At 48.3% G+C, this 144,179-nt stretch overlaps 2 protein-coding genes across 2 annotated transcripts in view; one reads left to right on the forward strand and one right to left on the reverse strand.

Annotated features, from left to right (window-relative positions):
- LOC144129489 (uncharacterized) overlaps positions 1–12,625 on the forward strand; it is a 16,000-nt gene extending 3,375 nt beyond the window's left edge. Inside the window, exons 3-4 of the mRNA XM_077663656.1 lie at positions 680–1,034; positions 12,285–12,625. Coding sequence (XP_077519782.1) covers positions 680–1,034; positions 12,285–12,518 — 589 coding nt within the window. The 3' untranslated portion in view covers positions 12,519–12,625. The remainder of the gene's footprint in view (positions 1–679; positions 1,035–12,284) is intronic.
- A 17,381-nt stretch (positions 12,626–30,006) lies between these two features.
- Positions 30,007–114,802, reverse strand: LOC144129490 (uncharacterized). Its single transcript, XM_077663657.1, has 16 exons — positions 114,715–114,802; positions 112,996–113,127; positions 105,378–105,488; positions 102,176–102,379; positions 94,966–94,972; positions 93,685–93,824; positions 92,868–92,897; positions 91,945–91,986; positions 81,430–81,684; positions 66,085–66,183; positions 48,704–48,966; positions 48,276–48,379; positions 47,479–47,572; positions 45,614–45,796; positions 30,675–30,797; positions 30,007–30,253 (listed from the first exon to the last, which is right to left on the reverse strand). The coding sequence occupies exons 1-16, from the start codon at positions 114,719–114,721 to the stop codon at positions 30,134–30,136; spliced, it is 1,914 nt and encodes a 637-aa protein (XP_077519783.1). The 5' UTR covers positions 114,722–114,802; the 3' UTR covers positions 30,007–30,133.
- Positions 114,803–144,179: the final 29,377 nt, after the last annotated feature.

Here is a 144,179-nt window from a genome sequence, read left to right on the forward strand (position 1 = left end):
CTTGATCTTGATGATTGAATTTAATTGATCAATAACCCCTGACCCGAACGAATTTTCTTTTACGATGTTTCTGGGGAAGCTGTATTGCTTTCCTTTGTAGCCGGATGGCTGCGCTTGGGTCGATGCCAATGAGTGATCACTTCCTTATTACAGTGCGAGTTCAAAGCTCTGTAGCGCGTATAGACCGAACAAGCACTGTGGCTGCTTTGTATGAAACAGAATTTCGAAAAATGAAATCTGGCGTACTTTCATTAGCTGTTCTTTCCGGTTAAAATCGAAAAATCCGACCTCTCCTACCCAGTTGGGGAGTAATTACTAGGTAGCATCCACATAAGCGTTGCCATACGGCTGGAGCAGGGAAGCTGTAAAGCTTTCTCAGAACCTTTGTATTTGGAAAATGAGTCCTGGTCTGGGGATGCTCCTGAGCAATAACTCTTTAATTAAAGGTCTACTCTACTGTGATTTCGGCTAAATACTTTGATCCAACTTCTGGTACTTTTTGTATTTGAATTTTATGACTGGGAAGCGATCTTCAGAAAATTCAGATTGTAGTCCAGAAGGGTCAGCTGATGAGGCCCCGTTGTCCAAGCAGCATAAAGTGCTGAGGAGTGAGCCATTGCTGCTATATGGACTGCACTCGCGCACCATTGTTTGAATGACTGCTATTTTCCTCCCACAGCTACCCGCACACTGTGGCCTCTCAGTTCTACAAGGTGGACCCGGCGTCGCTGTCCACTTACAGTCCTCTGCTGAAGAAGGTGGCCATGGCGACCGCCGCACTGGAGTCGCCGCTCTATTACCGAGAAGGCACGGCGGCCATCAACTACGGTGGCCTGGGCTTCGAGTACGCCATGCGCCTGGCGCGCATGATGGACATGCGCAAATTGTTCGACGCCGCAGCGCTGCAGGAGGTGCCCGCGGCCACCGAGGCAGACCGGCTGGCGCTGGCGCTCAAGTGCTCCGACGAGAGGGAGAAAGATCAGGCGTTTCCTTTCCTGCCGGCGCTAGCTGTGGCACACGGCGCTTTCGCCAAGGTAAACGGCACTCTTTTTTATTTTTCACACATTACAGGCTTGCACACCCTGAACACACGTGGGTTCTAGAGCCAGCCTTTTAAAAAATTAAACAGTGCACAAGGCAAAGTTTGAAGTTTATTGAAGCACGCGTGATTAAATTTTCCAAAGACAGGGTAGAGAAGGTGATTGTCTACATGCTGTTTTTTGTCGCCTTATGTAAACTGTCTTAATACCGTGAAGTACACCTGGTGAAGATACCTTGTCCGTTTTCCACCGGTCAAAAAGTTATTCAGTAGTCATAGTATTCTTCTCCTGTGCTGAGTACAATAGAATAATGATGGACGTTGTTCACCGCAGCCAATAATCGTAAAGCGGGGTGATGTGGCATCACATTTGTAGTCTTTCGAGTCTTTGTGTTTTCGTATATTTTTGCTTCCATCACAAAAATGTGGGATCTCACGCTGTCTTGAAGCGAAGATTAGACCGCGAGGAGAACACCGCTCCTGACACAAGCTTGTATCATAGAGCAGGCCTCAGCTTAAGATGTCCTTTACACGAGATCCTTAGTTCGATTTGTGGATTATGGAGCGTTTAGCGTTCCAAAGCGAGTAAGGCTATGAGGGACGCCGTAGTGGAGGGCTCCGAAAATTTCGACCGCCTTGGGTTCTTTAGCGTGCACTGACATCGCACAATACACGGGCCCCTAGAGGTTTGCCTCCATCGCATTGCGACTGCCGCGGCCGGGATCGAACTCACGTCTTACGATATCCTTAGACATATTTTCTATAAGCACTGACTCCTCGGCAGGACTTCATTCATTAATTCATTCATTCATTCATTCATTCATTCATTCATTCATTCATTCATTCATTCATTCACGCTGTTTATTCGTATACCACGGTGCACATGACTCCAAGGAAAAAGCCGTGCAACGACGGCTTGGGGAGCCCCTGGCGCCGAACAATACAGTGGCAGCAGAAGACAGGAAGAGATAGTGGAAAAAAAAACTATTACAGCCTAGTGATGACAAAGAAGATTAAATTATTACCGTGTAAGCTTGTACAAGTACAACAAAAACATAGAACGTTCTCCGCACACAAAGAACGCAAAGAAATCACTAAGAAGAAAATCGTCCAGGAATGTACAATCTGGTCTTGAATAGCTGTTTATGCTCAGAGGAGGTTAATTTCAGTTTATCAATGTCTAACCTATTGTATTTGTTTAGCAGCCTTGATAACGTGTTTTGTAGCATTTGTCTACCGCATTATTACGATATTTTGGAACTTTACAGGGTTCTGTTATAAACCTGTTGTGTCTGAACGAAGAGAGATCGAGTGTTTTGCACTCAAATAGTTCCGGCGACAAAATATGTAGTAGTATAACTCGTGTGATCTCATTACATTAAGTTGTTTTAAAAGAGGGGCAGAAGGCTCTGTGTATTTTACATTTGCGATGCGTCGTAAAACTTTTTTTTATATTTAACACCCTGTTTAAATTGGTCACCGTAGTGGTGCCCCAGAATAAATAGCAGTAATGTAGGGAGGACACAAATAAAGTATTATAAGTCATTAGGTTGATTGATTGTGGATGTGAATAACTTTGGTGATTAAGCATTCCGGTGGCAGAACTTAAATTCTGCCATAAGTTATCCACATGATCGTCCCATTGCAGGTTGTGTGAAAAATAAACGCCGAGCACTTTAACAAATGAAACAGCACCTATTTTTGAAATTTTTAAGATTATAGCGTGCTCATTAGTAATGTATCTGCCCTTGGAATGAAAAATTACCGCCTTTGTTTTTCAATGTTTATTTTTAAGCGGTTGGTGCTACTCTAGATACCAAATTTTTATAGCACACTATTAGCTTCCGCTCTGAAGTCAGCTTCACAAGGTGATGAGACAAAGATACTCGTATCATCCGCGTATATGACTAGTTTAAAACCGGAGCCAATATGGGCAACGTCATTTATATATAGATTAAAAATTAATGGGCCAAGTATGCTTCCTTGCGGCACTTCCGCAATAAGTTTTTTTTGCTTGATGTCAAGTCATTTATGAAAACAATCATTTACTGAAACCAACTGTGTTCTATTCGAAAGATGATTTTTATTATTTTCAAGGGAAGAGCATGGACGCCGTAATGGTTTAACTTTACAAGCAAAGTGAAGTGTCTAATGTAGTCGTGCGCCTGAGTGAAATCCACGAAAATGCCTGCAACCAACTGTTTAAATTCAATTTTTTTGTAATATGTGTTCTTTTTTATCTGAGAGGGCAAGTTCTGTTGACATTTGTTTTCTGAAACCATACTGTGCTTTTGCTATAATTTTCTGTTTGTCGCAGAAAGAGAATAATTGCTTGAACAGAATCTTTTCCAAACCCTTAGCAAATACCGGGAGAATAGATATAGGCCTGCAGTAGAGCGCTCGACTACTAATCCGGAGTTCCCGGGTTCGAACCCAACCGCGGCGGCTGCGTTTTTATGGAGGAAAAACGCTAAGGCGCCCGTGTGCTGTGCGATGTCAGTGCACGTTAAAGATCCCCAGGTGGTCGAAATTACTCCGGAGCCCTCCACTACGGCACCTATTCTTCCTTTCTTCTTTCACTCCCTCCTTTATCCCTTCCCTTGCGGCGCGGTTCAGGTGTCCAAAGATATATGAGACAGATACTGCGCCATTTCCTTTCCCCGAAAAACCAATTATTATTATTACTGCAGTAGGTAACGTTGAGACTGCCGCCTTTCTTAAAAACAGGGATGACACGTGTGACTCGCATTTTGAGCGGTCTGTCTGTTGTTGCCAGGAAGAAAGAAAAGGAAAGTGCACAGGCCTGCCCACTGGCTCAAGCCGAGCCACAATCGCTACCACGTGCAGATATAGTAGGAGAGTTGAAAGATGGGATAGAGAGACAGGGTAGTAAAGACGCGCTAAAGACAAGGCCGATCCCGGAGGTAGAGCAATACCAGGCCAACAAATGGAGGGAGTGAAGCATCCTTCAAACTCTCAGCCACATTTCCAAAAATAAGTTCAATTGGACCCGTAACAGATACTCTACGGGGTCCGGACATTCGCATTTTAAGCGGAAATACTCTGGAAGAAATGCACAAGTTAAAGAGATAGGGCAGGACTGGACTGATAATGTCGATTACATACTTAATCAGCTTATTGTGCACACCGTCACAGTCACAGCTGTGAGAGTTTTCTAGGTTCAAGAAAGTAGAAAATACTTTATTTGCATCGGTCGGCCGTAGGAACAAACTATCTGGATTTTCTGCCCCCCTCAAAAAAAAAAACATCGACGTGATATTGCGCTTAAGTCTCGATGCACAAAATACCAATTAAATGCGTCGACCATGTTTTGTCCACTCATCACCCGCCCATCATGACGAATTTCTGCAACCATCCATTTCTGCTCACTGCGCGCTATCAGAAAATTTAGATCCTTCCACGTGACATCTGAAAATGACAAACAAGAAGAAGAGTAGCGAAAATGGCATGTTTTAATTGAGTTCTTTAGCTGTTTGTTCAAAGAATTCCGAAAGGATTTAATCTGAGCAAGAAACTCTCCTCTCGAGTCTGCATAAATTTTTTGAGCAGACGCTCTTTCTTTTCAAATTTTCGCAATAGCTCTCGCGTTATCGACGGTTTTTGACGGCTTTTTTATTTTAGGGAGGCTTATCAATAAAAAAATGCAATGAAGAAGATGGTTCAGCACCGATGCCAACGACGACGAAGCGCTTGCGCCGCCCGTCGGATGCTCGTGCTGGAACGTGCCGCTTGCGTCCCAGTTTCTCTCCTCGCCGGCTAGGAGATTACTTTTGCTAGGGTCTTCCTCGCCGGCGCTTCCAACGTGCCAATAAACCGCTCTAGAACTGGTGGAGGTTGCTGCGTTTCCCTTTTCACCATCACCGTGGACCTTCGCAGCCGCACCATCTCGATGTCAACGAGCAAGGCCAGTCAACAGCCCGCCGCCCCGGCGCAGCCAGTCACCTGCTCCGGTTCCGTCCGGCAGCGGGACCCCGCTGTTTTCAGCGGCCACAGCGACCAGGATGTGAAAGATTGACTGGAATCGTACGAATGGGTGAGCCGCCATAACAACTGGGACAACCACGTCAAGCTTATCAATGTTATTTTCTACCTCAGCGATGTCGCGAAGCTCTGGTTCCGCAACCACAAGGCCGACATTCTCGCTTGGGCTGTTCTGAAAAGTACACTTGCGGAGGTTTTCGGCCGTCCCGCCGTGCTGAAACTGCGCGCTGAGCAAAGCTTGCGCGTCCGAGCTCAGCACACGGACGACATTTTCACCAGCTACACTGAAGATGTCGTTGACCTCTGCAACTGTGTTGATCCGGCTATGACAGAGGCTGACAATATCAAGCACACCATGAAGGGTATCGACGACGACGCTTTTCAAATGTTGTTGGCGAAGAGTCCCACCACCGTTGCCTCGCTGTATACCCTGTGCCAAAGTTTCGACGAGCTGCGCAAGCAATGTCTTTGCGCTCGTCGACCACCTCCGCCTGCCGACATCTCCGGCCTGGCCATCAACCCCGATTTACTCGCTACCATCAAATACTTCGCGCGGGGCGAGGTCGGCCGGCAGCTCTCGCTCCTATCTCGCCAACACCAGTCAGCGCCTGCCCTCACCGCTGAGATCCGGCACGCCATCACGCAGGAAGTCGCCGATGCACTTCCTACTCTTCGGCAACTAGCTTCCTTGGCTCCCCAGGTCGGTTTTCCCCCGATCCCGCCAACCCCTGTTGCTGCCCCGTGGAGCTACGGTCCTCCAGTTGCCGTGCCGCCTGCACCCGCTCCCGCCCCTCTCACATATTTCGAGGCTGTCACACAAACCACCGCGACCGCAGGCTTATGCGTACGTTCCTCCAGCAGTGCCTGCGCCTGTTGCTCCACGAAACCGCTTCACGCCCGCTACCTACAACCCTTGGCGCACAGCTGACAATAGACCGATATGCTATGCCTGCGGTCTCCCGGGCCACGTCGAGCGCCTCTGTAGACGTACTCTGCATGCGCCTGTCCACACTCTGCCGGAATACCCCGATACAGACCGCACCTTTCGCCCACCTTTCGGACCACAACCTCAGGGGACCTCTCCTGACCGCGCGCTCGGTCGCCAGCCCTACGTTTCCCACCACTCGCCTTCCCCTCGCCGCCGCTCCTTGTCGCCCGTGAGGCGTCGCAACATCCCCACTGATTTGGAAAACTAGCTGCCGCAGTTCCCGGGGCACGAACTGCGCGCTCATCGCCCTGCTTAAGTCCTCGGCATTCTCCGCCGAATCTTCTTGATGTGTTTGTAGACGGTCTCAAGACACTTGCGCTTGTGGACACTGGAGGCACCGTTTCTGAAATTAATGAAAACTTCTGCCGCTCGCTTCGAAAAGTTACCACCCCATCTTCTGGACTCTCACTCCGTAAAGCCAGCGCCGAGCCCGTTCATCCTTCTGCCGCTTGCACAGCACGCGTCGTCATCGCCGATGTTTTATATGTTGCCGAATTTTTAGTCCTCCGTGCAAGCTCCAATGAAGTCATTCTTGGATGGGTTTGCTATCCCTCCACAGTCCCGTCGTTAACTGCGCCCGTGCGCACGTCGTCTTCCCTCCGCTCTGCGATGCGCCATTCGACGAGCCTCCGATTCGCCTTGCTGCTAAGCTTGTTGTCGCCGAGGACACTGACATTCCCCCTGACAGTACCGTGCTCGTCCCTGTTTGCGCCGCCTCTGTTTTTGACGCCACCGTTCTCTTCACGCCTTCCCCCGCCGTTGCCTCTCGCCGACACCTCTCTCCCCAGTGCCGTCATCGACATTCACCACGGTGCTACCGCCATCCTTGTCTCTAACACCTTATTCTCCGCGCTCTCCCTGCTCCGTGGCTAGTGCGTCGGCCATTTTGAAACCGCTGACTTGATCTCTTCCTTGGACACTGATGTGGCCTCCTCCGGGGCGGACGTCGCTGCCGTCACCCCAGGTGGCGCTACTCCAGATCACCCGCCGTCTTCAGACATTTTAGACCGCTCCATTGACCGCGCTCTCGACACGGCTCACCGCGCACATCGTTTGGCCGCCAGTCCACTTCTTTGGGCCGTGGGAACACTGTCGAGGACCACATTGACACCGGCACCCATGTTCCTCTCCGTCAGCGCCCCTACCGTGTGTCGCCTCCCGAGCGCGGCGTCATAACTGAGCATGTTGACGATATGCTACAACGCGGCATATTTCAACCATCGGCCAGTCCTTGGTCATCCCCAGTCGTCCTGGTGAAAAAGAAGGATGGCTCGATACGATATTGCGTGGACTATCGTCGCCTTAACAAAATTACGCGCAAAGACGTCTACCCGCTACCCCGTATTGACGACGCCCTTGACTGCTTGCAAGGCGCCGAGTTCTCGTCCCAAGATCTCCGTTCCGGCTATTGGCAAGTCCCGATGGCTGAGTCCGACCATCCTAAAACGGCGTTCGTCACCCGTTACAGACTCTATGAGTTCAACGTTATGCCATTCGGCCTCTGTAACGCTCCCGGAACGTTTGAACGAATGATGGACATCTTGCGCGGCCTCAAGTCGAACATTTGTCTCTGCTATTTAGATGATGTCGTCGTGTTTTCGCCCGATCTTTAGACGCATCTCAAGCGCTTGCGCCAGATACTGCAGTGTCTCAGCAGTGCTGGCTGTCACCTTAATCTGAAAAAAATGTCACTTTGGCGCCCGGCAGCTGGCAATACTCGGCCACCTCGTCTCCAAAAACGGCGTCCGGCCAGATCCTGACAAACTAAGTGCTGTGGCTGGCTTCCCTCAACCGACTTCCACAAAATAGGTGCGCTGATTTGTGGGTCTCTGCTCCTATTTTCGGCGATTTGTCCCAAATTTCGCCTTTATCGTCGTGCCCCTTGCGAAACTCCTTAATGGTCCCGCCAACCTGTCTACGTGGGACTCGGCCTGCGATGACGCTTTTGCTGCTGTCCGTCGTTTTCTAACTTCACCACCTATCCTTCGACACTACGGCCCCAGTGCCCCTACTGAGGTGCACACCGACACAAGCGGAGTCGGCCTCGGTGCTGTCCTTGCCCAGCGCAAGCCGAATTTGCTGAATACGTCGTTGCGTGCCCTCACCAAAGTTTAGTCCAACTACACCATGGCAGAAAAGGAGTGTTTCGCCGTAGTGTGGGCTCTAACAAAATTCCGCCCATATATATATATATATATATATATATATATATATATATATATATATATATATATATATATATATATATATATATATATATATATATATATATATATATATATATATATAGTGACTGCCCGTTCACTGTCGTCACTGATCAATACTCCTTGGGCTGGTTAACCTCACTAAAAGATCCCTCAGGGCGTCTTGGCCTCTGGGCCCTCCGTCTTTAGGAATTCGATATTACCGTAGTTTACCTGTCAGGCCACAAAACACCCCGACGCCGACGCCTTCTCACGCTCGCCACTGCCCTCCCCTGCGCTCTTTTCCACAATATATGATTCGATACTCGCGGCGCTCACTGCCATGGACATGCCCCTTCAACAACGCCAAGATCCACGGATTTCATCCGTGCTCGACGTACTTCGTGCACACTCTACGGCCTCCTTCCCTCGGGCCCTTCGTCGCCAAGCTTCCCATTTTGCCCTCCGCGACGATCTTCTATACCGCCCAACTATCGTCCAGACGGCCGAATGTGGTTTCTCGTGATTCCCCGACATCTCCTGTTGTTGATTTGTGAACACCACCATGCCGGCCCTCAGCGCCCTCACGCTGGCTCGCTGAAGACCTACCAGCGACTACGCCCGAGGTACTATTGGCGGGGCTTGTACAACTTCGTTCGTCGCTACGTGTGCTCTTGCACTGCCTGTCAGCAGTGGAAGTAGACACCTCGCCCTCCGACTGCCGCGTTACAGCCACTACCGTGCTCGGCTCGCCCTTTTGATCGTGTGGGCATCGACCTATATGGGCCATTTCTCTTCACAACCGCTGGGAATCGATAGATCATAATCGCTGTGGACCTCCTCACTCGGTACGCTGAGACCGCAGCCCTACTTGCGGCTACTGCTCGCGATGTAGCCTTCTTCCTTCCCCATCACTTTGCCCTGTGTCACAGCGCTCCTGGAGAACTTCTCAGTGACCGCGGCCACCGCACCACTACTGCTTACCATCCTCAAACCAACGGCTTCACCGAACGCTTCAACCAGACTCTTGGGGGCATGATCGCCATGTACATTCGCTCCGACAACTCTAATTCAAATCAGGTTCTTCCGTTCGTCACCTATGCAATAACACCGCATCTCACGCAACCACCGGATTTTTCCCGTTCTTTCTTTTATTCGGGCGCGAACATTCTTGTATTTTGGATACAATCCTTTCCTACAAACCCGACAGCTTAAATATACTTCCTTTCTAACATTACCCTCCATGCTTAGCAGTGCCGCCAGTTGTCTGGCTTCTTCAACGGCGAACGCCAAGGCCTCCGCAACCATATGATTTCGATCGAGACACGCCCGCTGTTGACTTCCCCACTGGCTCACTGGTCTGGCTCTCTATTCAGGCTACGTCCAAATTTTCGGCCAAGCACATGTACCCTTACCGCATCTTAGAGCACACGTCGCCGGTCAACTACATCATCGAACCGGTGACACCACCTTCGGACCATCGCCGCCGTGGCCGCGACGTCGTTCACGTCAGCCGCTTGAAGCCTCGTTACAGCCCACTCGTCGTCTCCTCGCCATGAGTCGCCAGGATGGCTCCCTCTTTCCGCCGGGGCAGTTGGACTGAAGAAGATAGTCCAGCATCGACGCCAACGACGACGAAGCGCTTGCGGCGCCCGTCGGATGCTCGTGCTGGAACGCTGCCATTTGTGTCCCGGTCTCAAGCCTCGCTGGCTAGGAGATTACTTTTGCTAGGGTTTTCGTCGCCGGCGCTTCCAACGTGCAAATTAACCGCTCTGCAGTACTTTTGTATACTGAAGCGGAGGAGCACAAAAAAGCCCCGTAAGCAGTATTCGCATCACTCTCGCCAAAAGCACTGTCCCAGCATAGCTGATTTATTTCTAGACGGAAAGCACCGAGATCTGCATTGGAAACAACTTGAAACCTGCAACCTATATCTGAAGCTGAAACCTTAGAAATGTTCATGTCAGTGCTGCAGCATATCGGTAAATGGTCGCTTACAGGATATGCAAGTATAGAGCTTTTATGGAAGAGCGATAGCAGTTTGATATAAACAAATCTAAAATAGTTTCTAAGTAAAGGGTGATTCGCGTGGAAGAGCTTACAAAATTTGTGCGCACGACACAGGAGAGCATATTATCAAAATAAAATTTCGGTGTGCTGGTAGAACCTATGTCAACATTAAAGCCACCACCAAGTGTAATCCTGTATTCATTTTCGTCAAGAACTGACAATAGTTTTTCCAGAAATGTCCATGAAATCAGTCATACAAGTAACAAACAGCGATGACAAGGGCATGCACCATTACACACAAGACATCGTAATTACTAGACGCACATGAAAATTCCGGAAATAAGATTGCTGGAAAGAACTCATTCACAAGTAGACACACGCCTCCTCCCCTGCGATTAGACCTGTACACACAGTTTTCATCCCCGAGAGCTGGAAAGTATTTGAGTTGCATGACTGCTAAGTTTCAGTGAACATGAGCACATTGAAATATTCAATCCACTTCTGCAATATACATTCAAGTTCTGACACTTTCTTGCTGATTGACTGCACATTTAAATGAAAACAGTTTATGAGGCCCTTTCTCGTAGATACAAGCTTGTTGATCAATTTTCTTAATGTGCGTGCCCCAAGTACATTTTATTCGAAGTGTGTGCCTTTTTCGATTTTTGCGAAAGAATTACGTTCGGAGGTCATGTTGGCTTCTATCACTATAGCACTGTCACCATCTGCCATGCACATGATTTCGCCATTTCTATGCCATACGTATCGGCAACCGTTGTCTTTTGCCCATTCTTTCACTGGGCAAAGCAGCTGGCGGTTTTGGTTCGTCATGTTTTCCTGAATGAAAATATTGGAATCCTTTTCCTGTAGCTTTTCTACCATCAAGCCACTGGTCCCTGCCTTGTGTACCGAACAATTACACCGGGTGGCTTGTCATGCTTAGCAGGGAGGCGATGTATAGCAGAAATATCTCTTTCCGATACATTCGGCATACCAGTAAGGTTGGCGCCGGAATTTACCTTTTCTATCTAGTTTTCGGTTTTCGATACCTTTGTCTCATGACCTCCTAGGTTTAGCCGCCGGCTTCTCCATTCCAAGTCATTTAGCTTATCGCTCATTCGTTCATTTGCCTCATCTGCGTCTGGATTCCTGCCTCCTTTCAGAGCCTCCACTCTTCTGCGAATGTTCTCTGTGTCATTCTCTTATGTTGCCTGTTGTGTTAACAGCTCCTCTTATTTATCAGACCTTGACTGCACAGCTTTAGGTACGGTTTCTTTCAGTGGCATTAGGTCGTTCAGATGGCTATTGATAGAATACGCTGTGTTCAATGCCGGAGGGTTCTTTCAGCTTTAGTCTTTTATTGTTGCGCTTTTGAGACTGAAAGAGGGAAGCAACACATAACATGGATGCGTTAACTTTTCTTACATACTTGACCTCGAGCTATCTTGTCAGTGCCTCATTGCGTCACAATCAACCTTGGGTAGAATATAGCCAGCGCCACGGTCCAAAGCCGAAACAGCACAGCGGACGCTGAGGAAGTCGCAATCGCGCTTGCCATCAAGCACGCTCACACCACAATCATGAGCGACTCGCAAGGCGTACCTCAATAGGGAACTCTGCCATGCGGCCGCTTACATCATGAGGAATCACACTCCCGGTACACGCACCCGTGTGGATCCTCACTGGCTGCACAGCTCCCACCACTAAGGCGTCATGTCCTCTACGTTCTGGGGAGACACCATATGGCGCGAACCTCCGTAATCATGGACCAAAATGACTAATCACGCGACTTGCATGTATAACGTAACCTGCTATAGCGCACTTTGCTACGTTTGCTGAAGGTGTGCATAAAAGGACGGGTACTTTCCGATTACCAGGACAAAGTGATAAAGCTCTCCAGAGCAACAAAATGGTAGGTGATTTGTGGGAGGCGGAGATACTCTATAATTGTGGAGGCTATATTAGTGTGGAAGTGGAACAAGACATCTATGAACCGAATCTAATTTTGTGCCACGACGCTCCATGAGGGTTCTAAGCGGGCCTCTTGTCGCGCCTCACACAGGTGGTGAATGGCACCGAAGAAATACGTCTCAAGGGCATGGAACATTACACGGCGGAGCAGGTCTTCTTCATGACAATGTGCCTCAGCCTATGCCAAGTGGACGCGGCCGAACGCCGCTGGTCTTCAGGTTGCAACGCGGCGGTGCGGAACTTCGAGCCTTTCGCAAACGCCTTCCGCTGCCAGCTTGGTTCCGCCATGAATCGCAGAGACAAATGCACGTTTCTGACTGGCTAGACGGCGGAGCTATGCGCCAGGCTATTTTTGTACCAGGCGCCGGGGGAATAATTCTGTGTCAGTATTGACGCTACATCAACCCCTAAAGCAACGTAAAAACCAGTTTCTGTTAAGGCGAAAAGAGAATTTTGTACAGAATGCAATACCTCAATACCTACCTTCGTTTGTAGTAGTGCTTTTGAGAGCACAATGTTTTTACTTCTAGTCATATAGCGGAAAGAGAAAGCGCATCCAAATGTGATGGGCAAATTTGCAAAGATGATCGTCAGTATTATGCGCTTGTGCGAAAACTCAATTTTGCGTGGCTTCCAATACGCATATACCGAAGGCATGTAATAAAGGGGTGCACCACATATTATTTTTTGCTGCAATTTAAAATTGAGAAACGTTCCACATAAATTTTTGCTGATGTGTTACATCACCGAGCATAGCGACAAGCAAAAAGTACACGATTGCACTAAGTCTTCTTATGAGCGAAGATTCGAAAGCCTTTCCTGGTCCTCTCTTTCTCCCTCCATTTTTCGTGTTATTTATTTCTAGTTTTTAATTATTTATTTTGTTTTTATTTTGTACTTTCATTTTTAGTATTTTTAATTTCCGGTTTTTAATTTCATTACATATATGTTGCTTATGGAGTGTTACGTTTTTGTTTTATTTATCATACAACTTATATTTGAGAGTTCATGCAGCAACGCCCGTCCGCTGACTTCCGTGCACGGTACTCACGAGCCAAGAAGAGCTTACACATTAAAAGAAAAATTGAGCTGACGCATAGGCAGCGTTCGAATATCGAGCGTTAACACACCTAACATAGGTTGCCGGTTCGAATCCCTGCCGCCAGCTAGACTCTAACTTAACAAGTCAGTTTATGCTGCACGAAACGCTAAATCGTATGCCACAACTCCGAACACACTGCGATGAACGGTTGAGCCGCAATGCTCATAAAACTACGACACAGACTGACTAGCGCAACGGAACTAGGACGAGTAGAAGAAACACGAAACACAGGACAGGCGCTACTACCAACTTTTATTGCGTCATAAAAAACCAGCACAGTTTATACCATTCACATGGACCACGTGATACACAGTCAGCCAGTGGAAATTGCGAAGGAAAACGCCTCCCAACGCTGGCGATCATTACGTAGTGAAAAAGCACTCAAGACAGGTGCAATCAGTAACACGCAAGGACACTACTAATCTAAAGATAACCGGATAACAGAAACATTAGAGTTGCGCTTGTGCCTCTGCCAAACACATCGGTGGTGCCAGGAGCAGTAACGAGTAGAAGAAGCGCGGCGAAGCAAATAACAAGGGAAATGCGATGAAAGGGATGTGTACAATCAGCTGGAGCATGAATAAAAAGAATGACAACTTGCGATGCAAAAGGCACCGTCAGCAAAATAAAAGTTACAATAAAAAGTACCCGTTAGCAAAATAAAAGTTACAATAAAATTAAAATAAAAAGAGAAAAGATCCGCTTAAGGGCAACAGTCAATACGGCAAAAAACTAAGATAAAAAAATACACAAACAAACAGGTAAGGTGCAAAGAAAAACCCTTGTCAGGATGCCTAGATGTGGTTAACATGCAGGAACCGCGCCCGTTCTAAGAAGGAGCTTTCTTTCTCCAGTAGACAGACAGACGGGCTGCTGATGCACTTGTCCCCAGCCTTATCAATCAAAAATCCCTCAATAACTTCCCTCTGTATTTTACTCCTTGCTGTCGCCAGAAACATAGTGGCTGATAACATGGGCCGACATTCGTGGCAGGGTTGTTTGCAATGAACTGCCATGTGGCTCCCAGACAGAGGGAAGTTATTGAGGGATTTTTGATTGAAAAGGCTGGGGACAAGTGCATCAGCAGCCCGTCTGTCTGTCTACTGGAGAAAGAAAGGTCCTTCTTAGAACGGGCGCGGTTCCTGCATGTTAACCACATCTAGGCATCCTGACAAAGGGTTTTTCCTCGGACCTTACCGGTTCGTTCGTGTCTTTTTTGATCTTAGTTTTTTGCCGTGTTGACTGTTGGCCTTAAGCGGATCTTTTCTCTTTTTATTTTACTTTTATTGTAACATTTATTTTGTGGACGGTTACTTTTGATTGTAACTTTTATTTTGCTGACGGTGCCTTTTGCATAGCAAGTTGTCATTCTTTTTATTCATACTCCAGCTGATTGTACACTTCCCTTTCATCGCATTTCCCTTGTTATTTGCTTCGCCGCGCTTCTTCTACTCGTTACTGCTCCTGACACCACCGATGTGTTTGGCAGAGGCACAAGCGCAACTCTAATGTTTCTGTTATCCGGTTATTTTTAGATTAGTAGTGTCTTTGCGTGTTGCTGATTGCACGTGTCTTGAGTGCTTTTTCACTACGTAATGATCGCCAGCGTTGGGAGGCGTTTTCCTTCGCAATTTCCACTGGCTGACAGTGTATAACGTGGTCCATGTGAATGGTATGAATTGTGCTGGTGTTTTATGACGCAATAAAAGTTGGTAGTAGCGCCTGTCCTGTGTTTCGTGTTTCTTCTACTCGTCCTAGTTCCGTTGCGCTTGTCAGTCTGTGTCGTAGCAGTATGAACCAACTAGCCCACACCAAGGTCCTCTTGCTCATATAAATATTCGTAAAGGTGTGGAATGGGGGTACACGGGTTGCCGGTTCGAATGCCTGCCACGAACTAGGGTTAAGTAAACTACCAAGTTCATGCTGCACGAAACGCTCAATCGAATGACACCATCCAGAACATTCTGCGGAAAACGGTCGTCCCACAAATTTTACATGAATGCCGGGACTATGCGGCCGAACTTTGAGGCCTGCAAGACAGGGATATACAACCTTTGTCCGTAAAGTTCCAAGACTGAGTTCATTAATAAAGAAATCGTTTAACATTGAGATCATTTGTGCAGCACTCCTGCGAAATAGTCTCCCTTGGAGTCTATACACATCTTCCAACGCTTCTTGAGGTCTTGGAAACAGTTGAAAAGCTCTTCTTTTGGGAGGGCTGTCAGCTCCTTTGTCGTGGCGCTTTGAATAGCCTCCACGCTCTCCATCCAGCGACCTTTACGGCTCTCTTCACACGAGGAAACAGGAAAAAATTGCATGGGGAGAGGTCAGACGAGTATGACGGTTGGGGAAGTACAGTAATGCTTTGCTTGGCGAGAAATTTTGTGACGCTGACTGCAGTGTGCGGCCTTCCGTTTTCGTGAAGAAGGATCCATTGTCCAGATGCCCATACGTCAGGGCGACGGCGTCGCAGTGCATCACGCATGTGTTGGAGCACGCGGATATAAAACTCCTGATTCGCCGTCTGCTCTTGTTGGACGAACTCGTGGTGTGTGACACCTCTGGCATGGACAAAAAAAAACTATCTGCATCTTCTTTGTTTTGGTCTTGTGTCGCCGCACCTTTCTCAGCGCCGGAGAGCTTGTGGACCGCCATTCGGCGCTCTGCCGCTTTGTTTGAGGATCGTATTGAAAACACCTTGTTTCGTCTTCAGGAATGATGCTGTCGAGGGATGCAGCATCCTTCTCTGCCTCGGAGAGCAAATCTGCGCACACTGACGCCCGCGTGACTTTCTGGTCCTGCGTGAGGGAGTGCTGCACAAGTCCTGCATTCAGCTTTCGTTTCCCCAAGTTCTCACGCAAATTTTGGCGGCACGTTGTCATGCTAATGTCGAGAGCATCTGATAGCGTGCGGACTGTAGTGGTGCGGTCTTGCTGTGGGAGTTCCCTGATCCGAGCCACGTTGTTTTTATTCCGTGAGGTTGAAGGGCGCCTCTGCGTTGTGTCGTTTTCCACCGGCGTTCTCCCCGAAACGAACGTATTGTGCCACTCGAAAACTCGTGCCCGCGATAATGTCTCGTTGCCGTAAGCGTCACGAAGGAGCTCATACATCTGTGTAGCTGTCTTGCCAAGCTTAACGCAGAATTTTATGTTTACACGTTGTTCGAAACCCACTTCCATCTCTCCACATTCTCACAGTAGAATTCTCAGATGACTAATGACAACGTATTTTCTACATGTAGTGCCATCTAGCGGCTGCCACAGCAATTAACTTAAGTAGCTCAGATTAGCCCGAAAAGATGGCGCTATACATACGCAGCAACATTTGTTTTCGGGAATTATTTCTAGAGATTAAAATAAATCATTCTCGAAACTTCACGGACAAAAGTTGTATATACCGGATCGCCACCGTTTAGTTCCAAGTCGCGGTGTTCGGGCATAACTTTGCCGCCTGTTATTTTATACGATTATATAACCACCTGGTATACGGTAGCAACCACTTGGAGGCCGCCATCTTTAATTCTACCCGTGCAATCGGCATAACACGGAGGCTCGATACGCGACCATTAAAGCGAACGCTCGAAAAAAATCCAGAAGCAGCAGGATCTGTTTCCGTGGTCCGCTGTTTCGAGCAATTATGTGCGGGCGCACTCCTGCAACTAGGACGCAGCGAACAGCATAATTTCTACGAACTTTGGACGAGGACTGGACGACATCGGCTTTCACTGCAACATTCTCGGGCGTTTCCCGGACATGTGCACAGCACTAGCGCTATTTTTGTTGAGAACATCGGTAAGAAAAACATGTTGATCACCTCTGCTGCATTGAGCAGACGATTGACAACGGTGGACGACTGAGTACGAAATCTATGGCTCGTGTGCTTCCAGGTGAGCGTCATTTTCCGATATCTACAACACAGCGAGCCTACTTTGAAAACTGGTTTTCGGAAAAAGGAAATCATGCAGTAACTGTCTCATATGTCTCGGTGGACACGCGAACCACGCCATAAGGAAAGGGTAAAGGAGAGGGTGAAAGAAATGAAGTTCAACGCTGAGAAACTAGGCAGTGCACTTGATCGCTGTCATCGGCTGTCTCGTGGAAATGGAAAATTGGGGATTCATTACTAGCGGTTTTGCACCCTTTCCTGGTGCAACCCAGACACGAATAAAAAAAACGCGCAACCCTATCTTTTTTCTCTAAATTTTCAGTATAAAACAGGGCACGGCCTATACACGGGTGCTACCGTTACACGACGTTATCGACCAAATATTAAGACACACGGAAAAAAAAATTCCTTTGTACTGTTTGAGTCATGTTCCAGAATCTCGTGAGGGGCGAAATTAGAGGAGGTGAAGCTTAGCTGTCTCACAACTTCGCGCGAAAATGCTGTTTAGTGAGCGCACAAACAGCGCACTCGGTGCGAACGTTGGCAGACATTTAAAAATCCCAAAATGACCCATCTGCTCACTAAATTTTGCGCGATTGCAGGCAGGTATCGTGCAGGTGTATAGGTGTTTTTCTCCCGGAAAACAAATAAAAAGGGCTATGCAGTCGGGAATTTCCCTTTTAAACGAGATTTGTTGTCTCGGGCATCAATGAGCGAAGGAGCCATGAAGGATGCAGTAATAATTAAAGTAGTGGGAAAATATTAGCTGATTTTATGAAGTCCAGTAGTGAGCGATGATATGGACCCTGCATCCAGTCAGGCTTTATATGTATAAATACAATCAAATATGATAAGAAATTTTCTAAACATCCTGTTTTCAGTGCGCTGGCACTAGCCTGTTTTTTTGAAATTAGGAAAGTTCGCAGTGCCTTGTGCTTTTCAAATACAATATGAAAGTGGTTTATTTTCCTGGAAATATAAGTAGGACGACTTTTGCCGGCAAAAGCACGCCACGCCAGGTGTGTTAGGCTGCACTGAACATAGAAACGGCCTGATGACCAGGACGAACTTGCAAGAAGCGGAAGATGGAGACTGATACCTTTGATATCCATAAGGGAGCTCTAAATAAACGTCCGTGAAAATAAACCATCACGCGCATTTTAACGCGAGAGCGCTAAGGCTGTCGCTATGCAGAAATTCCGGCGTCGTCGGCGCTGTGAGCGAAAAAAAGGTTGCTTAGGCTGGCCTTGGTGGCCACTCCCCGTGAGAAGAAACGTAGGTAGGCCACCTAGTTCACGTGACGTTGTAGCGTCATCACAGCCAATTAACCCTGTCCTTTGACAGCTGCGGCCACCATATTTCCGCAAGTTTATTGCCCACCTAAATTTGTGCCACCCTCTGCTACGCTTGCCTTCTCTTGGAACCCACAGTGTTACCCTTAAAGACAATCGGTTAACTTGTCTTCGCATTACATGCCATGCCCAAGCCCATTTCTTCCTCCTGAATTTGACTAGGATGTGATTACACGGGTTTGCTCGCTCACCCACTCTGCCCGCTTCCGGTGTCTTAACGTTGCATCTGTAGCGATCCGCGCGGCTGGCAGTGGCGAAATGCCAAAAAAGATTAAGTCTCTCCAGCACGCGCTGGAAAGAACGCTCGGGACTTTGGCCAGGGCGGGACGCAGCTGCCGCCGCTCCACAGCTATCTCCTCTCCGGCAGCCCTCAATAAATTTGGCCGCGGTCAGCTTCCTGGCCGACCTCCACATTGTGGTGACCCGTGAAGCAGCACATTCTTCCTCAGCTGCGTTCCTGGATGACGGGCTGGAAGGACCCAGCCATCGACCCGTGCTTCCGGCATTCCGGCCTCAAGGCGTCGGCGGAGGGTTCGCTCAGTTCGGAGCTGCGCTGTACCTGAATGGTATTACCATCCAGCCACTAAAACACGCTGTCCTCTGCTATATCATCCCGCCCGTCCTGCTGCGCTGACTCACCTGCCCTGCCTTGGGCTGCCGACCATACGATGAGCTTCGTGCGGCCCTCCTGGCGGACTCTGGCGTCTGCTACGTCACGCTGCCGCTCTACGACGCTGCAGAGCTCTTTCACCAGCCTCGCTCACGCCCACGCGGCCTTCGTCACAGCACGGCCTGCCTCGGCAGTCCCTGGACGCCTCCCGCCACTCCATCCTAGCGTCTCCGGCTTCGCCGTCCCTCTTTATGACACACTAAGTAGGCTCAACACGAGCTTGGCCGCCGCACGTCCTGCTCCCAAGAGTGCCCTCCGCGCGTCCTTGGACCTTCCTACTTGCGCTTCTTTGTGTCATCCCACGACTTTGTCCACCCAGACTCAACCACACCGCCCTTCCCTGACGTTGGCGCCACCACCTTCTGACGACACGGAACGTTCTGCATCAGCACGCCTGTCGCGGTTATTGGCATCACTGTCTGCCTCGTCACAACAGCCAACTGCTCCGCAGGCCTCTGCAGGAGTGTCGAAGCCGCGGCCAGCTGATGCTAAAGAGGTATCGGCCAAATCCACGCTTCCAGCTCCTGCGAATGTCCGCAATGCATTTACAGTCACAAGATGCAGGATGAGAAGGCTAAACTGGTGACAGCAGTACCAAGCGTGGCGGTTATCACCCGCTCTACTTTGTATGACAAGGACTCTGAACCAATGCCAGCGCCTTCCCTCAAGTTAAACCAGGCCACTGATATGGGGCCTCCTTGCTCCCCACCGGTGTTCCGGGAGCACACCACACACATCTCTCCCACTGCAGGCGCACGTTTCAACCACGCTGCAGCTGCGTCAGCCGCCGTATAGCAAGCTGCTTAGGCTGACCAGGCCCGCGGACATGCCCCCGGTTGCTGTCACGGTACCGAGGCCGCCTTCGTTTGCCGCTACGTCGCTGGCGTTCCCTTTCATGACCGGCTCTGCGCCAGTGGCAAGGGCGCCGCTCCTGCGTCCGCCCGTCGCATCAAAGCCAATCACTCCACGGCTTGCTGTGGGCGTGTTCCGGCAACCTCATGCAGTCCACCACAGCCATTCCCCCGCCTGGCACCTCGCTGCACCTCCCGTAGCTGCCCATCTGGGTACCAGGCTCCCGGGCACCCGGCAACAGTTACGCGAATCTCACAACCCGCAGCACGCTTTTCTCTCTCTGCTGCACCGTCCATCATGCGTCAACCGTTCATTGCTGCACCAGAACCGCCGGCGCTGGGTCCACATAGTAGGCCTACCACTTCCTCCCACTGCCACTACGCGTCCCCCAACGCCACTACTCTTGACACATACGACTGATCGCACAGGGGGGAGCCCTGCAGCGAACCGCGCGGCTGGCAGTGGCGAAACACTAAAAAGGATGAAGTGTCCCCAGTACGCGTGATGACATAGCTATGCAGATGACAGCTTTTTTCGCCTCGGCCAGGGATATTCATTCCTTTTACCAGATTCTACAGGGATATTTGGATGATCTTGGAGTATGGTTTGCACGGTATTAATTTATTCCTGAACGTAGACAAATGCGGCGTTTTGGTATTTCCTCCAGACACGCCTTTGCACATTTCATTAGTCCATCGCTCTAACCAGATTCCGCAAGTGGCATCAGTGAAATATCTATGTGTTACTTATCACAAGCATTAGATTGGAGCCTCTAGGCCAGCTGACAAGAATCGGCAATAAGAAGTTCGGGATGCGCCGCGACAGGTTATTTGTTAATAGGGTGGAACTTTGGGCTTGTTGGTGCATCACTTTTGCGTAGGACATAGCGCATGAAGACAGGACAGTGCAGAGACAACACAGGACGAGCGCTAACTGACAACTGCAGGTTTATTTGAAATCCACACTCGAGGGAACCAGTGCGCATGTCCACCCACGCAGCAACAAACGGAAAGATTAGGACGCCGATACAGTTATCATCAAAACATCACATGTACAAAACATCAGAGCCCCAGACAAAAGGTAACAGCAAACGCCCCCTTTGATTTTTAACTTTCAGCACGAATAAATTTTTTTATTATAATTTTGAATTGAGGAAACAGAATTCTTTATGCAAGAGAGCAAGGGAAGATTCGCTAATACACTTGTCTCTTCCAGTCCTTTCGATGTTCGATGCCTCAAGAATTTCTCTGGCAAGCTGGTCTTTGGCGAGGCCAACAACCTTAGTTTTGTACAGAAGAGGACGGCACCCGCAGTCCCTACAATACATGGGCAAGTGCCTACCACTTACACCCTCGAGTGAATTGGAGTGCTCGCGTAAGCGATCATTCAAGCATCGGCCAGTTTGGCCTATGTAGACGCTGCCGCAGCTTAGAGGGATTTCATACACAACGCAAACAATGCACTCAACAAATTTAGTTGCATGCTTGATGTTGCAAGCTGGCTTCTTGGCAATATTCCTGCTAGATAGAGCGCAAAGACATGAAAGCTTTCGGGGGGCTGTGAAAACCATATCTACTTTGAATTTTCCCATCTCATGCGAAACAGATGCCCGCAATTATTTTAAACGGTCTTCTCTCCGATCACATAGAGGAATACGCCCTTCATACGGTGCATTCTGCCGACGCCTCTGTCAAGTGCCAAAAAGCTGCTGTTGGCATCTTTTCACAGGATTTGGCATGGAGCTACTCTGTCCGCATCCCAGATTATATTCCTATATTATTTGCGGAATTTTTCGCTCTTGGTATGGCACTGCACAAAGTTTATACCTATTAAGGTGTGGGTTGACACCGACAAACCTATGGGACGCATGTGGGCAGGTTGAATCTGTAGACCATTTTCTCCTCTACTGTCCAAAGTTCGCACTTCAGAGAAAGATTTACCTGGAGGTCCCTCTCTCCAGGATAGGGCTCCCGTCATCTCTGCAGTGTTAAATATCGTTTGATGCGAGCGCCAAAGGATTTGCATTGGGTTCAATTTGTGGTATTCTCCATGATAACATAATTGCAACTGGTAGGTTGATTTGCTGATTCTTTTAATATTCTTCGAGCTATTCTTCTTCCATAGTTCGCTGCGTTGTACTTAAATTTGGCAGAGCCCTCATCGTTAGCCTCCACTTTTCTACCCCGTAGGTTAATACCGGCAAGCTGTAGTGTGCTTTCATGCATCTTGAGGGATATTGGTATACTGCCATTAATGATATTGCCACGTGCCTAGCGCCGCGCGACAGCCTTGTTTGGTGCCGACGACGACGAAGCGGTTGTTGTGGGCACGAGCGGCGCGCTGGTGCTGGTCTCTGTGACTCTGTGATCGGAACGGCAAGCCGACCTTATTCTCTGGTCCTCGGCAACGTGTACCTTCCTTGTGACTTCAGTCGTGACACTGGTGGAGGTGCCATTGATGATCCCTTCTCCTGCGGACGATCCTACGCGGCCGCCTCTCGTGACCACTCCTGTTCATCGTACCAGCCGACGGCTCCGAGGCTTGCCCCCCGAGGCCTTCGCTCTTGACGAAGAGACCCTAGCTGTGGCAACGACACCGCCCGCCCGTACCATGACTGTCCCTTCCACCCCTTCGTCCTGTCTCATCCTTCAGACCCCACGCACCCCTAAACCATTTCACGGGGAGCAGTTTGAAGACGCCGAGGACTGGCTAGCTCACTACGAAAGGGTCGCGACGTTTAACGGCTGGGACGACGCTGCGAAAATGCGGAACGTCTACTTCAGCCTTGAAGACGCTGCTCGGACATGGTTCGAGAATCGCGAGGCCACATTCTCTACGTGGCCGGCCTTCCGAAGCCAGCTCCTCTGTACGTACGCCAACAGTGACCGCCGAGAGAATGCCGAGCGTGCCCTAACCTCTCGAGTTCATCGTCAGAACGAAGGGGTCGCAATGTACGTTGAAGACGTCACGCGCCTTTGCCATCGCGCCGACCCGTCCATGAGTGAGGAGAAGAAGGTGCGGCACCTGATGCACGGCGTCAAAGAACAGCTTTTTTCCGGCCTCGTGCGGAACCCGCCCACCACAGTCGCGGCGTTTCTGGCTGAAGCTGTGACCATGGAGAAACTGCTACAGCAGCGATGCAGCCAGTACGGTCGGCCACTGAATTCCATCTCCACACTACCGCCGTCTGACCGAACCGACTACAATCCCGGGCAAGATATGAGCTCCCTTCGCGACCTCATTCGCACCGTGGTTCGCGAGGAGCTCCAGTAACTTCATGGATCATTTACTCCTGGTGCAGCTTCCCTGGCCAGCATCATCCGTGAGGAGGTCCAGAACGCACTCACGCCACCGACAAGTACAGTCGTTCCACCACCACCCCCGGGCCCCACCCAGCGGATGACTTATGCTGATGTCACACGCCGCCCAGCCCTGCTACCTACCTCTTCGCCTTACACGCAACCTCAGGTCGCTGTGCACGCTGCGGAACCGCTGCCCCTTTGGGCAGATCGGCGCCAGGCGCCCCGGAAGACTGATCTCTGGCGCGCTCCAGATAACCGCCCTCTCTGCTACCACTGTGGCGAAGCAGGTCACCTCTACTGGCAGTGCCCTTATCGTCAGATGGGCCTTAGAGGATTTTCCCCCGACAGCTCTCGTCCACGGCCTGGTCAGCGGCCTCAGGACATCGCCGAGTACGTCACCCGCCAGCGTAGTCTGCCACATTCTCCTCGTCGCGAGTCGCGCTCGCCTTCGCCTCGTCACTCTTCGCCTTCTGGGCCACGGTATACCGCTGGACGCCATGGTTCCTCGAGCCCTCATCGGGAAAACTAGCTCCGGCGACCTTTGGGGGCGAGGCCGCCGCACACCGATTCGCCGTAAAGCATCCACCGCCGCACCGCTCGATTCACCCCGACGTCGAACGCCGAATTCCTGTCCCGTTTTCGCCGCACAGACCAGATCGCCCCGACGTCGTGCGCATCGCCGACCAGTTATCACCCCCGTGTCGCTTAAATTGTCCCGACGCCGACCACCCAACCGCCGTCCAGCTTCCGCCGCCACACCGCTCACTTCACTCCGAACCGACGTCGACAGGCCCTGGTCTTGGCCGGGTCTCCCTGGAGATCCCTATTATCGTCGACACGAAGGAGGTCAGCGCTTTAGTTGATACGGGAGCCGATTATTCTATCCTTAGCGGGCGGCTTACAAGGACACTGAAAAAGGTGGTGACGCCATGGAACGGACCAGACATACGGACGGCAGGCGGACATGTGGTTGCATCACTGGGTATGTGTACAGCCCGGGTTACGGTGCGAGGCTGCACATTTGTTGCGACTTTTCTTGTTCTACGCGAATGCTCTCGTGATGTTATTCTTGGCATCGACTTCCTTCGTGACCACGGTGCCACTATAGATCTACCGAACCGCTTGGTGACGTTTTCCGCCAAACTGGCCACTGAAAGGCATGAGTACCGCGGGTCCCACTCCACGCTGCGAGTCGCCGATGATAGCCTCACAGTGCCACCACGTGCCAGCATCCTCGCCAGAGTTACTTGTGAGGAGCCACATCACGGCCTCCGGGTTGTTGAGCCTAATGTCTCCCTCTCACTCGCCTTGGGAGTTTCTGTGGCAAGAGGTCTTTGTTTCCTTCGTGGAAGAGAGACGGAGGTGCTTGTCACCAATTTCTCCAATGAACATCGACATCTGTTCCGTGGCACTGGCATCGCTTACGTCGACCATCTGCACGAAGTCGCCGAATGTTTTGCTTCAGAGGAAGCTACGCCTAGCACTGAACCGGATGATGCCGTACACGCTGTCGACATCAATTCTAGCCTTTCCTCCGTTGAAAAGAGGCAACTCCAAGATCTATTGCTGGAGTTTCGTGTGTGCTTCACGTCTTCATCTAAAGTGCAGCAAACGTCGGTCATTAAACACCGGATTATCACGCATGAAGGCACTCGACCCATCCATCAGCAGCCCTATCGTGTGTCTCCTCGGGAGAGACACGCTATCCAACAGAAAGTCAAGGAGATGCTCGCCGATGGCGTCATTCAACCTTCAAGCAGCCCATGGTCGTCGCCTGTAGTCCTCGTTAAAAAGAAAGACGGAACACTTCGTTTCTGCGTGGACTATCGGAAACTTAACAGTATGACAAAGAAGGACGTCTATCCGCTGCCACGGATTGACGACTCTCTCGACCGACTTCGCCGAGCCAAGTACTTCTCCTCCATTGACCTCAGGAGTGGTTATTGGCAAATTGAAGTTGATGAGAGGGACCGTGAAAAAACTGCCTTCGTAACACCAGATGGGCTCTATGAATTCCGCGTCCTCCCATTCGGGCTCTGCTGTGCTCCTGCCACCTTCCAGCGTATGATGGACACTGTGCTCACAGGTCTTAAGTGGCAGACATGCCTTGTTTATCTCGACGACGTGATAATTTTTTCACCGACTTTCACAGAACACCTGCGCCGCCTGAGAACTGTTCTCGAAGCTGTCCGGTCTGCGAACCTTTCTCTCAAGCCTCAAAAGTGCCACTTCGGGTTCACCGAATTGAAGTTTCTTGGGCACATCGTGAGTGCTGATGGCATCCGAGCTGACCCTGAGAAACTTGCTGCCGTTGCTGCCTTTCCCGTCCCCGCCCACAAAAAAGCAGTCCGACGGTTTTTGGGGCTGTGCTCCTATTATCGTCGCTTTATCAAACACTTTGCTAAGATGGCCAGCCCTCTGACTCTCCTAACTCGAGATGACGCATCATTTTCCTGGGGCGCCGAGCAGCAGATGGCTTTCGACGAGTTACGACGCCGGCTCCAGTCACCCCCGATCCTGGCACATTTCGACGATGATGCGGACACAGAGTTACACACGGATGCGAGCAACGTCGTCCTTGGTGCCGTTCTAGTTCAGCACCAAGACGGGGTCGAGAAAGTAATTGCCTACGCCAGCCGTGCACTTTCCCGTGCAGAGTGTAACTATTCCACCACTGAAAAAGAATGTTTGGCGGTAGTATGGGCCGCTGCCAAGTTCCGCCCGTACCTTTATGGCCGACCGTTTCGTGTCATCACTGACCATCACTCCTTGTGTTGGCTGAAAAACTTAAAGGATCCTTGTGGCCGCTTAGCACGTTGGGCATTGCGCCTGCAGGAGTTCGATTTCGATGTTATTTATAAGTCTGGCCGGAAGCACACCGATGCTGATAGCCTGTCCCGCGCGCCTGTCGGCCCTCCTTCGTCAGATGCCACCGACGACGATAGCTTCCTCGGAGCAGTCACTACGTCCGATCTCGCCTCCAAAGAGCGTGCCGACGACGAGCTGCGACTGATTATTGACCATCTTGAAGGTGGGCATCCTACAATACCCCGGTATCTTGCTCGGGGGTTGTCGTCGTATTGCCTCCGCAATGGGGTGCTTTATAAGAATTCTACGTCGAGTGCGAAAACATACCTGCTAGTCATACCGGCTGATCTAAGGCACGAAATCCTCCTGGCCTGCCACGACGAACCAACTTCAGGGCATCTTGGCTTTACACGCACCCTAAACCGAGTCCGGCAGAACTATTACTGGCCACATCTTTCTCCGAGCGTTAGACGTTACGTACAGACTTGTCGACAATGCCAGCGGCGAAAAAAACCCACGCTCAAGCCATCCGGTATGTTGCAATCTATTGAACCACCCCTCACACCCTTCGAGCAAGTGGGCATGGACCTTTTAGGCCCATTTCCTTTATCCTCGAACGGACACAAGTGGATCGTAGTCGCCACAGACTACTTAACACGCTACGCCGAAACGAAGGCCCTTGCCCGAGGTACTGCCGGCGAAGTTGCTCGATTATTTATGAACGACATTGTGCTCAGACACGGTGCACCGTCGACCATCATTACTGACCGAGGAAAGGCGTTTACAGCTCGGCTACTGCGGGACACCTTAACTCTCAGCCATACCGAGCATCGCACAACAACAGCGTATCATCCTCAGACAAATGGATTAACGGAACGACTAAACAAAACTTTGGCGGACATGATCTCAATGTACATCGACGTCGAACATAAAATGTGGGACGAGATCCTGCCGTATGTCACCTTCGCCTACAATACGGCGCCGCAGGAAACCACGAAGTTTACGCCGTTCCGTCTCGTATATGGCAGAGAGGCCCGCACGATGTTGGACGCGATGCTCCCGTGCGGGGAAGAAGCGGTCGAATCCGATGCCGCCCATTTCGCAGAACAGGCCGAGCAAGCCCGTCAGCTGGCCCGCCTGCACATCAAGGAGCAGCATGCCACCGACGCTCGCCACTATAACCTCCGGCACAGGGAAGTCCACTACGAACCAGGGGACCAAGTGTGGGTGTGGACCCCCGTGCGCCACAAAGGCTTGAGCGAGAAACTACTCCACCGCTTTTTCGGACCCTATAAAGTCCTGCGCCGCTTAAACAACGTTAATTACGAAGTCATTCCAGATGGAACTGTGACCGTCAGTGTTCGACGCCAGCGGCCTGAAATTGTGCATGTGGTGCGCTTAAAGCCATACTTTTCGCGCTACTGAGCGCTTCCTGCAAGTGAAACCTTGCGTTATTGTACAGTTCACCTCATTTTTTTTTCTTCCTCTCACCTTGTCATCGGGACGATGTTTTCTTTCACGGGGGGGAATAATGCCACGTGCCTAGCGCCGCGCGACAGCCTTGTTTGGTGCCGACGACGACGAAGCGGTTGTTGTGGGCACGAGCGGCGCGCTGGTGCTGGTCTCTGTGACTCTGTGATCGGAACGGCAAGCCGACCTTATTCTCTGGTCCTTGGCAACGTGTACCTTCCCTGAAACTTCAGTCGTGATGAGAGAACCTGCCAGATGCGCTGCATCGAATTCCTACTCTAGTTATTTCCATCTCCCTATCTGCCCTATATATATATATATATATATATATATATATATATATATATATATATATATATATATATATATATATATATATATATACACCCTTACCGCTTACTCAAGACTCCCAGGACCTATGAATGTAAAGTTGTCAATTTCAAATTCCGCACATATGGGTAATTAACTCAATAACGCTATCGTTTCATGCCTTTCAGGTGGACCTTTAGTGTCCCCTCCAATTTTAAGAGCCTAAGCTCTTATCGAGTTTCTCGATTTCTTGGGGTCTGATACCACCTCCCTTCGGCTGAAATTTTCTCTCCGAGTAACTCAGGATGGCGGCCCCGATAGCAAACCGATATAGCTACCCAATTAGTGATTGGTGACGGCATTAGTATATCGATTTGGTGATTGATTGGCGACGTCAGCGATATATACCATTGGTGATTAATTGGTGACCTCACTTATAAATAAATATGTCCGCGAATCATTATCATCATCAGCCTATCTACACACAGTGCAGGTACAGCGACTAGAATACAGCCCCTATTCCAGCCCCTGTACTGCAGGGCGAAGGTCTCTCCCCTCTCTTTTCTAGTTATCCCTGTCCTTTGCCAGTTGCGCCCGCCCTATGCCTGCAAGCTTCTTACAATCATCCGCCAATCTAACCTTTTGCCACCGCTGCTACGCTTGCGTTCTCTTGGAATCCACGCCGTTATCCTTAAGGACCAGCGACAACGTTGCCTTCGCATTACATGCCCTGCAGATGTTCATTTCTTCCTCTTGATTTCGACTGCGACGTAACCCGCGTTTGTTCCTCAGCCACTCTGCCCGCTTCCGGTCTCTTAACGTTACATCTATCATTTTTCTTCCTATGGCTCGCTCCGTTGTCCTTAACATAAGTTGAACCCTAAATAATGGTAGTTGCCGTTATTAATTAATCCAAGATGGCAGCCGACATAAACCGCCACGTGGCTATGACGTCATAACCCAAGATTGCGCCAGATTCAGGTGCCAATGACGACGTCAAAATCCAATGCGGCTCACAAAAGTGAAACCACATGATAATGACGCCATATTACAAGAAGGTGGCATAGTTTCGCAAGCTCAAATCTAAGATGGCGGCCAAATTCGGTTGCCAACCAGTGATGACGTCACGGTGAGGTATGGCGTATAGAAGAGGAACCACGCGATTATGACGTCAGGGGATGAAATGGTGACATATTTTCGGTTTCCCAAATCCAAGATGACGCTTCTCGGTGTGACGTCATAGCTAAGATGGCGGCCACTAAAATTAGTTAGCCCGTACACTTACTTTTGTGAGGTCAATTTGTTTTGTGAGGCCACATGGATGTGGCATCACATGAATACTTTCATGATCACGCCCCACGTGTCATGCTTTTTAGCCTCTCTACACACCTGTCACATCGATTTACATTCATCGACCTTCTGCTTCCAGAGGTTGTGCTCTCCTCTCACGTGCCGATGTTTTCCTCCTCTCGCTTTTGCGTGATTTCAAGCCTTCAGAACCTCAGTGGTTTGTCCCAGGAGACCCCGCTTAAAACCGTAAGCGATGCAGGTCACAATGCAAAAAAAAGAAATCCAGCGCCGACCGAGTACGTCTCAGGATGTGCTCCTGTGGCACGGACAGTCCCTCAGGACGAGATGGCAAGGTGGGAGGACTCCGGCGAGGAAGGAGCTCAGCCTAGTAAAGACACAGAAAACAAGACTGGCAGCCCTATGTCCTCTTGAACAGTGCTGTGATTTTTTTTGCGAGTTAGTTGGTTAAACACGCGCACACTACTGCGCAAGTTATGTGCGAACGATGCAGCCGCCGCCATATTTTCGAGCAAAAGAAAAAGCCAGCCATCCAGCGACCTGACTTGCGTACTGACTTTATGTTCAATCTCAGCCCTACTTTTCAGCCAGCTCTGGGAGATGGCATGCGCAGGTCACTGCCAGCTGTAAAACTGCTAAGCAGAAGTTCCCAAAGAGGGCATATTGCTTCGAGCAAAAATTTATATTTCGCACAAACAGTGCGCTTTGTAGAGAAGAAGACCCCAGCCAGACATTGAGCATCAAACTGGTGCTGGTGAATTAAGAAAACACCGCTACACATAGCATACAGCGGTCGCTTTACAGAGAAAGCACCCGAAACGCGTTCGCGTTTATGTCGCTGCCGTTGGCGTCGCCGCGGCAACGCTCGCAGCCGCGCGGGTGTCAGGCGAGCAGGTCCCTGAGCCGCCGGAGAAGGACATGCTTCTCGCCGCAGTAGCCGTCGCGGTCGTCACCTTCGACGTCGAAGACCGCCAGCCCGCGTATTTTGCCCTTCAGGCCGATCTGCGAGGAAGGAGTGGACAACAGCGCCAATACAAGGCGAAGGAAATAGTTCGTCGTCTCATGATAATTTACAACATAAGAAACAAAATAACACTGTTATAACGGCAGCTTTGGGAGCCTAAGGTTACATCTTATCAGAAAATTTTCCTGCTGGTCTTGGGCCATAGAACAGCAATGTGAGCGGGTAATGGGTGCTTTGGAGAATTTGATAGCTGTGGTCACGAGATCTTGTTATGTTCGGAAGGGGCTGGTCACTTTGTAGGTCGCCTCTGGGTACAACATCGCTGTGTACATCTACCCATGGACATGTTATCTCATAATAAAATATTGAGTCGACTTGGATGCCGCTTTTCTTTCGCACTGTTAGACATCGCAGGCATAGTGGTAGACGCGCTACGAAACAGGTGCCTGTGGCACTCACGATCCAGTCACCGGAGAAGGGCGCGAAAGCGGAGACCCACTGGATCCCCCTGGTCGCCTCGGTGCAGTCAGTCTCCAGGTTGGCGTGCGCGCTCCATCCGTCCGACATGAGCAGCCGGCACACCTGCGATGAGATGGACGTCGCTCGATAAGGCGTCCAAACTTCCCGCTGAGAGACGAGAAACGTAAAACGAACGCCACTACTTGCGCAAGCGCACATACACTCATCAAAGTCCGGACGTCAATAGAAACCAGATAAAAAATGCCACTCTTTGTCAATGATAATAACAGACGGGTGGCTTATGCACACACGTTCGTTCTTTTTGATTAAATACGTTTATAACACTTCGCGCTCGTGCCTGGACTTTCCGCGGCCGACTATGGCGGTGCTGTTAAGCAAAGGTGAGCAGTTCTGGCACTCTTTCCCATGTATGGCCAGGTTGCACCCTGTACCAGAACGCAGCGTTCGGCCGTGTTCCCCGAGTTGCTCGTTCCAGCACTGACCCGTCTGCCCTATGTAAATTTTTCCACACGAAGTAGGGATAGAGTGACCGCCGTGTTGGATCAGTTAAGGTGCTCGGCTACTGATCCGGACTTCCCGGGTTCGAACCCGACCGCGGCGGCTGCGTTTCGATGGAGGCGAAACGCTAAGGCGCCCGACGTGTGCTGTGCGATGTCAGTGCAGGTTAAAGATCCGCAGGTGGTCGAATTTTTTCTGGAGCCCTTCACTACGGCACCTCTTTCTTACTTTCGTCTTTCACTCCGTCCTTTATTCCTTCTCTTACGGCGTGGTTCAGGCGTCCGCCGATATGTGAGACAGATACTGCCACATTTGCTTTCCCCGAAAACCAATTTTCAAGTAGGGATAGCATATACCACCCCCACAGCACACTTCGTAAACATCGTTTGGTGTTTTGTTTTGCGGGCAGGTTCTCGCTGAAAACCTGATATGCGGACGCAAAGACTGGAAAGCTTTCGGGGGTCCAGAAACACCAAATTCACAGCAAATTTCTGGAAAAATGTTTTCATGCCATGCGAAATTCTATTGCAGTGGGGGATCACCTGCAAGTTTATTGTCCAATCTTTTGGGTGCTCGGTATTGGCAGGAGGTTTCTTCAATTTTTTTCGCAGTTTCAGCGACCGCCTTCAGCAACGAGGAAGGAAAACCAGAAGCGTCCAGTCTGCCCACCTGCTCGGCAACACTCTGCTGCATAGCATGCGGGCACCTTTTCTCAGCACATTTAAGAAACACAGGTTGGTAATGCCATGAGTGAGCGGAAGCACAGTGAGGGAGTGAGCGGAAGCAAAAGGCAAAAACGCCTTTTTAGACCGAGGAGCATACTTCCAGCAAGCGTGTCCGTCAGCTAAAAATTTGAGTTCTAAATCTGAAAAACCTAAGGGTGTTGTCAGTGGGTAATCTTTGGTGAAGAGCAAATTCTTGGATCAGGTACTAAAAACATTTAAAATGTGGTCCGCCGCAGGGGTTAGTAGGTCAGTTGATGATAAGTGTAAAATGATTAAAAAATCGCCCACATATTTAAAAATTTTTGCAATACGCTGTTGTGAACTGCTTTCTGCAGTGACGAATCAAACTTGGCCAAAAATACTTTACAGAGCACGGGCGCAACACTCCAGTCTATGCAGATGCCTTTGTTTTGTACAACATAGTTGTCACTGTGCTGTACAATAGTGAAAATTAGACATACACTCAGCAGTTCCAGGAAGGAGTCGAGTGCTATTGCGCATTTGTTCTGGAATGCAACAATCCCGTCGGCCTCATTCAAATAGCGCGCTGCTTCTAGAAGCTGAGCCTGCGGTATTGAATAAACCAAGTCCTCTATGTCGATCGAGAAAGCAGCATTGGCGCTGGGAAAGCCGTCGCTGAGGCTCTTCACCAGGGGTGTCTAGCTCCAAATTGCAAAAGGATGAGGCGGAAGCAGTCAAGATGGCTCGAAAAGGATTTCCCAGCTTGTGAGTTTTTGCCGTGAAAAAGGCACGGAAGATATTTTGTTCACATTTGCGAATATAATTTTCCTCTGCAGTCAAACTAAGCTGTTTGAGCAGAAGGAGAGCTAGAGCCCTCGCATTAGGAGGTTTTGTTTCCCATGGATTCAAATTATTCTGAATCGCTTCGTTCGCATTTTCGCACTCACGGAAGATGGAAGCACGACGAACCCACCTTCTTTATCCGCCTGTAGAAGACTGACACTGTTCTCTTTGTGGGAAATCAAGGGTCGCAGGACTTAACTCCTCCTGCTGCTTCCACATGTTTTCTCCAGGCATGCAACACATTCCGACACACAGTGGGTCCTCTCTTATGGTGGGGCCATCCTGGCGATACTGTGCACAGCTGCTAGAAGCTCTTGTTTGTGTGCTGGTGGTTCCAGGCTGAACTTTGGGCCCATCTTCAGAATGTCATCAAAAGCTGGCGGAAGAGGGGCACCGTTCAAGTAAGTGACCGGTGTGAAAGCTGCATCCTTCCTGGGTTTAAACCTCGCCGAAACTCGTTCCAGTGCACCCCGATGAGAATGGCAGCAAGGCGAAGATGCTCTTGAAAACGGCTTGAAAACGGCAGAAAATACTAGCGGTATGGCTAAGAAATGCACAGGACCAGCGCTGCTATAGGGCATTTATTCGCCCTCTCCGTCGTCTTCTGGCTGTTTTACAGAGAAAGGTGTCATTGGTACGTTTGCTTGTTACGCGGCGTCGACATCAGCGTTGTTTGTCCTTCGCGTCGTCGGCGCAGAACCACACCACTGAACTGCTCAGCATCTAGTGGCGTCACGCATGACATCACTGCAAGACGCCATGATGACCGGCAATCATGCAGGGACGTCACGCATGACATCGCAGGAACGCCCCATGGGAACACGCTCGGGAATCAGCATTCAACCGGAGAAGACTAGGAATAATAAATAGATGATATTACATGCCCCATCGAAAAACATCTGTCACTGAATATCGCGCTCCACAGTGGTCACAATTCTATGCGTGTCCTTTCTAAGTCATGCAAGAAGTCGCGAAATCATTGGGTGTAAAATATTTCGCGCTTTAGCCTTTCATCAGCTTGAACACTTCTGTTGATATGACATGCAACGCGCCTCGAGTCAACCGAGTGATTTCTTGTAGTAAATCAATGCGCTTTCAGTGTGCCCAACGTGCACAATCATTCCGTGGGCTTAGAGGAGGAGGAGAAGGGCTTTAATGGAACAGGAGAGGTTTGCCTGGCTGTCGGCCTGACATGCTACTCCAAGTGAGGGTGAAAGAGAAGAAAAGTAGAGAAAAGGATGAGGAAAAAAAGGAAACGAGCAAAAAAGAAAGATGAATGGTGAAATCACACACACACGCACACACAGACACACACGCACGCACGAACGCGCGCGCACACACACACACACACACACACACACACACACACACACACACACACACACACACACACACACACACACACACACACACACACACACACACACACACACACACACACACACACACACACACACACACACACGCACACACACACACGCACACACACACACACACACACACACACACACACACACACACACACACACACACACACACACATAATTGTCAAAGAATGTCCACCAAAGCCGTTTCTCTTAGGAACACTAAAAATGCTTTTGTGCCGCGCATACACGAAGCCGCGTCCCTCCAGGGTCCAAGCACATGCTCCAGGTGCTCGGGGCTATCCCGTCGGAGTCCTAAGGCACTGAAAAGTGCCTTGCAATGATGGTTGAAGAATTGACAGCGGGAGATCAAATGTGTAAGATCCTCGGGCACACCACATGTGGGGCACAGAGGGCTACTTGATGCACCAATTTTACGTAAATAGTATTTATTAAAGGCAACGTCCAGGAGAATTCAGTGGAAGTGGAGGTGGAGGAATTCGGTTCTTGCATTGACGGCTATACGCATATATTTCCAGCGGCACTGGGTTGTCACTACTTCGAGAACGGAGCTGCTACCACATCCTATGCATTGCATCTCATACTCAGCGCGATATTCTGCCTATCCCACGGTCTTCATAGTCAAGAAGCAGTGTTCTCGCTGTGCAGTCTGGGCATGGACTTCATGGCTGAGTATCGCGTGATCCTCAACATCTGATCTAAGCTCATCACCTTTCAGAAGGATGAAGCCATACCTTCCAAAAGAACTGTGAAGCACTACGTTTCCCCGTGTGTCCTCGACGATAGAGTAAGTGCCCCACCCAGGCAGGTCAAGCCCCGTTGTCTCTGTTGGTGGCGAGGATACCAACGTAATTGCTCTTCTACCGAGGACCCAGCATCGCAAGAGGTGTCGCCCGTTTCCAGAACTGACCGCGCCATTCCTCCCAGAGCATGTCTCACCAACTTGCCCAAACCTTTACGCTGCTAATCCTCTACGCTCCAGATTGGACAAGCTGAGATGTTGCTGATGTTTTCAGCGAATATTTACACATCAACAAAGGCACGACGATTGCTTTTTTGAACGAAATGCCCGATGTTGGAGAAGCCTTCGACCTCTCCGACCGATCCTCAGACGACTCACATAAGGAAGGCCACGCCCACGTTCAACACAAACCCAGCCCTGCTTCGCAACAAACAAGACCAGATACGTAGTTTTTTTTTGAATTTACAGGGAGCGCTTCTCGTCATCATCTGAAAGCTTCGACAAACGCCGATTGTACAACTTCTCCCCTTAACCGACGAACACGCTCGGCGCCATACAGTTCCTATTCGCGAGAGCTCAAAGCCATCTGGCACAAAGTGGAAGAAATGTGCTGCGACGAGGTGTTCCAGACGTCGATGAGCCCTTGTGCGGCACCGGTTGTTCTGGCGAGAGAAGCGGAACTCTTCGATTCTGCGTAGATTACCGGCGATTGAACAACATAAAGACGAAAGACGTCTAGCCCTTACTCTGAACAGGCGGTTCACAGGAACGACTCTGACGTTCGAATTACTTTTCAGTCGATGGATTTAAAGAGCGGATACTGGAAGATTGAAGTCGACTAAAGGAAAGAAAGCCTTCATCACGCCGGACGGCCAACACGAGGTCAAGGTCGTGCCATTTAGACTCTTGTGCACAAGCAACATTTGAACGAGTAATGGACAGAGAGCTGGCAAGCCTCAAGTGGAAAACCTGTCTGCTGCAGACAGAGGACGTCATAGATTTCGCGACGAGCTTCAACCATCATCTCTAGAGGCGGAGGGACGCAATCAAGTCTTCCGGGCTTACACTGAAGCTTGAAAAGTGTCATTCTGCCTACCAAGGACTGATCATCCTCGGCTACATCACCAGCAAAGACGGCATGCGACCCAAACCTGCTGTTGTCCAGTTTCCGAGCCCTGACGAGAAGAAAGTCGTCTGCAGATTTCTAGGACTGTGTCCGTATTACATGCTGTGTGTAAAGAGCCTTTCACCAGCAGAGAAAGGCAGGCCTACCACTCAAATGGGAAGCGCCGCAAGTGGAAGCCTTCCAGAAACATTAGCGTCGTGAAATGAACTACGAAGTCGTGCCCTATGGAGCGAAGCATCGCTGCTGCGCCGTGCATGTCCGGGAGTGGTGAATGTCGGGCATTTGGAGCCCAGTTACGCGTGGTAATGGACACTACTGCACTCTAAACACGAATTAGCCTCTATAGTAGTAAAAAGGTAGTAAGCTGTTCTCTACCGCATTCCCTGTTATTGGCAGAGCATGCTGCCCAAGTACCGGAGGAGATTTAGATAACTAAATATACGGAATGCAAACTCCTGGCAATGGGCACCTATTTCCATCGCAAAGCATAGCAACTGGATGCAGTTAGAAATCGAGCAGCCTTTCAAACGTGGCACTGGAGGTCTTGGTGTTAGAAAATGTAAGAGATTGAAACCTATGTTAAAATCTTCGTAACAGCTAGAATCTTGGATATCTTGAAGAGAAAATTTGCGTCGCCAACCGTAAGTGCTCCGCATTTTTAGTGATGGAAATCATCCCCAGTACGGGGGCAGAATACCCAGCCTCTAAATAGGAATGCGCTAGCAGACAGCTTACTCCCTTTTTACTCCCGTACAAGCAAATTTTTTACAGCGTGTTTGCATTTTCAGCGTGTATTTTGGTTGTAGTATTACGCTCGCTGATGTACGGTTGGGGTTGCATTATCAGTGTTTACTTTCGCTACCATTCATTCTCCTTTTGCGCATCGGGTCGATGCTTATATAAGAACGAGTTAAGGAAACAAAGCTCAGTGATGTTTGTTTATGCTCAATGGCGGCACTTTGTAACGATAGATGCGACCCCGCTTATATAAAATGTCTGTAGCCCTGTGCAGCAACGTCTATGTTATCGAGATTAAGTTCTTTCAGTACATTATCTCGAAATTTTTACCGAGAATTAACCTAAGAGCGGTTGAGAGTGGCGCTGATTGCTCTTCGATGACTGCCGAACGCGTTTGTTCAGTTCTTTGTGAACGCTAGTCGCCTCAGTTTTGTTCATCACATTGCCAACACTACGTGACAATAATAGGGGAAAAGCTACGTAGCGGCGGCACAGCTGGGGAGAACCAATCTGCTTTGGGACAAAGAAGATGGTTTTAAAGGAAGGGAATTGCATTGCTGGAAATGTGTACCGGAAATCAGGTAAGGGTTTGGGGACAGCATGGGATTTTAGAATTGATGCTCATAGCGTCGAGGTCTTTTTCAGCCTTCCGTTGAGGACGGGCCCTCGCTATTTGCCAAATATGCGGTCCTACGCCTCCAAGAAAACTTCCACAACCACTGAACATTCGTGGGTATCTCCGAATCAGTGAGGTAGGGAAACTTATAACAGGAGTCATGATATGCGGTTTCCTCGCCCAAGCCAGGTTTCACCATACTGAAAAAAAATTCGACTACTAGAGAAGCCCGTGTTTTCGCTCACGCGATGGTGCCTCGGCTGTGACTCGAAGTCACAACCAAAGTGTGACGTAGTGCAAGTCATGCACACGCGCCTAGCCGGACAGAAGCAGCCCCCATTTCTGTTATCTAACCGCTTGCCTATATAACCGCTCGCCTTCTTCAATAAAGCGTCATTCATGCACCATGCCTCGTCGTGTCCACATGGTGTCAGAAGTGGCCGGTTAGCGATCGCGCAACGCAACCGGGCAACGTGACCGACGGCAGAAGCACGGCAATCCGGGAGGCCCGGGTAATTTCATCGGACCAGAGCCATGACAGACGCCGAGCAGCACCGCGCCCAGCCTGCCGCCCCCGTCACTTCGCTGCTGCCACCACCGAAGGCCCTGGATACAACGGGAGATGTCTGGCATAGCTGGGAAGCATGGAAGCAAGAGTTCGAGCTCTTCTTAACTGCAACCTACCTGGACCAACAACCGAAAGAGGTACAGGCAGCCACTTTTCTCATCAGTATTGGAGAAGACGCACGCAAAACGTACAGCACTTTCGTATTTGATGCTGGAGAGGATAAAAGCGACATTGCTGTACTGAAGCGAAAGTTTGAAGCGTTCTACAAACCAGCACTAAACCTAGCTTACCACGAGTTTCGATTTGGAAAGCGTGACCAGAAGGAAGACGAACATTTTAACGATTGGTTAACGGAGCTGTGTGTACTAGCAAAAAGCTGTGAATTCGGTGAGCTGGAAGAACGCATGCTAAGAAGCAGAATCATTCTGGGAATGAGAGAAAAGAAGCTTCAAGAAACGCTTCTTTCTGAAAATGCTTCCTTGGCCAAAACTGTTCAAATGTGTCGAGCTCGGGAACACGGCAAAGAGCAAAGTGAAGAAATACACTCCAGCAAGAACTGTCAAGTGGAGGTCAATGCGGTCCTTCAAATGAAAAGTCGCTGTAACAAATGTGCTCGTGTTCACAACAGTGAAACATGCCCTGCAAAGGGACGCACGTGCTTAAAATGTGGCAAAAGAAATCATTTTGCAGCTGCGTGCAAAACGAAGAGCGCTAACCTCTGCGTGAAAGAGCAAAAAGTGGCGTCACTGGAAGCGAATTCAGACGGACAGGCAGATAATTTCTGGTTGCAAACTTTATCGCCAAGCAGCAAGAAAGACGACCGCTGGACTGCAATCGTGAAAATAGAAGAAACGCCCGTTGCCTGCAAGCTTGATACAGGAGCCAATTGCTCGGTCATATCACGCAGCCAGCTGCAGAAGATAACTCAAAAGCAACCCGAAAACTGCGCTGTCGTGCTGAACACATTTTTTGGCTTTCAGAAAAAAGCAACGAAATGTAGTCACCTTCATGTGACCGGACCCGAGGGAACATTTGAAACGACATTCTTCGTAATGGAAGACGACATACCCGTGACTCTTAGCGGCTCAGTTGCCGAGAAGCTAGGCTTGATTCGCCGAATTGCTTCACTGGAGCACCAAGAGCTGTACGACGTAGTCAAGCCGTATGAAGACGTCTTCTCCGGATTAGGCGAGCTCAAGGGTGTCGTCTACCACTTGAAGCTCAAGCCAGGTTCCCAAGGAGTGGTCAAAGCAGCACGCCGGATTCCGTTCGCACTCGAGGACAGAGTAAAAGCGGAACTGGACCGCATGGAAGCAGCCGGAGTAGTTTCCAAGGTGACCGAGCCAACCGAGTGGTCCAGCCACATGGTTACCGTCATAAAGAACGACAAGGTACGCATATGTCTCGATCCATCTGATTTGAACAAAGCGCTGCTGAGGGAACATTATCCTATGCCAACGCTAGAAGACATTGCACCGTCTCTGTGTGGAGCACAATACTTTTCGACTTTGGATGCCGGTACGGGATTTTGGCAGATAAAACTGGATGAGGAAAGCTCCAGAATTTGCACAATGAGCACTCCGTACGGTCGTTACAGGTTCCTACGTATGCCTTTCGGCATTTCTTCGGCTCCCGAAATATTTCAGCGCGCCATGCACAAAGTACTAGAAGGTCTCACTGGCACAGCAGTCGTAATGGACGACATTCTAGTCTGGGGTCGCACTAAAGAAGAGCATGACGCAAATCTTGTCAATGTGCTGACAAGATGTCAGGAGCACAACTTGAAATTGAACAAAACAAAGTAACTTCTTGCAGGAATCCGTCAAGTACCTAGGCCACGTGTTGACGCGCGACGGGTTGAGCCTGGATCCAGGGAGACTGGAAGATATTTTCCACGTGCAGGCCCCTTGCAACCGGAAAGAGCTACAGACATTCTTGGGTATGGTGAACTTCGTTTCCCGCTTCATTCCTAATATGTCAACGCTCACAGCATCGCTCCGAGAACTTTTAAAAAAGGATGCTGCATGGGTTTGGGAAGACAGACATCAAAAAAGCTTTGAAGCACTGCGCGAAGCACTAGCAACGGCTCCCATATTGGCATATTACCAGAAGGGCAAACCAATCACCCTATCTGTAGACGCCAGCCAAAACGGAATTGGCGCTGTGATAATGCAGGATGGACACCCCTTAGCTTACTCATCTCGCTCGCTGACAGAAGCACAGCAAAGGTACGCGCAGATAGAGAAAGAGATGCTAGCAATCGTCCACGGCTGTGAAAAATTTAAGGACTACATTTTCGGGCAGCCAGAAGTCATTGTGGAATCTGATCACAAGCCGCTCGAAATGATTTTCAAGAAGCCATTATGCCAGTGCCCTCTCCGCCTGCAGCGTATGCGTCTAAACCTACAAAAATACCATATAAATGTCAAGTATACTCCGGGAAAACAACTGTTCATCGCTGACGAGTTATCACGTTTTCCTAATAAAGCACAGCTCGTAGAACATTGCGCGCATTTCCACGTTAACACTATCGCTTGTCTTCAAGCTTCAGATAGGCGCCTGGAGCAAGTTCTGCGGGAGACGGACCGTGACCCAAGCATGGTGAAACTTCGCCAGTATGCAAGCACAGCGTGGCCCGTTGACAAGGCTGACGTCACTACCGAGCTACGCAGCTACTGGAGCTTCCGCGACGAGCTGCATACTGAATCCGGCCTTGTGTTCCGGAGCAATCGCCTTATCATTCCTGCCAGACTGCGCAGTGAGGTACTGGCTTCTCTTCATGCTGCGCACACAGGAGCAGAAAAAATAAAGGCACGCGCCCGAACCGTTGCCTTCTGGCCAAGTATAAACAGCGATATTGAGGAAGTCGCTCAACGCTGTCAAACATGCCAAAAGTACAAATCAAGAAATGCGCGACTACCGCTGTTAAGTCACGAGATACCAACTCTGCCCTGGGAGTCAATAGGAGCTGATATTTGTCATCACAACGGTGCCGAGTACTTAGTCGTTGTTGACTTCTACTCTTTCTTTTTTGAAATCAGGCTTGTGCAAGCGCCGTCAGCCAACAAGGTTATTGCAGCATGAAATGACATCTTCGCAACACATGGCTTCCCAAGGCGACTTTGCACAGACAACGGACCACCCTTCAGTAGCCAACAGTTCAAGGATTACGCCGATAAGATTGGCCTGCAACACGTCCGGTCTAGTCAGTACTATCCCCGCTCGAATGGAATGGCAGAAAGAGCAGTACAGGAAGCTAAGAAGCTGTTAAGGCGGTTCCGTTTCGGCAGCACTGAGTTTTGTGCCGCATTGCTTGAGTGTCGAAATTCACCTCGGGACTCTTCTCTGAAGTCCCCTGTGCAGAGGCACATGGGCCGACAGACAAGAACGCTGCTTCCTGTACCAACCAGCCACCTACAGCCACAAACAGTGCCACCCAAGACCGTGCGACGAAGGCTAGAAGACATCAGGAGCAAGCAACGCTGCTTCTACAACAGAGGTACACGGCCTCTTCCAGAGCTTCGCACTGGCTCGACCGCAACTATGTACAATGTGCCCTCAAGATCATGGTCCCCTGTCACGGTCGTACAGCGGGCTGAGACTCCTCGTGCCTACATCGTCAAAACGGAAGAGGGTCAACAGTTTCAGCGCACAAGAGAACACCTCAATCCGGCTCCTCCTCCCTCGTCTCCAGACCACAAGACTCCCGCGCCGCTGCCAGCTGTGGGAGTCCCAGACACTACAGGGACATCCGAATCTACACAACTCCGCAGGAGTGAACGGAAGCGCCAACCACCACGAAGATACCCGGCGCCTGAGTTCTGAAACTCTACTTGATTCGACGATTAAAAAAAAAGAGAGGGGAGATGTGACGTAGTGCAAGTCATGCACACGCGCCTAGCCGGACAGAAGCAGCCCCCATTTCTGTTATATAACCGCTTGCCTTCTTCAATAAAGCGTCATTCATGCACCATGCTTCGTCGTGTCCACACAAAGAGCTGCCAAAATATGGTATCTATGCGTACGCGTCCCAAACTGGATGACTAATCTGGTACCCGTATTTTAAGACCATCTCTTAGGTGATGATTAGCCGGGATTATCAGCCACTACTCGCTATTTACCACTGGATACTGCCAAGTTTTGCGCCTTACTGGCCCTCTGGGCTCACTACTAGTGCGCATCCTTTTCGTAGATTCCAGTAAAAGCTGAGCACCCTAGAATGCAGTAATGGTTCGCCCAGCCAGAAGCCCTCGCATGGCATAGAAACTTTGGAGCTGGGAACCAACGCGCAACTGCCGGGTGGTAGGTCTTTCACATTGAGAGGAACGTCGTGCGGCATAGTTAATTTCGACTTGTTGAATACCCTGCCTTCACATCATCAGACTTGCCACTGAATCTGACGATGGCAAACGAATGCCAAGGCTCACTTACATAGCAGCAGAGAGCACGCTCGCAACTTTCAAGGAGATTTGCAACCCTTATGTGAGCCCCTTATGTGGAAGCATGAGGCCGTCTTACCCGCCGACAGAACAGACCTAGCAGAGCAATCGCAGTTAATAAATAAGCTCAAGGTAGCCGGCATAAGGAAGTTTAATATTGAAGCGGGAATACGGAGAAAATCGAGCATGCTCTAAAAAACTGAGGTAGCCGAAAAGCGGTGAAAAGGAAACCAGCCATAGGTAAAAGCCAGACGTATGCACTAAAAGACGACGAAGGGCAATGTCATTAGCAATGTGGATAAGAAAGTTAAAGTAGCCGAAGAGTTTTAAACAAATCATTACAGTAGCCATTGTAATCAGAACGTTAATGATAGAGACAGTAGCCCACAGCAATCCGTTAAAGCCAGTAAGGAAAGACGAAATAAGAAAGCCTTAGGAGTAATTCAAAGGGGAAAAGCAGCTGGGGAGGATCAAGTAACAGCAGATCTGTTGAAAGACGGAGGGGAGATTCCGCCAGAAAAACTAGACACCCTGTATAAGCAATGCCTTACGACTTCGACCGTACCAGAAGCTGGGAGAAACGCAAATATAATCTTAATTCATAAGAAAATAGACGCCAAGGACTTGAAAAATTACAGACCGATCAGCTTCCTGTGCATTGCCTACAAGGTATTTACTAAGGTAATCGCTAATAGAGTCAGGGCAACCTTAGACTTTAATCGACCAAATGATCAGGCGGGCTTTCGTAAAGGATATTCCACACTAGACCATATCAACCGGATGACAGAGAAATGCACAGAATAGAACCAACCCCTGTATATAGCCTTCATTGATTATGAGAAAGCATTCGACTCAGTGCAAACCTCAGCAGTCGTACAGGCATTACGGAATCGGTGTAGATGAGCCTTATGTCACAATACTGGAAGATATATATAAGAACTGTACAGCTACCATTGTCCTCCATAAAGTCACCAATAAAATTCTAATAAGGAAGGGCCTCAGGCAAGGAGACACGATATCGCCAGTGCTATTCACCGCATGTTTACAGGAGGCATTCCGAGACCTGAATTGGGAACAGTTTGGGATAAGAGTTAATGTAGAATACCTAAATAATCTGCGATTCGCTAATGACACTGCTTTGCTGAGTCACTCTGGAGATGAACTGCAAATCATGATCACTGAGTTAGACAGACAAAACAGTACGGTGGGTATCAAAATTAACATTCAGAAAACCAAAGTAATGTTCAACAATCTAGCAAGGGAACACCAGTTCACATTTGGCAACGAGGTGCAGGAAGTGGTAACGGAATACGTCTACATAGGGCAGGTAGTGACAGCTCATCCGGATCATGAGAGGGATATAACTAGAAGGATAGGAATGGGGTGGAGCGCATATGGCAGATTTGCTCAGACCGTGAATAGCAGGTTATCAGTATCTCGGAAGAGAAAACTGTTCAATAGCTGTATACTACTGGTACTCGCCTACGGGGCAGAAACGTGGAGGGCAACGAAAAGGGTTCAGCTTAAGTTAAGGACAACACAGCGAGCCATGGAAAGGAAAATGATGGGTTTAACGTTAAGAGACCGGAAGCGGGCAGAGTGGTTGATTCAACAAACACGTATTAATGACATCCTAGTCGATATCATGGGGAAGAAATGGGATTGGGCAGGGCACGTACTGCGAAGGTGAGATAGCCGCTGGTCTTTAAGGGTAACGGAGTGGATTACAAGAAAAGGCAAGCGTAGCAGGGGGCGGCAGGATGTTAGGTGTGCGAATGAGATTAGGAAGTTTGCAGGCATAGAGTGGGCGCATCTGGCAAAGGACAGAGTTAATTAGAGAAACATGGGAGAGGCTTTTGCCCTGCAGTGGGTGTAGTTAGGGTGATGATGATGATGTGGGCCCCGGCTTAATCGCTCCCGACCGTCGGAGTCGCTACAGGACGCATCATGGCACGTAACTAAGCCCAGTCACTCCAGTTGACAGGCGGGGGGGGGGGCATAGTAGTTATGAGGAGAACGGAAATGGCGCGGTAACTGTCTCACTTCTCGTTGGACACCTGAACAGCGCCGTGAGGGAAGGGAGAAGGTTGGAGTTAAAGAAGTAAGACAGGAAGAGGTGCCGTAGTGGAGAACTCTGGTGTAATTTTGGCCCCATGGGCACCTTTAACGTGCACTACATCCCAGCTGCCACTGGCAAACGCTAACCAGGTTGACCGGCCTCACCGGGACCGTGGATACTGGGCGTTGCGGTGGCAACTGACCTTTGGGGCACTTCATAGTGACATCGCACAGCACGCGGGCGCCTTTTGCACTGCGCCTCTATCGAAACGCGGAGGCAGTGGGGGCACGGGAATGTGCCGGGCGGATTTAATCCCTCCACCTCCCATTTCGCCTGGCGCCAGGCAATACGCGGTTCCATTTCGAGCTTTGGAAGGGACTGAAGCGTTTCGCATGCGCAGCAGTTGTACGATGTGCAAATATGTCTGGAGTTATGTAACAGCATTATTAAATGAGAATGAGCGCAATGTCAAAGTGGTCGTAAATCTGCTGCCTCGCGGCTCTTGTTTTAAATTGACAGTGTTAGAGTGGATGTTTGCAGGAGAAGGCGCGCGTGTTGCAACACAAATTCAGAATTGGGCGAGAGGGCTGTGACGTTACACGCCGAGGTGTGGAACGTTAATGATTTAAACTCCAGTTAAATGGTGACTGTGAGATCGCAGCATAATTGCAATGTCGTTATGACATATAACGATGTGAATTAAATTACGGTGGAGAGAAAACTGTGATAATTCCTTGAGAATCGAACCCGTGCAAACTTGGGTTGCAAGTCAAGCACGCTGCACCTAGGCTGTTGAGGCCCGTTCGTTCGACTTTAAGGGAGACATTTTGTGTTTTGCGGCGCATCACGTGGCCTGGCATGTGTACTGATGAATGCTAATGAGTCTGTGTAAATAGAAAGAGGCACTATTTAAGGAACAAAATAGCAAATACTAACTATTAAACCTTTCGCTACATACCCTTAAGGCAGAGCTTACGTGCCTGATTTCCAGTAAGATAAGACAGGCCTATCTTATCTTGTGTATCCTACAAACCGTCTCAGCTGTGAAATTTGGTCAATCAGCCCAGAAATCGAGGCGACGATTCTCAAAATAAAGCCCTCTCTCACCACATGGCCAACGCTAGAACAGCCTAGCTACAAAGCACACTCGCACATAACCACAGCCCGCGTCGTCTCACCGTTTGTTGTACATGCATACGCGCGCACGTGTATACTCGCCTGCGCGTACGGCATCAAGCCCTGGAACTTTGCCGCCGCGAAAGTGGCGCTGACGTTGGGCACGGGCTCCCGGTCGAGCAGGAAGTGCGCGCCCATCAGGCTGACGCTGAAGAAGAGCCGCGACAGACCCTGGCGTCGGCGGCGTGCCCCCAGCGCCGACCGAGTACGGTTGAGGATGTGCTCCTGTGGCGGGGACGGCACCTCAGCACGAGATGGCACTCATCTCGGCACTGTGGCGCGGAAGGCGCACAACCCAAGACAGAAAACACAGGACTGGTGCCCGATGCCCTCTCGACCGCAGCTGTCTGATTCTTTCAAGGCGAAAGCCTTTCTTGGCTCATGAGCGTGCGCAGGAAACGTGTAAAAGAAATGTCCGCTCCACCTCTCAGTCAAACGAAGCGAAAAAAAGGTAAAATAGAAAGAAAACAAAAAAATAAAGAAATAAGCACTTAAAATAAAACTAAAAGAAAATATAATATACAAAGAAAATAATTAATAATAATTGGTTTTCCGGGGACCGGAAATGGCGCAGTACCTGTCTCATATATCGTTGGACACCTGAACCGCGCGGTAAGGGAAGGGATAAAGGAGGGAGTGAAAGAAGAAAGGAAGAAACATGTGCCGCATTGGAGGGCTCCGGAATAATTTGGACCACCTGGGGATCTTTAACGTGCACTGACATCGCACAGCACACGGGCGCCTTAGCATTTTGCCTCCATAAAAACGCAGTCGCCGCGGTCGGGTTCGAACTCGAGAACTCCGGATCAGTAGCCGAGCGCTCTAACCACTGCGCCACCGCGGCGGGTTTACAAAGACAATAAAAATGAAAAATGGAGGGAGAAACAGGGGACACGGAGAGGTCTTCGCATTTCCGCTGATAAGCAAACTTAAGTGCAAAGAAATTTTTTGTGAGTTTGCTCAATCTTGTGCACACTGCTGCTCAAGTTCGTTTAAGCTCACATGGCTCGCTGCGCGTAAGGACGAATGGCACGGTGCAAAGAGCTGACTTTCAGCTTAAAGTGTCTGTCTTAGTTTTTGAGAAGTACTTTGAGAGCGCGTCTGGGAACAAGTCATTTCTTTAGAGCTGTCATTCCGACCAGAATTAGCGAACGACGGGTTTTTCAACGCCCTGCCAAAGTAAAAAAATAATGTTGAAGAGGCATACAACCTAGCAAGTCCAGTGAGCTTCCAGCTCCACGTTTGGTTACAGTTTGGTTACGTTTGGTTACCTGAGCAACTGTTATGCGTAAATGCGAAAGCATTTATACCCATCGCCCATTTGTTGTCGGTGGCTTGGGGGGTGAACGTTCTTTCCCTGCAGCAGCTCGCTCGCACGTTTCGTTGCGTTGTGATGGTCACGTACATACTTCGTCGGCAGATAGCTGACGCCTCCGGCCGAGCATTGCTGTCTCACCTGATGGACTCGAGCGATTCAACTTCAGATGAAGAATACGTGAATACTACAGCGGGTATCATATTTCCTTGCGTTTCTCGAGGAGCCGACACGCCGCTGTGTGCATGTACCACATCAAATCTGTCCGGAAGATGACCCCTCGCTCTGTGCACGGGAGGGAGGCGTTTAGCCAGCCGCCCCGATCTTGGCCGCAGTCTGCTTGGTTATGCAGCTCGGAGGGTATTGCGCATCCCCGCAGGAACGAGGAGGAGGCCTCCAAACCTATTTCCGTTCATCGCACAAGTCGGCTTGCCTTTCTCGATGTACTCCGCTTGCCCGCCACGGCTTTCTGATGACGGCGGAGTTTTTGCTCAACAAGCATTAAAAAGGAAAGCAGGAAATATGGGACTAATTGAAAGGATTATTCGGTGTTGTTGCTTTCACTTTCTCGTACGAAATGGGGCGCACTCACGATGGCGAAGGGGGCCCCCTTGTACGGCGCGGGGCAGCTCGCGTGCCGGAGGTCGCTGGTGAGGTGCGTCCTCTGTATCGGATACAGGCCCCGCCTGCGCAAGACACCACAAGGGTCGCCAACGAGGAATTAGGAGTGCCGGGAATTTTGTTTCTGTGTATGGCGAAAATAACTGTAGCATCTGTGAGCGGCGAGGGTAGTCGCGTTTTCGAAATTCTAAAGACTGATATGGCTTTTACTAGCTACCCGCTACAAGTCTCGAATTGTAACTAGGCGCCTAACTACTAGCTAAAAAGCTATAATTATTAAAAATTAGTAGCCAGCTTACTACTTAAGACGATTGACTGGTTTTCTGATGTCTGCCGACACTAATAATACTATACCGCAAAAGCCACTTTTTTACCCAAAAAAGCCTATTTATGAAGATTTTTGAAAGCGTTCGCTAAAACACCCGGTATACCTGATGCCAAGGACGACCACCTACACCACATGCGGTGCAATTCAGTTTGCGCTGTAATGCATGCAGCGATGCAAATACTTTATTTCTCCGCAGCCTAAATTTCACACAAAGTAGTAGTTAACGCCGTAGCGGAGGATAGTAAAGAAGCTAGAGAGAGATAGTGTTAAATGGGATAGACCGGTGCGGTTCTATAGAATCTTGAATGTCAAAAATTATGCCCTAATAGCGTGCATAGATCTCTCGACAGGACAAGAATTCAGTGCTATTCTGAGAATACTCCGACCACACACCGTCTGTTCACAGCCAAGGAGGAAAGAGCAAAGCGGCGCGCACTCACGTGGTGAGAAGGGCGTCGAGGTCGTACTGGGCGAACAGTGTGGTTGACTCCGGTAGCACGAGCGTGAAAGACTTGCCCATGCGACCAAGCTGCCGCTGACAGATCTGCGCAGAGCGGCGAACACCTGCTGAAGAACCCTTCGATCGAACACGTTGCTATATAATGCTGAGAGTTGATTGATATTAAGAGAAAAGAAATGAAAAGCAGCTGTTTGTGTTCATTACTTAAGGATTTTTGTTGCTGACTGTAAATGGCGCAAAAGAAATTTATCGTAATTTACCGTTGCTAATTGTGAAACAACAAATACGGCTAAACATCTGAGACACAGGCATCCAACAGGGAGATTTTAACAAATCTACGACTTCGAAGAAAAATCGGGACTAAAGATGTGGAAGAACTCATACTTCCGATGAGCCAGAGTGCGTTACCTCTGCGAGGCGCGTGATATGCTCTGTGGCCACGCCGCTGACAGCGCTGCCGAGCTCGACGACCAGCCCATCCAGGTGGTGCACCACCAGCCAGCGGGCTGTGCGCATGGCGAACACCTCAGTAGTTCCCTGCGGGGAGCGGAGCAGCGACCGCAGCGCCTCCTTGGTCGTCGCGGCGGACGCAGTCGAAGACGTGGAGGCAGTCTCCTTCGGCGAAGGTGACGTAGTGCCCGGGCCAGCAGCCGTAGAGTCTGGGTGGAACTCTGCCGGGAGTAACGGAGGAAGTGGCATAGGAAGGTCGAGTTTTTCAGGCGGTAGGTCGTTTACGGGACCTCGCGAGCAGGCGTTAAGATCCGCCCTGAGTTAGTGGGTATGCATGTAAGCTACATAGCGGCAGAAAACAAAAGTTCTCGAGGAATGCTGAAATTTTCACCCTGGGTGAAGCTCAGGTAATCACCCTTGAACGCCTTAGGCTTAGTTTGAAAACACCGCCATGAGCGTTTGAGAGAGAGAGATCGGCGCCTGCGTTCTCAAATTGTGGGTGGCGAAGGGGACGCTTACTAAGTGGGCCGTCGCATTTACTTTGCAACAGCACTGAGGCCCTAACAATTCAGCTTACTACGCAATATACCGATGTGCTACACTTCGCATAGGGAAATAAAGGATACAAAGTATAATCTCGCTCGTTGTATAGGTTTGAAGCACACCGTTCCACACGACAAAAAAAGCTTATTCCGGTTTGAAAATGGAAGAAGACTACGGGGGAATTCCCACAGATATTCTTCGGATGGTTCTTTTAAACAGCTGGCATTTCCTATGTTTATTACCCTAAAAAAATGCACAGCATTAGGTATCTCGCAGACTCATTTCGTCTAGTTAAGCTCACTGATGACTTACAAGTGCGGCATGCAGGAAATTTTGCTTCAGGACAATAATGTGAGCAACTCAGATGCCTTTTTTGCTTTCTTGAGTTGTGCAGAAAGCAATACGAGTGGGACATTTTGCTTCAAATATTACGATTCACAGGCTTTTCGCTACATGTTTGTCTAATTCTGTAGGTATTTCTTGAATCTCCCTCAGCGTTGGCTGTTTTCGTACACACAAGGCGGTCATAAGTTACTGCCAAAGCTAGAAATGGGGAGATGAGTGCAGGCGTAAGCAACACAGGTTTTAGGCAACAAATCAGCACACAACACACACTGAAATCGCGGCAAATGCCGTCCAGGAAGCTGCGTAAAAAAATTTGAATCTACAGGCCAGGTTTCACGTCCCAAAGCGACACATGGAATATTGACACCGCCCATTCATCGTCGTCGTTCTACTAGAACCACGAGAGCGCGGAATGCGCGCGCGAGCTGGCCTTAGAAAAAGAAGCCGAAGTGTCTGGCTGCGAATGCTCTGCTTTTGGGACTGCTACTGGCGTCCGCTGCAGTCACCTACTTTGACGTATCCAACCGAACCACCCGTGACATCTGGTGGAGGGCGCTGGGTAACGCATTCCATGCCTCGGACTCACCCAGCAAGCAGGGATTCAAGTCCTCGAGGGTCATCTGCCATCGAGGTGACGCCTGTACACCACGGCAGCCGCCGGCTCCAAGGCCTTCAACCCGAGTTTGGGCTTCTGGAGTCTCGCTCAACCCAAGCGGTTCGTTCAGCGCCATCGTCGACGACCGTCCAGCCCGAAATAGGCATGCAGACGACGATTAGTTCACCTTCTGTTGTGCTGCAGCAGCCTCGGGAGCCACCGATCTTCCAAGGTTCTCCAGGCGAAGACCCGGAAGACTGGCTGGAGAAATTTGAACGCGTGGCCCGGTACAACAGATGGGCGGAAGACTCCAAGCTTCAACACGTGTTCTTTTCGCTGGAGGGCGCAGCTCGTACGTGGTTCGAGAACCGGGAGTCGTCCATAACGACGTGGAACGTATTTAAAGACCAGTTCCTGAAGGATTTCACCACGGTGATTCGAAGAGAACGGGCCGATCTGCTCCTTCAGTCCCGAACCCAGCTACCAAATGAAAGCATACTGGTATACTTCGAAGAGATGGCAAAGTTATTTCGTCGAGCTGACCCGGACATGACAGAGCAGAAGAAACTCCGGTACCTTATGCGAGGTGTCAAGGAGCAAATCTTTGCCGGACTGGTTCGCAATCCACCGAGCACGGTCGCAGAGTTTCTGTCGGAGGCAACCACCATGGAAAAGACACTCGATATGCGGTTGCGGCAATACGAGCGTCAACCTTTGGCCATGACTGCGGCAACCACGGACATCAGTAACACCCACATGCTTCGCGAAACCGTACGAGCTATCGTTCGCGAGGAGCTCCAGAAGCTGTTCCCGGCTACGCCGCCTGCGCCAACAGTTACTGCTCTATCCGAGGTTATTCGGGAAGAGGTGCAACAGGCGCTTACAACACCAGCTCCCTTTCAGCCGTCCACAGCCCCACCGCAAATGACATACGCCGCTGTTGCTCGTCGCGCACAACCGCCGCCGACTCGTCTTCAGGAAACCCCGGCCTCTTTTCGGCCGCCACCACCTGCTCGTCCTGCTCCATCGTATCCCCGTAAAAGTGACATCTGGCGCACTCCCAACTACCGTCCTCTCTGCTATCACTGCGGTGAGCCAGGCCACCTGTACCGCAACTGCAGGTATCGTCAGATGGGCCTGCCGGGGTTCCTTGCAGATGCACCACGTCCGCAGCCTGGGCAGCGACCCAGAGAAATCAACGATTATCTGGCCGAATCTGCCGGTGGGACCCGCAGGTCGCCATCCCCACGTCGTCGGTCTTACGGTGACTTTCCTCGGGGAAGGTCGCCAAGCCCCCGCCAGGAAAACTAAAAGCAGCAACCTTTGAGGGGGAGGTTGCTCACCGACGAAATGTAACAGACCCTCCTACGCCGCAACTAGGTGGCCACCCGATGCCACGACCGAATGCCGTCCAACACCGTGAAACGCCGACTTGACGGGAATGCCACCTGACGTATCAAAATGAACCCGCGCCGCACCGCAGCCGTGACCGAACACCGCGCCTTACCGCTCACACGCCGTCTACGACAGCAAACCTGAGCATTTCCCTCGACGGAACAGACGTCACTGCACTCGTCGACACAGGGGCGGATTACTCTATCCTCAGTGGAAATTTCGCCGCCACTCTGAAAAAGGTCACCACTCCGTGGATGGGCCCACAGATTCGTACAGCCGGGGGTCACTTAGTTACACCGGCCGGGACTTGCACATCAAGAGTAGCAATTCAAGGCGCAACCTACCTGGCAACGTTCGTTATACTCGAACATTGTTCACGTGACGTCATTCTCGGGATGGATTTCTTGACCGAGAATTGAGCGGTCATCGACCTCCAGTCAAAGGCCGTGTGTTTCTCCACAGAGAACGCAATACACAGAGATCCAGACCATCCGACCGCACTTTGCATCCTGGATGACCACGTCACCATCCCACCTCGTTCGAGTATTATGGTTTCTGTCGGCGCCAAGACTGCGGAATTTCGAAGGCGTCGCGGAAGGCAACCAGATCTTGCTTTTTGCCAGGAGCCTTGCTGTCGCCAGAGGAGTCGTTAATCTCGTCGACGGAGAAACAGGAGTGCTGATAACCAATTTCGGTGGTGCACACCAACATCTGAACGTGGGAACCGTTGTGGCTCACGTTGATGCCATCGCCCATGTCAGCAGCACACCCAGTATTTCCACAATGTCGTTGTCGCAAGAGCAGAGCCCAGTCACTGGTTTCACGTTCGACGTCAATCCAGCACTCTCCCCGACGCAGCAACAACAAGTTAAAGCTCTTCTTCTAGCTACGCCGACATCTTCTCGGTATCATCGTGTGTTGGACGAACTCACCTAGCGAAGCATCGCATTATTACGGACGATAACGTGCACCCTCTCCGACAGTCCCCCTACCGAGTGTCTCCTGCTGAACGCGACGCTATTGGCCGCCAAGTCAAGGAAATGCTCCGCGACGACGTAATTCGTCCTTCCCGGAGTCCCTGAGCAGCGCCAGTGGTCCTTGTGAAGAAGAAAGACGGAACATTGCGGTTCTGTGTAGACTACCGTCGCTTAAACAAAATCACCAAAAAGGATGTCGATCCTCTCCCCCGGATCGACGACGCTCTGGATCGCCTTTGTAGCGCTAAATACTTTTCTTCGATGGACCTCAAGTCAGGTTACTGGCAAATTGAGGTCGATGAGCGGGACCGTGAAAAAACAGCTTTTATTACTCCAGATGGCCTCTATGAATTTACGGCCATGCCCTTTGGACTGTGCTCTGCACCGGCAACTTTCCAACGCCTCATGGATACCGTCCTTGCCGATTTAAAATGGCAGACGTGTCTCGTCTATCTTGACGATGTTGTCGTCTTCGCCCCGACTTTCCAGGAGCATCTTCACCGCCTCGAATTGGTCCTACAAGCAATAAGGTCTTCTGGACTCACGCTCAAAAATGAGAAATGCCACTTTGCGTATACAGAGCTGAAGTTCTTAGGGCACGTTGTGAATCAAGCCGGTGTTCAGCCTGATCCTGAAAAAACAACAGCTATTGCCCATTTTCCGCCGCCGCAAGACCTGAAAGCTGTCCGCCGTTTTCTTGGATTGTGCGCGTATTACCGTCGCTTCGTGAATGATTTTGCTCGCCTTGCCGAGCCGCTGACGCGCCTAACAAGGTCGGACACACCTTTCACATGGGAAGCAGCGCAAGAAAATGCATTCCGCAGCCTTCAAAGCCTCCTGCAGGCGCCTCCCGTTCTGGCTCACTTCGACGTAAACGCCGACACGGAGCTCCATAATGATGCCAGCAACATCGGCTTAGGTGCTGTCCTGGTCGAGATCCAAGCAGGTCAAGAACGGGTCATCGCTTACGCAAGTCGATGTTTGTCACCAGCCGAATCAAACTATTCCGCTACCGAGAAACAATGACTTGCCATTGTATGGGCCACTTCGAAATTCCGACCGTACCCTTACGGCAAAAATTTTAAGGTGGTGACCGATCATCATGCCTTATGCTGGCTCGCAAGCCTTAAAGACCCGTCCGCTCGCCTCGTCCGATGGAGTCTGCGGCTCCAGGAATAAGACATGACTATCGTGTACAAATCCAGGCGCAAGCACTCTGACACCGATTGTCTGTCCCGCGCCCCAGTAGATCCTTCTACCGACGCCTGTAATGATGACGACATCTTACTGACTGCTCTCAGCGCCTCCTGCCTCGCTGACCAACAATGCGCCGACCTCGAACTTCGAGACGTAATGGAATTTCTCAACGGCAGCAACACGACCGCCCCACGCGCTTTCAGGCGCGTGTTGCCATCTTTATGCATCCGCAATGGTCTTCTGGTCAAGAAAAATTTCGCTCCAAACAATACGCAATACCTAATCGTCGTACCGCCTAGCCTGCGCAATGAAATCCTCCAAGCCTCCCATGACGAACCCACATCTGGACATTTGGGCATAGCCCGTACGCTAGCCCGAATCCAAGAGAATTACTACTGGCCTCGTCTCCGTGCTGATGTCACTCACTACGTCAGAACGTGCCGAGCCTGTCAGCGTCGCAAGGTACCGTCAACCAAACAAGCTGGGTTCTTGATGCCCATTAGACCACCCACAAGGCCCTTCGAACGAATAGGAATGGACATGCTGGGTCCGTTCCCACGTTCGAACTCTGGCAAGAAATGGATAATTGTCGCGACGGACTACCTTACCCGCTATGCAGAAACGTCAGCTCTACCCAGCGGCACCGCTTTAGAAGTCGCTAAGTTCTTCGTGCATCAGATCATACTCCGCCATGGGGCACCTGAAGTGCTGATCACTGACAGAGGCCCTGCGTTCATGGGTGAGCTGCTGCAGGAGATCTTAGTTTACAGTCATACCGACCACCGCCGAACAACGTCGTACCACCCTCAAACGAACGGGTTGACTGAAATACTGAACCGAACCCTTTCTGACATGATTTCCATGTACGTCGATATTGAACATAAAACGTGGGACGAAGTGCTTCCTTATGTCACCTTCGCCTACAATACGGCCATGCAAGAAACAACGCAGATGTCCGCATTCCAACTCGTCTACGGCCGTGCAGTGACGACGATGCTCGACGCAATGTTACCACATCTGGACGACTCTAGCCTTCACACTGATACCTGCACGTTCCTGGAACGCGCCGAAGCTGCTCGCCAACTGGCCAAAGTTCGAATTCAGGACCAACAACTTCGAGATGCAGATCGCTACAATCGGCGCCGTCACGACGTCGATTATGCGCCTGGCGACCGTGTGTGGGTGTGGTTCCCCATTCGGCGACGAGGACTGAGCGAAAAACTCCTCCATCGCTACTTCGGACCATACCGCGTGGTCAGGTCATTGGGCGACCTCAACTACGAGGTCATTCCCGATGAATTTCAGAAGTCCCGACGGTCCCCGTGCCCTGAAGTGGTTCACGTGGTCCGCCTGAAGCCTTATCACGATCGGTAGCCTCGTCCACTAACCCCGTTCAGTCCTTCCGACCTCTCCACTCACTCCCAGCATCGGGACGATGCTTCTTTTTGCTGGGGTTGTTGTTGTTGTTAACCTCACACAATGGCACATACCCACAAGGGGGATTGGCCATAACCAGGCGGTGGCTATTTAAATGACCAGTTGCATGTGGCAAGCATGGGATGACCTACCAAAATTTGGATCGCACAGTTTTCGTAGCCGAGGAGGTTGCAAGAGGTTAGGGGGCATACAAACTAAAATTTAGGCAAAGAAGGGGTAGGGATTACTATAAGTGGTTGTAAAAACCGAAATACAGAAGCTGATAATGGGAGGGGCAGGACGAAAGATCATGAAGGTAGACGTTTTGATTCCAGTAGATAATTTTGAACGGCAGAGCAAACATTCCCATTGGTATGGCCAATCATAGAAGCGCCAAGAGACAGAACAACCACAGAAGACAGGCGCAAACTGAGATTCTGTATTGGAACTTCTAATAGTCGCCTCCTAATCGATGAGTAACGACGGCAAAAAAAGAAGAAAGTGCTCTATTGTTTCCGGCTCCGCACAATACGGACACAATGGGGAGATCGCCAGACCAGGCCTGTATAGGTAAAAATTTAGTTGCGGTACTCGGCAGCGAAGCCTCGCGAAGGAAACTTCAAGATTGCGCGATCGCCAGACTGAGCTTCTCCATGGGAACAGTAGGTGCTGGAAGTCGTCCAAGGAAGTAAGCGCTGATGCGCCCAGTTCGTTCATTACGGTGTACCGTCGGAAGCGTGCCGCCGTGATGTAAGCAGTTTTTGGAAGCGGGTCAACAATCGGTCCACTCAGGGCTGCCTTCGCTAAAGCATCAGATGATTCATTTAATAGAAGACCCCTGTGCCCAGGAACCCAAAGAAATCGAATTAATGTGATGTGTGGAGGGATCAGGAATTTTAGAATGCGAAAGAGCTGCGATTCAGTGGACGCCGAGAGGGAAGTGCATAAAGATAACGAGTCCGTAATTATTATTACTGCTGATAAAGAAATTGGTACCTTTCGCAAAGCGAGAACCACTGCTAGAAACTCAGCCAGATAGATAGGAGTGAAATCTTGGAGACGGAGAGAAAAAGACCAGTCAAGGGACTGGGAGTAAATACCTACACCTGCCTTTTCTGCACACACCGAGCCATCAGTCGCAATTGCAACATGTGAGCTGAAGGTCGACAAATAATCCTGCAACATACCATTTAACCATGAGAAAGGCAGTAATTTTGCATTACGTGGATAAATATCATCGTAGATGATAGACACATTTGCAGGGATGGACCGCACCGGAACAATTTCAGGTATTCGCACATTCAGTGGGCCCAGCAAAGATTCAACGAAACAGATTTGGGGAGTTTGAAGGCGAGACCATCCGACACCCAAGAACTCCGCTCGCTGCCTTAGGAAGATCAACGCGGATGCATGCTGGTCCGAGTCGCAAAACTTTAAAAACGTTTGTACTGTCAAAAGGCGAAACCTTGCAGTAAGAGACGGCACCCGCGCTTCCAGATACAAAACATTGTTTGCCACGTATTTAGGGAGGCCCAAACACAGGCGCAGAGCTTCTCGCTCTAAGAGCAGAAGTGGGCGCATTTTGTATGCAGCTGCTCCAGAAAACAAAACGCAACCGAATTCCAAGATTGGCCGGATATACATTTTGTAAATCAGCAGCAGAGCATGTCTGCGCAAACCGCAGCGAGGGCTACTCATCCTCGTCGTTCTACTAGAACCACGAGAGCGCGGAATGCGCGCGTGAGCTGGCCTTAGAAAAAGAAGCCGAAGTGTCTGGCTGCGAATGCTCCGCTTTTGGGACTGCTACTGGCGTCCGCTGCAGTCACCTACTTTGACGTATCCAACCGAGCTGTACCACCCGTGACAATATGAGTGACGCTGTAGTAGAGAGCTGCGAGCTATTTTGGAGTACCTAGGGTCTTCAACGTGCGCTGACATAAAACGTGCAGGCAGGAACGGAAATACAACAGCTGCGCCTTGCCAGTGCATACTTACAGGACACAGACGTGGTGGCTGACGAAAAGGATTGAAATTAGTTTGAAGAGAGTGCAGCCAGTTATGGAAAGGAAAATGATAGGTGCAACGTTAGGAGACAGGGAGACAGAAGAATGGGTTATGGAAAAAACAAGAGCTAATTCATAACGAAAAATTGTGAACAAAAGCTTCTTCCAGCGGGGAAGCCGTGTATGAACGCGATTTTTTCATATTATGGAAGATTTCACTATAGCAATCAATATATCCCCAGATCACCCGACGGAAGTCTTGCATTTTTTTCTCTATTGACGTTTTTGCTACTGTCAAAAGCGTTCCCAAACGGTTTCCTATGACAGTCTTAGCTGTTTGATGACATCGATGGAAACACTTTAAAAGAAAGATTTTGCTAGGTATCAGAAGAACGGACCATTCTCTTCAATATTTTGATAACAGTATATTACAATTTTCCAATTTTCAAAATTTTCGTCCAAGAATGTTTGACATGCATATGCTAAGTGAAATAAAATAGTAGGTATGGACAAGACATGTAATGCAAAAACAAGATATTCGATGTCCCCTTAGGGTTACCGAATTGATTCCATGAGAACGCAAGCATATAGCAAGGGGTGCAGAAAGAAATCACAGCTGGCACACGAAATGATTTATTAAAGAGAGATCGGAGAGGCTTTGGTCCTGTAGTGGATGTAGTTAGGATGATGATGGCCGCAGATGACATAAGCAACAATGATTACAGAATATAGTGGAGTCGATAATGAACCCAAGGGCAGGATATTTGCTTCTTTGGGATTTTCGCAGCTGATGAGAGCAGATAGCCGATAGTCTTTTGCGGTGAGAGTGGATCTTTGAGACAAAGCGTAACAGACTGTCAGATGGGGGAGTAAAAATTAGGAACTTTAATTGAAGATGATTGCAACGCCTAGCGCACGACAGCGCTAAATGGAGGTGATTGGAATTAGAGGCCGCTGTCCATAAGCGGGCGCAATCTAGCTGACGGTTGTAATGAATATACGTTGTCGTGGCCTGGAAGCTTAGCACTGCTGAGAGAGCCATCACGATAAAATAGACGTCAACAGCTCCCGTAAAACAGACACGCCCTCTGAGGCGGGGTTCATTGGCCGGCGCGACGTGGATGGCTCGACTCGTAAAACTGGTAAATCTCCTCCCGAGCAACTTCCAGGAAGAGGTACTTTTTACAGGGCTAAATATTATTGCGAAGTCAGACGCAACTCAGTAATTGAGTGTAAACAGTGAAGACGTCCACATAGTGACGTGACGTGAGCGTGTGACGTGACCAACGGCGTCAGCGCGTGCGCGTGCCACGTACAGCGGTGCTAAGTGACTCATGAGCGCTAGGTCGCTGTGGTGGCACAGAAGATGAGTTGGCCGAGGCAGCACCTGATCGGAGCCACCGCGAATACTAGTGGTGGCTATAACAACATTGCGATTCCGAGCGAAACGTCCGTGAGTAGAAAAGAAAGCGCCAACGGCGAGAGGATCGTCCAGTGGGGCTAGTGATGCCGACCACATGCTACAACGCCACATGGATCAAGAAATACGCGCTTGCGAATACGATAGTGTCACGCGGGAGTTTGAGCAACAGTTTTAAGGCAATCAATGCGGCTTTGCGTGTCTTTCTGTGACGAATCTCATAGGTGCTCTGCATTTCAGTGGTAGGTGTATGGTTAGCTGCGCCACATCAATGAGAAGCATATAGAGAGGCAGTGTATAGCTCCGAAATTCGCAGCATCTTTGATAATTGCCTAGTAGATTTTGCGTTGTTTTGCCGTAGCTTTGAGCATCAAAGATTCCTTTCGGGAGACAGGCGCAACATTGGTAGGCACGAAACTTGTGCAAAGCACGGGTAGCACGGAATCTTTTGACGGGTCGTGTACTGCATGCTCTTGTCGAAGTGACATCTGTTAGGCGTGTTTCCTGGGTTTAGCGTCTTCGTGGTAGTAGTAGCAGTAGCAGTGGTACTCCGCGCAACCAGAGGTACAGTAGACACATGAAGGCAGAGGAGGGCGTGACCTTGGAAGGAGGAGGATATGACGAGAGGAGAGGAATACGAATCGGGGGCTACTGATCCGGAGTACCCGGGTTCGAACCCGACCACGGTGGCAGCTATCTTGAAGGAGGCGAAACGCAAAGGCGCCCGTGTGATGTGCGATGTCAGTGCAAGTTCAAGATCCCCACGTGGATCGAAATTATTCCGGAGCCCTCCATTACGGCACCTCTTCCTTCGTTTATTCTTTCTCTCCCTCTTTTATCCCATCCCTTATGGCGAGTTTCAGGTGTCCGCCGAGATGTGAGACAGACTGCGCCATTTCCTTTCCCCAACAACTAATTTCATTTCAGATGGCAGCCACTGGAAGATCCGGGGGTGGCTACCGTTGAATGGGGAAGATATGGTGCAACCGGAGAGTGGTTGCCATGGGAAGAACCCAGAAGATGGTTATTGTGGAAAGAGGACTTAATGAAAGCAGAGGAATGCGCAAACAGGGAGCGGTTGCAGCGGGAAGAACCCGTAGGATGGTTGCATTTAAAGGGGGATTGAGAGTATAGCGAGAGCGGAGAATGAATGAATGAGCTGTTTATTTAGAAAGGGAGGCTCAAGGCCGTTTGTTGGGGAATTGGGCTGTTAAGGAAGTGAAAAGTACGGGTGTACTGATACATGAAGGGACGGCAAGGGTGGTATAGCCACGGTTTCGATCGCTTTGTGGAGGCCACTTAGCATATTTTCTAATATCTTCCCAGATGCCGTTCGCTCTGGCTCTGGTCAATGCACTAAATTCCTCGCCATTAGTGGGAAACCCATGCTTGGCGACGAGGTCTTCGAGTTCCTTGCGGAACTCTGAACAATGCCAAACTAGGCTGTACAGGTCAGCACGACACATACAGCCACAGTTAGGGCACTCCATAACGTCAATCTTGCCCCCTTGATGCCAGTGATAAAATGTGGCACGCTTCATTTGCGGTGGCTGCTAGGAAACGCGTCGCCTGGGGCGAGATTCAACGGCGGTAGCGGCGCGCGCCGGGAGCAGTGAACTGGAGAGGTTGCTGGGCGAAGAACGATTATGTGTAGGAAACCAAAATGAGTGCTGTATAACTCTACTTATATGCATGTCTGTCTCAAATTTGTTGCCTCAGTATATCGCTATATTAACATATATGCATGTCTATCTCAAATTTGTTTCCTCAGTATATCGCTATATAAACATAGCTCAACACATGTAGCTGAATCTCGCGTTACACAGTGGTATCTGTTTTTTTTTCAGCGATAGCTACACTACGTCACCTCTTTGAGACTTCAGCGTGGCCACCATGGCCATCCCTCGTCACGTGGTTGGTCACGTGGTGCGCAGCTGCTGCTGCCGGCAGCACGGCGCGCCGGCAAAACCCGAGCTGCACCAACTGTGCGCATGCGCCGTGTCAAGTGAGACGAAGATGAAGAAGGAGCGCCCAGCCAAACGGAGTGGCGAAAGAATGACTTTGCAATTCGACTGAGTAAGTTCCACTCGCCAAGATGGATCTATTGTGTCACTCTAGGTTGAACCAGAGCTAAACCACAGGCATTTTTTAACACAGTCTGTACAAATGCTTATCGCCATGAAATACCAAGCCTTTGCATTTCCCTACAGAAGCCATTTTGGATTTTCGGTATAGCGTCCAAGACAATGTAGACGCCGTCATCATCAGCGTAGCCCGAAGAAGCTGAGCGTGTGAGCTGCAGTGAAGCAGATGCACGCGAGCAAGCGTAGTGTTTCAGTCGAAGAATAAACGCGGGACTTTATCAGTAGAGCGTCTCACAGATCTCTTTTTGCATACCGCAACTGATTTAACATTTTGGCGGCGCTAACGACTCGACTCTGCGGACGAAGCATGCAGCAGCAAAAACAACATGAACATGGCCGTCTCAGACTTTCAATTCGGGGCAGATGGACGTTCAGCGGTTTGACACGTGCTTTCTGGACCAGGGTATGGCCGTCTCATGTTTTTTTTTTTCAAAGCAAATGACGTGACCAACCCATTAAAGCAATGGGGCTTCCTTGTTATGTCAGTGCAGCGCGTTTTCGCGGCTTGCTTACGACTTGTGCAGCCAAAAACGCCAGACTAAATGAACTACAGCGACATGGTATAGACGCTTCAGACGCACTTTCACCCGCGCCCCATTTGAGATTTACTGTAGCGCTATGTTTGAACGCCGTGAGTAGTTTCCTGGTGAATTTCGCAGTGAATACGTGGTTGTGCTACGCAAATAGGCTTCTAGCTGTAACTTCGGGACTCAGCGAGCGCCAACCACAGCAGGGACTACGTCGACAACTACAGCTGCTGCAACTACAGCTGCGAACCCGTCGTTGTTCCCGCTAGACGTGATGCTCCGTGACAGGGTCGTGAGGAGAACCTCGCGCAGTGCCTCATTTTTTGCTAGATCAATACGAGAGTGGAATGACCTTCAGTAGGTGATTGTATCCATTGTTTCTAATGATGATTTTTGCCGCGCTTTTTGTAATTAGTTTCTTTATTTGGGTCAAATATGATGCTTATTTTTATGAGTTCTCCACCTGTACTGCCTGCAGTGGCGAAGCATTGCTCGAATAAATAAATAAATAAATAAATAAATAAATAAATAAATAAATAAATACAAAATGATGTCCTCCAAGGCTTTGGATTTTGCCATTCAGCAGGAGGTGCCGTGCAGCAGAGTCAAATGAGGAGAACCGAGCATGCAGACATCAACGAAGCAACTAGCAGAGGCGCTGGATGTGGTGGCAAGACCTGGACGAAGCAGAGGCAACGATGTTGGCACTGTGGTGATATCTGAAGTCCAAAAACATGCATATTCCAGACGACAACGTGCCATTACTGGCGAAGAAGCGCGACATTGATAATGCCTGCATTTCGAAGCAGAGAGCGGCCAGGGCTAACAGCGAAGCAACTAACTGGGAACAGCTAAAGGACCTCAGTCAGAAGATAACGACGAGCATAAAGTTTAAACGCTCCACGATCTTCACTGTTGGAAGTGAGTTCAACGCCCGCAAAATAATTGTGGTAATGACTGTAGATAAAAAAGACGTGAATTTTGATGTCAACCCAAGTGCCTCTTGCACAGTGATCAGCAGTGATACATTTCATTTGGACCGCACACCGAACCAAGCAGGCAAAAAGACGACGTGCAAGTGCTCACCTGCTCTGAACAAGTGCTACAACTTATCTGGAATGTTTTTAGCCAGGCGCTATTGATTATACGTTGTTAGAGATTGTCATAGACGATTAACACACCTTAACTCGAAAGTTCTTCGTTAGGTTCAAATTGAGCGTGGTTGAGAGCAGTTGGAGGCTCTGTTCTTCGATGACCACCTGGTACGCTTGATGTTATCACCGCCTCCGAACTGTTCATTTATTTGCGGCTGCGAGTCAGTTAAATAACGAGTTTCGTATGGAAACCTTCTGGCACCTTCCTGGTAGCTGTGCTGCCGTATGGCGGAGGTGTGGAGTAGTCGTTTATGTTCCGGACGCCCACTATGGGTCGTGATGCCAAGCCCTCTTCGTTCGGCTCCATATGACCTCATGCCAGTGAAATACAGACAGCCGTCGATTACACCGCGTAGAGCCCCACTTTCTGCCCCTACTAGATAAGTCCTGCCAAAAGTGCAAGCCCCTGCATGGCCCATGGATGCCCTGCCTGGAGGTCTAGCTCCAGTCATAGTGCGCAGCCCACCTTGAACGGCTCGCTAGGAGAGAAGTCATTTGCATGGGAAGCGTCGCAAGCAAAAGCCTCCAATGCGCTTTAGCGTTATGTACTGTCCCCATCCGGTCCTCGGGCACTTTGACAAAAACACAGGGACTGATATTTATACCAACGCAAGCAACATGACCTGGGCGTCGTCCTCCTTATGAAAAGTGACCGGCTGGGGAAAGTAATCATATACGCTAGCGTTTCCACGTAAAAGACGGAGGCTAAATATTTGAAGACCGAGGAATGTCTAGCCATCATCTGGACTACATCAAAATTCTTCTCGTGTCTGTACAGAAGAATAATTGACGTTGTCAGTGATCGCCATACACTCTGCTTACTTGCAAGCTTAAAGAACTCCCTTGGCAGCGTCGCTAGTTGGAACTTGCACCTCTAGGAGTTCGACAAGTCTGGACTACAAGTCTACAAGTTTGGACGCATGCTGCCTATCGTGATCTCCTGTCGACAAGCCGCCTGAAGAGCACGATGAGGAAGCTTTTTAGGACCGATAAGCGCCAGCTCCTTCGCGCAGCGCCATCACTCAGAATTTGAGCTGCAGCGTTCATTCGAGTACTTAGTAGAAGAGTCCTCCTCACCACACCTCAGAGTTGTCGAACGTGAATTAGCCTCCTTTTGTCTTCACAACAGCGTCGTTGTGAAGGAAAACTTCAGTAGCAAGAGGCCGCCTGCCTTCGTGTCGACCCTGTGAACATGTGTGAAGCAATTCTACAGACTTCACAAGACAAGCCAACAACTGCCCATATCGACTTTACTCGTACTCTCCGCCGAGTTCAGGACAAATATTACTGGTCCCGTCTGTCCACTGACGTCGCACACTATGTGAAGAATATTTGTGACTGTCAGTGCCGCAAAACGTCGTCAACGAGGCCTACAGAACTTCCACAGCAATTCAGTCACCAGGGAGACGTTTTCATCAGGCCGGCATGGAACCATTTGCACTCTTTTCTACGTTGATATCCGATGACAACTGGATAATATAAGCAACCGAGTGCTTGACGTGCTAAGCGGAAGTGAAAGTCCTGCCCCGTCGTAGCACAGCAGAAGTTTCCAAATTCTTCCTTGAAGTAATCTTACTTCGCCACGGTAGCCGCAAAATTCGCACTACGGATAGAAGAACAACTTTTATTGCTGAGCTCACCCAAGTAATCCTAAAGCATAGCGAAACAAGCCACCGGAGGATGACTGCGTATCATCCAAAAACTAAGGCGTTAAAGGGATGCTTACGCAAAGCAATCAATGACATTCTGTGCAGTCAAGTCCGCTTATAAGTAGCGGCCCATTCCGCCCATCCTCAGTGTGAACAAGGGACCCGTACGGGTCTCGAAACGTCATGTGTTAAATATTTTTCTTTGGCGAGTGTATGTTTCTTGTGCTTCCAATGACAATCTTGCCGTGTATGTTCGACATCGAACGCTAGATGTGGGATGCCATTCTTCCATACGTCGTTTTCGCACATAACAGCGCCGTGCCGGAGACCAGGAAGATTACACCATTTTGGCTCATCCACGGAAGAGAGGCCATGACCACGCTCGACGCAATGCTGCCGAACGTCACCTACAAAGGCAACCTCTACGTCGCTGCTTACCTGCAGCGCACAAAGGAAGCATGATGGCTGCCTTGTGAATCATTCTTCTGAGTGGTGCAACAGATGTAGAACACCGAGATAGACTACTAATGGTGCTGCAGTGACTTGCAAAGATGAAATTCTATCTGAAAAAGTCCAAGTGTCAGTCTTGAGTCGCTGAACTGTAATATTTCAGTCACAAGACTGATGCCAATGGAATAAACATAAGGGACAGTAAGGCCCAAGCAAGACACCAGTACCCACAAGGCGCCTCTTACAGTCGTTTTAAGGCATGCTCTAACAAACGACCACAAAAGCAGCAGTGCTGACTGACCAGTGCTGACAGACCGTCAACCACCATTCGGCATCCGTGCCGTGAAACCCAATGCCGCCGATATTTTCTCGCCGTGTAACTACGTGATGCTTGAAGCTTTCAGCGTATAACTATGATCTGAAATATCGAGCTGGGAAGACATGAATATTCAAATGGACTAAGTGGATTGTCCCTTGCAAGCAGTATCGGTGAACTGTACATTCCAGGAGACATTCTGTTGGTGGCACATGCAGAACCGCCTCTTACAGCAGAGGTTTTGACCAGACTTAAGTACGAAGATGCAACTCTTTCGAGACTGCGCATGCCAGACAAATAGGTATTGTAGAGAAATTAAAAGGCGACCACGTATGTCCCTATGAGAGATGAGCGACAGAACTTGTAATCTATCATGGATGCATCAGTTGAGGCTCCAGAGTGGTTATACCCACAGTTGCATGATATCAGAATATGTCATGATTCTATGGAGGCCGTCGTGGCACTGTGGGCATGAAGACCTGCGCACGATGCTAGTTGTGGTCAATAGGCGTCGATAAAAACACTAAGCAAACAGTGTGAACATGTTAGCTATGCCAGTATGAAGAGGAATACCCGAAGAGGCTCCAGTTCTGTTGTGCATTTAGCCATCGACACCACAGACTACATATAAAAAAAAAAAATTTGCTAGCGCTCTGGAAGGAGATACGGTCTTGGTGGTGGTGGATGCTTCAAAACATAGTTGGAAGTGCGAAAACTACATCATCCCACGTCAGCAGGAGGCACCAATGTACTGCGCACGCTATTTGAAACATTCCCAATCCGCACAAAGTAATATCCGACAAATCGACGCATTTGTGTCTTCTTATATGGTGATATTTTTTACGAAGAAGGGTTCTTCCTTCTCCTCTGGTTCTTGTGTTCTTTATGTGTTCTTCTATTCTTCTCCTGGTGTTATCATACTTTAGCTGGTGAAGTTATGTCTGTTATCAATATAACGCCTCACAGATGCCTTTTCCCAACCCACAACACTCAGGTAGCAACCTGCAGCTACATAAACCTTCGCTGTAAGCACAGCGTTTGTGTTTTTGCTCTTCTTGTCGCTAGTTCTTTTTTGTGCTGCTGCGTTCTCTCGAACCCTACCAACTCGTCGGATCCACTATCCTACCGAAACATTATCTCCTGAATTGGCATGACTGTTTTGCGATAAGAAAATTTTCGGTTGGTTTGCAACCACTGCAGTGGCGTACCTGACATTGGCGGCTGGTCGCTGGCTACGTGGACGTACACTTCGAGCAGCGGGTCCACGTCTCTCCGAGCCGCCAATCGCCTCAAGTCGTCTTCGTTCGCTGGATGCGAAAGGGAAGATCGCACAACTAGCAACAGAGTATCCTGCGTTTATGCCTGTGGTCACAAGATAGCTTAAAATACACTTCCCTTCTCCATCAACACCGATTCCATATCATGTGCACTTGAAAACGCTATTCTCGCACCGCAAGCGATTTTGTCATTGAGACATGTGATTAAATAAGCGGCTCGTCTTTTTGGCCCTATGATTTTGAAACTTCGCGAAAAGCGTGCACCTTTACGGCAACCTATGAACCGATCACATGACAGGATGCGCCTTTTTCTTCATTAATTAAGTAAGTAAATAAATCAATAAATCGCTCAATCAATAACAGAGTTTATTTTTCATCAGCAGTGGAGGTGGCCGCAGAAAAGGTGCTTTGTTTTCACATTGGCATCGTTACGGCCACCACTTCTGCAATTACTAGTCCAGCGCAGATAATTTTACCGCTGTGCGGCGAATGAATTATAATATACGGCTGCTAATATCTAAGACAGACAGTCTCTAGAGGTGACGCGAATGACTCTTCGCTGCTGTTCTGAGACATGACGGCCCATGACACAGTCAAACTTGTAGTGTTTTTGCCGGCCACAAAACGAAAAAATGAAATGCCACTGAGAACTTTGCTTGCTGCGGACGTTTTAACGCTTCTCATTGACTAGTGCAACTTCCTGACGCCAGCGCCGAATAATTTTTCCTTTTGTCGTGATGACATTCAGCTGTGAACCCTGCAGTCTGTCTCTGTCGTCAGGCCCAACGTCAAGCCGGACGTTGGGCGGCCTGCGCCGCGGTACTGCACGGGAAGGATAAAATGGGATCGAATTCGAATGTCCTGTTTCAAAATTAAGTCACAACTTCCAGGCAGTTTTCAGCTGACCCAAGTCGCAAGCAAAGAAGGAGATAACATGCACTGAATGCTTAAATGCTGGAATGCTGTAATTTGCTGCCAGCATGTTGAAGGGATGCCAGGTCACAACGGATATGCTTTATATATCTCGTGCACACTTCCATGCGGTACCGCCCTGTTAACCTTTAACTATCGCCTCCGGAGCCTTCATTCGTACTTTTGAGAGCACAAAGGAAAAGGAGTATTGCGCACAGGAAAGACCAACATGCTTCAGTGAGTGACCGAAGCAGCCAAGAGCAACCTAAAACAAACTCCGGGCCGTACGTCTCTCGGATGCTCTACGTGATTCCGTTCTCTTGCGACGAAATGTGCTCTGGGCTGAGAGGTAGTTTTTTGAATATTCGTCTTCCAAAAATTCGTAACGCTCTAGCTAGAACTCCAATGACCTTCCTGGCTCGATGTTTCTGTAAGCGGAAAAGTAGGCTTTATGCGCAAGCGAAATTGACCTTTGGTGAAACGAATATCCTTTTTCGCGTTGTGAGGAACAGTGACAAGTGTATTGGCGCCTCTCGGCAATAATGCAATATCTATGGAAAGTGAATTTCTGCGTTGTATGGTATGTGGGTTTGTGCGTCGTGCGTATTGTTTGCCTACTTGCGTTTTTTTGACATATTACGTTTCAACTGAATAGTTTCTATTGCACTTCATGCACACGTTTCGCCATGAGTGTCTTCTCGCATGCGGCGCGAGAATGTCAAGCGAGTAAACCCTCGTATGGAAAATCAGGTATGTTGGTGAGTATTTGTTTCAACAGAACTACAGAACCAAGACAGTAAAAACAAAACGACGCTTGCGCAGAATATAGCAACAGATATTCTTAGTGAAGACGAGGTGAACGAAGTGTCTAGGCAGTGCGCGTATTCTGGGCTTGGGTGCTCTGTGCTTTGTGCGGGCCCTGAGCTCTCGGCCTGTGCGCTGTGCCTGGGTCGTTCTTGCGTCGTCCTCGCCTTCGGCCACGTAACGTCTTTGGTGGAGGTGCGGACTTTACGCTGAGCACACCACGCAGCTTCGGAGTGGTCGACAGACCGGGTCTACTACCATGCCTCAACCCGGCGAATCAAGGAGCCCCAGTACCACTCCTTTGGTGGTCATTGCTCCTCCTCGCGACTCCGGCACCTTTTTTTGCACTGATGGCACGGAAGTAGAAGACTGGGTTAGCCTCTACGAACCCGTCAGCAAGTATAACAGTTGGGACCATACATTTATGCTTGCCAATGTCACATTTTACTTCAATGGCACGGCACGATTCGTGTACTAAATCCACGAGGACGACCTGACTAGCTCGGATACCTTCAAGAAAAAGTTAAGGACGTGTTCGGTAGGCCTCATGATCGGCAGTTAGCCGCCAAAAAACATATTACGTCTCGAGCCCAGTCTTCTACAGAAAGCTACCTGGCCTACATCCAGGACATCTTGGCTCTTTGCCGCAAGCTCGACGCTGCAATGAGCCAGACAAAGTGGGTCACGTGCTCAAAGGCATTGGAAACGATTCTTTCAATTTGGTTGTTTGCAAAGACTGCTCCACTGTTGACTCCATCATTAAAGAATGCCGTCGCTGTGAACAAGAGAAAGGACGCCGCATTCCGGAGCCATTTTCCCGCCTTCCTAACACGGTTGCGACATCTTCCTGCGAGAACCAACGATCTCTAACCCGCGCGCCCTCGGGCGCTCTTCCCGCCACCGATTCGGTTACGCGGATCGTCCGATATTAACTGAAGGCCCTCGCACCTGCGATATCCCCACCGCACGGCCCTGATACGACGCTGCCTATCGTGTTGCTAATTCAGGTCGTCGTGAAGCAAGAACTGGCCAGTATATATATTTCTCCGTAGGTGTGTTCCATTGGCCGCCCAGCCGTCCGCCAGCCTCCTGCCTCTTCTTTCCGCCCCACCTACTACTCCACGCCCCGTTACCGCTCTCCGGCGGAATGGCGCACGGCTGACGACAAACCCATCTGCTTTCGCTTTGGCCACATTTCTCGACATTGCCGCAGCCAATGTTCACCTCCCTGCGGTGGCTTCTCCAACTACCGACCTAGCCCACAGCGCCGCTTCTCGCCATGCTCCCAGCCAGACCAGTCTGAACCCTCCTTCCGCAATTCCCGCTCTCCCTCGCCCCAAGGCCAACTTTGGCACCTGCGTCCTACATCCGCTCCACTTCGGAAAACTAGATGATGCAGCTCCCGGAGGTGACGCTGCATCAATGACCCCGACCAGAAATCCTCTACTGACCACCCGACCGAACTTACTGGACGTCACAGTCGACGGTTTTTCTGTGCACGCCCTCATTGAGATAATTAATAATAATAATAATTGGTTTTTGATGAAAGGAAATGGCGCAGTATGTTTCATTTATTATTGGACAATTGACACCGGTGAGCACGTATCTGTGATGAGTGCTGCTCTTCGCCGTCGCCTCCGCAAAGTCCTCACGCTTGCAACGCCTCGTGTGCTCGCCGCGGACAGAGGCACACCTGCTAACGACAGACTATGTACTGCTCCCATCCCTGTTGCCGGCCATAGTTCCCCGGTTCAGTTCATCGTTTTGTGCACCTACGTCCACGACCTCAATCTCAGTATGGATTTCCTCTCCGGCCATTCAGCCCTAATTCACTGCTCTCACGGTGCCTTCCAACTCGAGCTCCCCCAACACGGTTCCGAGCATAACGATCCCTCTCTCCACTTGTTGAATGCAGACTATGCTCGCCTGCCGTCTCAAGCCGCTTTCTTCGTTGCAATGACATCTTCTTCCTCAGTTCCTGATCACTACTTCGTCGCGCCTAGCACCGATCTCCTGCTGATCCGAAACGTTGCCCTGCCCTATACCATCGCTTCTGTCAAGGCGAACGAACTGTCTATGCCATTCCTCAACTTCCGCTTCTCTCCTCAAATTCTTCCTTCCGGCATTTGCATTGCTACGATCTCCTCCCTGGCACTGTTCCAAGTCGCTACATTCGACACCGCCCCTTCTCATCATCCCGCAGCCCATCCCCAGCATACCTCTTTCTACGGACGCTTTCGCGACCATGATGCCCTCAGACCTATCTCCCGCCCACAGTGCACAGCTTCGATACCTTCTAGAATCTTTTCCGGACATTTTAGATCTCAATAATAGCCCGCTGGGCGAAACTTTTTCAGTGAACCACCGCATCGACACGGGGATGCCTCTCATATCCGCCGTCGACCATACCGAGTCTCCCACGCTGAGCGCCAGGTCATCAACGAGGAGGCTACTAAGATGCTAAGAAGTTGCTAAGAACATTATTGAACCCTCTTACAACCCCTGGGCCTCGCCAGTCGTTCTTGTGAGCAAAAAGGATAGCTCATGACGTTTATACGTTGATTATCGCCACCTGAACAAGATAACTCAAAAGGACATGTACTCCCTCTAGCGCATCGACGACACCCTTGATTGCCTATACGGTGCCAAATTCTTCTGCTCTGTAGATCGCTCCGGCTATTGGCAGATAGCAGTGGATGACCGGGACTGTGAGATGAGCTCGTGTGCGACACCTGGTGGGCTGTATCAGTTCAGAGTTATGCGTTTTGCCTTATGTAACGCACCGACCACCTTCGAGAGTATGATGGACGCCCTTCTGAACGGATACAAATAGTCCAAGTGTGTTTGTTACCTCGGCGACGTCATTGTCTTGTCCCCAAGCTTCTCTCACCTCGGTGACCTTTCCAAGATTTTTTCACTTTTCCGTCATGCCGGCCTGCAGTTCAACTCCAGGAAATGTCGTTTCGCACGTTGTCAGATCGCAATCTTGGGCCGTGTCGTCGATGCCATGGGTGTTCATCCTGATCCAGCTAAGATCCGAGCCGTGAGAGACTTCCCTTTGCCACGTTCCTGCAACGATGTGCCCCGGGGCTGTGCTCCTACATCCGTCGATTCGTGCCACGCTTTGCTGATATCGCCCGCCCCCTCAGTGATCTGCTCAAAAAGGATGTGACTTTCACCTGGGGACCCCTACAAGAAAACGCTTTGCCACGCTAATTTCGAAGCCCACCACCCCGCCAGTCTTGGCACACTCCGATGCGGCCGCTCCCACTGAAGTCCGCACTGACGCCAGCGGTCATGAAACCGGCGCTGTCCTTCCTCAGTGGCAATCTGGGTCTGACCGTGTTAACGCCTACGCCAGCTGCCTCCTTTCTACATTAGAGCGCAATCACTCCATCACGGAACGCGATTGCTCAGCCCTCGTGTGGGCCGTTGGAAAATTTCGCCCGTATTTATACGGCTGCCCTTCTACGGTTGTCACGGACCACCATGCGCTCTGCTACTCCCTTCTCTGAAAGATCGTACTAGCCGGCTAAGCCACTGGGATTTACTCCTACAAGACTACGTCTACACAGTGTGGTCTATAAGTCCGGTTGGCTGCACACATGCTGATTGTCTCTTCCGATATCCCGCTGACCCTTCTGTCCATCCTGGTACGGCCTGCGCAACCGACCTGTTCTCGCTCTCTGCTATTGCTCACGTTGGCTACGAGCAGCGACGGGATCCCGAAATTCTCCTCATGATGCAGCGCGTTTCTGTTGCATCATGACACTATATATTACAAAAGCGTCAACCCCGCTGACCCCGACCTCCTGCTCGTTGTGCCCAAACACCTGCTCACCGATGTCCTACGCGAGCTCCATGACCTCCCCAATGCTGTACATATTGGTGTCTCACGTACTTACGCCCGCGTGCGTCGTCGCTTCTTTTGGCCCCGCCTCTAGCAGTCCGTACGCCGCCATGGTCGTGTCTGCGACCAGTGCCAGAGCCGGAAACGTCCTGCCACTCTTTCAGCAGGTATGCTCCAACCTTATGTTCCCCCTGAACCTTTCTATCGTGTTGGCTTGGATGTTTTGGGCCCGTTTCCTGAGGGCATCTCCGGAAATAAATGGTTTGCAGTTGCTACGGACTATGCCGCTCGCTACGCAATCACGCCGGCCCTCCCCACCAGTACTGCTACTGACGTTGCCGACTCTCTCCTGTATGACCTCATCCTCCGTCATGGTGCACCCCACCAACTTCTCACCGACCGCGGCCGATGCTTCTCGACGATATTCTCCATTCCTGCTCGACTAAACATAAGGTGACTGCCGCCTATCATCCCCGAACAAACGGTCTCGAGCGACTCAACCACAGTCTAACAGATATGCTCGCAATACATGTTTCGCCGCACCATTGGGACTGGGATATCGCCCTTTCATACGTGACTCGCCTACAACTCTTCCCGTCATGACACTGCCTGTTACTCAGCGTTCTATCTTTTGTGCGGCCGCGAGCCCCAATTTCCTGTGGACACGTTGCTTCCGACATCTGCTTCTCAGCCTTCTGAATACGCACATGACGCAATTGCTCGGGCCGACCGCGCCCGCCAACTGGCGCGATCCCGACTACTAGTATTGCAGGCATCACAGCAGGACAACTACGACCGCCGCCATTGCATGGCTACTTTCTTCCCTGGAGCCCTCGTCGTCCCGATATGTTGGCTTATACCGTGTGATCCACCAGGTAACCGCTGTCACCTAAGAGATCGCCCCCCTTCCTTGAGACCACCTCCCGTGCAGCTCAGCGTGACATTGCCTACGTCTCTCACCTCAAGCCCTACCTCTCGCCATCCCCTGACACGCCCTAATCTACATCGAGACGGTGTTGTTTGCGACCGGGAGCCGTGTAACGGATATTCCTAGTGAACACGAGGTGGACGAAGTGTCTAGGTGGTGCGCGCGTTCTGGGCTTGGGTGCTTTGTGCGGGCCCTGGCTCTCGGCCTGTGTGCTGTGCCCGGGTGGTTCTTGCGTCCTTCACTCCTTGGGCCACTTAACAATATTATATAAAATAGGTACTTTACGTCCGAAGCCAGCCATGATCAAAACCAGAGAACATGTGTCGTTTTTAATGCGCAAGCTTTAGAAGCCTCGTCTGGAACAAAATGCGTCGTCGATCACATACTCGCACAGTTCATAGGGCCAAAAGTGGCAGCTATCCGTTTCGCTACATCTTCACTGTGTCCGTGTCGCCCCCACCTAGAAACCATCGGGAAAACACTTAACCACGCGCTAGGGGCTCTGGTTGTGTGCAGACCTCTTATATGAATAAACAAATTAAAAATCGGCCCTTAGTCGCCGGCGGCCGTGGAGCAACTGAAAAAGGCGGCGGTCAGGCCTATGAAGCAGCAAACGGCGCTAAAAATCTCTGGCTCCGGACGGCCGCCATTGGAAACAGTACCTGGCAACGTTTACGCTAGAACCTCACCAAGAAAGGCAAGTCTAGCAGTACTTTTCGAGGGACTGGCGGGTATTAAAAGGTATTTCAGAGGGCTTAGTGAATTTAGGGTGACATATAAGAAGCCTATACACACTAAACACAAATCAACCCAGATGGGTGTTTTTGGCTTGTCCTCTAGCGTCCTCCCAAATGGAGGTTCGATATACACCGTTAGGCTTGGGGTAGATTTCAACACCAAAAAATACGGTCTTACGGTTGACGAAGGAAGCAGATTGGGTGTAGATTTTTACACCGAAAAATACGAAGCACTTGCGGTTGACAATGGGAGTATATTTGGTGTTGATTTTTACACCAAAAGAACCGGTCTTATGGTTGGTGAAGGGAGCAGATTGGGTGTAGATTTTTACACCGAAAAATACGAAGCGCTTACGGTGGACAATGGAAGTATATTTGGTGTTGATTTTTACACCAAAAAATACGATGCACTTCCGGGTAGCAATGGGAGGTTTCAACCGCGGCGATACGCTGAGCGGTGGCTGCGGTGTCGTGTTTATGCAGGCGCCAAGATTTCGCAACACTGGCATCTAGGAGGAGGAGGTGATGGCAGCACTCCCTTTTTTATTACATTTTTGCTCTTTTTACAAGGCTACTAGAGCTGCTAATTATATAGGCGGAATGGTTCTAGTTCGTTAATCACAATAATCAGCCTCGAATGCGCTTTGTAATCATGAACAAAACCCAATCGAACTTCAATATTGAGGTATAACAACCATCCCCGTTCCGTCCATGCCTTTACGAAGTAATACTGTAAGGAACAGGGCAAGAACGCTGGATACAAAGTGCATCGGACCGCTTTCTTCACCTCCTCCTGGATGCCTGCGTTGCACGATCGTGGCGCCATGCATACACACGACGTCGCAGTCACGTCGCAGCGTACTGCCGTACATCGCGGAAACAAAACGAGACTAGCGCCGGCGGCAAGGAAACGTCTTTAATCTGACTCCGCTGTGTATATGGCACTTCTGTGAAAAATACACAAACCATGACTCCGGCGCTAGCCGAAAGTATCTTGACGGGGTGGTTCGCAATGGGCAAGAAAAGCAGTGTTGGGGAGACGACAGGCAATGAAACTGAAAACAAGACCGTGATAACGGATCTACGTGCCAAATTCCTGCAACACATTTTTCTTCTCGCAAAAGTATACCATCTCTTCACTGCGGTCCAAAAACCGAATCCCTGAAATTAAAGAACCTTAATGGTGCACAAGCCACTTGCGGGCAGCTCCACATTCGGCAAATAATGTTTGCCATCTCTCTGCCTTTAGAAGTTTTTAAAAAGAATGCCTTTGTAAATTGTATCCTTAAAATCCGTTCATTACTGTCACTTATTTTTGCAGTCCATAATGGACCTTTTTAAAGAAAATTTTTAATTCCGTGCTCCACTCGCGCATTGAAAATGTTTTTCGAGCACTATTTTCATCCAGTCTATAAGTCCTCAAAGTCGATAAAAGCAGGATTCGCCGTAAGGATTACACGAAAATATAGCATATAGCTTGCGCTCCGTGGTTTTATTTCCGAACAAAAATATAGTTCTTGGATAGTGCAAGGTAGCTGTGTAAGTTTGCTAGACATTTTTTTCCGAGACTGCAGTTTTAAGCACTTTACAGAACATTGTTACTGGCACGTCCTCAAAACACTGTTCGCAATTTAACTTGTGCATGGGACTTATTCATTCCATTGGATGTTCGAAAATACTGAATTACACATACCTCCGCAACAAATAGCACTGGATTATCACAAATGTCAGTTACTAACCTACACACATATCTGAAATATTAACACCAGCAGCATTAAAAGGCTGCTTAACATGTCAAGCTTATTCAATTGAAAAGAAATTGAAGAGCCTGCGTAAAGTAAAGGTCACAAAACCTGTAGATTACAATTTTATTTTTTTAATGAAATCTTGAAAAACAATGCAGAGTTGACTTGAAAACTTCTTCGCTACACTTCAGTCTAACTAGTGCTTTCAGATAAGATGAGTTAAAGAAAATATGCACCAGACAACTCCTAGTGGCTAATTCCAAGTGGCTAACTTCAAGATGCAGATTACAAACTACAGTAAAAGAAATACTAAACAGACATCCTAAAGCAGCCCACTAAATCTACTGTAAAATATCACAGGCATCTAACCTCTAATGTTTGTGTTTGTTCTTCAGAAACACATAGGATGAACATAACCTTCGAAAACATATACAACACATTCAATTTAACGCACAATCACATAAAAAGAACACAAAACAAAACTTTACACTCAATATATAGAGGCCTATGCTCTAGAGAAAGTTTATTTGGCCCCGAAAGATATGTTAGCCACCCATTTGAAGGAGCCTGTCGCAAATAAAATGCAGCACTTATAACTTATATGGAAAAAATTAGAATACAGAAACACATGCACACATGCTTTTCAATCTAGCTCACAAGTAATGACTAATGCTGAAACACAAGGAATTAGTGAACCTGGTATTACGTGACTGTGCGCACTACAAGCAAAGCAAAAACACATGGGCTAAGGTCAAAGCGCTAAGGACACATGCATTCTGTTTGATCAGGAAAAAGGCATTCATCAACTTCACTTTAGGACGAAGTGAAGAAAAATTCCAGAAAAGTTCCCATGGCAACTGATCAGACTAAGGACTAGCAACTTTGTGATTAAATAAGTAATTGAATTTCTGAAGACCTGTGTCTAAGCACATATTTGCTTGAAAACTTAATTGTTCACCAAATCCATTATCACCATTATTTTTTCTAATTAAAGGATATGTATAAATGCTAGCAAATGTGTCATGTGGCAGAACAGGAAGTCTATTAAAAAACAAAAAAATTACAAAATGCTGACAGTGCTCTCAGGAAGCTGTCCAAGATAGATGCAAAAAGATAAAAACCATGATTAGCCCATGCAGGAGAAACCAGTGGGGTGATGATTCTTAGGGTCAACGAAATGTTGCTGTTCCTGTTTGTCATGTCTTTCAATGCTCTCACATAATGCGAGTACAGAATTTGTCGAACTTCGGAGCCCAAGAAATTCGCTATTGAGACTTGTGCATCGCTAGCATTCCAGATCTCTTGAAGGCACAGAAAATCTTGCCCTGACCACCGTGAATGTTGGACATCCACGGATGCTCAGAAGCCTTATTACACGGCTTAGAAGCCAAACCCTCTGGCTCTGTACTTTTGACAAAGGCTATACATCAGTTTTCTCACAGATTCCTGCTGATATTGTTTTCCTTTTTGTCCGCTCTGGCCAACTGTATCATGTTAACATTGATAAGTTATAGCAGCACAGTTTGTGTTCCACTACCAGTATTCCAAACAGTACTAAAAAACGACATGTAAAATATGTACAGGCAGATAGAAGAGGCAGCTGTGAAGGAAAGACAAAGTGGTTTTTAAAATCTGATGAGCTCAAAAACATCGAAGTGTGGTTTATTTTAAGCCAAGTATCTAAAAGCACTCTCAAGAAAGGTCAGCAGAGTGCCTGCTTTAGATTTTCCAAACGGAATACCCAGAAGGCTGCACACAGCAGAATCCCCACAGAACCGACGAGGGTTTCACTACAGGGTGATGGCCAATGAACAGGAAAACTGCGGGATAGGTGAGGAGGCATGCTGTAAGTGCTTGGTCCTGCAAAATTATAAACGAAATATCACTGACATTTCTAACACTTGTAGAAGTGCAAAATAATACTGTCGCATTTCAGTATAATGCACATTATGACTACACTATCCTAGGGATGAATTCATGAGGGGGTGGTCTCCCCTCCTCAAAGTGAGAAATGTTACATAGGAAAACCACGCTCAACCCAATTTTTTCAAGAATAAAGTCAAAGAAATGCGAGGTTCAAACATGTCACTGACCGATTTTTAAAGATAATGCTAACCAGGCTAATGTACTTGGAGCTATCAACACTGTCTAGCTTCAACTTCATTGCCCACCACTATGTGCAGGAGACCTTGGTGACAAGTTTTGTATCAAAACTTTTTCCTTCATGATTCGTTAGTATGGATGAATCGCTTTGCGAGAATTTTGCTCGGACACCAAAGTGTCCATATTACAGAGGCGCGACTGTACATATGATTTGTCCATTAGAGCCATGATCACATTTAGTGGGCCACCACAACTATGCAAAAGTTAAACAAAATGCTGCAAAGGCCTCCCTGCCAAAGATTTGAAAACCATATTCTGAATATAAGACAACTGAGCTGCTCAATGTCATTTAATTGCAACCAGTGCAGCAACTGCCTAACTGTAATCGAACTAGAGGCTAAAGAAACAATGGTGAGCCACTGCTCATAAGGGAGCGTGACACAAAGTGCGTATTAGAAAGGTACAGCTGCACACGAAAGCTACCACTGTTGCTTTCTTTATCCGTGACATTTGATACATATGGCGACTACAGGAATTTTTGCTGAACATGGAAGAAGCAAATGTTCTCTAGGGAATCACATTTTGAGCATCTATAACAGCCCGGGAAGCAAAAATCAGTACTCCCCATGAATCATATTTGCATGTGTATAACGAGACCTAAAAATTTGTTCAAAGTGTATATCGCCATTATACACAGCTTGTGAAGAAGCACTACACAATGATTGGAAGCCATCGAAGACTACAACACAAAAGACTCTTTTCGAACTGAAAATAAAAAATAGCTGCACCGTATCCAGACCTTTATTACCATTTGTCAATACAATGAAAAAACCAGTTACAAAATCAAATAATGGTGATCGCCTCTCCATAGTTTCGTGCAAGTCTAAAGAAACCACAACCGTCTCAACATTGGATTATTAGTTGTTTGAAAAGAGTGGTAGCGAACACGCGTGAAAATGAGACAGTAGCAATCCAAATCCCAAAATAGCAGCGTGTCAGTATGCTGTATCTGGTTTAGTCATGAAAGTACTCTATTTTCAGAACTGAGCATAATTGCAGCAGTTACACTGGCTCGTTATTCCTACTATTGTCGTTTTTTAATTGCACAAGTAACTATTTTAAATAAAATCCCTTGGGGGTCAGCAGCTCCTTACTGTCACTGTTTGCATCCCGCCTCTCTGCAAGATAACGAAACACCCACGCTTTGTGCCAGCCCCATTCTAAAAAAATCACAAAACCCAAGCTTTGCTAAGGCTCGTAACTTCAATGCCTAAATTTGAGTAAATTCTGCGCCTAAAAGGTAGTCATCAGATGCTCAAATAAATACTGAGCTGCTATTTTCACACAAAAATTTCAGTTCCTGCCTATGTCCACCAATTATTTGCACAAAAATACCTATACAAGTGTTGCAGGGGCCATCGTTCTTTGCGACTTAACTCTGAACTGTTTGGTACTGCTTGTAGATTAAACTGATGCAACCTTGGAGTTCTTCATAGATGAGAATCTGTATAGAACAATGTCCAGTCAGGTTTGATACCAAACAAATCATTATGAATAAAATGTATGTCGTTCGAATGACTGACTCCAATAATGATAGGTGAGCAAGGCAATGAAGTATGTGACGCTTTGAAATTAACGCAGCTGTTTTATTTTCACAAATGGTGACAGCACGTTTATACTGCACCCATCGAAGTTATGCCGCAACGAACCGCAGAACATAAGGCAAGAACTGACAGCCATTGCTTTCTCGCTTTCACTCGTGTTCCAGTGACAAAGAGATTGCGCCATTGACTGAAAGCAACAAATAATCAGATTGGAATTCTAAATGTGGCGGCCGAATCAATGACGGCAGAATACAAGAATGCACTTCAGAAGCTTTGAGCACATTCATTTGCCGCGACGCGCATGATAAGCAAAATTATGTTTTTTTTTTGTGGGGAATTATGGCATTTTAGAAAAAGCAACCTGATTTTTTTTTATGTTAATAGCGATGCCGCATACCTCGTTCTGCGAACATGCATGAAATTAAGAGTGGCCAAAAATGCTGCACATATCCAAACTACAATTACACAAATGCTTCGGTGGGCACTAAAATAAAAATGCCGAAAACCTACAGCCGCTTGCAAGGTGTACTTCAGTGCAGACGCAAGCAGGCTTGTACAGAGCGCTCGTGCTGTGCTTTGCGAATGAAGGCGAACTTATAAAGCAGGCAGTGGGACTGACTGACAATGCAGGTGCTCAAGCGCTGGCGCATAGTCATATAAAACAACCCATACACTTGCAGCGCGTCGTTAAGAAAACTGCGCTAATGTTTTGCTCCATTCCGCAGCGCAGTACTTCAGCGCTCCACACAAGCCTGCTCACGTCTTTTTCGTACGATATTTCAGACGCAAAATCACTTACCATGACGGCGAGACGTATGTGAGACGGCAGGGATTCAAGAATATCCTTCCGGGCAGCAGTGTCGATGTAGAAATTTCTCTCCCGCTGGCCAAGGGCGCGGCAAAGCCAGCGCTTGTCTCAATTCGCTCACAACGGCGCCATAGCGCCATTCGCAAACCAGAGCGAGGGGCAAGCTCAGCCGTCGTTTACGATATCCACTTCAGTGAACTCGTTTAAGCATCCATCTTTCCTTTCTCCGTCGCGCATCGAAAAGCAGCAGTGTCAAGCGCGAAGTCGCCGCTCACGATATCCGTTCCAAGAGAGGCTGCAGACAACCCGCCGTGCTCAATTCTGCGACGCAATCCGAGACAGCCCCGCTGGCGCTGCTAGGCCTAGCGCCTACGTCGCTCACAGTTTCAGCGTCCGCACCACGGATGGTCCGCACTCACGACTCTCTCGCCGTCTTATCCTTTGCGCCGCCTGCTGTCGATTGCATCTCGACCGAAACCAAAACTTGCTGCTTCGTTCCGAAACTAAGCTAAACAGATAAAAGTACACAGTTCCACTGGCACGTTCTTTTGCACAGCAGCAGGAATTCGACCTCGCTCCGTCCCAGCTGCCGTGCGGTGTTTTTTTCTACACCGTTCGGTAGGTTCCGAATGGCGACAACCACTCCGTTAGAGACGGCTGATGAACGATTGCGGACCTCGTTTGCTCACCGTCAGTACTAGCTGGTGATGCTTTGGTGTTTATGATGTCATGCGCACCGTTTTACCGGTATTCTCGTCTGGCGATGCGGTGTTTTAAAGCGGACGAACACCGATACACCTCTTATCTCGTGTCATTCGTGTTTAGTGTGTACAGTGTCAAAGGGCAGGCACGTACTATGCTGTCATGTTTTAGTTGGCAGATGAGAACTAGGTGTGGGACTCTTCATCAGTCAGGACATAGCTGGCAACATAGAGGAAGTCTGCAGTATTAACTACAGGGTGACAGTTGTCGTTATTAGTCTTAATAAAAGATACAAACTGAATATTGCACGGGCCTGCATCCAGCAATCATGACGGGATGGTCAAAAGCTTCTATGAAAGCGTGGAATCGGCAATGAGCAGAGCAAAAACACAGCACACTGTACGGTGGGCGACCTCAAACCTAAGGTTGCAAAGAAGCATGGCTGGAGACCTGGCAGTAGGCGATTATGGCATAGGCGCTAGGAATATCAGCGGGCAGTTAGTAGCAGAGCTCGCAGGGAGAAAAAATTTACAAATTGTGAATATTTCCTTCCGTACACAGACCTGCAGTAGTTGGCAAAAAGTATGCATGACACAAAGCTCAATGTAAAGACATCAAGGGCGTCTAATGCTGTCGCACTCGCAACAGATGACGCTCTTTAGGCGTCCATACATGTGGGTTTTTCTTTCTCCAGGATAAAAAAATAGCGCAATAAGAACAAGAAGGAAGGATAGGACGACGTGCCTGTCGTGTTCCCTTTATCCTATTTTTCAACATAAATGTACTCGAACTCCCTAACTTTCGGTATTGCTTAATGTTTTTTTCCCTCTACCTTCTCGTCTATGCAGTGCAGGCAAAGCGTAACGCGACCTAGCTTGTGCCACTTTCTTTTTTTTTCATTCGTGTCTGTTTTCTTGGTGCCATTATGAACCGAGAAGTATCTCAACTGCCAATTTAAAATCTAATCCAGGATGTGGGAGCAACAGACGGTTCAATGCCAAGTATGTTAACAACAAAGCTTTGGGGAAGCCATTCGCAATCTGAGCCAGAGGGCAGCGCTCGCTGCAACTACGCGTTCCTCACAGGGCTGGACGACGTCGATGCTGGCCTGGGCGTCCCTCCAGAGGACCCGGACGCCCTGGTAGACGAGCGCGGAGCAGAGACCCCTGGGGGCAGCACTGGCCCTCGCCGCGGTGCCGCCCGCCGGAGAGGGTGACGGGTCCAGGCGCCGCAGGAAGCACCACAGCCGGGGCCGCGGCCCGTTGGCCCCATCGTCGGCTACGTCGTCCCGGTCGTCGCTGTATTCGGGTATGCCTGGCAGGAGGGCCATGGCTTGGCCTTGGTGGGAGGGCAAGCCAACGCTTTGGTGGAGCACGCTGGCCGCGAACGCTATGCATGTCTCATCGAGCACGCATAATAGGCAGATCCTTTCCTTTTCGAATTTATATCCTTCTTATCTGCTAAGAAATTATGGCAAAGCGGAAGATCTGCGTCACTTTGAGAAATGAATGCGTATACAACATTACGAAATTATCTCTTCTTCCCTTAAATCGAAAAGTTTGTACCACACAGCGTATCCGACATTGCTAGAGACCATGAAATATTACAGCAACTGCGATGTTGAAAGATATTCTTCCAAAATATGTAATCGCACATTCCGCAAAAACATAACCAGAAAGGCGTTTCCTGCTCTCAGGGAAGTGTTCACAAAGTTTCATTCGAGGTCTTGTCCAAACGCACCTTCTTTTACAATGTGTTATACTGCGCCACGAGTAAACCAGTAGCCTCCTTTCTAGAGCCTTTCAACTCGATGTCAAGACGGGCCAGTTGGTGATACCTACTTAAGCGTAAGTAACGCAAAAGACGAGGACAAGGAAAGAAAACCACAGGACCAGCGCTAACAACAGGATAGCGCTGGTCCTGTTGTTTTCTTTTCTTGTCCTATCAACTGCTCTGTGGGTCGCTGCTCGCGTTGTCGTCTTCTACGGGTGACGAGTCTTGTCCTGGACGCTATGAACCGGACCTTGTTTTCGTCGCCGAAGCTATTTGTCAGACGAAAACTGTAATAAACCTTCAGTGACTAAATAATTGAATATAAGTACCGTTTGGAAAGGAGTCATTTATTCCAGCCCTGCGCTTCACTGGAAAGTGATTTGGAACGAGCCAGTACTTGATGGGCCTACATCCTGGTCTCTTTGTCTGCTGCATGCAGTGAAAACTGGCCACCATATGGATTGACTGAATGAAAACTTATTGACGAATTTTTATGCATATAGGAACGCCTGTGGATTAGCAGTAGGATTCACTGCCATAACGACTATAATCTGAATGTTGCATGCAAGTTCACGTGAGAAGGGTGCTAATTGGGCCTTTCATTAGCATAGGGCTTCAAAGCCTACCAGAAAGCTTCCAAAAACATTTGGTCTGGCGAGCGTCGTCATTTTTGCGATGACTGCCGTCGTACAGCTGGTATTCGCGAGCATTTTTAAACACGGGACACGTTCGGTTGAACCAAGAAAGAGTAAAGCGACGGCTGTTCCGCGCGCAAGGAACAAAACACAAGATAGGGAGGGAGGAGGGGGTTGTTCATGCCGCCATATATCCATTTTCTACGTGTGACCACCGACTAGTGCAAACCGCAGCAAAGTTGACAGCTAATCCGCGCTCTCTGCCGGTCAAATAACCGCGTATACTTCGCGAAATAGAGCGCAAGGCATTAATCTCTCATCTGGTCCCTCCATTAGGCCGGAAAAGGTTGACTACCGCCTTTCCTCGTCACAAAGGCTCAGGAACCGCGCAAAGAGAAGTACACAGACGAAACCAGGCAGCTGTACAGCGTATTGCAATGAATTACTGGAGAATTTCGCTCACAAATAGAATCTGGTCAGCAGCATTGTTTTATACTACATTTGTCTTGGATACTTGCTTTATTCGATCAGAAAAATTCGGATATTCGCAGCGTATGCAGCCACGGTAAAGCAAACCAAGCCGCTATGCTAGCGAAGGCACCTGCCATCTCATTTGTTTGTAGCAACTCTGCCAATTAGATTTGGTAAATGAAATGTCCAGGGGGGGGGGGGGGGGGGCGATATGGCGCCGCCGGTGTCATCTCTGGGTCATCTGCTTGTTGTCGCCGCAGACGATGGGAACATCCGACTGCTGGTAGAATGTGGCAAGTGCCACCAAGAAATGTAGTATAAACACTGATGACCAAATACCCTTTCTGTGCGAAATTTGAGCTCGAGCAATTCACTGGCTCAGCTGAGACAAGCATTTTACGCTGTGCGTAAAAATGCGGAACAAGCTGTAATTGATTATTCTGACGGTTTGGGCGTGTTAGTACATAATTGCAGGCATAGCACTGCACAAAAAGACAGGGACAGAGTAGACACACTATAGTACGAGCGCTGAATTCCTTATCTGTCCTTTGTTTACTCTGTCCCCATCTTTTGTGCGCTGCTGTGCTTGTAAGTACGCTACATTTCTTTTCTGGCTTTGATGGGAAAACGAAAGAGCTCCGTGCCCCGCACCTCAACAGCACTAAAGCGTCGTTTGGAAGGCCTTTGTGAACCAGGCCTACGTGTGCAACTTGGCCAGACACTGGCAGTCAAAGCTCATTATTAAGAGCCGCGTCACCACGAGCGAGGTACTGCGTCTTGCGGCAAGGAAGAGCCTTCTCATTTGAGTCGCTACGATGCCGACGACGACGCTTTTCGCACAAGAGCAAGTCTTGTTCACTCTTACTGCTGTATGTACAAAGCATGGAGCAGCTGTTCTGTTGCACTATCCAGCCATCACAGCAGGCAGCCCTGATAGTTACGAAGTCTTCGGCAAACTCCGTACCTGTATTTCACTTCAATTACTGATGCAGCGACAGCTCTAATAAATAACTTTGCCCATTGCTAAACGGCGTCGGTCCCTGCCGTATCAGTGCCGTCACAGAAAACTCCCACTCTCCGCACGCTCTAGGCCAAAGAGTTAACCACACAGGCTTATGCGAGAGAATCACGCGAGATAGAATCATCATCATCATCATAAGCCTAACTGGACCCACTGCAGAGCAAAGGCCTCACCCATGTCTCTCCAATTAACCCTGTCCTTTGCCAGTTGCGCCCACCCTATGCCTGCAAACTTCTTAATCTCATCCGCCCACCTAACCAGTGTAGAAAGCCACACATCTGCGGTCACGTGATCAAAGTTGATTTGAGACGGTACGTCCCGATGGTAGAGGTTACCTCCAGAGACCATGTTCACATCTCCATCTGACACTAAGGCGGGAAGTGGAGGAATTTTGTCCATGCCTACCGTTTTTTCCCCTTCATATCGCGAAACTGCCAACGTTATAACCGATGCGGAATCTAGGCCACGGTGTTAATCGCATTTTTCGGTCGATGATTTGCGCATCACGTGATAGCACGTGTGTGGTCTGGAGGAAGGAAAACTAAGCAGAACACCCTGATAGAAAAGTGTGGAGGAAAACACGTGGTTTTTCTCCATAGGGAGGTCATATTGTCCGGGCGCAGCTGAACAAAGGCGTCATAGTTGCTGTTTATAAACCGGCCGGCAGCAGCGGGCCGCGGCGTATAGTACCGTGAGAGGGGCAACCCATAGGCGTACTCTAGCTAACTGCTCGAGTATGTTTTTGGTCGTGCTCACAAGCTGGCGTTTAGTGCAGAAGTGTCGCTGTTGCGTGCACGGATTCAAGCGCACACGGCAACAACGGTCGCTCGCGGGTTTCGTCTACTGCGCCGCTGCTCGGCGCTGTCGCTCTTCACTGAGGGGCAATCGAGCTGTACGTTCGCCAGGAATTCAGTGCGGTGTTCGCTAAAGAGTGGTCATCGGCGTACTGTGCGAATGTTTTGTGTCTTGTGCATGCAGTGTGCGTGTGGGTGCCAGTGCGTGTGCACGCGCCACTCGCGCTCCCGTTTCCGTTGGCAGTGAAATCGCGTTGCTACTTTTGCACGCGTTCTTACAACGCTGCAGCGATCGTAATTAGTGTTGATTATAATATAGCTGCCATTTTTTGTGTTTGGGTGTCTGCGTCACTGTGAAGGGGGGGGGGGGCATGACTTTGACGGAGAGCGATATTGGAAAGAGCCGCTTTTTTCCATGCCGCTGCATGCCCGCTTGAAGCGTGTAATGTTTGAAGCGTCTAGCGAGCTCTTTGCTTCTGGAACGTGCCGGGCTCAATGGCATTTGTTCATTTTTGTGTGAAATCTGTATTTTTGGCCATGCGCCGTTTCTAGATCAGTTTCTTCAGGCAGCTTTTGCAACGGTCTGGCTATGGTCAGGGTCAAGAAGCGCCAAAAAGGCGAAGGATTTTCACACTTTAAGACAGCGATAATGTTTAAGCTGTCCAAATAGTTTCTGGAGTTCGTTTTGCATAACGCATTAACTGCGTTTGGAACCTTTTTCTCACTTGCGTTATTGTGCCCATGCTCTGTAATAGTGCTCTTTGTGGTAAGAAGTATTTCGTGAAATGAGAATGCGCATGTGCATGGAATCTGAAGGGTGCCTCTGGTTAGGTTAAAGAAAAATAATTCGAAGCGTTTACAGGTCGCATAAAATGACTTCATTGTCAATATTGTGGATCACAAGTTAAGCGTGCTACAATGCAATCACATTACAAGATAGGATTTCACCAAGTAGAGAAAATTAGTGTGAACAGCTGTAGCTGTGCGCGTTAAACATGAAAAACGGCATTGAAATAATGTGCAACACGTGAAACCTAAAAAAAAATCTGTAGAAAACGGGTACTCCCAAACTTCTAGAAACAATCTGAAACGCTACGCTCATGCATACTGTGCACCATACTACATTTGTAGATGTGAAAGATGCTACGTTGCAGTGCTGCAGGGGATCATTTTTGGTTCACTCTTTGAGAGGGTGGCCCCATTCGAAACATGCATTTCTTGAACTTTTATTTCCACAAAATGCGGTTCAGCATGGTTTTCCTAATAAAATTTCTAGCTTTTAGAGTTCGGGACGACCCCCTGCCCCCCCACCCCCATAAATCCTTCACGACATTCCTACTATAGGCACTCTCGACCCTCCCCGCTTCCTACACCTCTATAAGTGGCTCCCGTTGAGTTGTAATTCAGAAGCTGTTGTTGGGACCGCCACCATTATGGACACATGAGCCTAAAGTAACCATTCCGGGCCAAGAACTCAAACTTTTTAGTAATTTGCCCATCCTCGCTGCTGTATCAGAAAAAATTCTTGCCCTCACTCCTACAGTAAAAGGCATTGTTGGCATAGCCAGCTGCCCGTGCCTATTCAACACTCAACATCAAGAGCAGCTTACAAGGCAGGCTGAACACTAAGCTGAGGTGCGACCATGCATTGCAGCATTGCTCACGACTCGACCAGAAGTAGGCGCGTGTGCTCTCATTCACCATAAAACTGAGAGGGCTGTGCTAGCCATCAGAGAGCATGATTAATCATCATCATCGTCATCAGCTTGACTACATTCACAGCAGAACAGAGACCTCTCCCATGTCTCGCCAATTAAACCTGTCGTTTGCCAGCTGCCGCCACCGTATGCCCGCAGAATTCTCTATCGCATCCGCCCAAGTAACTTTCTGCCACCCCTGCTACGCTTGCCTTCTCTTGGAATATGTTCCGTTAACCTCAAAGACCAGCGGTTATCTTGCCTGCACACTACATGCCCTGCCCAAGCCGATTTCTTCCTTTTGATTTCGACTAGGATGTCATTCACCCGAGTTTGCTCCCTCAGCCACTCTGCTCACTTCCTGCAAAAACACAGGACGAAGCAAGAACACGACAGTACAACGCGGTGTGCCGAAGTGATATTTCTTTTTTTGTGTTTCTGCGCTCTTTTTCCTTCTTCAAGATGTACCAACTTGCCCAAGTATCCGCCTTACCATACTTAGCTGCTATTCATGCGGTAAACGCGAATATCTGGTGACCACATGTAAGTATACCATTATATTGTCACGGACTAGAATACAAAGAAGTGGGCAGTAGCACGGGCAGGAGCGCGTCGCGCCAGGCCGTCCACCTTTAAATGATGCCATCACCATCTCTCATGTCGCACTGCATTCATCAGCTTGCCGTCACGTAACATTTGTTGTGGGGCACGGGTTAATCATCGCCTGGTCCTGGCGCTTCGGTGTTCGGCGTCTGTCATTGTAGTTGGCCGTGTGTTCCTGTCCGCACCGCCTGGCCGTACCCAGCCCGCCAGACCGGAACAGACCTCGCCGTTTACCGTAATCCCGTCCCCCGCCCCGACCAGAAGACGCGACGAAATTACTCAGCCGCCACAACGAGACCCTATAACCCCCCGGACCCGAGAGTCAGCCTGCGTGCCCTAGCACAGCCCCCCTGCCAATGCCGTTCGGTGCGTTCATAGACCTCGGCCTTCGTCTTCAGGTAACCTCTGGCTCGAAAGCTTCGTGGACCAGGGCTCACCTGGTAATCTTTTCATCCACCGTGGCGGCAAACCCTTCACCTTCCTATCTTCCCTATTCATTCCTTCTGCCACGCCCATCGTCGCGTTCTGCGTTTCATCGTTACTGCCGTTCTTCTAGTTAGCGCGATCGGGACGATTGCTCGGTGGCCCCGGGTCGTGTCACGGAATAAGAGACGACGAGGTGGGCTGTGGCGCGGGCGGAGCGCTCGTGCCAGGCCGTCCACCATTAAATCACGCGTCACCGTCCGACATGTCGTACTGTATTCATCGGCTTGCCGTCATGTAACAATATTTCGCCGAGTGCAGCCTGCAAGGAGCCGCACGGACGCACTGCTGCCCCCTCGCAAAACGACGCAGGCAAAAGCGGCGAAGGACACTGCATATCTTGGTGGGCCGGCGCAATATTTCAAAGCGAAAGTTCGTCCCGCGCTTACCACAGTTACGATAAGCGCCTTCGCCGGATGGTACTTGATTATGACCAAGGCCAGGATGTTTCGTTCAAGCAAGAGAGCGGAGATGACGCAGAAACGACGCAGTCAAGAGCAATACCTGGGAGCAGCCGATTGTCTCACACTAATATTTCCGGGATTATTAGAGTTTCTCGTACGTGAAAAACGGCCAGAAACCAAGCACCATTCGCGCTGGCGTTTCTTTCAGCCGTCTCCATCGCTTGATTTGAATCTCGCGCGCAAGCGAAGCGGCGGAGAAAAATAAGTAAGAAAGGGCGAGGAATGTGCTCGGACAACATCGCGCTAACCTCGTTTCCGGCTTCATAGAATGAGACGTCAGGGCTTCTCTTCTGAAATTCCCTTCCTCCGCGAGTGTGGTCTATCTGGTGCAGGCCTAACAACTGAGCCGGTAGAGGCCACGGTGCTCGGTGGCGCGCTCTTACCTTCCTACATTTGCGGTTCTGTCCGGCCCTCGTGTATTGCAGCCTGAAGCTCTCACGAGCGGCAGGGTTACAATTCTTGTTAAAAACATACAGGCTCAGAGGCTTGTTTTTAAGCTGCGCACTGGGGCTCTCAACATTTGAAGACTTAAGCTTCGAAGAGGTGACGATGATAGTAGCTCCTGCAATTTTCGAGAGACTTGGACGCTGACTATGCGGAACGGGCCACACTGCTAGAACCAGACTAGTGGAGTAAATATATTGGTCTGCACGTTCTTATTGCGATCAGCACGATACTTGCCAAAGCAGGTGTGTCCGTTTAAAAGGAACGACGACAAGCTGTTTGATGCGACGTTTATCAGAGCGGGTAGGGTTAACGCAGCACATGAATCGGCACACGGTTGTGTTTCAGTTGGGAAAACATATCCTGGGTCTATAGCCTTAGGGGATGCACAAATTTAGACACTGAGTTTTGTATTCGGGCGATTAAAGGCCTTGTAACCTACTTAAGTCGGCGTTCCTGAGCAGGTGAGGGTTCTCCGAGTGATGTACGTAATAGTCAGAATTAAGTGCATATTTAAATCCAGCACTGCAAAAACACAAGGCACAGAAGGAATGGACCAATAATTCGCTGAACTTACAACTGCCTTTTATGATGAAAATGCGCATTATGATGTACACAAACCTCAGGCATACGAATATGCGTATTGTGTTGACCGAAGCACTTATCAATGCTAGACGCTTAGATCACCCACGGATGATTTAAGCGTATCGCTAAAGTCTATCTAGCAGTTTCAATTCCTTAAACGGTAAGTCTGCGAATGGCTGGCTAACATAACCACTACCTTTCCTTATTATTAGAAGAGCATCGGCGACTTCTCTGGGTAAGTGATCATATTTAAATCATACTTAATGTTGCGTATTTTCCTATCAAGAAACAGTAGTTAAGTTCAGCGCCGTCATTATCAATTTATTCTCCTTCCTGTGGCTTCTTTAACGACGGTTTTTTATATGGAAGACTGCCAACTTTCACGCTCTTCCGTTCTACTTCACAATTGGTTGCGCCAAGCGCTGACCGCCTCCGCGTTTTCAAAGTTCTATAACTAATATCAGTGCCAGTGATGACTACTTATTAAATCTAATTACATCTATGTGCGTAGGAGGCTTGGAGCACGTCTCTATTTCGCGCCGAGTGCGCCAGCGGCTGCCGGCCCGGCTAGACTGGTTCGGCTCCGCGGCAGGCGCGCGTCGTGACGTCATGTGCCTCCTCGGAGCACCGCCACGGCGAAATCGCAAGTTCGCGACCAGTAAAGCTTTCGCCTTAAATCGATATGCAGAAAACCAAAGTAATGTTCTACAGTCTCGGAAGGAGACAACATTTTACGATTGGTAGCGAGGTGCAGGAAATGGTAAGAGAATACGTCTACTTAGAGCAGGCAGTGACCGCAGATCCGAATCCCAAGAGTGAAATATCTAGAAGAATAAGAATAGGGTGGAGCGCATTTGGCAGGTTCTCTCAGATCATGAATGGCAATTTGCCAATATAACTCAAGTGAAAAGTACATAACAGATGTATCTCGGCGGTAGTCACCTATTGGGCAGAAACGTGGCGGGTAACGAGAAGTGTTCAAGTTAAAACTTAAGGACATCGCAGCAAGCTATATAAATGAAAATGACACGTGTAACGTAACGAGGCACCAAGATGGCAGAGTGGGTCAGGGACGAAACGCGGATTAATGACATCCTAACTGAGATCTAGAGGAAGAAATTGGCTTGGTCAGGACGTGTAATGCGAATGAAAGATAACCTATGGTTTTTAATGGCAAGCGCAGCAGAGGGCGGCAGAAAGCTAGGTGGACAGATGAGATTAGGAAGTTTTCTGGAATAGGGTGGCTGCAACTGGCACAGGACAGGGTTAATTGGAGAGATATGGAAAAAGGTCTGTGCCCAGCCGTGGGCTTAGCCAGGATCAAGATGGTGATTTCTTCGAGCGCGTTTTCACTGCCTCACCAGAAATGGAGATAGAGCAAACAGTCGGCCTCTATTTCCCAGAAGCACAAACTGCAGGCCATAGTACCAACCTCGCCATTTAAAAATATTCCCTGCCACTGGTGGTACGAAAAGAAATTGGATGGGACGTTTAAGCTCCGTCCTAAGGGTATGAAGCGACAGCTTGAATAGGGTAATGCCCATATGTGCCGAATTGGTCATTCTCGACTTTACATTCATAGGTCCCTGGGAGTTCTCGTACCCCTGCAGGCGCAGTGGTGCAGCAGTTAAGCAATGCGGCACTGCCCTACAATGGCAGGCGGTGCCACCGGTGGGGCTTATGTGACACAGGCTGCCATTCCTGAGTAACCTCTCGTAAGCAACCATTAAATTAACAACCACCTGTCACAGTGGTCAGTTTGCTCACAATCTGGTGGGAAGGTTATGATGACGCCATATGGTTACATGAGGTGACTTGGGTGCATCATCAGAATCCTAGGTTGCGTTGCTGTGCGCATTTTTCGTGGGCTTTTCGTCCACGGTAAACGGCGTCGATGACGAACACGACGCCGCATTTTCTGCAACACGAGCTTTCGCGTTAATATCCATAGCCGACAAGCCAGCGCCCATTCTTACGTCAATGCCGCATTTCTCGCTAAGAGTGGGGCCGAGTGGTGGCAGTAATTTGCGCAGGGAGGGCTTTCTTAATTCCTCCACCTATCCGCCTGGACACGTGGAATGCTGTCCTTGTTCCTTCAGCATGAGGAGGGGCTTTTGTTGGCACACTTTTTGTTCTTGTTCAGGCGGTGTTTTACGCCGTGGTGGTGTGCATCCGTTCCAAGTTCGTTTCGTTCAGCGCTGTTGCCTTTTGTCTCACGCAATGGACCAACTAGATTTAGAGTACGTAAGTTCTTGAGGCCTAACGGGGACGGATACTATTTCTCTATCTGCTCTTTCATGTCAGTGGTAGCCGACAAACCAAAAAACGCGAATGCTCTACTCCGGCACCGTAGTAAAGAAGGAACAATATCAGGTCTAGGCGTTTCGATGGAGGGAAAACGCAAGAGGGGCATCTTAGCTCTTCGGTGTCAGTCGGCGATAAAAGTTCCCATGTGGTTTAAACTATTCCTCAGCCCTACATTATACGGCGTCCCTCATAGTCTCAGTCCCTGGGACGTTAAAACCCATATAATTTAAAATAACATACATAACATAGCGAACATAATGCAAGATGATATAACATGAAATAACATAACATAAGATAGAAGATTTGTGATTGAGGACGTACCATCGTCTTCCGTCATGAAGGCGCTCCTGTTTCCAAGGTCTGCTGTAGGGTAGAAAGCGCGTTTCAGCGGATTTTACATTGTGAGATAGGCTAGGAGCCCCAGGCGAAACCAATAGATCTTGGCGAAAGGATTTCTTTCATCTGAGCACTTTTCTAATTATGTAACGCGTTTTATGTCGCCTATTACTAATTAGAACCAAGAGCCGGCCAGCCATTTGCGCAACACTAATCCGGTAGAAAAGTTTTATGATTGGCGATTTCTCCAGCGTTATAATATCACTTGATCAGAGATATAATGCCTACTATGCAATCAAAACGCCTGTTTAACATTCTTCTTGACGAAAAAAAACAGTGTTGCCAAGGCAAACTTGTGTTTTTGAGAATGGAGGCTTGCAGGTAATGCTTTAGGCGCGAAATATTTTAGGTGCATTCCATAAAGCGATTCCAGCTCTGATTGATTTTACATTAGACGTTTTATGCATACATGCATTTGTGTCCGCCTATGAAATGTAATCAAAATAAAGAACCGGTGCGTAATAGAATTTGTCCCATGACAGGACCTCGTTTCAGCCCGTTTTTACTAAGCTAATTTTTCAAGTTCCATGGTCCCACCACTTACTGATTACGAGAGCACATTGCTCAGAGGCACTCCCACGCCTGTAATGAAGGCTTAGCGTACTCCAAGTTTTTTTGCAAGTAAACTGACGGCAGGTTATTCTTTACTCTGTTCATTTGCATTATACCACGTAACACACTCTATTAACGCACGCATGCCCACAGAAAACAATGAAACAGCCACCGAAGGGAGTTTATTTTCTTGGCTGTATTTCGCAGGTGTCAAAATATTTTACCGATTTATTTGTATAGACCGCTATAATAAACTTCGGGGGATACCAAGGCGCCTGCTCAACGCGGTGACTTACCCAAGTGCTGACTCGCTGCTCTTTCGGCAGCTGGTGAAAAAAAATGCAGTATAGTCGCCACGTTAGTCGATGGAAAGCGGAAGCAAAGCGTCTATGTATTGCGCAGTTCGATCCCCTCTTCATGTTTTACCCATTCCATCTGCAGAGGCAATGGCCTGCACCCAAAGGAAGAGCAAGCTTTGACATTTGTCTAGCAGAAGCCAACGTCAATCCCTGAAATATAGCCAGAGATACAAATGCTCGATCGTCTTTCCTGCGCCTACAGTCTCCCAATGCACCCCAGATTCGAAGTCTAAAATAAGTGTCGCTTCTGCTCCGTCCCATCGTACTTTGGGATGGAAACAAGAAGTCGTTGAGTATTAGTGGAAATCTATATTAGAACGAAATGTATTACGTACGAACCGCGAGAAATACTGCACTCGTCCTCTTCGTTTTTAAAATATTTTATTGCGTGTTGTCTCTCTGATTTAGCCTCATGCAGTATACCAGATAGCTCATTTTGACAATATCTCTGGTGCGCAGGACGCGACGGCAATTACAGTGGCAGACGGATGGGAAGTGCGGAACTTTCAGTTGCCAGCATTCTGTCCACAGGATAGAAAACGGAGTGAGTACCGAGAACAGGCTCACTGCTGAGAACATTTGGCGCAAGCATTTGTCTTCCCGAATGCCGCCACTGCGTGCCATAGTGAGAACAGGTGTGTCCCTGAAACAGGCTTCAGTGACATTCCTGCAGATGCATCTCGAGTGCTCTGCTGCTGACACTCAGAGGGTCTCTGTTCGCCCCTCCTCGAGTGGGAGAGAAGCAGACGCTCACCGGCGATGCGTGCGATGACGGATCGGTAGGTGTAAGTGGTGCCCAGCGCCGCGACCGCCAGCAGGAGCAGTCCCGCGCACGCGCCGAGCACCACCACGGGCACCAGCCACCACGAGCTGACGCGGCCGCCCGAACGGGTGCTGCAGCACAAGGGAGGTCGCTCGCTCTTACGCGGCATCAACATTACACCTGCGCCTACTGTCATTAAAGAAAGGAAACGACTCAAGAGGACCGAGCGGCTTGATTCTTCGTATTGTGCCGACACTAAAGTCAGGTACTGTCACCGTAAAATCAGCACTTGACAGCTGATAATGTGGCGTGCTCGGGACATAATGAAAGGAGTTGAGTGGACGAATCACCGAAAATAGGGTGTCGCCAGGAGTCTTGAGAAGGACGCGACTAGCGCTCAGTCGCACATTGCTCCTTTCTCTCAGAAATCAAGCAAGAAAGTGAAAAGTTAATTAATAATAATATGAGTATTGTTTACTTCCAGTGCAGGAATACAAATGCGGGCCTGCCGAAACCTCAACAGGCTCGAGTGGCAGCGCCTGGCAACAGGCAACACAACAGGCATATACTGCCACAAAAACAGACACGGCAACAGAAACGATTAAGCAAACAAAAAAGGGACAATGAAAGTAACTTTGTAAGAGGACGAAAAAAAACTACAAGCGAACAGAATACAAAAATTAAGAGTGTTTGTTATCAGAAATCATGCTTGACTCGTAGGTTCTATGGATTGTAAACAGCTATAGCTGCGCTTTTTAGCCCGAACCTTAAGCTTGAAATAATGAACACTGAAAAATGAAAATGCTTCGATATCACTTTTTTTCAAAGCACCAGCGATCTGTTCAGTATTTTCAACTCTTTCGCGATGTCACTAGACTTTCTTAATGTTAACGCTCGGCATACCATTTGAACGCCTTCTCAATTTCTGCGTAATAAGTGCACTTTGCGAGGACTAACGTCTCCTTGTTTATGCGAACGGGATATAGTTAAATGAAATTGTAAGATTAAACTGGAATTTTATGCTCTAAAACCCGGTGCTACCAAGTAGGATTGTAAGCTGAAGTCACCAGTAATGTGTGCTTCATTTGTTCTGCAACAGATCACTACGATAAGTAGGAAACTATCATACACTGCTTACGTTTTTTCTATTGCAGTAAGAGGCTGGCTCTGACGGATTTAGAGGTTAAAGTTTCAAAAGAAACACAGATCACTGATGCGAACTAAGATATAAAAGAAACTAATGAAGCATGACTACGTGAGCCAGACACCTACCTGGAATCTGAAAACGAAAAAAAGGAGCAAAAGGGATGTGAAATTGATCTTTATTGCTTAGCATCAAACAACCAGAAGCCACCCATAACCAGGCGACCGTAGCTGTCTTTTGAACGATAAAAGAAATGTCTCCATAAACTTGCCTGTTTAAAGCTAGAAAAAAACCTTAAAAAATGAGCACTCGAGCCAAAAGAAAGCCTACAAAGCAAAAGAACAGTTGATGAAGGAACTGACTTCTTGCAGCACTGAATTCTTAGCGCTGCAATGCTCTCACCTTCTTTGAAGTGCATGAATGGCTTAGTGTCACATGACTAAATTTCAGCAAAATATGCCTAACCGGTGCGTTGGAAACAAAGGCAGAACTCTGCCTCCTGTAAGAACGTTAAACAGTCATTCCACAAAGCACGCCCTTAATAGTGGCCGCCCTCCTTCACCGAAATCGCCTTTGCTACTCCGTTGACAGCAAACTCACGTGTATTGTGCAAAGCTGCAGCATATCTGCTACGGAGAAAAATGATAAGATGCTATTCAGCCTTCTTGGCGAAATATAAATTATTTCACTTAGAGGCCAGGAGTAATGAGACAGCAAGAAGAAAGATCGGTTGCATAAGAAATTTGGCAGAATAAAAATAGGGAGCGTTACCCAACGCAAAGTACAAATATGGCAGAATAAAAAAAGCACAAAAGATAAACAAGACAATCCAGAATAACTTACCCGACGAGTGGGCAAAATCGATGGCATCGATATCCCCTGATAAAGCGAAAAATAAAATAAATTACAATTTCTCCAGGCTGTGTGCCATAAGCAAGACACTTGTTGAAATCGTTGAATTGAAAAAGCAGGTTCTTTTCACGACTCGTACCTGGTAAAACTGGCATGGTGCCATTGAGAGGCAAATCGCGACAGTGTTAAACAAGCGCGAATAGAAATATCGCACTGCTACATTGTGGAGGCTGCGAAGGTTAGTTTCGGAACTCATACCTCATGCACCCGCTTTCAGGCAATGCTACGCGTAAGTGGCTCTTAGTTCCAGCTGTTACTGGCTTCTGAGTAGTTGATTGGTTTTACGTCCGAGGACTCTAAGGAAAGCTTCGCATTAATTTCGGCGTTCTTTGACGAGTGCCGTAGACTCAGTACTCCGGTATTTTACAATTGTGTCTTCACTGAAATGTGACCACCTGTGTGGGTTTTACGGTCCTTTTTTCTCGCTCTTCTAACAATAGCAGCTCAACACTGAAATGTGAAAGCATATCATGCAGGCGCTTTTTTAAACGTAGCCCATAGTAACTGGCTTACCCTTCACTACTCCTGGGATTAAACCTAAGGTTTGACGTCGTCTCGAGAAACACGCGGAAGCCGCTACACACAAGATCGCATAGCAAAAAGGGGCTTTCCATCCGATATCTGGAGTCCCTGATAGTCCTCCATACAAGAGAAGAAAGCCGTAGGTCGTAACGCCGTCGATTTCCCGCCTACGTAGGCTAGATACTCCGACGCCCCCAAGCCACATGCTTTAGGCTTTCGTTCACTTAAGAAGGCTCACTGAACAAGGAAGCCGAAACGTCTAACAATCTTAACTGAAACCTTTGGTTGGCCTTCCTTTTCCTTTCGACACCTCTGCAGTGAGTGGCACTTCTGTGACGCCTTCACGAGAGCCGCGAAAAGAAGTAGACACCTTCTTTAAAAGAAGCGATGACTCCTTCCGACACGAGTACGATTCTTAAGGCAAATAAAAGTAAACATGCCTTCAAGTGCACCAGTCTTTGTTACCTTCAGTTCTCATCATAAGTTACGTAACTGTGCAACTAATACGTGAATATTTTTAACACTGGTTTCCCTTTAGTGCGGTACCTCCTCTTCATCACATTCAGCCTGACCACGCCCACTGCAGGACGCACGTTAGCAATGTTGACACGGACAAGCAACAGACGAAGAAGTAGATTGATCGGAAGGAGAGCCGCGTCGTTGTGCGCAGTTTGGTTCTTATTCTTGGAGAAATAAAGTGAACGTCACCCCGAACATGAAGCCGAGCCACACGTGAAACCATTCCAAGTGTTGACATTGTGCTGCGTTTTGGCTACAGTATACTTATTCTTCACAGGTACTGTCGACAACCGGATGGTGAAAATTTTTGTAAATCCGTATAATGCCAGTGTTCCACCGTGCTTTCGGTACAGCTGAGGTGATGAGGATGACTGGCTTTTCCAGCACAGCATTAAAATTGTTCACAACAGCTGCTATACGTCCATGGCCATCTGCTTTGTCGCTTCGCATCGGTTGTAGGGGTGTCTGTAGTTCGTCTTCCATACTGCACCGGAATACGTGCTTTGTTGGTCCTCCTACTCCCATTACCGTCATGATTATATCGGATATGGTACCATTCCGTACACACTTGCTCTCCTACATTAATTCTCTTGCCTAAATACCTATTGATTTTTTGTATTTTATTGTATGCATGATATTTGACCACCCTTAATTTTCTCTTGAATGCGCACTTCTTTATGCGTTACCTCACGCTAACGATTAGCTTTTATCGTAGTGGTCTTATTGCTGGCATATACCTCTGGTGTTCGAAAAGTTACTGTTGTGCAGTTATTGCTCTGCAGTTTTTTAATGATGCGCATCGCCTCCTGGCGGAGCTAAGTGTATATTTCCGCTCAGCTATCCTGGCTTTTGCTCTCTGAATGCACATTCCGTGGCCATGCGATAACGTTAACATTCACTCCCAGAGCCCTTCTTGTCTTTCTTGGATAAAGTGAAATGATGGCCAACTAATGCATGTACTACTTCTGAGCAGCTGAATAAGCACACATCGGATTCGGCTATTTGCATGAGATTGCTGGATCGCATTCCAGTCGCGGAGTCAGCATTCCGGTGGAGGCGAAATGCAAAAAAAAAAAACAGTGTGCTGTGTGATATGAGCGGATGTTCGAAATTTTTCTGCAGCTCTTCAATAGGGCAACTCCTCGTCTCCGTCTTGATTCCCTCTATCCTGTATTCTTCTCCTCAAGGCGCCATCGAGGTGTCAGAAGAGAGGTCGGAAGTTACTGTCTCTTTCGCTTCCACATGAGACATCTGCGTCTCAGAGTGAAAGCTGTACGAGGCATATTCGCCGGAATCACGGCGTCGTCATCTGTGCCGATGTCACAAAGCGAGGGAAGCAGGCGATGCGGAGCGCGACCGTGCACCATGTACGAGTGCGTTGAGGTCTGTTATGCATCTGCTTCTTGACCAATAAAGGCTTGCGCATACAAGCTATGACTTCACCCTGCAACCAAATTATCCAGCACACTCAGCAAAATGCGTTCACTAGAGCTCACTCGTGCCTCTAATGCCAGTGTAAAAAGCATGTATTTATCGATATATTATTGTTTTATGGCTAGGCGTGTGAGTAGAGCTTGATCGCCAAGCTCTACACGCAAGTGGAACCATCTAAGACTAATCGGGCTGGAATATGAGGTCTTTCTATAATGAGTGGAACACACTTCTTTATCCGGAGTTACTAAACAATCCGAATTCCGGCACTTCGGAATTTCGAAACCATCTCAGATGTAACTGGCATTCGTAGTAGCACAAGGTTAAACATCCCGTGAATTACTTATCCTTCTTTACTAGATTAATTTCCGACATACAGTATGTGCCTGATGAATATGCCACACGATGTACATAGAATCGCGGTGGCCTACATATCCTGTTGGACGTTATTCGAAATTAAATGTTCTGCATTACGCAAAACCCAAAATGTTCACTTTTAAACATCTATAGCCAGCGGGCTGTATGCCGAATTCTACGGTACTCTTCGTCGTTGCCTTTAAAATCTAGCTCTATTATATATTCTAACTTTTGTGCATTAAATTTAGGTGCGCTGCGTGCTTCATCGCGTCAGTTGTTAGCACTCTCAGATTTACTCACGGTGGTGGATTAAAATCATAGTTGCTATCGCGTATTTGGACACAAGGAAGAAAAGAACATAAACGTACACGACAGACGGTAGTGTTCAACTGGCGCTTATTAGAAAACAAACATCGAATTTAATTGTTCTTAAGCTGTTAACAATCAAACATGCGCAGTAGAGGTGCCACGCTTAAGGTACGATATATATCTAAGACTGACAGATGGAGCGCGGACACAATTTGATCCTTTTTTCTTAAATAACTTATTTTCTTCACAAGATCCTTATTTCCTGAAAAAAACAAGAAAGCTTCAAACGTTTCACGTTCTGATTGCGTTTTCACCGTGGCTACTGCACACGTTTCCTGTGTTTCCTACTAGATAGGCGAAAACGTTGTAGGGTCAGAGTCGACAAGGTATCATTTGATAAAACACCGTTTGCTGTCATCAGCGAGATTCCTCTCAGATGATATGGATCCCGCTGATAAGCGGCACTCTCTCAGCCGTTCATTTAGGCATCGACCTGACTGCCCAATGTATGACTTGCCACTAGTGAGCGGAACTTTGTATACGACACTGACTTTGCATGGGACAAACTTCGTTTTATGGTTCGAATACAACTTGGCTGCCTTGGCGCTCCGTTCATGACAGGGAGCAAGCGCACAAGCTTCTTCGGGGCAGTCAATATAAGCTCAAAGCCACATTTTTTTACCATCTTTTTTAGACGGTGCGACACGTTGAGCACATACGCACATAGCCACAAGTCCAGTTCGTCGATGAGGATCTTCGCGGTTTTGTCGCCGCCAAGTTCTCACTTCTTTTAGTAGCTTTTCCGCCACAGATGTGATTTCCTCAGGAAACCCAGCCTTCTCTAGGCGAAGTTCTTGCAACGCCACGCTTTCGTTGTTGCGATGCTGGCTGGACTTATTGAGAGCAGTGCGGGTGGCATTCACGGCAATACATCTCTTCACAAGTTTGGAATGAGCGGACTGACAGCTGAGATTTTGGTGCTTTGTCCTCGGCCGATACAACCAGCAAACACGGGCCTTTGCAAAATTTGTGGATACATCAAGGAACTACAGCCTATCGTCGTTTGCCAGTCCGTGGTGCAAGTTAGACCACAGCTACAGGAATTAAACACATCAAGCACATTTCCCATCATAACGTCCTTTTTGTGAGACCTTGCTTGGTTGATTACTACAAAATAGTTAACATAATCTGAAAATGCTCTTTAGTTTGTCAGTGCTCATCCGCGCAACAACGTGTTAGTCAGAATGTCTAAGAGTGCACGTTGTTGGACGATTCGGTCGTACGTAGCTAAGCAAGGAAAATGCGCAAAAAAAGACCCGTCCTTGCGCTCTTCTCGCCCGAGTCTTTTTTTTTTTTGCGGATTTCCCTTGCTAATGTTAGACACAATAGGCTAAAAAGACGTCTCTAAGTGCTGCGGCGACGCAAGAACAAATGCACAAGCCATCCCTCTGAACATGTTCTGCACCTTCATGCTTTACGACAGTCGACGAAAGGTAAACCGATATCTATGAATCATATGCCAATAGTATTCTGAAAGGACAGAGGGGTCCCACTTTCAATACAGTCGCGCAAAGCAATCATGACTTCTACCTGTGGCATCGAGTAAAAAAAAAATGACGTGGCTTAGCTTGGTTAAGCCTGGTGATTGCGAAGTCACACTGACCGTAGCGCCCCTGGTGAGAGGAGCGGGAGTTAGGCCGCCGTTGGCGGCTACCGCCTCGCCTCGCGACGGCTTGAGATGGGGCCCCGTTTTTACACAGCTGGTGTGACGTCACTCTAGGTCACGTGGTGTGACGTCATGCAGCGAGGTCACGCTAAAGGTCAATGGTGCCTACCAACGCCTCGTCACGGAACGGGCTGAAGTGCGACCTAAAGCAGTATTGCTTCACAATAAAAGATCTTTCACATTTATGGAAAGCGGAAAGATGAACTCGAAGATTCTTCGTGGGTCTTAACATAGTCCACTACCTCGATAGCGTTACTAACCAAAAAAGTGCCCTCGACTTTCAAGAAATGTTATTTTTCATGCCGGAATCTGGGAAAAGCGTCTTGCGACTACCCTTTTTTCGCTACAATCGTCCTCAGTGGCACATCATCTTTATGTGTCCTTGCGGTAAAGAAAACGGCGAGTCCTAATTGTTACTGGCACCTTTTTTTTTTGCTCAAATTATCCAGTTCAATATCTTCTCACAACATTAAATCCTGTTCCTTTGCTTTTTGGCTCGTCATAGTTGAGGCAATGCAATTCTTAGTTATTGCCATTTTGCTTTTTTTTCGCAAAAACAGTGACATAACCACAAAACCACCCTGCTTAGCTCAACTAGTACCTTCAGATTGTCCGTTCGCAGGTACTCAACACCATCTTCGACGCTGTCACTCGCACTATTTGGAGTTTCTCTCAGAGGGCATTCGACACCTTCGGAAATGACCCTTGCCTTGTTTTTGTCCGTGGATTTACTTGAAATCCTTGGCAGCCTATCTAAAAATAGATATCGTACCTTAAGCGTGGCACCACTACTGCGCTTGTGTGATTGTCAGCACTTTGAGAAGACTTATAGTTCATTTTTTTTCCAAACAACGACCGTTGAAGGCTAGCGTCTGCCCTGTACGTACGTGTTTTCGCCGTTCTGCCGAAATAAGCGCTAGCAAAAATTATTTCGAATGCCTTCGAGCTGTCCCAAGTTTCCGCCTTAATAAGGTGCATTAGAAGCTCATGTATAACGAGTCGGCTCTCTTTCCGCGTCTGTGCCGTCTAATTGGCGGTGGCCAAAGTAGGCTACGATGCTTGACTGGTGGAGTACACTGGCCGTCCCTTCAGCTCGTATTGATATTATAGTATACATGCGCACAGATATAGCTGCTTCGTGGGACAGTGTAGGGGAAGTGCGCCCTAGCAACAAATTTTTCCGATACAGCTAACAGCTTTTGTTGCATTTCGAATTATACGCAGGGGAGACCGATACACCTGAAAACACGGTATTCCAAATTTACGGTATTCCAGCTCAATTGCACATTTGGGCACTTCTTTTGGTTGGCGTGAAGGAGCCAGATGGTGAGATATCTTAGTGCAGCGGCTTTCTGTTGCGGTTGAAGAACGACTTGCTTGAAAGTACACATGCTTCCCATTAGGGCAGAAATGAGGCTGCTGAACCAGTGCTCTGCTTGACGTTGCCTCATCAAAATCAAGTTACTTCCTCAAGCCCTCTCCCAGCACTCGAAATACCTTGCGCACGTCTGCCTCGTGTCTCGGCGTCGTTACAACTGCGCAAAGAGGCGGCAGCCACTTACAACGTCTTTGAGATTCGCCTGCGCCGGTCACAGCACCGGTCGTGCTCAGCTGCATCGGCTGCGGCTGGTTCTGGTAGCGGAACTGGTTCTGCGAGCCCACGCTGTCAGCTGACGTCAGCCGGAAGGGGCTCTTGCGCGTCGGTCCTACGGCCGCCGCGGGGCCCGAGGGGTATGGCCAGTAGGGCCCCGATGGCGCTTCCCCGCCTGCGTTGAGTGGGAGCACGGCTTCTCCCGGGCCTGTCGCCTGAGGTCGCGGAACGGTTGTGCCTTCTGGTTTTATTGCGTGCGTTAATCATGCGCATAGGTGTCAGTTGGTGTGTATGCGTTAGTAATGAAAACAAGACTCCACAGCCCAGTCCGCATGTTGACAGCAGCAGCTGCTGACGCCTGAAATGCCCAAAAATGCGAAGCGTCCCGGAAGAATGCTCTATTTTTTTAGCCGTTATGAGGGAAGTTAGGTGAGCGATTCGTCCCATACCCTCCAGGCATTGATGAACAAGATCCATTTGCACAGATATTTTGCTACTTAGCTAGGAAACGAGGCATCTCCGGTGTGCACTTACTCCGAAATCCGCCTGGCCTTGCACATGAACAGAGCGTAACCGAACGGGCAATGAATGTCCTCAACATGAGCCCCTGACCTTTCGTTGTATGAAGAACGTTTAAGAAAATCATAACCCTTTCAAATCGAACATGGTGGGGTCCTTGGATGATCATCATATAGCTGGATGTTCAACGCTGTCTTTGTTGCCTGCATCTCAAAGCACCACTATTGCTTCTGATTGTTCTAGTTCATTCAGATTGTATCAGGTAATTAACTATAGAGTAATCAGACAAAGGTAGGATAATCGCAGGTGAACCCCTGGCGCTAAAAACAGTTCGAGTGGGGCTGTGTTCCGTGCAGGTGAGCAGTGTTAGCGAATGCACGCCTCTAAGCTGTGATTAGCAGCTCGAGCTCAAAATCAGTCGGTTACCCGCCCAACGGTAATTTTGCATGTGAAAAATTGCAAAGGTCGACGTCTTTCGCTTCGTGCAGCGTGCAGCGTGTGTGCAGCGTGCACACACGCGATGATTTCCTGCCCAGATGAGGGCATCACTGGACGGAAACTTCACGCTTTAGAGAGGCGGCGCGGTGATGTAGCTGTCGGCGGTGGGGAAGGGACCATGGGGTAAGCGGTGTTTTCTTTGCTTCCTGGCAGGTTGGGAGTTTGTTATCTGGGGGATGCTGACGATATCGCCAGTTATTTCAGCCGGAAGACCGTACGATAACCGTGACATACCTTTCGGCTCCCGGTGACCCGTGCGAATACGGCACAGAAAAGGGAGAGCTACTAGTTTGTTGCGTCATCCACATCGTACTTCACCGGGCTCCCTCTTGTGAAAACAGCTTATGGCTGAGACGGGCAGAACATCTGTCAGGAAATGCAAGTTTCTAGAGTTACAGGGCCAGGATTGTGTCCCCGAGACGCCCCTTTTCTTTCTACTCAAAAGAAAACGTTTTCTAACTGTGACAGCAATACGCAGGCAGCGCTTGTTGGTGACAGTAACCCTTCTAACTTGGCGTTTGCTGGTTTCCCATACCAGGCGGCACGCACGCAATATTGCGGAATAAGGGTCTTCAAGGCACGTGGGTTGCAACGGATTCCGATAGCTCTGTTATTAGCCAGCGGCTGGAGACCGCACATGTCGAGGAAAAGTCGGGCTCACGTGTTTTTAGTTCAGTGAGGGTATCATGGACAAACTTGCCAACAATGCCCTCAGAACTCTTTTTAGTTGTACTGGGCACTTATGTACGCATTAGTGCGCAGTGGAAAGGTATTCAAAAGTGAAGAAAAGGTGAATGGCGATGTTAACACAGGGACTTATGAGCAACAGATCTGAGAGGAGACATTACTGTGAAGAGAAGTTAGATCTCTTCTCTTATTTTCTGGTGGTCCTCTCTGCAGCAGAAGCGAAATTTTCTGTGCACAACTGTAACTTCTAATTCCCCTGCCCCCCCCCCCCTCTCCCCCCAAACCGCCCCCGCCCAAAAAAATATAGAACAGTCAATTGAACATTATGTCCAAATGAATATGTTGTTCTCTGTATTTAAAGATATTTTTTTCAGGCTTTTTGTTCTTCACAGCTGTGATATACTTTTCTCGTAAACGATATTAGTAAAAAAAATATAACACCTGCATCTTACAGGCAGTCATCTATGAGGCAGAAACGTGGAAGCTAGCTAACGAAAAGAGTTCAACTTAAGTACAACGCAGCGAGCTATGGAAAGAAAATTGATACGCGTAACGTTAAGAGACAGGAAGAAAGCAGAGTGGTTTAGGGATGGCACACAGGTTAATGACGTCCTAGTCGAAATCAAGACGAAGAATTGGGCTTGGGTCGGGCATGATAACCCGGTAGTTTTTAACGGTAACGGACTGGATTCCAAGAGAAGGCAAGCGTAGCAGGGGGCGGCATAAAGTTGTGTGGGCGGATCAGATTAAGAACTTTGCGGGGATAAGGCGGCGGGGGCTGGCATTAGTTAGGATTAATTGGAGATATATGAGGGGGGGAGGATGGAGCGGCCTTTTCCCTGCGGTGGGCGTAGACAGGCTGAAAATGATGATGATGGTGTTTTTCACACGTTGAATCTAAAGAAAGCGCAGCCGCGATCCCAACCTTCCTATTGCCTGTGGCCGCAGGACCATATCAACTACATGAACCCCGAAGGCTCTCCTCATGGCGTTCGCACACATCGATAATAGCCTGAAGGTGAGGGTCGGCAGTTTTCAATTGCGACGTAGCGCGTTGGAGCAGCGAGTGACCTAGTTTGTCCGAGAGAAAGAACGCCATTCAGTTATTTCTGTAGTGGTATTCCGAGTTTGGAAACGGTCGGAGATAAGCAGATGCCTTCGCGTGGCTCTCTCCTAACACCAAAAGTACGAGACGTCCGCAAACATTCTGTAATTCAAGGTCGATGTCAATGAATAATCACTCCCTTATAGCAAATCATCTCCACCTTGTGCGATTCCCTAAACATTTGCACATGCGGTGCAGACCATAACCTACACTTTCAAAAAGCCGCCAGATTTTAACGGGACATGGTACAATGAAGGATCGCGGATGACATAACTATGCGTAGGACTTGGGGCGCACTAGTGTAGCGGCAAAAAGCAGGCTGTGTGTGTATTATGCTTGCTCGTTGACATGTGTCTTCACTAACCGGTTCTTTTTTCACGCAGGTCAGGGGCGCTGCGTGAAGGCGACCAGGCTCCTGGTTTGCTGATCCAGCCCACGGGAGGGCTCGGGCGTTGAGAGTGGCTCGGGGTCCACGCTAGAAGGCAGCAAAATGAATAGAAGAAAGCTTATTTTTCTTACCCTCTTTCTGGCGCGCGCGCACACACACACACACACACACACACACACACACACACACACACACACACACACACACACACACACACACACACACACACACACACACACACACACACACACACACACACACACACACACACACACACACACACACACACACACACACACACACACACACACACACACACACACACACACGCACACACGCACGCACGCACGCACACACACACACACACACACACACACACACACACACACACACACACACACACACACACACACACACACACACACACACACACACACACACACACACACACACACACACACACACACACACACACACACACACACACACACACACACACACACACACACACACACACACACACACACATGTACGCAAATACACCACTGTAACGCGCCGACAGCAGGATGGCGCATACGAAAAACAGCGCGCGAAGGGAAATTAAAACATGCACCTGCCGCGGTGCCTCAGTGTCCTTGGCGTTCGGCTGCCAATCCCAAAGTCGCGGGTTCGATTTCGGCTGCGGTGGGCTTATTTCAATGCAAGTGAAACACAAAAACGTCTGCCTGCTGTGCGATTCAGCGGCGCAGGTTACAGAGACCCAGTGATGAAAATAGATTAGCAGTCCTCCAATACGGCGTCCCTCATAGCCCATGTGTCTCCTCGGAATGTTAAAACCCTAAAATTTACAATTTAAATTTAAAACGTGCCACATTGCAAGTGCAGCCGCAACGCTAGGCCCTCACACGTTACTTCTAAATGTGCAGGTCCTACTCCACGCGCGCTGCTGCATTTCATAGGCCTAAATTTATATGGTAACGCAGTGCGCGCGGGGCGCTCACCAGTTTTTCCCTCTCTACAGAGACGTAAAACGTTTGACGCTATCCCTATTCCTCTCAATTTTCCATCCTGGCGGAGCGTGCATATATATGTTAGAAAGTGTCCAAGAAACGGTGCTAGGAAGGCTTCTACACAGACCGAAACCATATATCTTCGACCTTGGTGAGGCATCTGTCTGCCATGCCCGAACACAACCGTCAGTGCTTTGTCTCCAGTGGTCGCTTAAATATTCACTGCAACAAAATAATTCCCACAAGGTGGGGAGATACTTTGAAAGTGGTTTTAAAATGTTGACCGCATAGCAGTTGTATTTAAATAAAGTCCCAGCTATAAAATTTCCGAGGAAACCTAAAGATCGATGCCATTTGCATTAGAGGTCAGAACTCGGTTAATTTTTTTCTTGTATTTTTTTATAATTTTCTACTAATGCACCTTTTTCTTAAATATCCGTTATTTGCACAGAGTTAAAATTTTGTAACAAAGTAGCAAGTAATGATTTACACAAGTGGTAACAAAATATCCATTTGGTACAAAAAATAGCTAAACGAAATTTGTGCTGGAGTGTTTCCTTCCCTGCTTCGGAAGGAAAAACTGTATATGCATATAATTTGCTTCCCTATCAGGACCCAGGCTCATTTTAGAAAGGTTTTAGTTTCTTACTTTTTAGTACTCCTCTTTGTTTTCCTTTTATCACTTTTATCGCCATGTTACTGTTGCCGTTTTTAGGATCTATTCTCATGGCTTCTCATATTGTTTTAGTATGTTTGCGCGTTTTTGGTAATTTTTTTGACATGTTCATTTGGTTTTACTTGTGCGCTTCTTGTCCAAGGACGGTTCCTCGTGAGTTTGTCTTCATTCATCTGTTTGTGTTTTTCGGTTTCAGTTTTGTTTTCTTCACGCCCTCCTCCCAGTCATCGGTGTCTTTTGTTGCACTTGTCTTTCAATCTTCCTTCCCTTCCTGTCTAAATGTCCTTCAGCGGGCGTTTATCATGTGCCGCAGTCCGGTTTCGAGTCACTGCCATCTGACCAATTCTCATGCGCTATGACTAACGTGTCCTACCGGGAGTCCACGAGTTCTCCGTCCTCCGTCACTTTTTATCACGAGTCGTGTTGTCCTGTATATATTCAGTGATTTCACAGCCATGCAATTAAATCGATAGTTGGAGCTTGTGTGCGCTTCACCATCTCGTCCTCGTGTTTTTCTGCCGCGCCACTCTTTCTAACATGTGTCACCAACTTGACCAAACATTTACGTTTCTCAAAAACTACATATATATATTACATTTTTTCTTTGTAGATGCAATTACATTGAAACCCTTGAGTTCTTTTTGTAGCCAGAAAGATACAACTTAGGATATTGGTTGTAGTACCAGTTACGTAAATTGCCTTTGAAGAGGTTTATTTTCTTTACCGTTGATGTACAAGAAGCTGAGACTAAGGGCATATGAATGCCTGACGAAGGTTCCAGACCCCTGGTGTTCAGAATCGACAGCAAACACAGAAAACTATAGGATAATACATTAAAGCTAAGCAATGTTATAGGTAAACATTGAGTAACATCGGTGAAAAATTTTGTTTGCTTGCTCTTAATAGCTCGTGAGTAAAAGATGCCTGGACTTCCAAAAATGCTGTTTCGAGAAAAGTCCGGAGAAAACATCTGAAAACTATCACCCTACCGCTCGGTGCGACAAAGAAAACAGGATGAAAAAAAAAATGGATTGTGAAGTCGCAGATATTTAAGTGTAACATATTTTCTAAAAACTAAAAATATGCGCCGTTTAGAGATTGCCAAACACAAAAATCGAAAACAAAGTGCGGTGAGGAATATGCAAACAAAACATAAAAAATTCGACCTTTCCTCTGCAGAGGGCCACGAAAAACGATTAAAAAGCATTTCTGAAGTCGCGGATACATAAGTGTAATACATTTTCTGAAAGCTGAAGAAATGCTATATCAGCAAAGCACAAAATTCGAAAATTGATTTTGACAAATCAAATTCTCACTCTACCTTAAAAGGGTGGAGACGCCAAATTTTTGGTTTGCGTGTTCTCTTTCTTTCAAACATTGCGTTATGGTACCATACATTGCGCACTGCCCCAGGACACGTGATACGTGCTCCGCGGTTCATACATGTGCTTTAAATAATATATTATCTCAATATGTGTACCGAGCGATTTCGGTTTTGGTTTCCGAGTGCCAGGGTCTGTTATGATGGCACTCCCGAGGAAGAGCAGCAACCCTGGTCATGTGGGTCCCAAAAGTATTGACACATGGATCGCTGTGTCGTCTGCTCTCGTACACAGGCTATGCATACCAGGGCCTTTCGAAATGACGGCCGGTATACTGAGACACACTGCGCACAGTCATCCGGGAGAGGGGCGACAGTCGAATAAACTAAAAGTTAACGTAAAAAAAAACTAAAGCAGGTATTTTCAGGGCAAGAAACAAGCCACTTAAATTTAATCATATTGTTAAATATGCTGGACAACAAATTGATATTTTACATGAGCATAAGATCCTAGGAGTTATTTTTTCATCTCAGCTGGGATTCGCAAGTCCATAGCCTCTGTAGAAAACTCTCGGCAACAACTGGAGCACTCTCTCTTTGCCGAACACTTCTCCCTACGAAAATAAAGCTGCAAATATATTACGCTCTATTTTCATCTCATCTAAATTACTGTAGCCTTATTTGGCTTACCACAACAAAAACAAACATTCAAAAAATACTTGCACTACAAAAAAAGGCCATTCGCTATATTGGCAATGTTTCGTTCCTACACTCGACCCAAATGCTATTTCCCTCATACAAAATCGTCAGAGCTAATAACATATATGATTTTCGTATTTTCCGTTCTTTCTTCTTCTCAACTACTGAGCAGAAGAATTTTTTGGTACAAACTGCAAGCCTTACACCCCCCCAAAAAAGCAGTTATACCTACTCGTAGTACTGAATTATGCCATATTCCGCATTTCCGCAAAATCTACAAAATTTAGTCATTGCAACACAACCTCCCACAAATACTAAATCAGCCTCAATATGCCAAGATAATTTCATTTAACCAGTTTCAAGAATCCTTTTCCAAACTATAAGTAGTCGCGTTTCTGATATATGTTTGCTTCACTGACCTATTATTTCTCGTACCTGTATGCTATCTTGAGTTCAGTTATGATTGTACAAATCTCCAGTTTTATTCAAATATGTATGTATGATGTATTCTTGGGTTATTTCTGATAATATTTAGAAACTAAGCTTGTTTGCATTTTGAATACTACTCAAAGTTAATATTGTATAGTATCTGCTATTCTAGATCTTTCCATTGTTTCTCTTAACTATTGTTAACAACTATGTCGGCACTGCCTTGTAGAGGTTGTCTGGGCCATGTCAAGCTGTGATTTCACAGCTTTTAGCCCAGATATCCTTGCAAACTTTTTGTAAAATAAAATGAATTGAAATTGAATTGAATCAAGCGGCTCGATTCTGCCTTTAGTAAAACTTGGTGCTGGGCTAGTTGGTTAGACATTCTTTGAAATAGGTTAGCGCCAAAAAAGGCGAATACAAGGCGAGAGAACGACGACACGACATAGAAGAGCGCCGATTGTGCCGACCTCATTCGGCATACCGCGTGTGTCAACGCGGTATCTGCGCTGCATTTCGCTTTGCCACACTGCGCCGAAGCCGATGCTCGGCGGACGTCTGTGTCGGTGGTCGGTAGACGACAGCGCGTCAGTCGGCCCATCCCCTGGTCACATTACAGCGACACGATGTCTCACTGGTGGTGCGGGCGAGGTGTCTCCATTACCTGAACCTATTATCTGTCTCTGTTCGTGCCGACCAATACCCGTCGCAGTCTTCACTTCGCTCCGTCCGCCCAGTCGCGCTGCGAGACTGCTCGGGGTACCGTGGCTGCTGCTGGCTTTTTACTGCTGCTTGTATAGCAACAGTTTGTGTATTCGCTAAGCGAATGCTTCAGGGTAATTCTACAGGATTCGGCATTTACCACGCGAGTTCGGAATTGCGCCAGGAATGCGCCTATGACGATGACTGAACCTCAGCGCTTATTTTGTTCAAGTTGCTGCCGAGACAGCAGCTGCGCGTTCGTTCGGCATTAAACGTTAAGCTTCATTCTACATAGGATGAATAATCTCTTCTTTTTTTGCGCCGGTGGTACGTTTACTTGTTTACGCAGTGCAATATAACTCCGCGAATATCGCCGAAGAATGCGAGCGCCAGTCTGGGGAACGCTCCATAGCCAGGTTGCATACCACGTATGTCTGGGTATTCTCACTCGTTGTAACTGCTTTTCCCGATATGTCCAACACTGAGCTTTAACTGGCTTTATCTTGGCGGATGTATGGCGCTCATCTGTAGTAATTAAAATGGCTTAAGTTGTTGTCCACGTGCGACGCCTATACGATTGCTGCCGGGCGCTGCAGCTGCTGGCAGACTGGGTCACCTCGGCTTGCAGCGGTGCTTCCCGATCAATGTATTTGCGTGCTAAGATGTTAGTAATCCTCGATTTCAGGTCACTGTTGTCAAACCAATGCTGGATTACTATTTGTATTCGGTAAAACTCCTGAACTTGCTCTCCACAACCGCCGACATCGCACATGCGAACCGCGCTGGCTATCTCCAAGCCTATTGGTACCGCTGGTGAGTCAAAGGGTGAACATATGAAATGTAGACGCTCGTTTCATTTGTTCGTTGTGCGGAGTAGGTGTAGACAATAGCAACTATAGTCATCATCTCATCGAAGTTAATGTTTCGCTCGGCCGCTGGTGCCGGTTGGTGCGTCAGCAATGGCCTATTTTCCGATCAGCGCACCTACCGCTTAGCGCCTGGCAGATGTCGCGCGTCGCCTTTCATAATAAGTCACATTACTGTGCTGTGACGTCCCTACTATTCACTGATATCGTTCCTACAGCTCTACGTCACCAACTACAGCGCTAGCGATGGGTCTCGATCATGAGAACGAGCGTTTAGTTACTCTTGATAGCTGAACTAAAATATATGTTAAGTGTTCGTTGCATCTAATAGTGACTTTACGTAAAGAGGAAACCCAAAATGAGCTTTTTATAGCCTGGAACTTTGATATTTCAACACCTTCAATTCGCCTTGACAGCGCAGCTAGAATAAATCCCACATCAAACATCAGTACAGAGTCAAGTGCCCCTAACTGGCAAGCATTCTGAAAACTTCGAGCACAAAAAAAGAGAAAAACTAATATTGTATGTGCTGAAGCTTCTGTGGGTTCTGAGTTTCTCCTTTGCCTTTCCGCAGGTGTACTAAATGGCCTTTCCTACAGGTAAAGCAGAAAAGTGTGTTGTGTTAGTCGACAACATGTTGATCTAGTATAGACACGGTAAGAAAAAACGCGGCTGAAAACAACCGTTAGTGGCAGTTTGACCGGTTTTTATGAATCACTTTTAAGAGTCTTTAAAGGGACGCCGTTGACGAATAAATTTAGCCTGCGTCGATAGATAGCTGCCTTCAATGATAAAAACGCTACTTTTAAAGACTCCGTTTTTGCAAGGTGGGAGTGGCCGGAAATTTAAAATACACGCATCGCCTTCACTCTCATGGAAGCACACTGCTGTGCTTAAACACAGTTATTTCGGTGCGCATTCCGGAGTTGGGTACAAAGGCCAAGCACTTCTTTTCGTTGTCCGACATGTCCGCGTAGTGAACCACCGGCAGCAGCTCTTCCGGGCTTAGTGCTGAACCCGCATTTAAAGTACGCCTCTATGCGACAGCCAAGTCCAATTTTTCTTAGATTGCGCAGCACCTCAAGGGTAAGCGATAGTCAGGATGAGAACTTTCTAAAGCTTACTGTGTAAGCATAACATGTGAACGCCTCTTACGACGAATTCTTAACGGAGGAGATTCTTGATATTTAGAAGTTTACGGACAGGGCTAGTCAATTAGCAGGCTTAAAGTTATGATGAACAGTGCGAGATTGCAGCACGAGAATTTGCTGAAGCAATTTAGAAGATTCGCACAGCGTGCCACACCTGAGACAATCGCGAAGTGCACCTCTTGTCACGTGTATGGAAGATGGTTTAGGTTTATCATACAAAAAATTATTGTTAGCGCCGGCGACTTGCGATTTTCTTTTTTTAAAAGCCTGTACGCGTGATGAGTGTTCCGTGTAAGGTGCCGTGGGCTGAACTTCCAGAGCACTAGCTGCTGTCGGAATCCATTCACTCCAAGGTGCGTCGCATTTTGGCGGCTCCCGCAAGTGGCGAATCAAGGGTATAAAGTTAGGCGAGTCGGTAACGATGATCCTTGATATGTAGTGCAAGCAGGACGAAGGACAAGAAAGAGGTGCTTTGTTGGGCGGAGACAGTGGCTGTGTTGTGTACCTCTTTCGTTGTCCTTCGCCCCGTTCGCGCCACATATCATGGCGAATCAAGCTGAGAATTGAGGGGACATTGCTCTGTTCGATATGCGCGCCTGTCCGGGAGGCCAGCGCGTAGTACTGTGAGGAACCGTAGTGCGTTGCGCGGGGCACAATGAAAGTTGGCGTCCCGGGGCCGCCATGATGTGCGCACCAGTCGGACGGGCACCGTAACCTCCTTATGACAAGACTATACTGACCGTTGAACGAGCGAGAACCTCGGGAGGAAGGTGCCCTCGATGTGTTGGGGCTGTCATCTTGGGATTCCGCGGAGCTCTCCCCAGTCGAAGAGCGTGGTGAAGACAGGCAGGATTCCCGCTGTGGGCGCTTCCCTGCAAGGAGCGTCATCGGTGGGGCAAGTTGGCACGACATTGGTTATCAAGCACAACGCAACCAAACGACGACGACGAGAAGCAGCACGTCCAGGAGCTGCAAATGGCAAGGGGAACTTGTGTCCTCCACGTGGTCGTCATCTGCCGTCTGGCTGAGCTGTGGTTTAACAATAATGCAGTGATGTTAATTTCAAAGGGATCGGCAGAAAAACGCTCGTTTACTTTGTGGTGCACTGAAAGGGAATGGTTGGAAGAGAAATCGCGTGACAGCTCTCGGGCGCCTTTCTTTTGAACGTTTTGCTAGGCACGTTGAGTTACCGTCATGAAGCGCTTCTCGTAGCGGCACGGCTCTGACTACAAGCAACCAGCGTAGAATATCGACCTGTTTACCTAAGAGAAAATCTGATGACAAAACTCACCGATGTATTTTCTCTTTTAAGAAAACGACAGCCATATATCCAACGGTGTTCATCCGACTACATCACATCGCTGAATGAAGTGGCATTCAGTCTGTTCCTCCTGCCGTCGCGACGCGTCTGCTGCGCGCCGCATATGTCGAAGCAATAATCTCGACAGCCCCCTTGCTGCTTTTCAGATTATCATTATCCATGATCTCGCGGTCCCTGGCCATCAGCGGACTCGTGCTTTAGGCTCTGCGTCTGTTTGATCTCTGAATAACGAAGAGCGCTGTCAGTCTAGCACAATACAGCTTGCCGCGACTAAACAATTGGAACTAAAGTATTTAAATCAAAGCAAATCTACGTTCAGGATTCGTCCCGTCAAATGCTTCTCATAGCCTCGCGCTGAAAACTGCAGGGCTGGGAAGAAAAAAGAAGTTCAGTATTAGCTCAGCTGCTGAGGAGGATTGGAAAGCTTAGTGCTTTACAAAGAGCCCGTGTAGCCGTTTACCAAAGCGCATCGGGGACAAATGTAAATGTTCTTGGAATATGCAGATCTCTCTTGTATTCAGTGCTGCCAAAATGAATAGTGAAAAAACAACCGGTACGTGTTCCAGTGTCCCTGAGCATCGGTCTTATGACCCTTGCCGAAAGCGGCGTACAAACGCAAGGTGCCTGGAAGGCGACGTTGGCCCGGTAAAAAAAAAAGAGCCTGGACCTCCTACCGCGAAAAATAATTAAGAACACGACATCAAATTAATGGATACGCGAATAAAAAGAAACAGTCCTCAGGTGTCTGAGTGAACGGCAATGGTGATGTTCCGTTAATATAGCCACGCAATAAGTCACTTCCTTCCTCTAACCACATTCTAGTAAAATGCCACTTCACTTTTATGTTAGCAGCGCGCTCGACGTCGTCTTGATGGTCTCAATTACAGATTAAACCGATGCCTGATGACTTCACGTGCGAAATTTATACGTTGTGGCCCGCGCAATCAACGTTCCTTTAGTTGTTAAAGCCAACAACATGAATTGCATAGACTTGCCTAGAGCTCCGGATAGTATAAACAGGTGATAAGAGGCCCGTTTTCATTTTTCCAGTGCACTGCACAACACCGTGTAACTACAGCAGCTGCGCATATCTCTGAGCCACCACTTGCGCCTTAGTCTTCTGCAAGTGCGCGCTTACCAGGCATTCTTTAGTCCGTCGATAGAGGGGCAGAAATGAAGGACAGCTGGTTCCGAGATGGAAGCTGGTGCGCGAGCGGCTGATAAGCTGGATCTTCGTTTTCCAGGAACTGCGCTGGGCACGGGCATTGACGTCACCAGGCAAGGAGGTCGATCGTTTTGGGTGGAGTGCAGTAAAAAAAAACACTATGCGCGACTTGAAGCACGCGCGTGCACGGCGAAAGATGAAAGAGAGAGAGGGGGGGGGGGTTGACGGGAAAGGCAGTGAAGCTGGTCTGGAAAATAAATATCTGGCCTACTACTGTACACTGGGGAACTGGAAGACGAGAAAAAAGAGGGTCACGTTGGGGGATGATGATGATGGGAGGAGGCAGATGAAAAATACATAAAAAACAAGGCACACTTCCTAAGAATACAAACGCGAGGCAAGGTCCACGTCGCTTAAAAAGCGTGAGAGCGCTCGCGTTGCTTGTACAGTTTTCAAACTATCTGGCCAAGCGCCGAGGATCAAATCCTCCGAGAGGGGCCTTGTGTCCGTAGACATCAAAGCAGATGCGAGCATGTGTCTTTCACGTGCATATGCTGGAGACGCCACAAAATGTGTTCTATAGTCTCTAGCACGCCAGATGTGGTAAAGTTCGGGGAGTTCGCTTGTACTATTAAGTGCAAGTATTTGCGCGTGAAGGCGACGTTTAAACGTAATTCATGGATTACGCATGCAATAGGGCGTGGTATTCCGCGAGGAACAGAAAAGGTCATCGCCGGATCTAGCCGTTTAAGGCGGATGGGTCGAGTGTCGGGCAGGGACGAAAAATTCACCGGTGTTGCGCTCCCACGTGCTTTTCCTTTTTGTTAACTGCGTTCAGGTGAATAGCCACCCGATTCTTGGCCGATCCTCCAGTGTGGGTATGTGCCATCTTTTGATAGGCTAACAACCTAGCCGTCGCACTGCTAAATGATTCTGAAAGGAGACAAGTGGTGTCCGGTCTAGAGAACGGCACAGCTGTACGCAGGCCACTGCTGAATGCGCTCCTTGCTTCAGCGTCGGTGGTCGCATTTCCATCGAGTCCGCAGTGTCCAGGGATCCACTGGAACACTATACGTTGGCCTTTTTCCTGGGAAAAAGACAGGAGTCTAGTGATGTCAAAGCCAGAGCCTGGTAGTCGGTGTGTCGTAGGAATTGTATCCCAAAATTTTTCAGCGCATGTTTACAGTCAGTGAAAATGCACCACTCCTGAGGAGGTTTTCCGCAGATGTGGCGAATCGCTTCCCGAAGGCCTGAACATGAAATAGAAGGTTATTGCTCGTAATTTTCCCTCGAACCACGTTATTCGGCGTTGATTACGATGGATGTATAGTTTCTCAGTTTCATTATATATTCACCACTGAAACTATAACTTTCACAGGTTTACTCTACTGGAAAGTTTCTGGTTAAATTTCCCATATGCGGCTTTGCTGTTGTGCGTTCAAGCAACTAAAGTTTTCACCTGCTGCACTTTTTGTTCAAAATTCTCATTTGATGAAAAGTTGCAGTTACGTTTTTTTCAGAGTGTATAGTTCCTGCATTGCGCATACGCATGAGGCCTTGCGTTCCTCAGCCTTTATGCAGTTAGACGAAGAAAATGTTACCGTACCGGCCCTTCATTACGCGTGGTTCTGATGGAGGGCCCATCTAGAGGCGGCGTTATTTCCGGAGGGCTTTTTCTTCCACCAGTTTTGCTCTGTTTTAAGGTTCGCGCTGAATTGATATCGCAGCGCAAATTTTAATTCTTTGATCAGCCACTAGACATAGAGCCAAAGCGCCGGCCAATTGCGCGAGCCGAAGCCAAGCACGCCAGTATCCGGCGCCTGGCGCTCGGCTTTTCTGGGGAGAAATGCTTGGGAAAAGGAGCCTTGGAGCAAACCCTTGCGCCAATCATGGGCCAGAAGTGGGCCTTACCGCATGAAGTTGTTTGATCGCGGAACGAATCGCTGACCCGTAAAAACCACGGTTTGGTCGAAGACCCTTTTCCCAAGCACTTCACACCCGAAAAGCAGAGCGCCAAGCCGGGGAAAGTCATGTTCCGGTTAGAAAACTGCTGCATACCTGGTGGAACTCGAGATCGACCACAGTGCTTCACAAAAACGATGTGGATGCTCCTGCACATTGCTACTGCTAGCAATAACAAAAACATCACGGCTCTGATAAAACCTACGTAAATTGCTCTGCATCGCACAAGCTGCATCAAAGCTTTACTACGGGCGGAACTCGAACTATACACATTCGAGTGTCGTGTCGGACACCAGGAGAGGGACTTGTTTCAACGTATTTCTCAGACTTCCCTCCAGATCGAGTTCATTGACTGCCCAGGGTGCCGATTTAGTCTAAAGCTTGACGCAGCTGCAAACTGCGGCGAGGACAGGAATCCCCTCAATGCTCGCTGCTTGTGTTACTGCCGAGGGTATCTTCGCTGGCGGCTTATCGAGGATGACGTGCGTAATGGAAAAAATAAAAGATTTTGTGTCCCGTCATTTCCAGGGGATGTTGGCTGTGCTGTAATGATTTCTGAACAGCAGCACCAGCAGACACACCTTCACCAAGTATCCAGTGTGATGACAGCGAACTCCAAATTTTAGCATTTTGACACGAAGTATAGCGGTGGTACGGAAGTGTTCCACGAAGTGCTGGCACCTCTCGCCACTCAGAAAACACAGGAGCTGTTAACAGTTAATTATTGTTTCCTCTTCGTGCGTTCCTTGGTTGCTCGTGCCTCATTGCGCTTTTCTGTACGTTCTTTTTCCCATCCGCCTCTGCATCGTGTACTGAGGTGGGTACTATCATGAGCAATATGAGCAGGAACACGGGAGCGCGTGCTCGATTGCCTCGAACCCTACCTGTAGCGATATGTGGAGGCCGTTTTCAGAAAGAAAGTGAAAAGAAAGGTGTGTTCTTCCATTCTCTAGAAGTTGTCAGCGCAGCAGAACCCTTCCCACAATGTTGCGAAAAGCGGCCGCCGTGCATCGCCACAAGGAGGGTTAATTGGAGGCTATCGAGCACGCGCTCCCGCGTTCCTGCTCATACTGCTCATGATATTACATTCCTGTACAGAGAGAGCATATTTGTGTAGCCCTCAGAGGTACACGGCACACATATGTGTCCGGAATAAAAATAGCTTCAACTAATGAGCTACCACGTGCATAAGCGTATAACTTGCGCATTTCTCTGTTACGATGGCTTCGACGGATCATTAAGTTTCGGCTGGTAAAACGGGCACCGACGCGCCGCTGAACTAGGCACATTTAGAGCCAGTGCACGTCGGCTTTCCGCCGATAAACCGTAGTGCAAAAGCACTACTTGACATGGTGAAACCCAACCAAGAATCTTGTGTGAAGCTTCGGAATAACTCTGGTAAGATCGGCTAAGTTCGGAGGAGTGTCGCGCCAGCTGTGGCCAATGGGAGGAGGGCACTGGACCAGCGGCCGCCGAGTAGAGAAAGGACGGGAAGATGAAGAGAGCGAAAGGCGGTTGCGTGCATATGCAGATGTCAGAAAGAAGAGGCGAAGACTGAGCACATGCTTTCGCTTACAAGTCAGGTAACGAGACTGGCCACAACTAAGACAGGCCGCAGTGTCTCAGAAGATTTAAACATTAGCTTTCCGCAACAAGTGGATGAGAGACAACATATGCCTAAATAGTCGAAAAGCAAATCCTTTATGCTTCCGCATCCCAAAAACACTCACCCGGAGCATCATCATGCTAGACGAGTGAAGAGCAAGAAGATGAACGAGTGCTATTCAAGAGAAGAAGGAGCAATATTCGTGGACGCAGCGGGGCATTTAGAGGGCATATCAACAATCTCAGTGGTGCACCAAATGCAGGTCGTAGACGGACTTTCAGTTCGAAATGGGGATATACAAGCTATTGAGGAAGTAGCGATAGCCCTAGCCGCAGCGCACTCCGCATCGAAATACAGTTACAGGCAGCTTACACAAACTATATGCGTGGCAGAATCACGCCGCTAGCCTGTGAATTTCTGAGTCAATGTACGACATCAGGTCACAGAAGGAGCTAATATGGGTACCAGGTCACCAGGGAGTTGAAGGAAACGAGCGCGCACACGCTTCGGCTCAAGCTTTTCTTTCCCGGAATATTTCTACATCCTTCCTTACTGATTCAGGTTCCCCCTCTCCTTTAAAAACATATTCAGAGACTATACAGCATTTGCGCCTTGAAAGGCAGACACTCCCGAGGCCCGCTAAGAATCTTAGTAAATCAGAAGAATCATCTTCGAAGGCTACAGACTACGTCGTTTACAAATCCAGGTACGCTTCACGCCATTGAGCCCGCCATTTTCGTTGCAGTGCAAATTTAGTGGCCGGAAGGCAAACTTATACCATATGGTATGGGCTTGTCAGGAAAACAGCAGGATTGACATAATAAGTCACCCAACCTGGGAGGACTGGGAGGCGGCCCTGGCCAGCTCGCACCTCGAAGAGCCACGAGCTCTCGTCGCCAGAGCACGCGCAGCGGATTTTACCAACGGTGTCCCGGACTTGGGACCCGACCAGCCTTCCCTTAATCTAAGTCATTGTGGCTTTAAAAAAACGTGTTCATCGTCATCATCATCATCGCCCGTCCACTTGTTTTAATCATCATCATCATCAACCTGACTACACCCACTGCCGGTCAAAGGCCTCTCCCATGTCTCTCCAATTAACTATGTCCTTTGGCAGCTGCATCCACTATATCACTGCAAATTTCAAATCTAATATGCCCACCTAACCTTCTGACGTCCCCTGCTAAGCTTGCCTTCTCATGGAATACACGCCATTAGCCTTGGGGACCAGCGGTTATCTTACATTCGCTTTACATGCCGAGTACAGATCCATTTCTTCCTCTTGATTTCGGCTAGAATGTCATTAACACTCATTTGTTCCTTCACCCACTCTGCCCGCCTCCGGTCTCTTATTGTTGCACCTATGATTTTTCTTGCTATGGCTCACTGCGTTGCCCTTGACTTAAGCAGATCCCTTTTCGTTAGCCTCCACGTTTCTGCCCCGTAGGTTAATACCGGGAAAATGCAGCTGTTTCCCACTTTTATTTTGAGGGATATTGGTAGCCTGCTATTCATAATCTGAGAGAACATACAATTTGCGCTCAACCCAATTCTCATCCTTCGATTAATTCCCCTCTCATGATCCGGATCAGCTGTCACTACCTACTCTAAATAGATATTTACCCCTTCCAGCAGCACCTCGTTGCCAATGAACCATGTCGGAAAGTTGCGCGCGCCCCCTACGCGACCGCCGCAAAGCAGGCTGGGAATTGTGAGCGAGGTTGCCGGGCAGGATCCGCCGGAGCAGTGGTACGCTATGGACGCCGCGCAACAGCAGGTAAAAAAAAAAGTTTTTTGGAGTGCTAGTAATACTTTTGTTGCATATTTGCGCCACACAAGCTATCTTTACATTGCCGTACAACTTCCCTGTGGTTATGCAGCCGACGCTTCGAGCGCGAGGTGAGTATTTTTGCACGTGAGCGCACGAGAAGCGCACACATGTGCCAGTGTCGCGCGCTCGCAGCTTGCGTTGCATAATAATTGGTTTTGGGGGGAAAGAAAATGGCGCAGTATCTGTCTCATATATCGTTGGACACCTGAACCGCGCCGTAAGGGAAGGGATAAAGGAGGGAGTGAAAGAAGAAAGGAAGAAGGAGGTGCCGTAGTGGAGGGCTCCGGAATAATTTCGACCACCTGGGGATCTTTAACGTGCACCGACATCGCACAGCACACGGGCGCCTTAGCATTTTTCCTCCATAAAAACGCAGCCGCCGCGGTCGGGTTCGAACCCGGGAACTCCGGATCAGTAGTCGAGCGCCTTAACCACTGAGCAACACCGTTTTCAGCGTTTTATATATCTATGCTGCAGAAGGCACGAACGCGATCCTACGGCTAGCAGGCGTGTTTTTCTGGTGAGCACGCGCTAACAGTGCATTTATTTACTGGTCGCTCGTCGCGAACCTTCCAAGTTTGTGCGGCTGTCCCGGCGGCAGGCGTATACAGTACGTAGCGTACAGTACATTCATGTTTGTTGCAACAGTGCGACACCCTCTTGCGAGAATGTATGCGCTGTATTTTAGCAAAATTCGTCGTTATCGAGCATTGCCCATTCAGTCTCTTGGTTACAGCGTGCTATTTGCACAGAGTGGGCGCGGCGCATCGACTGTGGGCATGTCGCCTAACAGACCCTTCTTCTGCCTTGTGCAGGTTATCGTGCTTTTCCTTACTGGATCGCCAGGCAACTTCGACGCGCAAGCTGTCGACACGTGTCTCTGGCATCCGTTACTGCTGATGACGCACAGTTACCTTCTCACCAACTTCAAGACTACAGCGCTACCGCCGAACTACCACGTGACATCAACAGATCCTGCTTTAAAAGATGACCCGCATGAATTCCTCTTCAGGGCACAGGGTAAGCCCTATACTTCCCATGCATTTTAGGCCATGTTGAGGTACATGTTTCTCACTAACTAATAACAGTAGCCTAATAATACATATATCATTGTTTGCCAAATTTTGTGCTCTTTTTACTGAACTAGAATATTTGAAATGTGTTGAAAATTCGATTTGTAATAAAATTTTTTCCGGTAGTACACAAATCTGGCCTTTCTTTGCGCATTTCAAAATTCATAACAGAATAACTACTCAGTGAAATTGCTTAATTCTAGTTCAGTAGTTGGCAAAACTTATGTAGATGATTGCAAAAAAAAAATCAGCCGTCTGTCTTGAAAGGCATTGGAAATAATGGTACCTTTGTAAGATAAAACACTGTTTTGAGATAATAGAGCGTAAAGAAAAAAAAGATGTGAAAAACCATTTTTTATTCGCAGAAACGCCTCCATAGTAATTGGTTTAATAGCCCCCGGCTTCATAGTCACTGTCGCTGTCATTTTTTCGCTTTTCGGCTTGTCGTTTTGACTGTCGGGCCTCTTTTGTAAGCTGTCGTGTTGCTCGGTCCGCAAAGTACATGCGCTTATGGTCAGCTTCCCTCAGCCACTTGATGGTGTTGCTCCCTGGGTTCAATCCACACGCCTTCAAAACGTTGGCCCGTGCGATGCTACCATCATGAAATGAAAGAACAGCATCCAGTGTTGCCATCCGTAGGGTCCGAAGCCTAACAAACACATTCTTTGGCGCGCGTTCCCAAACAACATGGTTGAACGACTCATTTGCATTTTGAGTTCGCCCATGCAGGCACTTCTCTAGGAGCTCAACCTTCGATAGCTCCCTATAAATGGGTTTGATAGCCTCCAAGACAGATGCAGGCAAACTCTCCTTGTGGAAAAATGGCTTGCCCTCTGACTGACTTCTGTTGAAGGCACACCACGTATCAGGTCCCTTTGGACAAAGTCCATGGCATGGGTCATCGTCTGTGGCCGATAAGTGGAAGAAGGTTGCCCAAACGGCCTTTCGCATTTCATCCAGGTTTCCTACATTTCTTCTGATGGCCAAACCATAGTACGTCTGGAGCTTGTCTATTACTGCATCAGTCAGTCGGCCTCGGCCCGAGAGGCTCTTTCCATCAGAGAGTTTTCCTGCTTTGTTTCCTTTTTTTAGCCTTCGTAACCTTGTGCCCATCCTTTTTTGCACGTGCCCTATGCACTCAACCTTGGATATTTCAACGGAATCACCATATGGCATTTGTGCCTTCACAGCCATAAAAGCCTTGCTGTCACCATCCCCAAGGTATTTGACGTATCGAACGCCGTGAAGCTCCTCACTCCTGCCGAAAATTTTCAGTGCTCCTGCGACTTCCATTCCACCGCTGGTGCCTTGGTAGTTGCTTTGGCACACCTCTGTATGAAGGGGGTCACTGTTTGTACCCTTGATGCTGCACTTTGGACAACGTTTAGACAAAACCTCCACATCCAGCACTTTCCCAGAGTCTACACTGGTCGCAGAGACTATGCCGTTATTGGATGTATGGCCTCGCTTCTGCCAGCTTCCATCAAGACCAACTGCGATGTCTTTATCCCCCTCATTCAGCTGCACAGCTTCGTCAGCTGCCCTTTTCATCGACTCCTGAGCAGCAGCTTCGATGTGACCTAGAAGCTCTTGATTGTATTTCGCAAACTTTGTCGGCGGCTTAGGAAGGTTTAGCATAGCACAGAGTATATTTCCTGCAGCCATTCCCTTACCAATGGAACTCAAGGCATACACTAACCTGAGGTTGGCTTCATAGAGGCCAGAAGTAGTTTTCTTCGACGTCTCAAATCGTTGTGCGGCACTACACACTTCACAGTTCAAACTGTAAACGCTTGCAACACCTACCCGTTTTGTCACAATTTCGATGAGCTCAACACTTCCACCGCACTCTCTGCACACACAAATCTGTGTAATTGCGGCACAAATGCCGTCCATGTCCATTAAGGCATATTGGCTGCTGCTCTGTAGCACATCCTCTTCCTGGAAGCACAGAGAAAATCTTGAAAGCTTTGATGTCGAGGAGCTGGCGCGTTCGGCGTTCGGGATCTCATTCGGTCGTGGACATCCTTTTGCTTTTTCACGATGAGCGTAGCAGTTGCCGTGAAATTCACGCCTGACGAAGGCCTTCTTTGCCCTGGGCATCTCAACTTATCAGCAGCAACCAACACCGGCACAATTTACAATACTGATCGAAAGGGATAGCACTCGGACGCAGCTGCATGAAGGTTGCAGAAACGTGGAAAAAACGTGCAAAGCGTCTCAGGATTGTCTTGGCTAAAAAAGAGGAGCTGTACAATAGTTGCCAGACAATTTTTTATATGTGGCTGATTTTAGACAAGTTTTGAAATCAGGTGGTGGACTTTTTGGTTGAAAAAATTGACGTTAATCCTGAAAGGGGGCGTGGCCGCTCACTACTTGGTTTCGGAAAAAGCGTTTTTCAGCCGTAAATATGGCTTTCTGAGGAAAGTGCGATCATGGAACATGTGTAGAAAGAATTGAACTTCTAAAATTCCAAAAGAAAAAAAAACGATTTTTTTCTAATTTTACCTTACCCTGTGCCCTTCAGTGCGCGCGGCCCATCGACTGTGGGCATGTCGCCTAACAGACCCTTCTTCTGCCTTGTGCAGGTTTGTGGCTATTACTCTAGCATTAAGAGTGATTACTTGTTCCTTTTGGTTTTGCTGTGTCCACAAAAGTGCTTAGAAATTACCTCTGATGTATATCTTGTGTGTAGATTGTTGCTCTGTGGCGATGTCGAGTTGAATCCTGGCCCTGATAAACCAAACACTCGCGAATTATTGGAGCAGGTGGTGCAAGGTCAGGACAAACTAACATCTGAAATAAGCGCCCTTAGGGATCAGCAGGCTAATCTTCAAAAACAGTCAATGACCTGTGCTCAAAATGTTTGGAATTTGAACAACATATAAATCGAATTGACACCCTTGAAGAAACTGGGCGTTCTCTTCAGAACAAGATTGATGATTTAGAAGATAGAAGTATACGGTCAAATCTGCTAGTGTTCGGAGTAAAAGAAGAACCCGATGAAAGCGACGTTCATCTTAAGCAAAAAGTGCTTCAAGGTATTTTTTCCGAAAAACTTGGAGTCTCGTGTTCTTTTGTAGGAAGAATCCACAGGATTAGCAGGCCAGGGAAAACAAGACCTGTCATTATCTTTTTCCAGGACTTTAATGAAAAGCAGAAAGTTTTGAAGAATTCTCTCAAACTTAAAGGTGAAGACATGTCCCTGCAAAGTGATTACTCCCGCAACACACTCAGAAAACGCAAGCTCTTCTGGGAAAGTGCCAAACAAGAAAAAAAGGAAGGCAAAAAAGCAATTCTATTGAACGATAAGCTGCTGATGGATGGAATACTGTATGCATGGGATGATGCCAAGAATGCACGAGTGAAGCTGCCAGGTCAGGCTCCCAAGCAGCAGGCTGGCAGGCTAGACCATCAGGGCGGCTCACAAACTCCTTGACATGCGGCTGCCAGTGACCAAAAACTCAGACTAATAAACATCAGTGCACATAGTGTCCTAAACAAAACAGAAAAACTTGAAGCTGTACTACTTGAATATGATCCACATATTGCGGTAATTACGGAAACCTGGCTACGAGACGACTTTGATGACAGTGACGTTTTTCCTCCCGGCTATCAAGTATTCCGTTGTGACAGGCCTTCTCGGGGGGGGGGGGGGGAGGGGGGGGGAGGGGGGGGTAGCGGTTCTTGTAAAACATGGCTGTTGCGCTATTGACCTAAAGGCAATTTCTGGCCACGAAAGTATTTCTTTAAAAGCAATCTGCTGCGGCCAGTCCTACCTAGTTTTTGCAGCTTATCGACCTCCAGATTCACCAGTATTATTTCTAAATGAACTTGCTGATCATATGTCCAAATTCAAGGGTGACAGAATCATACCGGCGGGAGAGACTTTAATCTGCCAGGAATCGACTGGGATTACGCACCTCTCTTTTCAGGCTTTGGTGCCCATGCTGATAAGTTATGTGACATAATGTTTTGTCATGACCTGCAACAAGTTGATAGAGAACCAACACGTGTGCAAGGTGATTCTGCCTCGGTGCTTGATCTTGTATTATTGAGTCGTTTCATTCAAAATTTTTCAGTGTCGGTAGAATGTGGCTTGTCTGATCACAGTATGGTCCACGTTTCATTTCCTGTGCATGGTGTGAACAAAAAACCTGTCGCTAAATAGTTCCTTTCAAGGATTTTTCACACGCAAACGACGAAAGCGTGCTGGATTACTTTGAGTATTGCCTTGATTTTTTTCATGGTTCTGACGTTTATGAAATATGAAAAAGGTTTTAAAAAATTTGCTTCCACTGCATAGACAATTTTGCCCCTACGAAAGTGAAGAAAACACGCCAGATAAATCCTTGGATCCGTCGAAACATAGTGCATCTTACGAGGAAAATTAAACGGTTGAAACGAAGAGGATGCACTCGATCCATAATCCAAACTCTCAAATCGAACCTTACTGAAGAAATTCAGGAAGCAAAACTACTAATTTGAGCACACACTACCGGACTTTATTCATGACTCCCCCCAAAAGTTCTGGAACTATTTAGCAGAAAAGAAAAAGCCCAATAACCGAATAATGCATGAGGGTGCAATCCTAGTTAACAAAGCTACCATTGCCGAGCACTTTAATTGGCACTTCCATAGTGTATTCTCAAATCCAAATCCATGTAGGTTTCGTAGTGATGCATTTTGTTTTCCTAATCCAGACATTGTATCACTGCCAGGATTAACTTCACTGTTGTTTAATCCTAAAACTAAGTCGAATTCGGTCCCGGATAAAATCCACAACGTATTTTTGCGTCGTTATGCAGAAGTTATTTCTAAATTTCTTTCAATAATATATCGCACGTCGTTTGCAACAGGAAGACCGCCTTCCGACTGGAGGACAGTTTGTGTTGTGCCTGTACCTAAAATGGTTGACATGGCACTTGTTGCTAATTATCGTCCCATTTCACTCACTTCCACTGGTTGTAAATTGGCAGAGCATATTTTAGCTAACTACAGAACCGAATTGCTAGATGACAATGGTGCACTTTCTTCTGTTCAACATGGTTTTAGGAAAGGCTTTTCCACTGTGACCCAATCGACATCGGTTATTCACAGGTTTGCAACAGTCTTTAACCACTCGGGGCATGTCGATGCCATTTTTTTAGACTTTCAAAAAGCTTTTGATGTTGTGTCACATGCTAAACTAATATATGAACTTGAACTAATTGGTCTTCCTAAATTTGTAATCACTTGGGTTTCCTCATATCTCACCAACCGTGTACATTTTGTTAGCATTGACGGTTATCATTTTAATTCTTTACCAGTTACTTCAGGTGTTTCACAAGTTAGTGTGCTAGGCCCGTTGTTCTTTCTGATATATATAAATGATATCATTACTGTTATATCTGAACCGGTCCAAATTAGGCTCTTTGCTGATGACTGCATTTTGTTCAACGAAATTAACAGCCCTAAAGACCAAACCCTCCTTAACTCTAGCCTCCAGAAAATTGACACATGGTGCAGTAATTGGGATATGCAGCTGAATTCCGCGAAAACAGTGTTTATGAAAATCACCAACAAAAAAAATTGTACACTCATTTCCTTACACCCTCCCATCACATCCTCTTATAGAAGTTAAGGAATATAAATACCTCGGTGTTACCATAACTAGTAATCTAAGTTGGAACAGTCATATTGCCAATGCATGCTCATCCTCCTACAGAAAACTTGGACTTCTTCGCCACAAACTTAAAAACGTTCCTTCCCGGATAAAGCAGTTAGCAATACTACAGCCGCATAAGACCCAAACTAGAGTATGCTAGCACAGTCCGGGACCCTTATACCAAAAAGAATATTGAGGCATTGGAGGCTGTACAGCGGAAAGCCGTGCGGTTCATCTTTTCTAAATATCGCACATCTGATGCTCGTTCCATTTTAATGAAAGAAAATGCCATCCCACTACTGCAAATACGTAGAAAAACCAGAGACTAAAATTTCTATTTCTGCTGAAAAACAACAAACTCGCCATGAGTTCTGATGTTAACTTTGCACCCCTTGCAACTCGTCCCACAAGACATCATTATGCAGATTCTTTAACTCCATATCAAACTAAAATTAACGCCTTTAAATATTCTTTTTATCCACGCACTATCGAGGAATGGAACAAGCTGCCTTCTGATGTCATGTCCATTGATTCCATTGACAAATTGTCGTCGTCTTCCTCATAGTCGTGTTTCGTGTTTATGCATGTTTTATCGTAAGAGTTGAACACGTCTTGGTGTATTTTACATACTTATGTTTCGCGCGATGAATTGATATTCAAAATGCTGTATTTTTTTTTGCCCCTCCTTCTAGGGCCCACTATGGGCCTGCAGTATTTGTTAAATAAAATAAATAAAATTTAATCTACATTTATTCTGCGGACGACTCTGAAACAAGTATATTGCCGCGAATATTTGCAGTATTTGTTCGTTTTTCAAATTTGCCGCCACACCACTTTATCGCTTTGCTTGCGGCGCAAGGCGCGACTAGATTTATCTCGATTGATCGCAGCCAGACAGAGCTGTTCTACGTTGTTCCGGAATGTTCTAGTAACTTTGCACGCTTTATCTCGAAAGTTCGCTATCAGCTTTAAAATGAGCACTGCCGACAGCGGCGGGCTTCCTGTTCGACGACCGCCGAGCACGCTTGTCGCTTCGCCGCCGCCGAGTGATTAAGTCCATTTGGGTTCAAGTCTGCCCAGTAAACAGTTTTCTTTTAGAAGACCCTTTCGTCCGCCTTCATCGCTGCTTCGACTGCCGTCACCACTACTTGACAATATGGTCGAAAGAAACGGACAGAGCATACGTTAATAACGTACACCTTGCAAGAAGCAAGTTGTTGAGTTGGTGCTTAGCTTGTGCCAGCGCATTTTCTTCTCTGTAGTGTTGCTTGAATAGCGCGCAGCAAGTACGAAGTAGAACCAAGCTCTTGTATTAGCACTGTTACATTCTGTGTAGCTGAGCAAAGCATCTCGATACAGATAGCAGTTGCTGTTTGTGCCATATTCAACGAGTTTGACAGCTCATACCATCTCGGTCGCGGTCTCCATTTCTTACTACCATGGAGCGCAGATAGACGCAGCCAAAATATGAACTCGGCTCGGTGGCTACAAGTAACGCGAACGCGGTCGAAGAAACAACTGGGGCGGATGTTTTGACCTACCTGCAAAACATGGACGCGCCAGTACTTTGCACTAGGGCGGCCTCAGAGTTTTAAGTTAGCTAGTGGTTCACCGAGCCCGTCCATGTGCAACATTCTTCACGGCCGCGCGTAGTAAACGAAACGAGTTCAGTGTTGCTTTTAAAGCATGCTTGCCACAATTGAACAAAACACCATGCATGAATACTCTTTTATTTCAAGATCGCATTGGTGATCCCATGATCAGCTGTGTATGCTTGCATGTGTCACATATAGTAGAGAGATTTAGTTTCACGTACGTAGGGCTCTTACGGGTGACCAGTGCGCATGCGCAGAACGCAAAGGGTATGTGCGAGTCTCACGTCCGTACGTGAGATTCGGATTCTTACGTTACGGTCTTTGCGCTGCTTGCGTACGTAGCGTTGACAAACATGGCAGCGCCCTGCCCGCCCGCTTCACAGCGATAACAGCTTCGTCGCTAATCCCTCGACGCGATATCGCGTTCTAAACTGCTGTATTCGCCTTCGATTTGCCCATTCTTACCCTCGCATAAGGTTTCAAGCGACAAATAGCTTTCGTTTTTCAAACAGAAGGGCGATTTTTCAGCTGTTAAGCCTGACAAAGTAGCGTTGGTCGTCGTCATAGCAACAGTCTCGCTTTGAATGGCTTGGCTTAAAGACTTATCTTGGATGATTTGGGCTACAACCAGTGTCTGTGTTTCTTAGTAGATGGCGCTAGGCGTAACGCGCGGCGTGTTTCGCGTACGTGTAACTATAAGGGTTTCGAACCATCTGCGTGCAGGCTACGTAGACTTCTCACGTTTGCGTACGTGAACCCTCTGCGTACGTGAAACTAAAACACTCTGTTAAGTAGCCTAAATTAAATTTTAAAGGAAAAGGGTGTGAAGAAGACGACGCCAATTAACCGAAGAATAAAGAAGATGAAGAAGCATTCGTTGAGGTGGAGAGAGATGATTGGTGGAGAAGCAGACGGTGACGTGTAGGGAGATGATTGGTGGAGAAGAGAAGAAGACGACGACAAGGCTTACGTGGACTAACACCGCGGCGATAAAAGGGCGAGCGAGAGCGAGGCACAGGGGGGAACAGCAGAGAAGCGGAGGCTCCGTCGGGTCAGGGACAGTTTGGCTGGAAGAGAGCGACGCCGGCTACTGCTCCGGTGAGCTCGCGTTCTACGACTCCGCATCGTGGACTTCCTGCCATGCCTGAGTCCGTTCCGGGGAGTCAACGGAGGACGCTACCACCTGCTACGGCCAGGGGTATCTCCAGCGCTGTTGCCATCCATCCGGGTGGTGCCCCCAACGCCAACAACACCGGCATCACCTCCACGGGCGCTTGGACCTGGAGCTTATACGACGCAGCCAGCGACGCCGCCGCCAAAGCCAACACCGGCATCATCTCCACAGGCGCTTGGACCTGGAGTTTGTACGACGCAGCCAGCGACGCCAGCCCGAGCACGTCGAACACCGCCAGCGACGCCAGCCCAAGCATGGCGAACGCCGCCTCGACGCCGCCTACGGGATCCATACAACGCCGCAGACACACCGAACCAACCGTGAGCATGAACGCCGACCACGAATAGTAGAACGCTAGTAGTAGACGCTGGTAGTAGTGTGCCCGAGTCGTGTGTATTTATAGCCTTTGTGTGTTGTATTAGTTTTGTTATTTTTGTGTTCTAGTGTGTGTGTCGCGTAGGGTGTATTAAATGTGCGTTTGTGTGGATCCATACAACGCCGCAGACACACCGAACCAACCGTGAGCATGAACGCCGACCACGAATAGTAGAACGCTAGTAGTAGACGCTGGTAGTAGTGTGCCCGAGTCGTGTGTATTTATAGCCTTTGTGTGTTGTGTTAGTTTTATTATTTTTGTGTTCTAGTGTGTGTGTCGCGTAGGGTGTATTAAATGTGCGTTTGTGTGGGTACATCCGTCGCCTAGTCCATTCTTTCGGTCCGAGTGTTCTCCTGAGAGATTTATATTCCTTTTTTTGCTTTGTCTCGGATTTTTCCGATCTCTCGACGGCAGAAAGGGTGGATTTGGCAAGAACGTTAGAACTGGCGCTCAAGCTAGGGTTAAGCAAGGAAGAGGCGATGCATCTCTATGAGGAGGATGGAAAGAGGCAGAGAGAGGAAAGGGCGCAAGCACGCGCAGACGCGCGCGAGGCGGAAGAGCGAGAAGAGAAAAGAGCTTATGATGCAGAAGAGCGCGAGGCGAAAAGAGCTCGCGAGGCAGAAGAGCGAGAAGCTAGAAGAGCCCGCGAGGCAGAAGAACAGGAGAAAAGAAGGATAGAACGGGAGCAGGAGTTTATTTTGTGGAAACAAGTGCATGTCGCGGGAGGATATGAGGAGATCACGGACAATTATCAGCATTCCTTATCGGGTACAGAATCTCCTAGACCAGCCAGAGTTTGCCCAAGGAAGCTGATGGCTCCTTTTGATGACAAGAGAGATGATTTGGATGCATATCGGCAACGATTCGAGCGGATAGCTTTGGGGCAAGGCTGGGAGCACTGTGAATGGGCCACGGCATTGAGCATGTGTTTAGTAGGAGAGACGCTGAATGTTTTGGAAGGATGCCTGCTGCTGATTCTATGGACTAGGAGAAAGTCAAAAAGGCACTCCTCCAAAGATTCCGGCTTACGGCAGAGGGTTTTCGTGAGAGATTTCGCACCACGAAACGTGAGGATTCGGAAACCGCTAAGCAGTTTTCCTGCAGGCAAATCTAACTATTTTGATTGGTGGCTTGATATGTCAAACACAGAAAAGACTTTTGAAGGTGTGCGTGACAAGCTGGTCACAGAGCAATTTTTAGCGTGTTGCAGCTCAAAGCTAGCGCTATTCCTGAAGGAAAGAAGGTTGTGTTCATTAGAAGAGTTAGCCGACACTGCAGACCAATTCCTCGAGGCTCAAGGGTTAAGAAATTTGAGTAAGGCAAAGGAGGAAACCCAAAAGGACCTAGAGACAGATGCGGCAAAACCAAGAGCTTATGGCGGTGCGTCTAAGGCGCCAGTAAGGTGTTTTCTCTGCGACAAGGCGGGACACCATGCAGCTGACTGTCGGACTAGTAGTGCTGCCCAAAAAACGCAGGTAGTGTGAAAAGGCTGTAAGAGGAGGGGTCATACTCTGGATGAGTGCCGATACAGAACGCAGGACCGAGCTGCAGGCGTTGTCGGCTCAATGGTAGAACTTGTCACGCCACCCGAAGTTCCACAGCTGAAAGGAGAGCAAACGCCGCTGGAAAATGAAGCAGTGAGTGGAACACCCAAGTCGAAAGCAGCAATGCCAGTTGTGGTTGGGCAAATAGGGAAACGTCCTATATCGGTGCTTAGAGACAGCGGAGCCAACACAGTCTTGGTTCGTAGAAGCCTGGTGAAGCACGAGGATCTTACAGGGGAAGCGTCGGCCATCACTCTGGTAGACAGCACAGTAAGGTACCTTCCTGAAGCTAGGAGTTTAGTGTCCACGCCATATTATACGGGGCATGTAGTGGCAAAATGCGTAGATCAACCCATCTACGATCTCATCTTGGGGAACATTACGGGTGCAAGAGGTGTCGAAGACCCCGATCCCGAGTGGAGGATGCTCGGCGTTGAGGAACATCCAAAAAAGGAAATGCCCGTGACAGCTCAGACGGGTCAGTCAGTTTTTCGTCGGCAGTGGAGACAAGAGCTCAAGTGACAGCCCGAGCAACGCAGCGTCCGCTCTCTACTCTTAGTTCGATGTGCTTGAGCGTAACACCGGGAGAAATTGCAATTAGGCAAAAAGAAGACCGGAGCTTGAAGGCTTGCTTCGAAAGAGTCGGGGAAAAAGTGAAAAGAAAGAAGAGTCGGACGTCATTCGAGTATCAATTGGTAAATGGTCTTTTGCACAGGGAATGCGTATTTAGTTCAGGAAGGCGGGTCCAACAGCTGGTGTTACCGAGAGATATGCGAGAGGCCGTGCTGCGCTTAGTACATGACGCCATTATGGCCGGACACCAGGGTGTTCAAAAAACGGTGTCTAGGATCACCGAGGAATTCTTTTGGCCGGGTGTTCAGAGTGATGTTAAGGCTTTGTTCGCTCATGTGATGTGTGCCAGCGCACAGTTCAGAAGGGAAGAGTTGGTCCCGTACCTCTGGGCAAGATGCCAGCCATCGACCTACCGTTTCAGCGAGTGGCGATTGACATTGTGGGGCCAATCTCTCCAGTATCCGCCAAAGGCAATAGATATGTGCTTACTCTAGTTGACGTGGGCACTCGTTATCCTGGCGCTATTCCACTGAAAACATTTAGAGATTTAGTTTCACGTGCGTAGAGGCTTCACGTACGTAGAGCTCTTACGGGTGACCAGTGCGCATGCGCAGAACGCAACGGGTATGCGCGAGTCTCACGTACGTACGTGAGATTCGGATTTTTACGTTGCGGTCTTTGCGTTGCTTGCGTACGTAGCGTTGACCAACATGGCGGCGCCCTGCACGCCGCCTCACAGCGATAACAGCTTCGTCGCTAATCCCTCGACGCGATATCCTGTTGTAAACTGCTGCATTCGCCTTCGATTTGCCCATTGTTACCCTCGCATAACGTTTCAAGAGACAAATAGCTTTTGTTTTTCAGACAGAAGGGCGATTTTTCAGTTGTTAAGCCTGACGAAGTAGCGTTGGTCGTCGTCATAGCAACGGTCTCGCTATGAATGACTTGGCTTAAAGACTTGTCTTGGATGATTTAGGCTACAAGCAGTGTCTGTGTTTGTTAGTAGATGGCGCTAGGCGTAACGCGCAGCGTGCTTCGCGTAAGTGTAACTATAAGGGTTTCAAACGACCTACGTGGAAGCTACGTAGACTTCTCACGTTTGCGTACGTGAACCCTCTACGTACGTGAAAGTAAAACTCTCTATTGACAGTATCCAAGTGGCGGAGGGTCTTGTGGAAATGTTTTCGCATTATGGGTTCCCGAGGGAAATTTTGAGTGACCGGGGATCGAACTTCACATCGGAGCTAATGAAGGAGGTTAACCGCCTTTTGTCAGTAAGACAGTTCCTGACGACGCCTTACCATCCCATGTGTAATGGGCTTGTAGAGCGGTTCAACGGCATCCTCAAAAATATGATCAAGAAAATGTGCCAGGAGAGACCTACTGATTGGGATAGATATCTTCCAGCTCTTTTGTTCGCTTACCGCGAAGTACCACAAACGAGTCTTGGTTTCTCGCCCTTCGAGTTTTTGTATGGGAGAACCGTTAGAAGCCCACATAACAATACTCAAGGAGCTGTGGGCCAACAAAGAGATTGCATCAGATCTTAAGACAACATACACATACGTGTTTGAGTTGCGGGATACGTTGAAGGAAACATGCATGCTTGCACATCAAAGCGTGGAAAAGGCGCGTGAACGCCACAAGGGATGTTATGAAAAGAAAGCCATTCACAGAAATCTGAATCCGGGCGACAGGGTTCTTGTGTTGCTACCCATGGATCATGATAAGTTAATGATGGAATGGAAGGGCCCGTACCTTGTGACGCGGAAGAAAAAGGATATCGATTATGAGGTATTAATAGATGGCCTTAAGAGGGTTTTCCATGTCAATATGTTGAAGAAATATGAAGAACGAGGTTCCGTACGGCGATACGCCCCCAGGGCAGCTTGTTCGGTAGTGGCCGAGGAGACAGGTGATGCTGCTGAGGTGCCCACGTTCAGTGGGAAGAAAAACGCAGGAGGGGAGGAGGTACTGAAGAATCCCAATTTGAATGCAGACAGAGGATTACAGCTCTTCTCCAAATCAAGGGGGATACGTTTTGGGATGGGCCAAGCCAAATTGAGGTCATATGTCACAAATTAGACTTGTATAGAGATAGAGACAACTGGTTAGCTCTGGGTGTCTCTGGGATATATCGTGTTGTTGCTGTGTTAATGTGTCTCTGGGATTTACCTCGTTGTTGCTGTTGTTGCTATTGTTGGTGGTACGTGATTATACAAGGGAGTGTGTTGTGGACACGAACATGTTTATTAAGGACTCTGTGCGGACAGCGGCAGTGGTGTGTTCTGGAAACGCAATTTGGTGTGCTGTGTTAGTGGTGTGCGTTTAGTGTGTGGTGGACCTCTGCGGTGTGTTGTGTGCTGGGTCCAGAATCGTCACAGAAGATAGTCGGTTGGCTGGATGCCTTGAAGATGAGGATGACGTGAGCAGTTTTTCATGGAAAAACTTTTGAGAGAGGGGGCCCTTGTCACATATGTTAAGGAGCCTAAATTCAATTTTAAAGGAAAAAGGTGTGAAGAAGACGGCGCGAATTAACCGAAGAATAAAGAAGAGGAAGAAGCATTCGGTGAGCTGCAGGGAGATGATTGGTGGAGAAGCATTCGGTGAGGTGGAGAGAGATGATTGGTGGAGAAGAGAAGAAGACGACGACAAGGCTTACGTGGACTAACACCGAGGCGATAAAAGGGCGAGCGAGAGCGAGGCACAGGGGGGAACAGCAGAGAAGCGGAGGCTCCGTCGGGTCAGGGACAGCTTGGATGGAAGAGAGCGACGCCGGCTACTGCTCCGGTGAGCTCGCGTTCTATGACTCCGCATCGTGGACTTCCTGCCGTGCCTGAGTACGTTCCGGGGAGTCAACGGAGGACGCTACCACCTGCTACGGCCAGGGGTATCTCCAGCGCTGTTGCCATCCATCCGGGTGGTGCCCCCAACGCCAACAACACCGGTATCACCTCCACGGGCGCTTGGACCTGGAGCTTATACGATGCAGCCAGCGACGCCGCCGCCAAAGCCAACACCGGCATCATCTCCACGGGCGCTTGGACCTGGAGCTTGTACGACGCAGCCAGCGACGCCAGCCCGAGCACGTCGAACACCGCCAGCCCAAGCACAGCGAGCGCCACCTCGACGCCGCCTACGGGATCCATACAACGCCGCAGACACACCGAATCAACCGTGAGCATGAACGCCGACCACGAATAGTAGAACGCTAGTAGTAGACGCTGGTAGTAGTGTGCCCGAGTCGTGTGTATTTATAGCCTTTGTGTGTTGTGTTAGTTTTGTTAGTTTTGTGTTCTAGTGTGTGTGTCGCGTAGGGTGTATTAAATGTGCGTTTGTGTGGGTACACCCGTCGCCTAGTCCATTCTTTCGGTCCGAGTGTTCTCCGGAGAGATCCATGACAGCATGCTCTGTTTATAAATGGAGTGCCAAGGAAAACTATTTGACACTTGCTTATACCTATGGTGCAGGTACCACTACGACCCATTCAATATGCAATTCCTCTTCAAGAAAGGTTAACAAAAGGACCATGGACAAAGCAGTTAAAAGACGTGCCGGATGGGTTCTCAGAGCAAGGAGTCTTGGCACATCAGAATGCACATGGTGTTCAGAAGCATACTGTAAGCGGATACAGGATGTTTAAATCAGTGAAGGTTCACAATGTTCTTATTTGCATGGCTGACAGGTCCACTTTTGCTAAAGCAAACGTGGAGGCATCGTTCTCTTTGGCAAAATCATATAACACTGCTGCTGTAGTCTCGTCACATGGAACTGTGGTTGAAGGAACCTGCAACTACCGGGCTGGAGCCGCAGGTGTTTGTAATTATGTAGTTGCTTTACTATGGTCTGTACAAGACCTGAAGTGCTCTGCGGCAGCCTATGTGTGAGACACGCAGTCGTGCACAAACCTAGAGCATGGGGTACTGGGGCTAAGAAGGCCAACGTGCACACACGCGAGTTCTCACAACTACGTTTTGTGAAACATATGCCAATGAAACTGGCAGGCATCTGACTCAAGAAACCACAGTTTCTTTGAGAGTGACAGACCATATTAAGAGACTGCATCAGACACAGAACAATATTCCAAACGCCATGCTATGCAAGACGCTGGAGGACAACCACTTTCTGCCCGTACCAGTGAAAAGAGCACTTCACAAGGAGGCTCTTAGCCAGATGCCAATCAGGTTACCGGTGCAATCCCTGTGTGTTGACCATGTGCCAGCTGGGTACAAGTTCGGCTCCTGTGAGCTTACTTTTGAAGTCTCATGGGCCCTTGAGCAAGCAACTAGGATGCAAAGCGGCTCTACAACATGGAACTTCGAGAGATCCGAGCGCCTGACTGCTTCACACTTCGGAGATGTGGTGTCACGGCAGAAGCCAGCTGGCGAGAAGTTTTTCAAGAGGCTGTTCGGGTCTAGCCAGATGCAGACCAAATACATGGCTGATGGTTTAAGGAATGAAGATGCAGCCGTGCAGCGTTACATAGGGAAGAGAACAGTGCCAGTTAGGAGATACTGTTGTGGGGTGTGTGTCAACCCTGGTGTTCCTGTTCTTGGTGCAACGCCTGACCGTGTTAGAGAAGGGAGGAGATTTTGGTCTCCTTGAAGTTAAGACCCTCTCAGCTGCCAAGGAACGCGGTGATGAATTATAAAATGCTGTGAATACGGCATCCTACCTGAAGAATGGAGTTCTTAAACCAAAGCACAAGTACTTTTACCAGGTCCAGGGACAAATGGCTTTGACTGGACTCTCCTGGTGCGATTTTGTGGTTGATAATGACAGAGACTGCACTTTTCAGAGGATCAATTTTGACAGCTTGCTATGGATTTCCAAAATGCTGCCATGTCTTCTGGAATGTTACAAGAGCTACCAAGAGCACTGTGCTTGTGTGTGAATTTCAATGACTTATTTCAGTTACACTGCTCTGCAGGACAAAGATGCTTGGACTCACACATGCTTTGGCATGTGTTCATACTTACATATATTTGGTTTTTAAATTTATTGAATAACATTTGTCTCCATGAAGAAATGAAGGAAGTGTTTTTCTGTGTAATATCATTGTGTCCATGTGCATGTGTTGCCACCACCTATTTAAATGTGGGTGCAACTAGCAACTAATCGGTGTGTAAAAAGTAAATGTCAAGCACCACACGTCTTGCTGCCCTGTCATTGAACACATACATAATGCACTCTTAGTCCCAGGAACCTGGGCAGCTACATACTTCAACATTTACTATGCTTGATGATGATAGTGACCTCACATTGGTCTCTGTAAGGAAACCACATTGAAAGTTGCAAGCAAAATCTTTGCAAAGTGACAAGTGTGTTCTCCGTAGTGTAGGTACTCTTTCACTCAATACGACTTGTAATATACGTGGAGTGAACCAACGAAGGCTTATGCTTTACAGTAAATCAATGTTTAGTCATAGAGAGCGCCCAAAGTGCACATTAAGCATACTTTGAACTCTGCTCTGATGGGTTAATGCACAAGTTTCGAGCACCACTGGGCTCGCACTGCTTTGACGACCATGCTCAAACCTGCCGCATCTAGTGTATAGAAGCTGATATAGAGTGCAATAGCAATGATTCATATAAGTTCGTTCTCAAGGGTTCCATGCAGGACATTACATAAGAGTTGGTAATAAAGCTCTCAAATTTCCTCGGCATTAAATACTCGCATACATATACAAATTTTTTACATATATACAGTACACACATTACAATTATACAAATCACGTACATATCACAATTTTTTTAAATATAGGAGCACGTCACTAACACATGTAAAAATGACAAAGTGAAATTCACTTTACAGATTTCATCCCAATATGTTACGAAAGACATTCTGTGGTAGAAAAGACAATGGCTACAAACCTCAACATTCCATCTTGTTTGTGTAGTTCAGCAATGAGACTGGTGATTTGGTTTCAAGTCATGACTCGGATATAGTGCTGCCACATTCTATGCTCAAATCATTCGCACAACACTGACACAGAAATAAGACATTGCAGCCCTATGTAGCCTGTACAGTGTCTTCAGACTTCAGCAGAGCAAGAAATGCTGCTCTAGTCTGCTGTGCATAAAATTGCGTACTTTAACGCAAGTTCAATGCCTTGCACTGCTGCAGGGATTCTCAAACTGCGTTTTGTGGAGCTCTGTGGTTTCTGGGAGCACTTCCCAGATTCCCCAAGCACCTATGTTCATGCATGTCTTCATCCGCCTGAGCCAAGTATTTTGGGACTAATACTGTAGCTGCTTACAGCTATCTTGCTATACAGCCAGTCATAACTGAACTTAATTATTTGTTGAGGTGCTGTGCAGTTTGCGTACCCCTTTTAAATATGTCGGCCAGCACCTTTTGAAGTCTCAGCCGCAGCGGTCGAATTTCGATGGAGGCAAAATTCTAGAGGCCCATGTACTGTGAAATGTCAGTGCACGTTAAAGAACCCCAGGTGGTCGAAATCTCCTGAGCCCTTCTCTACGGGGTCCCTCATAGCCTCAGTCGCTTTGGGACATTAAGCCCCCATTGAGCAAATCTTGCCAAGACAGGCTCCGTCACCGAAGCTGGCCAAGACATAAATGATACAGGTTAGAAGCCGACTGCATTTTAGCCAAATAAAGTTGGTCTTCAAGTGAGAAAGCTAAAAATTTGAGCACCCCTGCGTTACAGTAGACCATGCACAACATACAAAACATTAAAAACGCCACCATCGCTCATCGCTTTAGAATGGGCTCATGCGTGAAATTATTGAGATAACAAATTTTCCATATCTTGTTTAGCTTCTCTGCCATAACATTAGGAAAGACAGCACAGAGTATCCTGAAGTTTTAACTTCCATGATGACACGCTCAACATGGAATCGCAAACTGGCTATCTGTCGTGTTGCTAACTCATCTGCCAGTGACAACTGCGTGCGGCCATTCAACATGGGTGGCATGTTTAATTTGACTCCAAGCTGACGGAGGTCATCTTCAATGAGGAATCCTCTATCCGCCATTACACTGTCCCCTTCCTCGAGCAACTCATACAGGCCAATGTGTCTTGTGATTTCTCGATCAGAAAGTCTTCTAAGAGCAAGATTAGACACGAAAGAAACGAAGCCGTTTGGCGTAATGCCAATAGCCCTTTTTGTGGTGTTATGTCCTTTATACGAGCTGAAAGTGTCGCTTTGTGTTTTGTAGTCAGACGGGTTCTCGACAAAAATTTCTGTGCAGCCCAGTACAATGCGTGTGGATGGGTACAATTCATTAATATTGTCTGGGATGAATAGGTCCACTGTGTTACGTGATGGCCACATTAGTACCTCGATTAGCATTTCATACAAGAAAATTACCCAAAATGAGTACATAGCACTCATGGTCGCCACAGACACTTTCAGGTGATATGCCAAATCCTGCTCTAGCAAGCCAACTCTGAGCCTGGAAAGCACTGCAATAAGCTGTTCTTTCATTGTCAGTGCTGGTGGCCTGCCAGCACTCGTTTTCAGTGCCTGGTGCATGCATTCAGCATGTTCAACGAACGCATCAAATTTTTTGAAGGAGTCGAAGCCCGTATAAAACACGAGTCGTTTCTCATCTGAAACAAAATCGTGAACTTTGAAGACACGATTTTTTAGTTTTAGTTTCTCTTTGAATGCCTCAACTTTCACATCGTGCAACTGAGACTTCAGATCCTCGACCTCTTTCTGGAGCTCCGATTTGTCTTTGCGGAGCAAGATATTTTCATGCTCGAGTTTTTCGCAGTGTTCGAGAAGGTAGGCGACTTTTCTTAGTGTGGCAGCAGATGCTGCGTCTGGAGGCCCCATAGAGTATGAATGGTCGAAACCTAAAAAAATGAACTGTTTAATGATTTTCGAACAGTTAGGCCCAGCTTTAATGCAGATTTCAGGTTTTTAAATAGTCACTTCAGCCCACAATGGGTGTTCTGAACCTTTACTCTCGGCTTACATCCATATAAAGACAACAAAGAACCAGGATGACGAAACCATACAGCCAAACTCTCTTTCACTCCACTGATCCACTTGTGCAAGCAGCTTACAACCAACAAGCCCAGATGAATACTATCCAGTTATACTTCTAAACCCCATGAGCTGTTTGTTTCCTCTCCTGAGCATGCAGTTCGACGACGTTGCAGCTTGTGCTACCAGCGTACTGGTGTGGAATCGCCAATCATGCTGCACGACCGTATCCGTAGTTAACCAAAATACATAAATACTAGGTTTCATGCACCCATCAGGTCTGCCAAATTTGCACTACATTTGGATAGCCTGATTTTGTGACATTTCTCTAGGCTATGATGAAGGGAATAATGTCGAGGAAAACGAAATGAAATGGGTAAGTTTCACAATGCGTGCACTGGTGGAAGAGGTACCGCGTTTATCATAAAACTCGGTGAAGTAGTAACATATGCACGGTAGAAATCACTGATGACTTTTATGTCTCAGAACACATGAGGTTCTGCCACTCCTAACATGTAATCTAACATGCAGGCATCCCATGGCCAGCCGAAAAGGTTGCGGAAAACTGGCTTCGCGGGTACAAGTTTTGTCAGTTTTCACTGGATGAAGAAGCCGCTCGCTATTAATATACCGGTTGTCACAACACCCGTGGACCCCGGTGTCAGTGGGCGCGATAGAGGTCCGTTAAAAGCGAAAAATAAGTTTTCATAGTGGAATGCAGAAAGCGACAAATTTAACCACCACTAACCTTCCGTTTCCGTGCGAGGCGAAGCCGGTGCACCGAAGGTCAGCTGGGTGGGCTCCATGGAAACTGCGTCGCTCTCTGCGTGCAAAATTCTTTCATGAAAATGCGTACACACAAAGCCGAAGCATGAGAAAAAAAGATGGCACAGTTAAAGCGTCGCTTACGTTGATCGCATTGGGGCACGTCAACTACGCAGCCGATCTCCAATTCGTTCAGAAGGAGGACCGGGCTGACAGAGGCAGTTTTGGAGCTCGTCTTCTTGCGTTTAGCGACTGGAAAGGATTTGGAAGTTATCATAATATGCAATAACCGCCTGAATATATATACTTACCGGTATTAAAGGAAGGAGATAGTTGATTGATGACTTTGTGGGGGAAAATTGTTGACAGCCGGCCCATATAACCACGGCATCCACTTGCGTTGAAGTGGGCTCCGCATATCCGGTGGTGCTTAGAAGGTTGCCACAAAGAGAAGCGACCAGCACTTCTCTGGCGGTTGATTCTTCTCACCCACTCCTTTTTTCTTTTTCATTTCCAGGCAACGCATGAAATGAAACGTTCTTGTCTCTCAGCGTGTTTTTGTCGCAACCTGGCACACACAGTCTGACCGCCGCCTTGGCACTTCGACGACATTGCGTGCAGTAGTGGCTGCGGTCACTAAGTGACTAGCAGGCACGTAACACTTAATATAGCGCACCTGCAACAGCCCACCACCAAAAAATAGACGAAATCTCAAACCAAACGAAGCACGCGCACACACACACACCACAGCCATGCAAACGCAGGAGACAGGAAAGACGGGTGGTCGGTCGGCGCTCGCTCAATTTTCCCATAATGCGTCGCGCGCCCGCTAGGTTTTTTCGCGGTGCTGCGATTTGCGAAATGGTGCATTATGAACTGCTGTTTTTTTTTTGCTAGACTGATGAACATTATTTTGGTGTTCTGAATGTTAATTTTTAGACCCACAGTTCTGCTCTGTCTGTCTAAGTCATTGATCATGATTTGCAGTTCAGCGGCTGGGGTGGCTAAGTGGTTATGGTGCTCGGCTGCTGACCCGAAAGATGCGGGTTCGATTCCGGCCGCTGCGGTCGAATTTCAATGGAGTCGAAATTTTAGAGGCCCGTGTACTGTGCGATGTCAGTGCACGTTAAGGAACCCCGGTGGCCGAAATTTCCGTAGCCCTTCACTACGGCGTTCCTCATAGACCTGGGTCGCTTTGGGACGTTAAACCCACGTCAACCAAACATAAACCAATGGTTTGCAGCTGACCTCCTGAGTGACTCCGCAATGCAATGTCATCAGCGAATCGCAGATTGTTTAGGCATTCTCCATTAACTCTTATCCCCAACTGTCCCCACTCGTTTTACCTACGTTATAATTCTACCACTTTTTTATCCTGTGTTATCAATTAAACAGTGACGTTGTGTCACGCTGAACACACAACTGCCTTCTGCACTAATCATATTCGGCGGTCTAGACTTAAAAGGCGTTATAGAACCGACTTAACGAACGTGTCGTTGCCATTCACGCACTTTAAGTGTGCACAATGAGCTGTTATCCAAGAACTGAGTGAGCAACTTGCTTAATGCTTAAATTAGCCACTGGCGCTCTAAAAGCCGTGTTGTTTTCACAAGAACTAAACAGAAACCTCACTTCTTTGCTCATACGCGCCGCGTCTCCGCCAGAAATGAGTGTGGTATAGCTTATAGTTCTTTTTGCCCGTGCTTTCGTTCAGGAACTGCCATACGTCGCTTCTGTCTCATCGGCTCTCATGTAGCAGCTATATGGGGAGAAAATAACTTTCAGGCTATGGGATTGATGCGTGGCTTCACTTTTACGCGTGAATGCAAACGGGAAAGGTATAAAGATAGGTGTTTTTCGCGCAAGCGCACGAGACAAACTTCTTTGAGTCGTATCCTAACAGTGATTGGAAGAGATGGGCACGTCCCTGAATTCTCACATCTGTGTTCCCCCTTTTGTTTTCCCGACTTTTCGGGGGAGCTGTGGAATCATTCATGAAACTTGTTTTGAGTTAAGCACGGTTGTCAGTAAGGGCGAAAAGATGCAATCGAAAGCAATTATCTCGAGCGCTTACTTTTACAAGAAAGCAATTTCAATTCATGCCGTACAGGTTATAAGCGCCCTGACTAGAAGAATGACTCCCTATCATCGTTTCAACTATTAGCGTTAAATATGCCTTATTTGTGCGTATAATTACTATCATGCAGTAACGAAAAGAAGCCTTTATAGGCTTCATGGAAACAACACACTGGAAGATATTCTACTAATGTCTCTAAGAAAAAAAAATTCATTCCCTGTAAGAGCCAGAGCGGTCGTGCGCTGCGGGGCGGCTATCTGCATGAAGTGCTGAATGGCCGGCTTGCGCCACATTTGGACACCCGAAAAAAAGAACACGCTCACCGCGCGACGTGAAACACAACGCAACCTAAAGTGGGCTCCACATAGCTACTCTGGCACCAATGCACAGCTAGCTGAGAATCTGTGTGAGCGCTATCTATGCCGCACTAAAGACAGACGAGGTCCCGAATCCCTGTATGCAGGACAACCGAACACAGACCTGGACGCTCCTTTTGCGCTCTATGACTTGAAAGCAGCCACAGCCAAAATGAGAAAGGGCTCCCAGTCGCGATCGCATTACAGTTACGCTGCTTGCGAACCTGCCTGACACAGCGTCTCTTCAGCTCCTCGACTGCATCAATCGGATTTGGGACGGATATCCCGTACGTAGCGGATGGAAAACCTTCCACATAGTTTTCATTCCTATGCCCGGAAAGACAGTACACTTTGACAACTTGAGACTCATTGCGCTAACCTCATGCGTTGGGAAACTCATGGAGACGATGTTCCGAGAGCAATTGTCTTCCTATATCTAATCCAAGGGTCTGTTTGCAGGCACCATGTACGGGTTGCGCCCGCACATGTCGGGCCAATACGTATTTTTACAACTCCGAGAGGACATCATCGCTCCTCGGACGACCACACGCATAGACCGCGCTGTTCTGGCATTAGACCTTGCGGTCGCCTCTGATAACGTCAAAAATGGCAGGATACTGTCCAACCTCAGCCGCACAAATTGCGGTACAAAGGCGTTCAGCCACCTCCGGGACTTCCTCTCCCAACGACAGGCCCTGCTCCGCATCGATGATCAGGAGTACGCATCTTACCGCATGAGAGCCAGTGTGTCACTGATCTCTCCGGAGAACACTCGAACCGAAAGAATGGACTAGGCGACGGGTGTACCCACACAAACGCACATTTAATACACCCTACGTGACACACACACTAGAACACAAAACTAACACAAAACACAAATACTATAAATACACACGCCCCG

This window comes from Amblyomma americanum, chromosome 4 (assembly GCF_052857255.1).
Source record: "Amblyomma americanum isolate KBUSLIRL-KWMA chromosome 4, ASM5285725v1, whole genome shotgun sequence".
NCBI lineage: Eukaryota > Metazoa > Arthropoda > Arachnida > Ixodida > Ixodidae > Amblyomma > Amblyomma americanum.

Excerpts from the sequence above, each read along its gene's own strand:
- LOC144129490 (XM_077663657.1), bottom strand. Across the intron at positions 105,489-112,995 it reads AGGTTCTCGCTCGTTCAACG|CGTGGACCCCGAGCCACTCT; the intron begins GTCAGTATAGTC and ends GCTGCCTTCTAG. Across the intron at positions 30,798-45,613 it reads GCTTGATGCCGTACGCGCAG|GTGTGCCGGCTGCTCATGTC; the intron begins GCGAGTATACAC and ends ATCTCATCGCAG.